This window comes from Python bivittatus, unplaced genomic scaffold (assembly GCF_059951505.1).
Source record: "Python bivittatus isolate LINGU-HERP-01145 unplaced genomic scaffold, Pbiv_v1 ctg000190_np1212, whole genome shotgun sequence".
In the NCBI taxonomy this organism is placed as follows: Eukaryota; Metazoa; Chordata; class Lepidosauria; order Squamata; family Pythonidae; genus Python; species Python bivittatus.
The window spans coordinates 14,328,616-14,448,407 of NW_028277042.1; the positions used below are offsets into that span (position 1 = coordinate 14,328,616).

Genomic DNA, 119,792 nt, shown 5'->3' on the forward strand with positions numbered 1-119,792 from the left:
ATACTGAAGGTAGAAGTGAGCGAAACCTACATCCAGAAAGGGGTGGTGAGTTTTATTATTATTATTTGCTAAGATTATTTCAAAAGCAGACATTAAAATAAAGACCTATTTATCTACTTAGCCCTGATTTAGAGGGCATTATTTTATTTTCCCAGCTCAGCCCTGAAAAACTTCAAAAATCAAGCCGTCATCAACAACGGAGAATGACATTCTCAAAGATGGGGCTCAAATTTTGCACCTATCTATGGTTCAATGTTTGGAGAAGGAACTTGGAAGATGCCTAACATTTGACCACAGCCATCTCCTCTTCTTGAATGTTCAGAATGGTTTGCTACTGGCTGCTTGGCAAACCATCATATGCAGCTGAACAGGCGGAAGACCTGTCTTATAAACCAACTTATCCAGAATGTCAAGCTGGTTTCCTGAGCGAGTAAAAAAATCCTAGAATGAGTTCCAAAGATGTTTAAAGAAATAGTTTCAGAGGCCACCCCCAATAGATCATTTATTTCACTGGTTCCCCATGCAACACTCATACTGCTATTCATGCTCTCCTAGTGTGTCCTCCACCCCTCTAGAGCAAGCAACGGATGAGGAAGTAAACAAATATTGCTTTCCATCCTTATCTATAATTGAAAATTGCCCTTTTCTATGAGCAGACCTTTGCTCACAGATCCCTGGACCCAACCTGTTGTTTCCTGCTTCAGATGTAATAATAACCAATTGCATTTTGTTGAAAATAAAAATGTAGCTCATTGCTGCATGTGCTAGGAGGAGAAAAGGGTGTGATCTCCAAGCCTTTCCAGGCCTTTTCCAGTATGGCATTTTGTCTCTGCAGAGTCAGAAAGCCTGCCAAATAAATGTAAGTAGCAGGCAGATTCTAAGATTGGGCAGAAAATTCAGTCATCCCAACAGCTCAAACCCATAGCAAGAAATGGCTTCTTGGTCCAGCAAATTGAGCAACAGTCACTTTTTACAGTGAACTAAGCAGAGAGGCAATGCTGAGAAGTCTCAACAAGCAAAAACACATATATGACATTTCACATCCCTGCCGATGGCAACTGAGCTTTTGTATTAATCCTGTTCGTTTTGAATCTGTGTTCCATCCCAAGGAATGATCCCCAGAGTTTTTCCCGCACTGCTCATAATTGCTCAGTCATCGAATATTTCTGTCTTTGAGGGGGAAACCTCACAGTCTTATATACTGGATTTCATAAAATCCCACTGTTCATTAATTTTACTCTTTGCTGTTTGGCTGTTGCACTGCTGGCCAATCCTGAATATCCGATGTCAAAATAAAGAACATATAGGAAATAACAAGGATCTTCCTTTCTCTATTCCCATTACTGTTTAGAACTTCTTAATTTCTGGGCACTCAAACCAGGAACATAATATCCATAATGGCCAACTGAAAGTCCCATAAACCCAAAGAAAATCCAGGGTGTTGGTTCCATTAGCACCTACCTTTTCATTTGTCTTCCAACTACGAGCCAAAGTAGAATTGGATACCAGCATGGAGCACAGAAGTGTCACCAGGAAATCTAAAGCAGAATAGCAACACGGGAGCCTGGCTAAATCCTTATCAGTTATAAATCAGGAAAGACCACTAGCAAAGCAGCAATTGGATAGAAATAAAATGGAAACACACACTTTGGTATCCGTGAATTTTCTCCTGCAGAAGCATCCTCAGACAGCCCTCATATCTCTGACGGTACAGCCTCGGCACAAACATATTTCAAAAGGTGCTTCCCTCCGGATGGATTAGAGGAAAAGGTCAGAATCCTACCAGCTTTCCTAAAACTAATTGAGGTTTGTCTCATCCAACTCGGGTAGAGCAAAGAGGGAGCATTTCAAGGCTAAGAAGATCCTGCATTTAAATCTTCCACAATCTGTTTTGAAATCATTCCCTCTGGACATCACCAATTCCAACTTGCTAATGACAACATATTGCTGGTTGTTTCGATTTAAGAAAATGGAGTGGGGGCAGGAGAAGAATCTGGTCAAATTTCTGCCGGAGCGGAGTGGGTTTTTAAAACTCCAGTTCAGTCGTAGACACTGTGCAAGAGACAGCAAGATGGCAGCACCATCATCTTCCAGTGTGGCATAACTAACTGGGTTTTGAAGAAAATGGAAATGATTGATATTTAAAGAAGACCCCCCCACACACACCCTGGCAAGATCTTTATTGCCCACATGTGTTAGGGTTCCTGATGAGGCAGGCTGCCTCACACAAAACTTTACCCATTGGTTTTTTTTTTACATATATGAGGGTGTTTTTGTCTGTTTTGCTCTTTGACTGAAGAAAACGTCTTTAAACTAGCATTTTTTTTTAAAAAAATTATTTTGATGGTTAGGATTTGGGATAAGGGGGAATAGACATGATTTTATTGAATCCATAACCTAAATTCGTGGCTGCTTTCCAGTGTTAGCTAAGTCTTGATCATTTCATTGGTCCAAAAGTTAAGGGGATTCTGCTAACAAAGAAATTTGGTAGTTCATTAATGGGATGGGAATACCTTCCCTGTGACGATTTCACTGAAATTGCAACACTTTTCTGGTAATCCCTGAACACACAACTGTTCCTGAAAGCGTACTACAAAACTAATTTGCACATTGTTTTATGTTTCTACATTACACCATTCCACTGGCTGCATACGCACTTTCTGGCATGCACAAACATTTGTTCAACTTGAGGTTTAGAGACAAAGATGAACCTCCAAATCCAAATAATAGGGAAATAGGATTTTTTTCACTCAAGGTAAATAAACGAAGAAGTGGCAGACATTCCTATCAGCTACAGCTTCCTTAGCAAAAATTTAAAAATGCTGTTTCTTTCCTTCTCTTGTTGATTCCTGGCCTTAGAAGTCATTTCCAGAAGGATCAGCTCATTTTCCCAATATTGTGACTATGGACGCATCAACAGCATTTTTGTTGCAAGATATTTTGATAAAAGAATTTTGAGTCCCATATTCCCTTTCCATAAAAATAAAAGCTGTATTTTAGCAAAAGTTCTTTGCTGATACCAATTTCATCAAATGCAACTTGTAGAAAAACATGGCAATACAAAGTCCCTCTATTCAGATAATCACATCTTTTCCTAAAGCAGATAGCATTCTGGTGAACTGAGTCCCCTCACTCCTCGGGGGAGGAAAAGGGTTTTCTCCCCTAAAAATCTGTTCTTTTGGTAGGTTTCTCCTTACCTCCATCTTCTGTACAAGCAAAGATACGTGATAAATTATTTTGTGTCAAAATATGGGTTGTAAATCTTTTTAGTAAAAAATAATATAGGCTATGTTATATGATATGCCAAACATAGCATGTATTTTCAGAAGGCGCACATTATTAAATTCTGTTTGATGAACCAGACAAGGAGTCCATGTTAATGCTGTTAAGTATATTTTTGTTTTCCCTGGGATAAACCCACCAACCCTCACTGACAATACTAGCCAAATGAATTTTCCCAAACATACGGAGTATATATAATTTCTCTGTCCTTGTTTTAAATGAATCTGGCACACCTTAAAATGTTTGAAGCTCTTCACAGATGTTGGTTCAATGATTATTTAGTGGATTAACACCCTGCCTTGCTATTTATAGCTAACAAAAAATAAAACAGAATAAAAGACAGAACCTTCAGTTAGAACAAAATGGTATGATAATAATGGTAAGAGATACTATTATTGTCAATTATATATATGAAGGTATTAACAGTGAAATATACCTTCTCCTCTTAAGAATATAATTTAAGAAAACTAGTTGAGATAAATACAATATCTGATACACGACACGTCCTCCAGAAAGTCAAAATAATATTAGAATGTGTTGGGTGAGCCTTGTGAATGTGGAGGGGAAAAACCAATGGGAAGGAAGAGAGTGTCTTGGGGAAAAGTTGCCTGGAAAAATTCAGCACACATTTTTTCCAACCACTTTAGCAAGGTAGAGCAAATGTTTATTTTGCTCTTCATAGCAAATGGCCAAGTAACCACAGCATATGTGGATTCTTCTTCCACAGGAAGGCGATGCCCCCTAGCCCCAGAAGATGGAAAGGCAAGAAGAGAATTTCAACCAGCAGAACAATGAATACATTTGGAACAGGGATGACTCCAGGGAGGAAGACGGAGGGAGATTTCCAAGGCTCGGCTTGGTCTTCCACTATTCCACCTGTACAGCAGGCTTTCCTTCTTGTTTCTCAAAATTGGGCTAGCTTTATCTGAGAAAAATAAAACCACTGATTATAGCAAAGCTGTTGGCTGCTCCCCCCCCCCCATTGCTATAAGCTTTCTCGAGGAGTGATAGCATACAGTATCAAGCTTCAACACGCTTCTTTCCTTTTTATTTCAAAGTACCATTATTTTGCCAATTTTGCCAATTTTTTTTTATCCCCTTCTTTTCCATTAGGTCAGGAGAGAGCAGTTTTTCAATGCTCAGGGACGAAGTCAGAAGTTTTTAACGTGAGTGGTAGACCTGCCAGGGGCTTAACAATCATGCAAAAAGTCACCCTTACAAACAAGAAATTGTAGCAAACTATTCTCCCTTGTTCTGGTGGGAAAATGTATAAAGCCTGGAGTTAAAGAGTATAACCTCAGGTTCTTAAGAACTTAAATGTGCTTTTAAAAAATCATCTTAATGCGTAGTTTGGAAGCATTAAAAGCAAAGGCATGAGAGACTAACAGAGGAGGGGTGGGGATCAGGAGCACACGAACAGGTAGGAAAATGAAACTACGAACACAAAGGTTCCACACAACGTTCTGTAATATAAACCATGGTCCCAGCTGTAAAGCATTATTTTAACCACATTTAAGAGCTACAAGCTTGCTTTATCCCTATAAGGATTTTTTTTTCTAATTCATTTCCTTATTTGGGAAAAAGAGGAACAGTTGCCACGAGAGCATACAAAGGGAGCATACATCTACCAAATAAATATGACTTCTCCCTGTGTGCGTGTGTGTGTATGTGTGTTTGTATGTATAGATATATTTAGAGAGAGCAGAGAAAAAAAATGAACAGAGGACTGTACATATATTTTGAAATGTTTTCTTTTTCATTTTCCGTGTGGCTGTTAACCGCTTCTGGTGAGATATCTTGCGCTTTCTCTCCTTAAACAGCACCTCATGGCACCACGGCTCAGTTAACTCAGTCAGAAGGGCCCAATAAAAGGGCTTCAAACCAGGTAAGGGTGTATATCAGGTACATCCAGATGGCCCTGTACCTGACTTCTACTCCAGAAGCAGTTATATGTCTCACCTGCTGCCCTGCCAAATTAAGTTAATTAGGTACCAAATTTTGGCATAAAAACGATCTCCGCCGATGTAGCCTGATTTGCATCTCTGTGCACAAGGTGGGGACCTTCACATCTTGCAACAATGGAAAAAGCCCTGGAAAAGTGACATTTGGTTTGAGCTTCTTTTTTTTTCTGCACTCATTCGTGACCGATTCTGCAGGGACTGCATGGACGAGTCCCCGCAGTTTTCACAGCAAGGTGTTTTCGGAAGTGGTTTGCCATGGCCTCCTTCCTAGAGCAGAGCCCAGCTGGCGGGTGCAGGAGGCGGGGTTTCTGTTGCTTCGTGCCTTTTTCGGGCATGCGCGGCTTCCGCGTTACCGGCGACTGGTCCTGTCTCCCGTACGAGGCACCGCCAGCATTTTTCCTCCCACCAGGGTGAGAGCACCCATTTATCTACTCGCAGTTGCTTTTGAGCTGCTGGGTTGGCAGAAGCTAGGGATGAGACAGGAGCTTACTCTCCCGCACGGAGCTGGGCTTGAACCGCCGAAGTGTCAACCATTTCTGGCCAGCAACTTCCAGTGTCATTAAGCCACTGCGCCACCACATCCCACTCAAAAATAAAAACAAGGCTCCTTAGCTATTCTTGATCCTTTTTCTGAATATTTCTGGATAAGAGTTCAGGACCTCCCATTTAAAAACAAAACAAAACATCAAAATGAAATTGCACTGTTTCTAACAAAAGAATTGCCATTCTTATTCTCCTTTATAACCAACATGAGGATTATCCCATATTTTATACAAACATAATTTAGTGGCATTTGGGAACTGAAATCTGAAGTTCAGTTAGTAGGTTTAAAAACTATGCAAGAAGTAGAAGAATGGAGTCCACATTATTTCACTGCAACTATACATACGATATCTTAATTCAAATTCTTTTAATTGACATAGAAGCATCTGAACACTGCTAATGCAAAACAAATTTAGAAGACAATTTCCATATGAAATCATAGACCAGCTTTCCTTGATCTGGTGCCTGCCAAAATAAGTCTGGATTACAGGATTTTAAAACCCCAGACATGAAAGACTGTATAAAATAAGCTTTTATAAAAGCCTATCAGCAGAATATATGTCTGCTTACTCACATTTCAATGAGTTCAACGCAATTTATTCCCACATGTTTCTATGGTTACAGTCTTACACGTCCATTTGATAAAGTTCAGAACAACGCAGAAAGACTCTTAAACCAATAACATATTATATAATAATAAGTTCAACTTAACCCACCAATTGATTTCACAATCTGTGGATTTCAATAAAATACCAGAATATCAATTTATGTACAGGTTAGCTTGACTATATACATGGAAGTTCAACATAACTGAAAATCTGCAATCTATGTTTGCGAAGGAAATTTTAAATTAAAACACTGCATTTTAAGTGCAGCAATGCTCAAAGGAACAGTGTGCAAAAACTCTTGAGAGTTCTTCTAGCTGTCTCTGCAGAGTGAAAGGATTTTGCTTCTGACATCCCCACCTGCCCCTCAACAAAGCACAGAGCTGGTCATTTTGCTTCTTGACAATTAGCTGGAACACCAAGTCTGCAGGCTTCAAAAGCAATCACAAGAGGCAGAGATTCAGCCAGGAAAAACGTATGGCCTTCACTGACGCAGGTTAACAGCATTCACTGCTTGAGAGGCCACGGAAGGTTTGAAATCCATTACCTGGTTTAAACAGCACAGCATGCAGAGGTCATGACTGGATAATCAAAGAATAAGTCTCTGGTTGATAATTTTTCTGTTTATTTCTGCCAAGGCCACAGAAAATACAAAAGCCTTTTCATCAGATAGGTTTGCATACATGTCAACTTCTTTTTCTTGTTTCTCTGTAGAAGGAGAAAAGATACTGCATGAACCGAGTATTTTAGCTTCTTCTCCTTGAAGTGGAAATGTGAAGGAATTGGGCATGCAAATATAAACTATTATTACATAGAATTCTGAACATCGTAATACAAGAACAAGCTTGTTGGGTTAAGTAAGAGTCCTACTTGCTCTAACAATGTGCACCAGATGCCTCCAGGCTTGCAAGCAAGAAAGTGAAGCTAACAGTTCCCTATCACGTCCAATAAAAGTCACATTGTGTTAATGAATGTACAATAAATGAAATCATAACAGGACCATCCTATTTCCATCAGGTTGTATGTGTAATTTTTCTTTAAAAATAATTTCTTAATAAATTACTTTAAATTTCATCCTCTGTAGCTTTTTCTATTCTGAAATCATGCATAATTTCAGTAGAGGATGAATGTGGTTTTCCAACTATGCTGGATTGGTTGCTGGCTCTAGGAAAAGCCTAAATCTTTCTTGAAAGGTAGCCTGATATTTTCTAAGATTTATAGTTTAACTATAACTTGCATGTTAAACTATACTGTCGCTTGTCAATTCAGCCACAGCGGCATGCAAATGATAGTTTATGGTTCAGCTTGTTGTGCAAAGCAACTGTGTCTTATTCAATATGCCATGATTAAATAAACAATGACTTAGCATAATGTGAGAACCAGGTCTGGAGAAATTCATCTCAAAAACAGTGATACAGCCCTTTACAGCCTACTGCCCTCCAGATATATTGCCTTCACCTCCCATCATCCACCAGCCATCATGTTCAACACTAGACCAACATTAAAGAAACTGCACATCTTGAAGGACAGTCTATTTTAAGCATAGCTTATAAAACAATGGTTACCTTATAAAAAAATTGTGGTCAACCCAACAAATAAACAATAGTCCTAATTTTCATACCTTTTTCTTCTTCATGCTTTTTAGATGAAGCTGCCTTAGGTCGTCCTCTTCCTCTTCTGCTGTGATCTGAATGACTATGTGATCTGGATCTTTTCCTGTTTTCTAAGTCTTTATTTACCACAGGATTTATCTTCTCTCTTTTGACTCTCTCTGTCCGTCTTCTCCTGGCTTCACTTCTGCTTTCTGTTGCAAGACATTTAAAAAAATATACACACACACATTCATGTTATCTGATCTGGAATTGTTTTGAGTCTTTGCTCCATCCTGTATTTTCCCCTCAGCTTTAGCTTTTTTTAATGCACAAAGCAGAACATTATCATAAATCAAGTTACCTCTAAGCTATTCCTTATCTTTGAAGTCAGAAAAGCTTGTTTTTCAGAAAGGATACTTTAAAGCAGTTTCCAACAGACTTGTTAACCTGCAAGAACTTCCATACTGCCAAGCCCCAAAAGAGAAGAGAAAGAACAGAATAAGAGAAAAACAAAAATGCAAAATAGGAAGGTAAAAGGAAGAAACTAAATACATTCTTCTCTACCAATAAAAAGGAGCCAGACCTATGAAACAAAAATGTTTGAGAACATATGAGGAAGAGAGGTGGTAAAGGAAAAACGAAAGTGGGTAGACCAAGCCCAGGAACAAAGAATATTTCTGAGCTTAGGTGCTGATACAAGGTCAGTGATATTCTTCACGTTAATGTCTTCGATCCTCCAAAACCTATAGGCTACTTTTTCTAGGACAAAATAGCATATGCAGCTGATGCTTATACCCATTTCAACCCGCAGTATCTGGGGGAGGGAGCGTCTGTCAAAATTGACAAGATGGTAGATGTCTTGCCCACTGCCCTGCAGTTGTTGACCTCTCCCCTGTCGATGCTGCTGATTCCAACATTTCTTCTGAATGAAAGGCAGGGCCTTAAGACATAGAGGTATATTTGAAGCCAAATCAAACCAGGTGAAGTATGACAATACCTGCAGAGGACGGCAGCCTTTCAGAACGTTTTGCATTCAGGAGTTTCCGACTGATAAATATATACCCACATGGACAGGACTTGCATGCAACAGGAACCTTAGAAAAATACAAAAAAAAAAAAAAAAGGAGGAGGGGGAAGGTGAGAATTTAATCCCTTTGTCATGAGAAATACAAGCCTAACGGATACGTGTAGCATGCAGTTAACAATCCTTGAGCTGTACTGCTAAAGACTGTAAATCTGTGTCCTTTGTCTGAATATTCCTTCCATGAGAAGGGGAAAGAGAAAGCCCCCTTCATAAAAAGGTAGGAAAAGAGAAAAAAAATTGGAAGAAAGTCAGACTCTTTCACTTTGACACCATCTGTTTTATGAAGAGTTTTGTTTTGCATTTTAATCTAAAGAAGTAATGAACTGAATTCTAACAGATTTACTTCTGAATGGACAAACCTGACAGCACACTGTAAATCACCTGCTGACACCATGCTGATTTACAACTTGGTTATCTTCTTGATAGTAAATCAGCTGCACAATAACAAAAATATTTTTGTACGCAATTCAAACAAAAGAGCATTGTTGTAGATGAAGCCACTCTCTGGCAACCACAGTGGACTGGATGCTAATTATATGTTTTAAATAAGGACCGCTTTACAAACCTACTAGGTTATTTGCCATGTTTTTTACTGTTTCAACTTCAATGGTTTGTTATTAATTCATTTTTTTAGAAAAATGAACAGAACATGAAACATTGGAGTTAGACCCAAACGCAAACAAGTTTTGATTGTAAGAAGAAACGCTACTCAACATTCCTTTTAAAACTCTCCCTCCGGGTGCATCACGCAGTATTACAACTATTGCCAGAGGCAGAGCTCTTAAAACAATCCATACATTGATGAGGATCTGCCTTTGAATGGGAGATTATTACTGTTCAAGTACAGCATGCCTTTTTTGCCAGAATTTCTTGTTATTAACAAAGGAGGCCATTCACTATGCAACTAAGGATGATTAACTGGGTTGATACTCCAGAAGAACTAGTCCCAAGAAAGGCATTTGCATTAATTTTTTTAAAAATAATTTCTTCTAAGCAAAAATTAGTGGAAAGGCAATCAATGTCACAATGCTACTTGTGTGCAATTTTAAATCCAAACTGAGTCATAGCATTTATGACTGTGTTTCCCCCTTGAAAAAGCGCGCTGTCAGTATTAAAGAGCAGAACAGAATAAATTTCCCCATCACGAACCACATACAAATGTTCAGACGCAGCTTCCAATGGAGAACAGAGCTATGATTCAGGGTAAGCAGCTCCAGTGTTTCTGGGCAGATGCCCGCTTGCATTCAGAACCTCACTTTTCCAATGGCGTTACTGGTCCTTGGTCAACAATTGCGGCTGCCATTTCCATGAATACATCAACCTTCAGCTGCCTTTTAAGTTGCATTCCAAGGTTTCATTGACTTGCTCTGTTCCAAGATGCTTTGATATCCTTTCTGTTTATTTTATATTTTAATTTGCAGGTTTGATGTTAATGGTTCTGGAATCAATTACAATTTAGCTTACATGAATGGGAAGCAGATTTTTTAAAAAAATTCAAACCCACAATGTTAGGGTATGAATCCAAACACAGAGAAATGTCTGCCTCTCCCACACAATGGCCACTTTATGTCAATGCCATTTGGTATTTGTTTTATCCACATTTTGAATTAACAGCAGAGTGTACTGATACTGAAATTCTTTATGTTATAGGAATTGAGAGGCTAGCTTCACCTTGGAGATAACTATTTTTAAGTACTAAAGAGGGCTAGTATGTTTCAGTTTTACTGAATAGAGAATAAGTCCTCCTAGTCTGCTTTTTACATTTCCAGTCTGCTAAAGAACAATCACATTTAATGTCATTGAATAAAACATCAAAGCCATTAAATACAGAAATAGCATAACAGCAACTTCTGGCTTCTGTGTTTGAAGATGGGGTTCACTGTAACCCCAAGAACTTTATATTAATCCTCCTGTAGTACAAAGAAGGCTCATATACTTATTTTTATCTTAAACTGAATAGTATCTCCCAGGTCTTCCTAAAAATTATGATTTGGGAGGGATATTTTGATTCCAATTCCCCAAGTAACAGAGTAGCTTTATGATCTGATATTTCAGAAGAAAACAATTATAGGACTTTTCACAAATTAAAAAACACCCCAAAGGTTTTCATCACAGGAGCTATAAATAGCTCCTCTGAGGCTTTCAAAACACTGAAGCACAAAAGCATGAGCTGCTCAGAAGAATTAGCTTATAAAACACTAAAATGAGGCCTTTGGGGAATGGTTAAATAAAACAAAACTCCTCCATGACACATTCATACCACAACGAAAGCTCTCTAATTTTGCTTTCTTTGGTCATCATCCAAGACCCCCAAACTAGGTAAATTTGTTTAGCTTGGAAACACTATTTCATGCCCAGTTTAACATGTCAACTTTGGTAAAGGCCTGCACACTAAAAACACAAAAGAGGGCATGTCACAAAAATACATATGCAAAGTGAAAAATGTAAATATCTTATGAGCACAGTACAAATTGTGCTTTCTCAGAAACAAGGCTCTCTGATTTTGGTAGGAATAATAATCATGTACTGTATCACAACCTTGAAGATTAGTACAAGTGCAAGCACAGCCTGTCACTGCAACTTCACATCAGCTCTGAAACCTCACACCTTATGTTGATCAGGAAGGGCATCTTTCTTCTTCCTAAAATTCCAGTGGCACTGGCTGTTATTCCCTGATGAAAGGAAGATAAGCCTTTGTTCAAGAATGTTGCTCAAGATAAGTGGATATTCTGTCTGCATACTTGGGGAGGGTGATTGGTTCTGGGATGAAGATCTGCATTGTGCCCCCCAGAACTATCACTGGTTGGCATACCTTGAGACCCTTACTAAGAATGCAGGACACGTGTGAACAAGAACAAATGGTCCATATGAATTTGAAAATTGATGTGGTGCCACTTGATATATTCTTGGATCCTGATAATTCCTACTTCTGTTTCAGTCTAATTTTGCATTCAGTTTTAGGGGAAAACACTACTTTGGTCATCTGGCCTGACAACTTGCAAAAGGAAGACAAGAGACAGTTTCCTTGAATTCAGAACAGGTTGTCATATTAATCGTAACCTATCTACATGATCTAGCATTTTGAAAAGACACTACGGATGCAGAATCTGAAGCACACAGGTTCTTCTAGCAGTTCTGTTCCTATTTGAGAGATATTATCAAAATGTGGCACTCAAAAGTCACTATCCAGCAATGTTGCTTTTACGCTATAGTGGTCTGCAGAATTTTATCTTTTCCCATTGAGCGAAGTTATATGTTACTGAAGTGCAAATGAGCATCAGGGTCCTCTCCTCTGCAGTGAATTCAGACCAGGCAATGAAAGTGCTATATCACTGTTTAGAATTAGTAATGGGCTGGATGAAGACCATGAAGCTCAGTTCTCACAAAAGAGAGACTATTTGTAGATAGTTTAGCCATCCATGGAGATGTGACACTGAATGTCTAATGCTAATTTCATATTCTGTTGGGAGATCCCCTTTTACATTTTTTAGTTTGCTCAAATCTGGTCTTCTACTCCCCCCCTCCCCCCAGCTGCCTGAAAGACTTCCTATCCTATGTGAGGTACTTTAAGTAAAGCTGCAGTCCATTTATATCTCAAAATCCAATCTGAGACTATCAATAAATTTTACAATTTGTAAAATTAGCCAGCAACTGACGCTCCCCCACCCTACCTTTCTGAAGCTCTGGTAGGTAGGTAGACAAACACACACACACATACACACACACAGAGTTATAGTCATTTTCTGGTTTTAAGTTTCTTCAGCTTGATGATGTCCCATATAGTCCCCCTGATTTCAAGGCACAGAGTCAATTTTGCCATTGCTAGAATTAAATGACAAATTAACCATGACTGTGTGTAAATATGGACCTTGAAAATTCAGGTGCTACAGTATTTTGGTACTCTGAATTGCACTGAGTGCGACAATGTCTAAAGAAATGTGAAAAAAATAAAGCTAACAAGGTAATGTATTTTTATCACTAAGAATCACAGAACTGAGAATATGTAATACTTTAATTAAGTCCAAATAAAATGTGTCATAAAATAATGACTAAGCTTCCAATTTTTCAGAACTCTTTGGCTGGATTCACCCATGTTACTAATAAGCCTTAACATGGTTTGATTTTGGCTTATCAGACTTAATTGGACCAAGTTATCCTTAGGTGTCATTTGAAACTTGGATACCACTTAGGAGAGTACTGCACATCTAGGACAGCAATCTCCTCTTTGCTGACTCCACCTTAAATCTTTGACTGATGCAGACTTTTTTGGGCTTAACATAAAGCCTGGAATTTTTTGTCTATTTCTCTCCTGCCCTCACTTTGCTTAACATCCAACTTCTGGAAATCCCCAAAACATTTTGTGACATCCTGAATGGTTCTAATAAAGTATTACTTAAAAGTGGTTTGGGGATTTTTAAAAAAAACAGACTGATATAACCTATTTTTTGTGTGTTTTGAAAAAGGCCAATAATAATACTAAGTAAATATGTATGTTATACCCAGGGGAAAAAAAGGAGATAAGGGTATTTCTTTAAAGGGAAACAACATAAAGAATTGAATGTGCTACACATCACCCAGTATTAATTGCTAAAAGGTCTCAGTCATAAAAACAGCATGAGTCTTAGCCAATGACGATGCCAAAGTAGAAATGAAACTGCACGTAGAATGAAAATTGCACATTATAGCAATCATCTTCACCTCATGTTAAGGCGTCCTTTAGCTTCCCCAGTCCTGCTTCTAGTCCTTCATTAGGCCATTAACAAAACACAGCATCTACAAACCATTTTAAAACTACAACCATTGAATAATTAAGCAGCAAGCTGGCAAGAATGTAAGAAGCAGAACCAGTTTTAAAATACACACATATATGTATATTTTAAAATATGCATGTGCATGTGTGTGTCTGTGTGTGTGTGTGTCAACTTTTTCCATCCTGATATTGGGAGATCTTACAGGAAAAATGATATTTTCACTGCTATTTATCATCACTGCTGGAGCACGGAGGCAGGTAGACATAAAGTTGAAGGTAGAGGTAATAGTCATTGGGACTAATAAGTTGTAACCATTTAGCCTTATTCTAATTCCCTATTAAAGCTGCAATTGACACCCATCACTGCATCTTGGGAAAGTAAATGCCACAGCTTACCATGCCCTGAGTGAAATGCATCTCTTTATTTAGCCTGAGTCTGCCAACCACTCAGCTTTATTGGATTTCCTGACATGCTAGCATTATCAGAGAGAAAGAAGAGTTTCTCCCTCCCCACTCCCTCCCTGCCAAGGAATAATTTTATATACCCCTATACACCAACTTCTTTTTTTCAGCTAGAAAACTCCAAACATTTTTCCTCATAGGGGAACTACTTCAGTTTGCATGACTGCACCAGATTTCAAGCTCATCTATAACCAGAATGAGAAATAAACATTTTTGATGCAAGAGCCTTGTAAAATAAATTAAATTGCAAAGCCTCTCATAGGAATAAGCAAAAGGAGACTTTAGGGGCCATAAAATACCACATAATCACTCAAAGCTGAAATTTCTGAATAATTTGTTATACAGTAGGAAAGGAAGTGCATAACTCTGAGAAATTACGCCAGATCAGATTATGCCTGAAGCACAAGGAACCTTTACACTTGCCACAGCAAATGACACTGCAATACAGTCACTGTTATTTTGTACAGTATCTTTGTGAAATGTGGAAAACACACGAGTACACACAACTGGACAAGGTTAGGCTTTCCTTACTTAAATATATAAGTATTCAAAGGTAGAAGTAGATTTCTTGCTTTAGAACTGTCTCAACCTGATTTCCTTCAAATATTTCACAACTATAGTTCCCAGACTTGCCAGTCAGTGAGGCCAAGGGACAATAATTCCCAGAATTTCCAACAAAACATCAGGCTTGCTGGAAATTCTGCCACTGTCGATACATGTATACACAAAATAAACTTACTACTTGTTAGATGAAGTCTGGAGCTGAAAGTGCTTAAGATGGCTCACCAAATACCCCACAGACTTCAAAACAAACCCAACCCAACCCGACCAATAAAGGGCACAAACCACTGAAACTAACCAATTTGAATTCAGCCTATTCAAGGCCACTTGTACCAAGCTAAGAGATTGCACTGCAAATTGTTAGCAGCCAACTTTTACAAAAGAAATGCTGCAATCATACTGTACCATTAACATGAATAGACCTAAGATGCTTCCAAAGGAAGCTACTATTATGCTCTTACACAGCCTTGTTCTCTGAATTTTATGGGAGCCCAGATATTGTATCAACTGCCACATACAAGTACCCTGTATTCTTATATAGCTGCACCCATCTTTTTTCTCTTACCACAGAAAGCCCATTAAGGAAGGAAAGAAAGAACAGTTGAAAAATCTCTGACAACAGCTCTGCTGGATCACACCAAAGGGCCTATTTACTGAAGTACTTTGTTCCCACAGCAGCCAACCAGATGCCAACAGGAAACACAAATACAGAATATAGATGCATGCAAGTTTCCTTCCAAATTGCACTATCCAGCTGAAGTTGTATTACATTTTTAAATAAACAAAGATAAATTGTCAAATTCTACTAGCTTTGCCACACACTACCTTCCCAAGTTTTATACATATAATTTTAAATGACCAAAATAAAGAACTACATAATTTTAAATAGCAAAAAGCAGACTTTCAAAGAGAGAAAATATCATTTTTTAAAATGCCTTCGAATCAGTATTCACTCCTGGATTTTCAGAGGTGTTTTGCCACTGCCTCCTTCCTAGGGCTGAGAGGGAGTGACTGGCCCAAGGTCACCCAGCTGGCTTTGTGCCCACAGTCTCCTGGTTCTAGCCTAATGCCTTAACCACTATACCAAACTGGCTCTCAGCAAATATTTACTTATACTAAAACAAAAGTATAAGGAATTATTAGAACTATTTTTCCAGCACTCTTATTTCCTCAAAATAATTATGTTTTCTGTATTGTTTCACAACAAAGAAATCCTATGCTTGTTTTTCATAGATCAGGGATTAAAAATATATAAGCTTTCAGTTATACAGATCTAACTGGAAAACTAGAAGATTGCTTATCTGCATAAAGCAGTACAAACAAAAGGGGTTTTCCTCCAGCTCAACACATTAACTAACAGTAGGCTGATAACTGTAAAACTGACATGTTTTTGTTCAAGGGATGGTAGCAGATCTAAAGCTAATTAATAATACCAGAAAACATTGGGGGGGGGGGAATGTATTATTTGCAGGAAGCATGGTAATAACCGCAACATTTTAAAAACAAAATTACCTGCATTTGAGAGTAGAAACCCTTAGCCGATCTAAAACTGTACTGTCAGCTACTAAGGTGGCAATTTTCTAATTATTGCACTGTATGCAAATCTTGTTGAATTCAATGGGCAATTTCTGAGTCAACATGCAGAGGACTGCACTAGCAGGTCCCCATTCTACCCATCAAGGAAGATTAATGCAGCCAGGCATTTCCAGCCTGTTACCTTTTCCAGATCACACCTCCAGGGAATATAATGGAGACCTTTATTCAGAATATCTCCCAGCTCTGCAAAATACTACAGAGCAGGCCCTGAAGACCAGGACAACTGATTTACAGCTTCTCCAACCCGGCGCCCGCCAGAGGTGGTCCAGCTATAAGCAAGCCCGGGACCTGAAGGGCCAATCTCTGCAGAACATCAGGCTGAGGAAAAAGCTGATTTACAGCCTGTCCCTGATCTTGGTCTGCTTTTGCTCCCAGCCTTGCAACTGCCACCCATTTACCAATTAAAGATGAGCAGCCTTTGGAAAAGAGCAGAACGTGCCCCCTTCAGAACCGGCTTTGGGGAGGGCATTCAGAGCAGGTCCCGAGCCGCAAGCGTCCACGCCGTGGTCAAGGGAGCACGCATCCTCGCCCTCCCCAGAGCGCCTGGACAGACCACGCGGGCAACACACCTGGACGGGCCAGGTGCGCTGCTCGGGCAGGACGATGGACAAAGCCGCGGGGAGGGGGCTCTGTCAGGGCAGCCAGCCCCCTGAGCCGGGACAACGCTGCGGCTCTCACCTGCTGGTCGCACTCAGGGCACGACTTGGTGGCCATCTTCACTTTTTTGGCACGGCCGGTAGACATGCTGCAGCCCAGCTCCGAGGCGCCGCCGACTGCGGGCGGAGAGCGGCCAGGGACCGCGCGCGAGCTCGCCCGCCCCGCCCACTTTCCTGGAACGCGGCCCTCGCGCCCGCGACAACCAATAGGAACGGCCGCTCGCTCGCTCGCGCGCGCGCGCCCTCCCTTACCCCTATCCCACTGTCTTTCTCTTTTTTTTCGCCCCCTCCCAATGCCTCGACAACGAGCGAGCCGCGCATGCGTACAGGACGCCGCCTCGGAAAGCTCGCGCAGGGCGCCAGGGTAGCTTTGAAAAGGCGGAATAGAAACCCGAGACCGTTGGGAAAGCCAAACCTCGCCCCTCTCGTCCGCGAGCGAGCCGGGGCGTGGTTTAAAAGGGCGATTTAAAAAAAAAAAATCCCTTGAGCGCCGGGATTGGCTATAAAGGGATAAGACCGCCGGGGAGGGGCGGGGCAGTTGCCTCAGTAACGATTAAGAGGAGGAGGGAAGAAGAAAGAAAGTCTCCTCAGGAGAGAAAATGGGGATGCTCCTGAGGGACGGAGGCGCCGCCATAAATTCTCTAACAATATCTCAAAAAGAAATACATTCCACCGTATCTCGGGGCAGCTGGTGCCCAGTTAGGGTTAGCATAGACAAAACTCATCACATTTTAAGAAAGACATGGCCCAATCCTATATCCTAAACCACTGTTGCTCAACCTCAGCAACTTGAAGAAGGATGGACTTCAATTCCCAGAATTCCGGCTGGGGAATTCTGGGAGTTGAAGTCCACCCATCTTCAAGTTGCTGGGGCTGAGCAACACTGTCTTAAAAGATGGAGCAGCTCTTTTTTCCAGCAAACCCCATGCTCCAAGGCAGAGGGTTCGCGGTTAAGGAATGAATCCATCTTCTGAGTTCAAGGCAAGGAATCCTCAACCAACCAAACCAAACCGGTTTGCAGGGCACACTACAGCAAGAAAACAAGCCGCGGCCAACGTCCGTCGCAAAACCAAGCTAAAAATGTTGTGCAATGCAGCCCCTAGCTTTGTAAAAACCCGGTTAAAAAGTGACACGGGAAAAGTCAAGGTGTTTTCTCAAAATCCATATGATGCAGGAGGGAGCTGGAAGGGAGGGAGGTCATAGCACAACACTCAATTCTGGCTCCTTTCAATAGGCTTAACCTGCTTTTTACAAGACCTGGAGCAAAGAGGTTGCGCAAATACCGCCTTCTTTTAATGAACAAATTAGAATTTTTTAATTTATGCTTTTAGATCTAGCCGCTTCAAACGTTAGCATCAACATCAAGACCAAATGTCGGCCAAGAAATGCCTATGGGACTGCAGGGTGTCCCCAAGGTGTGATAAAAAAAGCAAAGTCAGGATGATGGCTGCAATGGAAGTTCCACCTGTTTTTTTGTGTCTTGCATGTGGGCGGAGTTTTGATTGCACCATCGTGGCTGCCATCTTGACTTTTTTGACCACATCTTGCAGACATTCCCACGGGACAGGACAAAAGATATCAACAACTAAAACTTGGAGCAGGCATTTTAATTTATGAATGTATCAATAACTTAAAATGGAGGCATTTATAAATATAAGACATATGTTTCAGAAATAAGCACATCCATCATTTTGCCCCATGTTTGTTAATATCATCCTAAGCCAGAATACTTAGCACATTAATTCACCCCATCAAATGATGGGGGTGGATATTCGCAGATTTGAATTGCTTCATTGAAATGAGGCAGAACATTCCAAAGGAAAAATGCCTATTAGATTAAAGCAAGTTTCATCTTGCCTTTTCGTGCACCGCTCCCCACAGCTCTTCATCCATCCAGATGCTCTGTTTGCTGCAAGAGTTTAATTTTTCTCCAAACTCCTTAAGGGAGAGGAGTCTGCTCTTATAATTTCTTCTCTGTGAAAACAAGTACGCTGTTACTCAAGGACAATGACTTTTACACACTGTCTTCCCAGCTACTTTATAAAATGCACGTTATAACCAGCAAGAATTAAAGACATTCACAGGTCGCTGAAAACTTTAGGGCAGAGTTAAAAAATTTGAACAATCATAATAGAATTTGAAAATATTAGCCATGTTTATCAAATAACAACTCCCAAACCATACAGAATTAAGATGCTATCAAACCACAGGGAATAAAAATAGGGGCAGAAGTGTTTATAATGAATATACCAAGAATAAATACATGAAGATTATACATCTTTCTTCTTAGTTCCAGTTATGTTTTTCTCACAACACCGATGCAGTTTTCCCATGATTAATCCCATACTTATTAAACAAAAATCCTATAAATCACATCTTTTAGGATTTTTTTTTTAAATAGAAAAAAATCCATCAATTCATATCTTTTGGGACAACCAATCTATTAGTCTATTGCTATTCCTGTTCCACAATACCAGTGATCTGTGCCTAACAAAATCATATCCTTTAACTTTATTTTTCTCCTTTGCTTTCCATAAATACCTATATATTGATTTCATAATGGATATTGTTTTAGCCAGCCCACATACTTGCTACTAATATTACACAGACTTGCAATGCTGTCTATCCATGTTGGGCACGTGGCGTCCTTGAAAACTAGCTTTGGAAGCTAATAGTCATTTAACACAGATTTCAGCAACATTAAAGGCCAGTGAATCATAATTGCTTAAGATTTTCATTTTGGATTTATGCGAGTAGGAAGTCATTTTCATTTTCTATCTTAAGCACTAGAAAGTCTCCAACAGGTCTTCTCTGTTGCTGAAATATTCTGGATCAACATTGGCATTTGACTCACCCCCCCCCATCCTTTTTAAATTTAGCTTTCTCAATAAAAGGACCAATGTTGCAGGAATGACAAAGAAATGTTTAAACTAAGAAGGCTTAAGCATTTTAACAGCTGTTTCTAATGCAGTCCAAAAATAAAATTACTTGCTACCTCTGCCTTTAATCTAGCAGCTATGCTGGATTATAACTCCCATCCCCATCAGCAACGTGAACAGTGAGGGTGCTCAATAGATGTCAGACATACCAGGTAGACCAGACAGGAAACACGACCAAATAAGTCAAGGAGCATAGTGGGGAAAAAAATGGGACTAAGATTATATATAAAGAAGACTAAAGTAATGAAAACAGGTATAGCAACCAGCCTTAGAACTGCCAATGAAGATCCTGAAGCTTCTGCCTTTTAATATCAACTATCAGTAGTAAAGAAAGCAGCAGTCAAGAAATACACCGCAGACTAGCCCTTGGTAGGGTAGCGATAAAGGCCTTGGAGAAGAACTTCAGATGCTATATCTACGAAAATCAGAATCGTGCAGGCGATGGTTTTCCCTGGACTTGAAGAAGCAAGTTAGAAAAAGTATTGACACTCTCAAATGTTGGTGTTGGAAAAGACTCCTGATAATATCGTGGACAGCCAAGAAAACAAAGAAATGGATCGTTGAACAAATCAACCCAAGAGTTCTCATTCTAGGCACAAATAACTAGGCTCAAATTATCCTATTTTGGACATATTATCTAAAGATCTAGTTCTCTTGAGAAGTCTGTAATCCTGGGATAGGTGGAAGGAAATTGGAGAGGGCAACCCGGAAGCAAGGTGGATGGACTTGATTACAATGGCAATAGGTTCACCATTGGAAGAGCAGATCAGGACAGATCATCATGGAGAAGGTCTTCCTGTGTAGTTGCTAAGCATCAACTCCGCCTTGATGGTATATAATCAGTCAATGATCTAGTAATGGTAATGCCAATTACTGACATAGTTAATTGTTATGTGAGAGAGATAAAGCATATCTCTTTTATCAGCTTCTCTTCCTTTGGGCCTAACTGGATGCAAGTTGTCACATGCTATCTAAGTATCTTCCGTGCGTGCCATGCACAGAAATACTATCTTTCTTCTAACTGGGACTGTTGCCAAAAACATTGAGCTAAATTGGATAAACATGAAAAGTAGGTTCTGGAATGTAAAAAAAAAAACAAAAAAACTTGACTGGGCCCGTTTGTGATATTAGGTATGTGAGCCTGACATTTTAAAAACGAGAATTAAGCTATCCTTGGCTGGACTATTGTTTAAGCGTGCTAAATACTGCGATATATACCACTGTATTTTCCAGGGGAAGAAATGTATACAGCAAAATGAAATAAGCAGCCCAGCTTTATAAAGCCCAAGCTTGTGAAGCACGTTTCTTACTCCGAAAGAAGAATGCCAAGTGTTGCACATGGAAAAATGACAAACTGTTACCAAGTTTTAGCTTAATCAACAGAAGCTGGAACTAACGTGTCTTCGTCGTATATTTTTACACTACTCACTTATGTTGCTATTCATCATATTGCTCCCTCTCTAAACCCTTAATCAAATTCACACATGGTATTAAATTATGGTTTGCCTAAACATGGTTTACTACATAATCCTGAGTTGGCTAGAATTACAAAATATGCTGTTGTAAACTGTGGTTTATAAATCATAGTGCTGGATCCACATATCCTGCTGAGCTAAAACGAGATTTCTTTCTTTATGGTTTAGTGCAATGTGTGAACAAGACTTGGTTCCGACATCATGCTAGCTTTTTCGTTTTCATTTTTTTGCTCAGAGACGATTTCCTGGACAAAGCAAACTTGGTTGGATTCGTCTTTTGCACCAAGCCATAACCCTGGCTGACAAGCGACGACAACCAGATTGACTCAACAGGTTAAGCCAAAGCTTAACAATGCGCATGATGGTTTATTGTGCTGTGGGAACTATGTCAGTATCAATCATAAACCAAATACTGGCTATACGTCGGGAACACACTGTTGCACTTTGGACCTGAGGTTTTTGAGTTTTGCGAGAATTGTCTTTGAACTATGTCCTGAAAGGCATATGACACCACGTGCTAGCTATGGTTAGTTTCTCTGAGTGTTTCACATGACCCACTGGGGCTTTGCCAAACTTAGTATTAACAATGGGCAGGATATTTATGTATCTTGCACCGGGCATCACAGCAAATCTTGACCAGGGATGGTTTTCTGGTCACTTCCCACAATGTTGGCCTAGATAGAATTTCAGAATTGGAAAAGCCCACTTAGGTCATGGCGTTCAGTACGTCAGCCAGGTGTCCAGGTAGACCAGATCAGGAAACCGATTCCACAAGAAGACTAGAGCTATATTAAGATCGGCTATAATAACAGAATCTTGCAAATCTGATTGTGCTTCTCCTCCCCTCCTTCCCATACCCCACTGGATCAGGGAGCAGCAGCCCGAGGCTCTTCCGAATACTACCTCCCTTCCCAGGACTTAAGATTATGCTCTTCTCCTTTTGCTGCATGATGGTTTCCGAATATTGGCTTTAAGACCGCCTCCCTGGGTCTCTACCCCAGCACAGGGATCGAAGAATCATCCTGGACACAGGACTTGAAACGGGGCCTGTTCAAAAGAAGAAGATTCCTTCCTGTGAATTGGAAATTACACTTTCATTGAGGCAGTTTAAAGCATTTGTCTTTTCTGCAGTCATGTCACGCTACCAGCCGACGCGACTGAGTTTTGTATTCACATAACAGGAAAAAAAAAAAATGACACCACAGGTCTTCCTGTTTGAACGCTTGTTTTCTTTTCTTTTCTCTCCCCGCCTCCTTTTTAACAGAGCCATTTTATATTGTACACTCATTTATTGTATTTTATTGTTATAGTTTAATAATTTTATTTTTCATAACCCTCTAAGATGGTTACACGGGAGGCTGTGTAACCGCATATTCAATAAGTCATAAATTCTAAATACATAAATAAAGTCTATTGGAATAGAAAGAATGGAATGAGGGTACTTGGAGCTTGCTGTGGGGCATCCTAAGGGGATGATTAAGGCGCGGGGTTTTTGTTTGATCATTTTACTGTTTTATTGTTTTATGGTTACGTTTTATAGTTACTGGTTTTACTGCTGTTGTGAGCCATGAGTTGTTTAAGATGGGCGGCCATGCAAATATTTTAAATAAATAAGTAAATAAAATTCACCACCCCATGTTTAAATAATACAAAGCAGTATTAAATTTTAAACAATGGTCTGGGTTCAGATATCATGCTATGTTGAAGCCTGTGTAAACAGAATGTGCCATCTGGGTTCCAGTGTGAAACAATACTGTGGTTTACTGCTTATAATTATTATTTATGAAGAACAGGACAACGTCCACCTTTTGTTTCTCAACTTGACCCACTGAGTCACACTATTTCACGCGAGCAGTGAAAAGCCTTGTGGTGTTTTCATGTCTAACGCATTTATTTTTGCCTACATTTTCCTAAAGCACAGCCCCTTTTCCCTCTACCGTGTGTACATATCAATACATTCCTTTGCTGGAATAACGCCTCACCCATCCAGTGAAACAGACTGTTTTCTAATGCGTTAATTTCTCTTTAAAGTGGTGCAAAATTCTTTGCTTTTGCTGCACTAAATCACTAGCTGTGTTCACACATCAACTGAGCCACAAATAGATGGCCACAGTTTAGCCTAGCTTCCTGGGTCAAATCCAAGGGTTATGGTTAGTTTATGGTTCAGTGTCAGGTGAATCCAGAAAACGGAGCCAGTCCAGCAACCAGGGTAAGTTAACCCTGGATCAGCATTTGCGCAAATGGAGCCACTAAGATATGTGTACCTCAGCTGATCGTTCAGACTGTTCGGTTATTTTCCAAGAGAAAGTTGGCAAGTTCAGCGGAAAAACACTGAGCCTGAAAGAGTCTGTTCATTTGCAGACCCTTGAACGCTGTTCTTTTATCCTCAGGGTCAACTCACATGGTGCCTTACTTCTTCGTTATTAATCAACAAATCATGGTTAAAACGAACCATGACTTGATAGCTGTGGTTGCATAATATACCTACCTGTGGTTAACGGAACTAAAGTTTGCCAAATTAACCCAACCGCCTACATTCCGCAGAAACACTGAACCATCCACTAACCATCACGGCTCGCGCGCAACTAAGCCTAAAACGGAGCTGGCGCTTCGGCGGCTCGCTCGTACGAGCCCGCCGCTGTCTCCAGCGCAGCCGACGCCTAAGACAACTTGCGAGGACCGCAACCCCGAATCCTCGGTCGGAGATCCGCGAAGTTCGAGGTTGCGCCCGATTGCATCTCCTTCCACTGCGCTTCTACCAAACTAATCCGCTTTCACTACGGTTGCGCTTGGGGCATCTTTGCCTCTGGAGTCTTGCAACGTTCGGGAAAGACAGCGTCACGTGCAGGGCCGTCTTTTTCTTTTTCATTAAATGATGGGCCCCGTTTGAAGGGGGGCCGCTTTTGGGAGACGAGCTGACCACCACTCTCTGTTCCTCCTACCCCCCGTACACTCCCACGCCCCGGAGCAAAGAGAAGCGTCACTCCCGCTCGCGAGGGGAGCATTCTGGGGCAGGTAGTTTCCTCCCCCCCCACGTCTGGGAGGGCGGCCTTGGGGAACTACAAGCCCCATCAGGCAGCGCGCCCCGGCTGGCGCAATCCCCTCGGCCGGCGGCTGGGAGGTTTCGCCGGCGGGCGGCTCCGCGTCCAGCAGGCGTGGGGGCCAATGGGCTTTCCCGGCGCTCCGCGGCTCCGCTTTCCGAGCCGCTGAATCGTTGCAAAGGCGGCGAGGCCGGTTGCTCATTGGCGAGCTCCGGGGGGCGCAAGCCCGGTCAGCGCCGCCTCTGCCCCCTTTCCGCGGGCGGGGCGGCCGGGGCTGAGAAAGGCATCCGGAGCCGTCGGGCGACCTTCTCGCTTCTCTCTGGCGCTGGTTCGGGTGAGATGCGGGCGCCTGGCGGAGGGCGCCTTTGGCAGCGCTGGCGGGGCGGGCCGGGCCGGGCCGGGCCGGGCCGTCTAGTCTATCCCTTTTCCCTGCTGCAATCCTCTCCCCTTCTTGTTTTCCTCTCTGAAGGGACCATGCACCGCTTGTCGGGACTGACCAGGGAAGCGGCTGCCGCCGCCGCCGCCACCGCCACTCCCCCTCGCCTCCCGGGCTGCCTCCCCGAGCGGAGAGCGGAGGCCGTGCGCTTCGTCGCCTGGCTGGCCGGCGGCAGAGAGCCGCGGCGCCGGCGGCCGCCCGGTGCCCCGCGGAGCGTCGCCCAGCCGCTGGGGACGGAGCGCGCAGCAGGGCTGGGGCTGGCCGGCTGGAGCAGCGCCGCCGAGGCCTCCGCGCTGCAGCTGAAAGAGAAGCCGCCTCGCGAGAAGATCCTCACGTTGGCGTCCATGAACCCGCAGGTCAAGGCGGTGGAGTACGCCGTGCGGGGGCCCATCGTCTTGAAAGCGGGCGAGATCGAGATGGAGCTGCGGAAGGTAGCCGGGGGCGGAGCGGGCTCGAATTAGGGTGGTTTGGGGTTCGCGCGAGGCTCCCGCGAGCTCCGAGCCCCGACCGCCCCGCTCACACGAGACGCGAGTCCGCCCACCGCGGCGGCCGAGCGCCCGCCGCGATGCTAAGAGGACTGAGCGCGGCGGGGCGCTCGGAACAGCCCTCTCCAAACCCCGGCGCCGTCCGGAGGCGGCTGGGCGACGATACCCGGACGGGGCGGCGGCGGCGGGCGGGCGACACCCGCAGGCCCCCGAGTTGGGCGTCCCGCAGCTTGGCGGCGCGTGGGCACCAGCCCGAGGGCCGCCCCGGCCCGCCGCCGCCCCCTGAGCCACTCCTCCGCCGCTGCGGCTCTTGATTGGGGCAGGCGAGGCCGGCCGAAGAGCGAGCCAGCCAGCGTGCGGCGAAGGCGGCGCGCCGGGGACGCCTCTTGCCCCGGTCCCCGTAGCGAGAGCCGCCGGGCGGGGGCCGCTTCGCTTGGGCGGCTCTCCGTCGGCCCTGCCCTCCGCCGGGCCGGGTGGGGACCGAGCCCGGCTCGGCGCCCAAAAATGCTGCCCCAGGACAGGATCGTCGGAACGCGCTGAGCGCGGCTTGCTTGCATGGGTTAAGGGGGGACTTGCTGTTTGCCTCTTAGGGCGTGGTTGCACCCCTGGGTTTACTTAAAGCGGTGTTTCTCAACCTTGGCCATTTGGAGAGGGGTGGACTTCAACTCCCAGAATTCCCCAGCCAGCTTGCTGGCTGGGGAATTCTGGGAGTTGAAGTCCACCCCTCTCCAAATGGCCAAGGTTGAGAAACACTGACTTAAAGCCTTATTCCTGGCTTCCCCAACTGGCGCCCTGCAGCAACACTGGGACCACCACTCCCAGTTAACATGGGTAGAGTCTCAGGTCTTGATCATCTGCTGGTGATCTTTATCTGTAAGAAAGTAAAGTAGGAGCCTTGTTTTTCATTGTGTCTGCACTCGCTACCTCGTTTGGTTAAATAAGCATGGTGCTCTGGCCTCCCCCTTTATTTTTCCATCATAATTTTAGGGAAGATATACAGAAAAAGCCTTCTTTTGTTTTGGAAATGTTGGCTGTCCTTTGAACTGGAACTTTTTTTTCCTGATTTGTAATCCAGCCTTTATCATTTTTATAAATAACTCAAGGCAGTGAACATACCTCATATTCCTTCCTCCTCCTATTTTCCCCACCACAACAACCCTGTGAGGTGAGTTGGGCTGAGACAGAGGGACTGGCCTAAAGTCACCCAGCCGGGTGAAAAGACTTTCATGCCTAAGGCGGGACTTGAACTCGCCGTCTCCTGCTTTACTAGTCTGGTGCCTTCACCGCTAGACCAAACTGGCTCTCAAATCATCCAACGTACATCAGACTTAACTTGATGATGTAGTAGAAAAGAAGAAGAGGTGTGAGTAGACTGAAAGAAGTAATAAAATAGGTTTTCCAACCTTGTAATAGAATGATTTTCGGTTTTCTGCGTTGTAAGACTTTTGCTAGACGATTATGCAGGACTCTCTCTTTTAGAATAAACACCCGGAGAAAAGCAAACAGCCACCGCCCATCATACTTGCATAAGAATGCAGTTGTATATTTCATACGATATTTACTTTTCTTCTGACGCAGTCTCAGGTTGCTCAGCCTTACATAACAGGGTAATAGATAACCACAGTAGTCTATATTTCAGATTTTGTTTCGATAAAACTTTAAATTTGCCTGGGGGGGGATTTTTCCCCCTGCTGTGGCTTTTGCCCTGAAGTGTTTTTTAGTTGGTTGCGTTAATGGTGACAGTTAATTTTTTTTTTTCCTGTAATCCTTAATCTGAATGCATCATTTTTCCCATCCTTGTTGAAGGTGATGGTTGTAACCTTTAAAGTCCCTTTAAAGTCAGATAGTTCCAGCTGGGAACCTTGGAACCTGTCTGTAGTTCTTTGAACCATTAATAGCAGCTCATATTTGGTATAATCTTTGTCTTCTAGCAGTTTTCCCCCGTAGCTTTGTGCCCTGCGGATAAAATTGGATGTCATCTTCCATAATGCAGTTGCAGTCTACACATTTGCAGGGCATCAAGCGGGAACAGCTGTCCTACAGGACTCTAGTAAGCCAGCATTATTCTCCCCAGGGAATTTACTCCTCCATCATGGTATAGCAGGGTTCCCATTAAGCTCCAGCTGGCTGGATTCACAGAACATACTAAGTCAAAACCGGAGGAGTCATATAACAGGATAGTAACGTTTGCGAACCCAGCCGGTTAGATGGATCAGGAATTGGACTTCAGTTCATTTCCCATGCGTGCCCCTCTGCTACTGCCTGCCCCCCAAACGCTCATCACTTGAGGTGGGGGTTGCCTGTTAGTTAGCAGGACCCTGACCCTTTACCTTGACTCATTAGTTTTCTATGTTTGAAGGCCTTGTGCATACAGATAAAGAAGTGTACAACCATGTGAACCTCCATCTGTTCGGTTTTAAGACTCCTGATTATCGGCCCAGCACTCTTTCAGGGAGAGTTTACTTTAGTTCTCTTGAGTTTACTTAGGCTTCAGCCTTGTAATGCCGTCTTGATATTTATACGTCAAGAAGAATTAACTTGGCTGAGCGTTTTGTTCCAAACTGGACCACGTCATCCAGTACGGTTAATATTAATCAGCAACCATTCTGAAGCCTAGATCTTTTCCCATGGCAGTCTTGCAGGGCATGGTTTGGGTTTGAAAGGCAGTCTGTTGGCATTTACTAACCATAGTCATCAAAAGAGATTTGGCCTCTTCCATTGCTGTCAGTTGGATTTGTGCATCACGCCAAGCCATCATGCGGTTGAATGGCTTTGACTTCATCTGCTGCATGAACCCAACCATTATGGTTTGCAAACCATGGTTTATGACTTAACCTGATGTGTAAGTCTAGACCATTGTGGATTATTTGGTAAAGGATGGATTTAAAATCGCTAAATGTGAAGTGTGAATGCAGCCAAGGAGTTTTGTACCTTAAATAAATATATAAATAGTTTCCCCCCCCCAGCTTATCTGGGATTTGAAAAGGCAGTGTTAGTCGGGGAAGTGCAGGATAAATTGCAAAGACTTTCCTCTCTTCTAAAATTCATCTGGCAGAATGTAATTACTAGTGGTTTCTGTTTAGGCTGACCCTATCTAATAGGATCTATACTCCCAGAATTGTGCCTCAGCATAAAGCAGTGTTTCTCAACCTTGGCAACTTGAAGATGTCTGGACTTCAACTCCCAGAATTCCCCAGCCAGCACTTCTATATATGTCCTCAAAGGACCTGAGAAAAGCAACATTTTTTTTTTAGAGAAAGAAAAAGAGAGAAACTAGATTTATTAATTGCCCTACACAATAGATGGAGTAAGCATGAAGTGAGGCTGAAATACAGTATCAAAAACTAGCGATAAATGTATCTGTAAGAACCTGGAGAAATGCAAGCATGAAAAACAAGTTCCAGCAGGAAACTCTTGCTTTATCACTTGCTCTGCTGCTCACTTTCTCCTTTTGTTTTGGAGAACGTAACACTTTGTGCTGAAGAATTGTGTACATTTCAGCATTTGGAATCCACGTTGATGCTGGGCACACAGCCTATGGCTGCCTATGAACTTGGAGCTTAGTCAGTTCTAGCAGGACCGTAGTGTTGTTTTCCAGAGGTTGGTGCTGGTCGTAGCCTTCTCCAACCTAGAGCCCTTCAAATGCCTCATCCCAGCTTTCCAGGCTCTGTTCCAGATGTTGGTTGTAATTTTTAAAGCTGTCGTCAATAGAGAATCTGGCTATTTAATGAAGGCCTTTCTGGGGAGATCTTTTGCAGAGGCTCAATTGGGCACGGGCAACTTGTAAGTCAGAATTCAGAGTTCAAATCTTGAAGCATAATATGGTTTGGTTGGTTCTGATATTATGATTCACTGAAACCCAGCCAACTGAGGCTTCTAACCATAGTTTATGATTTAGTGCACTACGTGGACCCAGCTAATTTGGCCTATAATATGAGATTGGGGTCAAAGGATGCTACTGATAGCGTTCTTGAAATGTTCTGTCTACCGTAACCTTGAGGCTGGATTTATACAGAACCCAAATCCATACTTTGCCTAGTCTTGATTTATTGTATAAACTACTGTTGAGGACTGAGATCACACAACGGGTGAAAACCCAAAGTCGGACAAAGCATGTTGTAGCTTGGGATGGTGTAGGGCAATTAATAAATCTAGTTTCTCTCTTTCTCTCTCTCTAAAAAAAAATGCTGCTTGGATCACGTTTCTTTCCTCAGGTCCTTTGAGGACATATATGGAAGCGTGCCAAAAAAACATGTCTCAGCACAAATTCAAGGCCTTATTCCTGAATACGTATCAGAGAAACAGATACTTGATTGTGGCATATTACACGTGTTCCTTGTTTATGGATTTACTTTAAAAGTGAGAAAAAGAAGGCATTTTAACCCCAAACTACTATATTAGAACATTATTAACTTAGTTTTAGGAGAATAGCCGCACCAGCTAGAGCAAAATTAAGAAATAGTCTGGTGATTGTACTGAAGAATCTGGTTTGCGTAGATCCTGACATGTACATTAAGTTAAATTGTAGCTTGTTTAGCCATGGATGGTTGAAAACGGAGTAATGGTTCACTTCAATATTGATCCATACACTATGAACCACGGTGGCTAGGTTCACACTATGGCTTAGCCACCTGTAGAAATCATCTTGTAGCTCTTTAAAGACTACCAAACATCTTACAATATAAGCTTTCATGGATAACAATCCCCTTACATTTTTGCCCTTCTGGGTACCACAAGGCTCTTCGTGATTAACAAGGCTTTTTTGTGGCTGTTTGTCAGCAGGAAAGCATGTTTGCTTCTATTTTTTGCCAATGTACAGCAGCTTTCAATCTCTAGTAAAGTTTCTACCCTCAGTGACTTCCAGTGACATCAGCTCAGTGCAGTGAGCCAGAGGCTCACCAGAGCACTGAGGGCCATTTGTGGTCTAACTTTCGGTTGTTCAGCCTCCCCTCGCTCTGACTTCAACACTGTTGGTTTGAATTACGCACAGACCATACTAGTGCAAACACCAGTGGCAAGACCAACAGCCGTGTTGCAACTCCAGAGTGATAACAGGAGATTGGGGCGTTAGTGTTTTCCATACGTTTCTGGGAATAAGTCCCACTGAGCTCTTAGAGATTTACTTCTCAGTTGACCTGCATAGGATGGGGGTATGAGTTGCTGATTCAGGCTGTGAATCATAAATGTTTATCTGAGTAATCGTTTCCATTGAATTAAATGGGAATTGCTTCTCAGCAGAAACCTAAACGCTGATGTTGACTGTGGTTAGACATATTTGTTTCATCACAGTTTATGAATCAGCTGGGTTTGCAAAGCCTGCTAACCCATAAATCACAATGGCTGGATTCATAGTGCAAGCTAGAACTAAATAAATCCATTTGAGTGAACCAAGCCTATAGTATGAGATTGGAGTCAAAGGATGCTACTGATAGCGTTCTTGAAATGTTCTGTCTACCTTAACCTTGAGGCTGGATTATACAGAACACAGATCCACACTTTGCCTAGTCCTGATTTATTGTATAAACTACACTGAGGACTGAGATCACACAACGAATGAAAACCCAAAGCCGGACAAAGTGTGTTGTGGCTTGGGATGGTATATGGACCTGACCAATATTTGGGATTAAGGTAAAATGCTGATGCGTTCTGTACAATTTATACTTATTTTGTTTCTGGCTGAACTCATTTACCCTTTTAGCAGCTGGTGCTTGATTAGAAGTGCCAGCATGAAAAAAGTAGAAAATCTGTGGTTTAGGTTTTCTCTGCTGGGGATAGGAAGATGTTCAACTGCTGAATTTCTACTTGCCATTCACCCAGGAACCTCACAAGGAGAGAAACTGGCAACCATACCGGACAGGGTCCATTGTTCTTTGCAAGAAGAGAAGCCATCAATGAAATTAGATCCCCAGATGGTGCTCAACTTCTTTTTTGGGGGGAGGGTCTTTAGACTCTTGTTCCTGCTGTTCTTATGGGGTTGGGGAAGGGGCCAAGTTGCATCATTTGATAGAACTTGCCCAGATTTCAGGGGGCTGCACATCTCGAGGATCTTTAGTCTTGCATCTGGGGCAGCCGTTGCCTTAAACCATAACTCTGCCTATTTGGATGTTTTTCTTTGGAGGAGAAAAACATTCTCCTAATTCCAGCCTTTGTACTTCTTCATGGGAGACCAAGAACTAGTTCAGCCTTTGGATTGTGAATAGCTTTGAACACGCCGATGGAATACTGTTAAAACATCCCCCGCTCTCTTTTAGATATTGCTGTTTTGCCAAACGTGCGTGCCTGTTTTTTTTAAAAAGCATTAACATAAAAGGAATGCCTGATTGCTAGTTGATTATTGTCAGTCAGGTGTTCTCGCGGGCTAGTTTTTCCCTGAAAATAACTCCTTGCATGATTTTGGTGGGTGTGATTTGTGCAGTAGGGCAACCTACGGCTGGTATCAGTTGAAAAAAAATGAGAGAGGTGCCATACCTGCTGCAGAGTATATTTTTTTAATCATCAGGGCCTCTCCTAGCAGCACCATTGCTCCAAGCCAGATATGCAACAGTAGAAGATTATGGGGAACAAAAGGAGTTGCAGCAGAACGTGGAAAGACAGAGATAAGCAGCGTACAGTGCAATGTTAGAACAAAAATATTAGATTTATCCTTGCAAAGTATTCATTTATTCCTTTTCTAAATTAAAAAAAATTAATGTCTGAAATATATCCGTTTATTTGTTCAAGGAAGAAGCATCTTTCAGGTTCAGCCTGGAAGGAAAGAATGAAATACTTTGGTGTAAAAGCTAGGACCTCCTCATGGGTCAGAAAAGACCAGCATTATCGGGACTGAGTTAGAGTCTGAATTAGCATCCTAGTGTCACTCATTCGTTGGCTCTTGAACAATAGCTTCACGCTTGCCTAAATCCATCAGGGAACCTCTTAGTGTTACATCCAAACCAGCATTCTTGATGTATTCTTCTGAACCAGAACTGGAACCCATGTTTTGGTTTACACTTCTGGCTTGTTAGAGAACAAAGCAATGGCATCTAAGTTAAAATAAGTTTGGAGACTGAAAATGAGGTCTGTGTTTCTCCTTTTTCCTGCTTTCATTGCTGCTTTTGATAGAGTGTCAGTTAAGTTATATATTCTTACACAGTCTGGTGTTTATGCATGTTTAGTCTTCACTCCAGATTCTAAGATTGCCTTCCCCATTAGTTGGTTGAAATGTCATGTCATGTTTAAACTGGCAATTGGTTTGAGCAAGCCTCCAAATTCAGGAGTGGGTGTTAGAATGTGATTCACCTTGTTTTGGAGGGTTTCATCCAACCATCGTTTGCTGTATGTGATGAAACGACAGAGTGCTGTAAATAAAGAGTTAATTGGGTGTTTTCTTATAATAAGGGCAAGGTAGAAAGCTAAAATTTAGAAGAGAGAGAGGCGCAAGGAGAGAAGCAGTTGACAGGGGAAAAGGAGATAGTATATAAAAAGGAAGTTAATTAATTAATTAATTTGTGGCCCTTGTGAAAAAGTCAACTAGCCTTCTGTATATAAGCATGGACTTTCACTGATGTACCTCTAAACAGAAATGGCGTGCATCCTGTACTAATCATTCATACCTAATGTTGTTATTGCAATCAACTCGTTCTCAGAGTGAAATGAGAGAGAGCGTGGTACCTTATATTCTTTGTAAGAAACTAGGCAAACAGGAGAAGAACCAAGAAGCAAGTATGTCAACTCTACATTTATCATTTTGGAGTGGCATCAATGAGATTTTAAACCACATTTATTCTCCAAATAAACTTAGGAGTGATGCCATTTCTGACCAGGGAAACCCGGTTCTGCCATATTGTGTAACAACATTGCATCATCAGTTGCATGGACTGTCTGGATGTTAGCAGCTGTTTACTTTTGACTATTATCTCCTGCAGCAGTGGGAGAGGACCAGTGTAATCACATCCTGTTTCTAGTCTTCTGAGCATCAGCTGATTGACTGCAGTCAGAAGCTGGGCGAAATGGACTTCTGGACTGACCCAGCAAAGTGCCTCTTAGCTTTTTATCAAACCAAGATGTTATTTGTTAAGCCAAGCATGCAAGGGGAGTCAGATGTACAAGGTTCATAAATTGATGTCCAAATGTAGCCATGACTTGCCTATGGCCCCTTGCTTTATGTCATGGATGGACCTTTTCCATACCTTTTCTAAGGTGACAAAGCATGAACAAAGAATTTTAGGCTTCACCTGTCCTACACTATGACTGGCTTTGTTTAAGGAAAAACAGCAATACCATTACTTAAAAATGCTGGTTGACATTATTTGCTTTTAAAGACACAGAAGTATTGGCTTGATCCATGCATAGAGGCTGTTGCACACAAGAGAATCCTGCCCACTGTTTCTGTGGTTTGCCACATTCTCTTTGCATTTATGAGTGGCTGTCCTTGGTCTTTTTAGTGACCCACGTAAAGGTTTCCGCTGTTTTTTTTTTAATAAAGTAATAATCATTTAGGGATATTGTAATTGCCCTAGGAGATGGAGGAGAATGTGTGATGCACAAGTACCATGTTACGGATGCCTGTCTTAAAGAGCAGTCCTCAAAAATGTTCAGTGACACTACAGTGGTCTACATAAAAGAGAGGGTTGGGAACTGCTGATCAGTTATATCCTCCTAGGTGGGTTTGGTCTAAAAAGCTTGGATTTACTGTGTCACAAGTTTTCTTTTTCTCCCTTCAGGGTATCAAAAAGCCTTTCACGGAAGTCATCAAGGCCAACATTGGTGATGCTCATGCCATGGGACAGCAGCCCATCACCTTCCTTCGACAGGTAGGACGCTGATGGAGGAAGAGTAGAGGTTCTTTGAAGAAAAGCAGCTAAAGCCAGAGGGAATGGGGTCTGCTCTTATTCCAAAGTGGACACCTACGTACTATTTCTCCAGATGGGATACTGAAGCCAGGAGGAAAAAAATCAAGCGGCTAACCTGGATTTTTTAAGAGACCAGGAGAGACACCCTCCATACAGCAAGCAGTTGTGGGAGGTTTGCGTGTATGAGAAGGATGCTGGAGGGGATAATAGAGCTAACTTGAGCAAATAGGACCAACAGTATGGTTGCCCCAGGTCTTTGGGAAGGACTTGACAGGTAGATAAAAATGCCAAATCCAGTCTAAACATCTGACTGACTGTGCGGCCAACCATAATAATAATAGAGAGCCAGTTTGATCTAGTGGTTAAGGCTCCAGGCTAGAAACCAGGAGACTGTGAGTCCAATCCCACTTTAGGCATGAAAGCCAGCTGGGTGACTTTGGGCTGGTCCCTGTCTCTCAGCCCCTGACGTCAGGCTCGGGCAACAAGCCGGTTGGTCAATTCCCATCACACCCAACGGATCAACATTTGGTTGATGGTTGATTCCAAAAAAGTGGAACCTGCACCTATAGGAAAAATGCTAGGAATAATTATAATTATAATATATTAAACTTGTATGCCACCCAACTCTCAGCGACACTCTAGGTGGATATACAGAAGCCAGCTGATAAAGGACAATATTCTTACCCAAGTTTGATTGTAGCAAAGACATATGCGGCAATGACCCTTTAGTGGGAGATTCCCTGTAGCAGTGTTTCTCAACCTTGACAATTTTAAGATGTGTGGACTTCAACTCCCACAACTGGCTGGGGAATTGTGGGAGTTGAAGTCCACACATCTTAAAGTTGTCAAGGTTGAGAAACACTGCCCTGTAGGTATCTTGCACTATGGTGATTTCCATGGAAGGAAGTTTTGAAGAAATAAAATAAGGGTATTTGCAGTGAATCAAGCTGTTTTTCAAGGGAAGAGAATACGCGTCAAGCCAAGGACTCCCAGATAGCTCTACATTAAAATTGGACCAAGGTTTTTATGTCGGTTCCATTTTAAAAACTGTTTTAGTGTTAACACAAAACAATGGGGTCCTTCCTAATCTCCTGTTACTCATTGTGGAAGATGCATCTTAAGAAGAAATGCTTTTTTGGGCGGGGGGAAGAATCTTAGGACTTTTTGACATGAAAAAATCCCAGCAGTCCTCCAAAATCATTCATCTGGGGTAATAGAGCAAGACTGGAATCGTTTTACAGATTGCTTTGAATTGTTATGTTTAAAGCTGTTAAAGCTGTTTATGTTTAAAGATTTAAACGTTAATCCCTTTCCATGTGTTTTCTGGACTGTGTAGGTGGTAGCGCTTTGCACTTACCCCAACCTATTGGACAGCCCCAGTTTTCCAGAAGATTCCAAGAAGAGGGCAAGACGGATCTTGCAGGGTTGTGGAGGGAACAGCTTAGGTATTTTTGTAACCCTTTCGCATTATATCCTCGCCCTCTCTATGGGCTGTCATTTTAGAGTGTGAATGTGGAAGAATAGAAGACCTTACTTCTGTGTGATAGTAGCTGGCTCTAGATGTAAGCTAGAAAGGAAAAAAAGGTTTTTAAGTGATCACTTTCCAATGGTGATCTTTTGTTTTCCCCTGATTTCCAACACATTTTACCTTCTTTTCTGTTTCTTTTCACCTTCTTTTCACCTTCTTTTCAGTTGTTTCATTTGTTGTTGCTTATTACACATGATAAACTAATTTGGATGTGATCACTTAGCTAAATAATTTGTCCAGGGTTACTCGCAAGTTTTCTCTTTTTTGGCACTTTTGGTTTTCATTGGTGTGCGAAACTCAATCCCAAATGTTGTTTGGAGATTCAGAGAGATTCGTTAGACTCCAGTTTGGATTCGTTCTTTCTGACGACTATCCAGATTTTGTTGACTACTGAGTCAGTTTTTGGTTGCAAACAATTTTGGATCTATTTGCAACCTAGGAGGTTGACTAACGTGAAAGTGGCTTATAATTAGATAATGGCTGTATCAGCTTTCATGTTTCATTGATTTGTTTGCTAGATTTGTACCTGCGTTTATGTGTTTCTAATTATTTTGCATCACAGTTTTTTGCTTGATGCCTTTATGTATTGCAGTGTGACTATCAATCTTCATCAGGCTGATCAATGAACATCTCCTTTTAGATTGTTTCATAATTCATTTGCTTGTAAATGCCAACCTTCTTTTTCAGATGTAAAAATAGAAATCCTAAAGACCCACTTGTATATATGCTTTTGTTTTGTATGACTTCCACATCAGTGCAAAATGCATAGAATAGGATCCGTACATGATAAGTCATGGTTTGTTGAATAAGGCACAGTTGGCTGGGTTCACACAATGCATGTAGCATAAATGAGCAAACCACATTTTGGCTTACCACAATGTACAAAGCTAGGTGCTGCTTATATATTTTCTTTATTTTTAGTATTCTGTTGAGTCATTGTGGAGAAAATCAATCCAGGTGGTCGCTAAGAGTCAACACCAACTTGATAGGATATAATCAGTCCTGTAGAGTGATGTGTTATAATCAGCGTTGTCATCACCAGTTCAAGAAGTTCCCAGTGCATTGTATCTAGACATGAGTTGAACTGGAATAATTTACTGAGATACAGCCAGAAATATTAGAAACTGCACAGTAGAAGTGTCTCACAGCTTAACATTGAATCCAAATGAGACACACCTTTCCCATCTCAAACTAGAAGATGAAATGCTAGCTGGGATGAAAGTCAGTAGCAACCAGGCCAGTCTATCTGAATCTCTTTTTGCTCGTCGTCCTTCATCCTGTTCCTTATGTTCACACACATTTTTTGAGGCTTCCTTAATAACAGTTAAACTTCAAAACTAGTTTAACTAGATATATAAGGAAGTATAATTGGGCAAGAGATGACACAAGGCGATCCCTGTATGTACATGGCGTCTTCCTGTCTGAGACACAAGTGGTCCTTTTTTTAATTCTTTGCAAGGAAGTTTCAACCTCTGTGGTTGTTGGAGGTGCTTTGACCGCACATTTTCATTTGTCACCTTGCTATCAACAAAAAAGCTTGTAACTGTTTTGATATGAGGAGAAGATGTTGTTTCTCTTTGAGTCTTGGCCATGTTTGGTGAATCTCTCTGCAGTCTCAAGTTAAAAGCTCAGTTTTAAATCAATTCCAAGATCTCAGGATCCAGACAGCACTAGCAGGGCACAAAGAAAAGATGAGACACTCACAAAAGGCATTTCTCTGTGGATCTGCTGGAGCGGAGACCTTGAAAAGCACATTGCAAGATATCGCTGAAGCATAAATCTGCTTCCTGCTGAATGTCAGCTTTCTTCAAATTGTTACTCAAAGCTCTCCTGGTACCTATGTGTACCGGGTATGTTTTCATTCTGTTTCTTGTAAAGGGCCAATGTTTCGTGGTCTCAGAAAGAGGGGTGGGGAAGATCTGGGGCTGTTTTGAGATTAATTTAAGGCATTGGGCCTCGAGCAGATGGAGACCGAAGTGACAAATGTACTGCTTGATCAGGACATTTTTTCTGAAAGACAGCCGCAAGGCTGTCTTGGTTTCAAGGAGATGACAGAAAGGGGAAAAAAATCTCTCCCAGATTTAATCTTTATTCCATATGAGTATGTTGTTAATTGATCAGTTCATTTGACGGACAGAAGTAACGGATAGAGAACCCGCACGTTTTCCTAGGTAGTTGTATAAATGTGTTGCACTTATGAATGATTTTGATTTTCTTTTGAGCTTCATTTCTAATTGCATCTTCCTCGAGCTGTTCTTCTTTTCTCTGTGCGTGTGTTCTTTAACGGTGGCATTAGCCACTTCGATGGGATCCCACCTGAAGGGAAAAGGAGAAGATGGATGGAATTATACCATTAGTAACTCCATGCATTTGTTGGCAGAAGGCTACTTCAGACCGCACCTGACTGCCAGAGATTTTAGACAAAATTGGCTTCTCGGTGGCTGGATTCATTGTTCTAAGTGGTAATATGGTTTGTTGTCTTTGGCTTTTCACATTGTGTGAGTGCAGTTGGCGCATGGTTTTACTGCAGGCTGCCACCGCAGCTATGAAAGTGATGGGAGAAAGGATGCCACTTGAGAGACCTGAGGGCTACAGTTTCTCTTTCTCCGCTTTCGGTTTTCTGATGGCCTTTTCCTTCCTTTCACAGGTTCATACAGTGCCAGCCAAGGGATCAATTGCATCCGTGAAGATGTAGCGGCTTACATTGAGCGGAGAGATGGCGGCGTTCCCGCAGATCCAGAGAACATCTACTTGACAACGGGAGCAAGCGACGGCATTGCTGTAGGTGGCATCTGGGGCGTCTTCTGATGTGAGGTTCTTCACGTTTGGGACAGAGGACCAAGTTTTTTCCCGACTGAATGAAAGAACCAAATGGAAAGTTGAAAAAGGAAAAAAATGCTCAGCCTAATTTGCTGTGGGTAGAGATCTTTTTCTCATGTGATCTCACTCTTTCATCTCCTCCTCCGTTACAACTGTAAATCCAGGGGCTACAATCCTGGATGATTGTCAGGAGAAAATCCAGCTTCATTTTGCACTCGGTGGGGTTATTTCAAACAAAAATCCATCAAGATTTGCCTGCCTCCTTTCTGTCCTGTTCCCTTTGTCTCTCCTGCTGTTTTTGCTACCTTAAACAAAACAAATAGCACTATTAAAATGCCATCGCCTGGTATAGTTTGGTATTACAGGATTCCTGGATCAGCAGTTCTATTGATCCAGCCTTTTCAAAGACTTCCAGAAAAAAAGCTGCTTAACGTTCTTTTCTCATTGATTTTTTTTAAAAAACATGAAGGATACTCTTATATATGTTTAATACAGTTTGGGGATCGGGCAGAGCAAAGAAAATTATAATAAAAATTATCTTTCCTCAATCTTCCAGACCATTCTCAAGATCCTTGTCTCTGGAGGAGGGAGATCCCGAACCGGAGTGATGATCCCAATTCCTCAGTATCCTTTATATTCAGCTGCCATTTCTGAATTGGACGCCATTCAGGTGAACTATTACCTGGACGAAGAGAACTGCTGGGCCCTAAATGTGAATGAATTACGCCGTTCCTTATATGAAGCCAAAGCATACTGTAATCCTAAGGTTCTTTGCATCATTAATCCTGGAAATCCCACAGGTGTGCAAAAGTTCTACAGGTCTGCTCTTCACACTTTTCTGCATCATTTCTCTATGGCCTGGTTCATAGGTTGCAGTAAATCATGATATGTGTGTACAGGTAGTCCTTGACTTAGATCATTTGTTCAGTGACCATTCAAAGTTATGATGGTGCTGAATGAATGGCAGTTGCAACCAGTCCTCAGAGTTCTGGCCGTCCCAGCACCCCCGCGGTCACATGATCACATGCAACTAGCTCGCACTTAACGACTGGTTGCAGCGCCCCATGACCATGTGATCACCATTTTCGACCTTCCCTGTCGGCTTCCCCAGAAAGTCAGTGGCATACATTTTTCAACTCCAAAATTGTAGTTCCAAATTCCTCTTCCCAAATTGGGCTAAATTAATGTTGAGATAAATTAATCCAGGCAATATGACTCTTGGTTTGTTTTACCTTATTAATTTTCCTGACTTAATTGGTTTCTTGCAAATCTAGTGAGGCTTTTTTAGGGCAGGGAACAGTTTCAGAATATCTTTTATATTGCTTGACTTTTCCTCTGTTAATGTATTTTTTGGCAGAACAGTGGTCCATATTTCCCCTCCATTAATAACTTAATTGCGAAAAGCTAAGACGGTTGCTCTTTTGGTCTGGAATTAAGAAACGATTGACATATCCTCTGCTTCCTTTGAAGGGAGGACTGCTTTGAATCTTCTTTCCCATTTCTTCATGAATTTTAGGTCAAGTTCAAAACAGAAAATGTATTGAAGAGGTGATACACTTTGCCTGGGAAGAGAAGCTGTTTCTTCTGGCTGATGAGGTAAAGAAAATATTACACCTTGGAGACAACAGCGTACTTGGAATTTGGAGAGCATGTATTGTTGTGATGTTCTCACAAAATGGCCACCATGATCAGTGGGGCCAATCACAAAACACTCAGATCCTAAAAGACAAATTGATACATTATTTGTCCTAGACACACAGACACACACATATCCCTGATGTAATGGTATGTGGGAATGACCTTGAGAGATAGGATGAAGATACTCTGCCTAGGGAACAGTCAGATAAGAGACAGCATAGCCCACAGTTGCACAGTGGGCAGAGCAAGAGGCTCAGAAAGGACCATCCCTAAGTTCTCAGGCTGTAAAGGTAACGGTGGGAGAAATGTACTTTCAGGCTTGCAAGATTCTGTTAATGTAGCTTTAGAATTTGCTCATCTGGTCATGTTTCCCTGTCTGGTCTACCTAGTAAGGCTGACATCAACCTTGCAAATCTGAAAGTACAATTCTCCCCCACCATCTCCTTTACAGCCCAAGAAACTAGGGAGGGTCTTTTCTGAACCTCTTGCCCCACCCACTATCCAGCTGCGGGCTATGCTGTCTTATCTGACCGTTCCCGAGCCAGTGTCTCTTGGCCCAGTCTCCCGAGGTCTTTCCCACATACCATTACACCTGGACCCTCCATAGGTCTCATGATCATTCTTAGAAAATGAAAATGGTGGGTTTCCATGCGTGCTTACCTTTTGACAGAGGACCCAGAGACCCTCCTGCAACTCAGGATGATATTAGAGGCTGGCACTTCCTTTGGAGCACGACAGTGTTTTTACTTACGATAAAAGAATGTAAAAAAACAAAGAGAATGACATCTGCTGGGTGCAAATGGAGGTGTGCATGAGCACACAAGCTAAGGGTCATCAAGAGCTCTAGACTGTCGGCCATCTCTCTTTCCCTGCCATATATCTGAGTCCTAAAATGTGGGGGGGTTTTTTGAAAAGTGAGGGGCCTACCTTATCTTTTCTGGGGTGCAGGTTTATCAAGACAACGTCTACTCAGAGAACTGCCAGTTCCACTCCTTCAAGAAGATCCTTTACGAGATGGGACCGGATTATTGGAATAATGTTGAACTTGCTTCTTTTCATTCCACTTCCAAGGGCTACATGGGCGAGTAAGTTTCACAGCTGTTGAAACAGCTGTGGTGTTGTTTTTTTGGGTTTTTTTGCCTTGCAGTACTTTATTTATTTAATTACTTGCTGGGGCTTCAAGATGGTCAAGAGAAGAGGGTGGCCATAACCGTGTGATCAACACCTCAGTCCTTTTGCATAAAAAGGGGCATGGCTTGAATTGCACGGGCGTGGCATATGTTGACTTTTAAAAAAAAAATTATTTTATTATATTGCCTGGTATATATTGTATTATGATAAAACACAATTAGTACATTATATTATTTGGGTATACTGGTATTTATACAGTGTTGACTGGAGATTATTAATACTCTGATGATTTAGATAACTTAAACCTTTAGAGATTAAAAAAAAGAAAGTTTCTGTCAATATTAACTATGATTTTTTAACCCTCCCTCCACAATGGATGGCCCTGGTTTATATGCCAGCCCAATCCACTGAGCAGTTGATGTTCCTTTCTCACAAGAAGAAGATTAAAATAGGATCCTGCATTAATTGTTGGTTTGATAGGTGGCATTTCTGGCATTTCAAGAGTTTCATGCTTGTTTTCCCTATGACCACTTTTCTCCCTCTCTCTCTCTTTTTTCTTTTCTGTTTCTGCTGCTTCTGCCTTGTTTTCAGGTGTGGCTATCGAGGAGGCTACATGGAGGTGATTAACCTGCATCCAGAAATTAAAGGGCAGCTGGTTAAGATCCTCTCTGTTCGTCTGTGTCCGCCTGTCTCAGGTCAAGCAGCCATGGATATTGTCGTGAACCCCCCTGTTCCCGGAGAGGAATCATATGCACAGTTCATTAAGGTGTGTGTGTGTGTATGAGATGCTTTCATTTTTCCACCTTTCTGAAAGCCACCAGAAGCTCTTGAATGTCTGGCAGCCAGAGAAGATGGGAACGAAAATAGGTGTTAAAAGAAACCCTTAAGAAAATATCACATTTTCAGTCTATCCATTAGGGTTCATTTGGGATCCATTTTCCAAAGCAAAATTTGCTTTTAATTTTCAAACATCTATTTGGGGGATTTAAAAAAACCCTAGCCATCTGGTGCCTTTTCAAATGTACTTGACCTTAACTCCAGGCATTCCCAACCAGCATCTGAGGACCCCCGACTGAGAACGCCTACAGTCGTCTAAAGTGGCAGGCAGGGTTTAAAGCCACTGAAAACAACGTGTCTGTGATAGTGTTTGGGTTCACACTTGGGTTGGATTGGATTTATACCCCTGGCTGGGTTCACCCAACATTTCAAGCCAACCAAAAAACCACACAGGAACCCAGATAACTTTCAACAGAAACAGTGCATAGCAAAACTTAGAAACCAGAGATAACTGAAGAATCAAGTCAAGTGCATATTTTACTAATTGAACTGCCTACTGTCCCAAAGGACTATCCCAGCTGACTATGTCCTCCTCGCTGGAATAATTTTTTACTCATTCACTCATCCACTCTTTCCATGATTTCTTTTGTTAGTGGGATGCAAGACTCTGGACCTCATTCTCCAGCCAAGAAAATGCAGATTGTAGGATGATGGAAGTTTAGATGGAGGGTGGGTGGTGCTGAGAAACTTTAAGAACAGGTGCCCTAAGGAATTAAGTAAGAGCTGTAAAATAATGCCAGCTGGTTTGGGCTGCACAGTCTAGGTGTCCCCTGTGTGACATTCTTTCACTTTTCCTGGCACAGGAAAAGGAATCTGTCTTGAACAACCTTGCAATGAAAGCCAAACTAACAGAAGACTTGTTCAATCAAATGCCAGGGATCCACTGTAATCCGCTTCAAGGAGCCATGTACGCTTTCCCACGAATTTTTATCCCTGCCAAGGCCATTGAAATGGCAAAGGTGAGAATTCCCTCCTCTACAGAAATGTTATTGCTGCTGAATCAAACTGGAGAAGTTCTCCTGCTTTAGGTAGAACATGGGGTGAGAGTACGTGCCTTTAACAACTGGTTGTCGGATAGAAAAAGAATAGACGTGGCATGTTGTATTGTGGAATCAAAACGCAGGACACAAATGCAAAATAATCAAGGCTTCACTGCAGTGCTTATTAGACAGTACACACTGGAGGGGGACCCCACCAAAGGTTAGTGGGAGACACTCCCCTGTAGGCAAAATGGATGCCCTGATATTTATACTGTTCTATAAGAAGGGGAAGGGAAAAGAACACATACGTGTACATATTCATACAATGATGCAGGCGTACCTAAATGAGTAAACTTCTCAAGTTACCTTCTGCCCCTGTTCTTGGCTGTTATCTACAAGGACAGAACAACTGCTAGCTATAAGGAAAGCAATAGTGTCAGAGGGGAAGCAACAAATCGGCTCAAGATGCCACCTGCCAGGAAGAAGGCATCCTCCCTTACGTTGCTATGGGGATATTTGTGATAAGGAGTTTACACTCAGCCTAGTTCACACCAGCTTCAAGGGTGTTGCACATTCCTTTATGTTTCAATTTTATTAAGGCGATCCCATTCATCTAAGGCCTCTAAAAGCTTGCTTCTTTCACCCAAAGATATATTTTCCTCACAGTATTAGGAATCAGGCTTGGTGGCAGACCAACGTGCTGCTGTTAATGGAGGGACAGGCAACCCATGGTGCCCAGTCATTTAGTGCAGCCCTCAGGCCCCCATTCCAGTCCATAGTTAACTAGAAATCATCAGCGTGCTTTCCTAGACGTTTGAGGTCCACCACCAAGACATTTGAGATGAGAAGCACAGGTAAATCTGAGGGTACGATCTAAAGTAGACATTGTGTAGTTGGTCATCCTTCCCTCTTCCAACTGGCTTCTTTTAAACCTACACCCAAAGTTAAATGCTAAACTACAAGGATGCAAGAAAATACATGATCAGATCTGAACGTGAGAGCATTCACAGCTTTTTAACCATTCAGAATAGCACAATATTCAGAAGCCAGCACAGCATTTTGAAAGGACTGTGTTATTAGTAATTAAGCCATTTGACTTCAAATTACTCCAGGCCCATCAAATGGCTCCTGACATGTTCTACTGTATGAAACTTTTGGAAGAAACCGGAATCTGTGTTGTTCCTGGAAGTGGGTTTGGCCAAAGAGAAGGAACTTACCACTTCAGGTACGTCTGGTATTACAGATACTGTTGTCCAGATCGCAATAGAATTATTTCCTTGTACCTTCCACAAAATATTCATTAAAGTACCTTTTCTTTTCCCTCTAGGATGACTATTCTCCCACCAGTAGAGAAACTAAAGATCTTATTGGAGAAAGTGAAAAATTTCCATATAAAGTTTCTGGAGGAGTACTCTTAAACAAAATAAAGACTCTCTTTTTTTCCAGGGTCCTGAAAGTGAATCCAAGCTGTGACAAAAGAAAAAAATATATGCATATTGGAGGGAGCAGTCTTCTTTAATCAAATTCACAATAGAATTACAATTACCCAAGCCCAGCTGTACTCGCTTCAGTTTGATAGAAGGGCCTGGTATAACAGGCCTACTAAATAAGATAAGGGAGATTTGTTATAAGAATTATTAATGCAATTGTTTGCGAACTGGGATGTTGCAAAAATTGCCTTTATCCCACAGTATGAAAGCAAAATTTGATTGGGTTGGAAGTTCAGGTGTTAATAAACATTCTTCTATGCTTTTTTTTTTTTTTTTTTAAGATACCACAATATCCCTTCCTACCAAACCAATTCAGAAAACTGCATTTGTACCAGTAAGCTAAAGGAGCAGATGATTTATTTGGAGTATTTCTGGTAAGCCTGTCTGAGTGGGTTGCACCCAGAAATCTTCTGCAGTAGGAGAAATATTAAGATCTCCTGTTTCAGGATCAAAGAAGAGGCCCAAGATTTTGTTCTGACAATCAGAGAATGAATTGAGTGCCTTTTAAATTCCTGGTGAGGTTGCCTCAACGTGTGAAATACAGCATTTATCTTCTTTGATAAAGAAGAATGCTCACTTAATCTGTTTACAAGCATGGCCAAAAAAAAAAAATAAGTAAAAGGAGGGGAATTAGAGACTTGGGGAATTATAACAGTACTTAAAATCCTGTTTTTGGCCAGCTGTTTCCAAGCTAGAAATACTGGGTTTCAGCCCCATTTGGCCATGAGGAACGTTGAAGTCTTACAGATTTTTTTGGTGGGTTGCAGAAATCTGAGTAGGAACTACTTTGGAAAATATCAGGTTACTTTATCCAAACAAAGAAAAGAAGGCCTTTTTGGGGTATTGGATTCCATCTTTGCATATAAACACAAGTTTCTGGTAACAGAGGAATGTTTGCTCCTAAGAGCTCATTTTCTTGATCATTGTCCTTTATGGAAAGACTTCTGATCGCTCCTGAATAATCATAATGGGGCCAGCATAGACAAGATTCAGCAATAAGAAAGGGCCCAATTTGATGTGCAGCTGCCTTCCTGAATATTCAGATTCCTTCAGAACTGTGATTTGAATTTAAATGGATATTAAACTGAGACTTGGTTGGAACTTTAGTCTGCTTCAAACTGTGTTCCTGGTTGTCGAATTCCAACTGTTCAGAAGCCATTCACTTCAGTCTCTTAATTCAGTAAATGTTTGATGCACCAGAAGGCTGATCCATGGATAACTAGTTCTTCTAGTAGTACATAAAAACATAAATAACAGGACAGGATATCAAGGAGAATGTCTTTCATGTGACTAAATGGGATTTGGCTTGTTAGTTTGACCCATGTTTTTCACCTTTGGCGTCAAGCCCCTAACAACATTCAACCATATAGTAGAAGGAAAATTTCAAAAGGAGTTTCATTAATCAGGTTTAATGCCAGGAGGAAAAAAGACTGAAAACTTGAATAAGCCTTCATTTTAGTGAATTCATTAAGGTGGCATCTCTAAGGATAGTTTGAGTTGCTTTTTCCCAGATTGCTTCACTGAAGGGCTAATGGCTCTTTGCCAGATAAGACTGAAACATCCATTTGTTCTCCATCAGTCGTGTTTTGAAATACTCCTCATCCTCCAAGACTTCTTTTACACTTGGGTATCATAAAATAGGATTTAGAATTGCTTCCTACCCAATGCTCTTCAGATATGATGGGAGTTATGGATTCAACACATCTGAAGGCCTCTCATGTTGAGGTTTCTCATGTTAGTTCAGTTGTTACGAATGATATTTGTAGCATCAGTACTCATAGGATCTCAGTCTTAACTACCAAGACGGTATATTATTTTGAGTAGCTAGGCATTTTCCAGAACTTTCAAACATCTCCTTAATTGGAGATTACTGGCCACTCTATTTTATTAATGATGACTATGCTTGGTTGGGTGTAAGTTTTGTTAAATTCTGAACTGACCTCCTTAGATTGTACTATAAATTACAGTTGGCTGTCTCTTGAATCGTATTTGGTATTTTATTGATGACATCAATTCTTAACAGGGTGATAGTAGTTTTCAGAGTAATGGCATTTTTTTCTCAAATCTGTAAGTTACCATACAGACTACCCAACGCAAGAGAATATTGTGCTTCATCACGGGCAGTTGCAATTTTTAAAAAAAATATTTTTGTAAGTAAACTTTTTTTTGCCAGATGGGACGGATGGGAAGTGAGCATTTGTAGTCTTACCGATCCACTTTGTTTTATATTCTCTTGTGTTAACTTCTTAATGCTACTGAAAATGTCAAGTTTACATGTTTCTAAGTGATGCTTTTACAGGGATATTTTGAAATTTTACTTCTTTTCCTTGTACTTTTTAAAAATGGGAAGTACTTGTCATTTACTAAGACATCAAGTTCTAGTTTTCTTTGTGTCTCAGAAACTGTATCTTATGGTGCCTTTTGATTTCTGGTATTTTTGGGTTTATTGCATCTCTGAGTATGGTGCGTGATATAACCATCATCATTAGGGTTGATTTGCCACATTTGTCATTACCGCAAAGAAATTCATGTGCCACTTAAATGTCCTTGGCTAGCGATGGCCATTTTCTGAGACCTCCTCTCAAGCCTGAATGGACATGATCCTCAAATGGTTTAAAAATTATTCAACTACGGGAGTTGTTTCATTTTTTATGTCAAGGAATCGATTCCCAAGGCAAACTGACATTGTGATGTTTGGTCATAGGTTTGCATTTTCTGCCTACTGGTGTTCCTCATTCTGTTCTTGGATGACTTTTTAAAGATCTTTAAAAAAATAAAAGCGCTATTATGAACTGTGGAAATCATTTAATAATTTGCATGGCAATGCATGGTAGGAATGGCTAGAAGATAGATGTAAACAGAGTGTTCAACTGGGTGGTTTGAAGCAGGCTACCACTCACTGAACAAATCCCCACCCCTGAATTGTATGGAAGAACATTTGGGATAAGCAAATTTTTGCGTGAAAGGGATATGTGTTGAAATTAGTTTCCAAAACTATTTTTTACGCTTTGGATTGTTCAGAGAGTTTTAATTCTGAATATCCATTTTTTGCTCTAATGTTTGCTTGATAGATCTCTGGATTCCAGTTAAAAGAAAAAACAAGATTGATTCCTCAAATGAGAAATCTGTCTACTTATGAAATACTGAGTTTATATTTCTCAACCTTACCTATTTTTGGAATGCTTTTTCAGTTTCCAGGGTTCACATTTTGAAGCCTCCATCACATTTTGGATACCAAGATTATGTCACACAGGGCCAGAAGTAAGGGGAAAAGGGGTTTTCTTTTTTCTCACTGAAGAGTGAAAGATACTTTCTTCATATCTGCATAGACCATGTCTAGTCCAATCTCAGTTCTTCTGAATTACCTTGGAATTCTTTGGTGATGGGAGAAGGAATGCAGAAGCAAGGGGACTGTGACATTGTCCAGGTTCACACAATGCGTGAAGTCAGGGATTCCCAGAATTTTGGAGGGAGGAGGCTAACTCATCATTTATGGAGCTCATTTATGGAGTTATTCTTGGAGATAATATTGATGCTAGAGGCTGCTTTAATTGAAACAGATCTCAACAGTTGTGCGGTGAGCAGCCACAGAAATGCCTGCAGGGACATTAAAGATCCTGACCCCAGCGCTACATCACTCTTAGCCATGAACCATAACTTACAAATCACTCTTAGCCATGAACTATACCTTACAAATCACACTATAAAACTGATTTACAAATTACAAGCAAGCAATGCACACAGTGATTCTGTTCACATGCCATGCTAAGATTGTTTATAAATATTATATTCAATAAACCACAGTTGACCCAACCAGGAGTATCACTCCTAGAAAAAGACAACCATGGGTTCTAGTTCTAAGTAGGTTCTATTGCTTCCTGAACTTAAGAATCTACTAACTACCCTCTTGGCTGCTCTTTGCCCAGATTGGAGTCTACGGCTGGAATGAAGAGAGAACCCATTATTGCTTACAACATCCAATATAGGAATTCAGAGGGGATCTATTTAAACAACAAAGATAATTATCTTGTTATAAAGAACATGCATCCAAGTGTTTCTGCACAAGACCTACCTTTGTAGTGACATCTTTTTCCCTGGAAGATTTTTTCCCCCTTTCCCCACCTTCCTTCTCAGGCCCTTAAGAACTGGATGGCAGATAGAAATTCTGTAGGTAAATGTTTTCATTGCTGAAGAAAATTGGTCCAAGGATTGTTTTCCAAAGAGGTAGGCGGTTGCTAGGTTTGTGAAATCAACTTTGTTTTATGTAGGCTTATATGTATGCCACATCCTTGGATTCAGTTCAAAAGGAGTGCTTTGGAACACATGGGAATAGCAACACAGCACTTGTCCCTAACTCCCTGAAGCCCCCAAAGCGTTGCACGGCTCTAAAGAGAGTTTATAGAGAGCACATGGGCTCATCTTTAAAAGTTAAGCAGGGTTGGGCTTAGTTGGAACTTGGATAGGAAACTAGTGAGGGGCTAGGATGGAAAGTTGAAAGCAAGAAGGAAGGATTTCCTAGATCTGCAAACCCACCAACCTGGTTCACACATCACAGCCAGTGCAGTGCTTAACCACGGTTGGGCTCATACGGGTCCATTTATCAACCCACAATCGCTGGGTTTGCATTAAGGCAAAAGCAAGCGAACCTCACTTGGTGGCTGAGTTCACTCAGCACCCTAATATAAATATGGTTGGTTATTTGGGGGTTCAGACTGCCAGTCAAACCCAACCAACTTGATTAGTTTATCATTCAGGTGGGTTGCATGAACTAAGACCACTGAATTCAGAAAATCCTGGTTAACTGGCTGTTTGCATCTCCCATTCAGATGTAAAAGCTATATGAATATGTTAATATGGGTGAGTTTTAACTTGGATTGGGTTCTTTAGAAGTAGATTTACATTGTTTGCAAAGCCAGCCAGTTGCATCAGTTTCTATAGGAGGCAAATCACACAGGACACAGACCATGCTGGTAACCAGGTTTAAAGCATCATCCCCACACCCCTTGGAGCTTAGACCAGGGCGCCAATTCAGACTTTCAGGGCTTACGGAGCTTTTGGGGGGGGGGGCGGATGTGGGCGGAATGCGGCTCCCATCCCCCCCCCCCGCGGTCTCCTTTGCCTGCTGACCCAGCAAGGTGGGTTAGCAGGTGCAAATCTACCCCCCCCCCACCCATCTTTGTGAAAAAACCCAAAACTTTTCAACAAACTTCCAGTCGACTTGACTCTCCATGGGCTGCTTCCCCCCCGCAAGCGATCCCTGGAGCCCAGCCGGGAATCGCCCCTACCGCCGCACCCCACCCGCCACGGCTCCTGGGGCGTGTCCCCCAGAGGGGGCGGGACTCTATTAAATATCCCCCCCTCCCGGTCCCTCCGCGGTCCTTCTGGGGAGGCGCTTTTCCGCGGGCTCGAAGGTGCCGGAGGAGATCGCCCAGCCGGCTGGCCCGCTCTCCATGGCGCACAGGAAGCCGCTGGAAGACGCCAAGAAGCGCAGCGGCGACTCTGGAGTCGAACCGGATCGGAGCGTCTTGAGCAAAGAGCAAAGGCACCAGCGCATCAGCCTCTTCCTGCAGGATTTCGACCACCAGGGTGAGGCGGCGGGAAGGGGGGCGCGAGCAGCGGTTGTGCTCGTTAATTCCCTCCGCTGTCTCCGAGAAGGAGGCGTCCTTCCATCTTTCCTCAACAAGGACCTTCAGATCACTGGCTGGACTACAAGAACCATGATGCTAATACCTAGGATTCACGTGGGTTAGAGTCTGGCATATCATAAGGTGGCAGGACAAGTTAGGGGATGCCAGGGGCTAGTTTGGGTTTGGCTTCACACCTTGTGGGAACTCCGTCCCTGTGATTAGTACTCATATTTACGGACAGTTGTGGGGATTCTTGCCAATTGTGGTTTACTCAGTAACCCTTGATTGTTGGTGTAACTTGTTCAGGAAGCCAATTTGCTGGGCCTTTGGTTGGCACATTGCGTGAACCTAGTTTGTAAACCAGGGTTAAGCAAGCTGTGCTTCACAGTGCCCCCCCCCCCAATCACTGCTTCCTTTTGCTTTACTACTTTGGGGAAAAGACTGGCACCCTTTCTGTCCCCTGCTTCTCTGTTCAAGCAAAGGAGAATCTCCAAGAGATGAAGAAGGAACTGGCTTCGCTTCTGCAGACGGCTGAGAAAGCCTTCAGAGTAGAGCTACTGACCCTGCCCCTGGCTATGAGGAAAATGAAGAGGAAAGACTTGTTGGGTGAGCCCTGGGCCCTGCTGCCCACCCTGCATCCTCCCTTCTCCTATCCCAGTGTTTCCGTTTCTGCTGCGGGGCTGGCCCACCTGTAAGCTTGCAGAACCTACTTTGGTCCTCCTAGAATCCTTCCAGATCTACGAGTCCAGAGGAACTGGCATAAGAGGAAGGGACTGCCTTTCCCCCAAACCTCAAGGCAGCGCTTTCTTTTCACCCTGAGCCACTGAGGGAGAGTGACTGGCCCAAAATCACCCAGAGAGCTTCCGTGGCTGAAGGTCTACCTGAACCTGGGTCTCCCTGGTCATAATTCAACATACGATTGGCACCAACTGGCTCTCCTTCACAGTCTGGAGGTTTCTGGGGTCCACTCTAATGTTGGACCTTGTGACTTTGGCGTGGGTGTGTGGTGGGGGGGGATTTGATGAGGAGAGTGGCATGACTGGGACAGGGCCAACAAGGTGCTGCAGAGAGCCATTTTGGAGGCCTCCTCAGGCAACTCTGCCCAGCCCAATTACTCTTTTCAATCTCCACAGGATCTGTACTTCTGTCCTTAAAACCTGTTTCTACCAAACTTTTTCATCTTCCATAGACTGATGTTACAACCTTGTACGTTTATTGGAGAGCAGACTCTTCTGAAACAGCTTCCTTCTGAGTACACATATCCTTCAGTCTTCTCCTGGGTGCCCTCCAGCTGGGTGGGCACTACAGTTCCCAGAATTCCAAGCCAGGCTGGCTAGTAGAATTCTAGAAATTGTAGCTACTCCATCTCTGGAAATGCCTGAGTTGGGGAAAATTGAAGCATAGGATTGTACGGTTGGAAGCTGGTGGTTGAAAGGCCCTTTTAGTTTCAGTACTTGCCATAAAACAAGTTCAAGGTCTTGGAAGCCTTCTAAAGATTACCAGTAAACATTGATCCACTCTCTGCCCCACCCGCATAAATGTCCTGAGATACAAGTCTAACAAATAATAAAGGTGGGAAGCTTGTGTTTCTTCAGATGTTAAAGTAAGGTAAGCCTTCTCTGTGTAAAACTCACCTCCATGGACAATTCTTGTAACTTTTTTGACCGTGGGGTGGACATTGTTTGCCACTGTTTTCTTCTGGAATGTTTTTTGACATCCTTGACTCTAGTCCTGCAATTTCCTGACCTGGCTTAGCTGTTTGAGATCAAGCTAAAGTCAGCTCGGTGTGGCCACATCTCCAGATGTGGCTGAATTCCACCTCCTAGCAATCCTTGCTGCTATTAACCTGGTTGAATGCAGATCCTGGGAATTGCAATTCAACTCCAGATACTTCTGAACTGTATGAAGCACTTTTGTGAGTGGGCGGCCAGCTGCTTTAGTATAATGGTTTAATTTCTGTCTTTCAGATCTGAAAGAAGAAGATGCAGCTGCAGCAGCAGCTGTAGCCACTCTGGAGGCAGTAAGTGTCTGCAGAGTGTCTGCTCCATCAAAGTATGTTAAAATAATGAATGGGAATGGAATCTACTGCCTTGTGATACCTGTACAAATAGGGAGATCTGTGATAGAAGAACTAATTCCACACCCCCCCCCCAAATAATATCTACCTGTTGGCATTTCTTCCAGATAGAGAACTGTCACCAGGATCCTGAAACCTTATTTCTGATCATTTATTTATATACCTAGAGATTGATGATTTGTGCCTAAGCAAATCTGAATAAAGGGACCACTATAATGCTAGTCTTAATTTTTCCCTTTTCTCCCCCAACATCTCTGAAGAATGACTGTGGTATTGGAGACCTTCTCAGTCCTAGACTAAAGAGGACAAATAGCAAGCGAGGTAAATCTGAAGTGCTCATCCTGGAACAAAATAAGCTTTTCTGTACTCTTCCCAAGTTCTTCTGTACTGATCCTCTGTGGAGCTGAAGGGAGTAATGGTGTCTAAGACATCTGGAAGGCACCAAAGTTTGCTTGATTCCAGTTTCTACAGCTTGGACACCAGCCAGATAAATGGACCTCAGTTCCTTGAACTTCTCAATAATAGCTCTCCCGGCTGAGAAATTCTAGAAATCTTGGGAACTCCAGGAGCTGTCTTGGAAAGGGGATCAGGATAGTTCACCGAGCATGGAAAGTCCATCTGAACCGATCCTACCACATTTTTGGTGGAAAAATAGCTGGTTATTAGGGCCATGCATGCTGTAAAAAAAAGATTAGGTGCTACTGAACACTTAAGGTCTAAGCTTTTCTGCTGAATTGTTTCTGAAACAGGCACAATTAGTCTCTTGACCCAAATATCTTTTCCAGTTAAAGTCACCACAATTGTGGAATATAAGGAAGCAAAAGAGGAACAGGGGGCACACACCAAGAAAACATCTCAGAAGGTAGGTGGGGAAAGGATAATATCCATTCTGCTTTTTTGAACCAGTCTTCCTTCCAGTTTTGAAGGTGCCTGTGTTGGCACCAGGCCTGAATTTCATTGCCCCAAAGTTGCTTTGGATCCAGTGCCAGTTCTGCAAGCAAAGTGTTATATATACTGCTTAATTTTTCTTCAGGCATTTAAAACCAAGTCACTGACTTCTGCCATCAAGGATAAAAAAGGCATTCTTTGCAGGTAAGAATAGGTCAATGCTTTTAATTTATCCCATACTTTAAAATGAAGGTATTTCATCCACTGAGATGGACTGATGAAAAGAAGACACCTCTACCTGGCTGAGGTGCTAGGCAATATTCTAGGGGAGAGGACAGGTGCTTATGTTGACAGGGCTGAGTCTTCTTGATTTTAGTGGAGAAGACCTTTAAGCATCAAGCTGATGGAAATTAACTTAGCTGGAATGTGGTCTTAAATAGTTGAAGGCTGGGGTCTCCTTTTGCAAAACAAGTGGCTCAGTGAAATAGTTATGGATTGTTTGCAAGAATCCTTTCTGGTTTCAAGAAAAGAATAAAGCCAGCTGCTGTTTCTCAGGACTGTGCAGAAGAGTTTTCCTTCCATCATTTAGGTCTTAACCAAGTGCATTATAGTTGTATTTTCAGGAAGGTAATAGAAGCAGTCATGGGAGGAAATATTGTGTGCGGGGCAGGGGAGGAATAACTCAATGACTGGTGTCTTCCATCAGGTCTGCATCTGTGCGCTCCACTCCAAACATGAGATGCATCGAGCGATCTGCCTCTCTGCGTGAGCAGCCAAGATCTGCTCCCAGGTTCATCAGCGCAGACTCTAAAAGGTCCAGACTCTTGACACTTTTAAAGCACTGATTGGACTTCTGCAGAGAGGGTGTATGTCTGCCTACATCTTTCCCCCCAAGCTGAAGTGCTCTCCACCTATCCTTGAGTCGGCACAAAACTGCCCCAGCGTGAAACTGATTGTTCCCACTGTTGATCCCTACCCTGCTTCTCTTGCTTCTGTTTCAAGTCACCCGCACCACCCCAACTTCTCTCCAAGATGATGAGAGCATATAATGAACTATCCATATCTAAAAGCTATCCTTAGATGCTGTTGAAATAAGTGGGGGGTGTGGCACTAGTTTAGCTAAGGGTGACTTAAGCCCATTCAGTCATGGATGGTGGAGAAGATGAAGGCAGTGTCAAGAGGAACACAGCAAAAATTAAGCAATTGTCAGGGCATGTTTGTGTTGTTAGGTGCAAGAAGGGAAAAACCCTGTATCTTCTGAATGGTCTGGTGCTGGACCATCTCTCCATTTGCAGCTCTCTAGGGGTCTTTGCAGGAAGTTGCCTTGTGGGTGTTCAGATGACCCTCTTCTTGCCTGCTCAGGAGACCTTGGGGAGCAAATGATCTCATGGCAGTGCCCTGGCAGCTTGGAAATATGGACAAAGACATGGCTGCTTTAATGTACTGACTCTTTAAAGCGGCTGCATATTTTTCAGTCTGTGAAGCTGTCTACCTACTTGTGTTTATGTGTGTTTGTCTGTATGGAGCTAGGCAGCCAATATACATTTAAATAAATTGTGTATATGTGTATATATGTGTGTGTGTGTATGTATATATATAAAATACACAAACATACACATATCTGTACACAGACATATGGATGGATGTATATGTGCATACATTTGATTTACTTACTCACAGCCTGATCTTTTTGAAGATGAATCAAGGCAATCCCTTTCCTGTTGTCTACCCCACCACTTTCTCTTGCTAGATTTTCACGGAGGGGGCTCTCCACAGGAACTTCTGAGAGAACTCAGGCTACAACTCTTCGCAGTTCTTCTATGCCCCCTGAACGATCGCTTCCTTTTGTCAACATACCTCTGAGTGATGGGCAGGTATGGTTCTTAGGGACTTTGGCTATAGCAGAGCAGTCTTTGGTTGATGGGTGTACGTATACGGATATGTACACACACATATCCAGGTTCTAATTATTGCATATTAAGAAACTGTATGAATCTGGTCCTTGTAGAAATAGGATTGTGAAAAAGACAGGCTTTGCTCTCAAATCAGTAGCAATTATTTGAAGGCACCTAGGAATAAAATCAGCATTGCAATAGGAAGGGGATGAGGCTTCGAACTCAGTGGAGTGGGAATAGGCTGCAGAACATCCAGCACAACATGAATTGGGAGGAGCATGCGTGAAATTACATGACTGTTTGTTCTATGTACATTCCGAACAGCATCTTTCTGCTTTGTTTCAGACTCTTTGCTCATCTGGCGATGACATCCAGAACATCGATGTGCAGCTATTAAATAATGACACTGTCCAACATATCCACACTCTGGTGGTAAGTGTTTGAAGCATTTTGGGAAATGGCTGGCTGTCCCCCACATCCATATCTTTGGGAGAATTGGAATTTCCACCTTCAGGAAGCCTCTCCTTAGCTGTTGATTCTCGTCAGTTTGAGCTGGTCTGAAACCTTTCTCAGTCAAAGCTAGGAGTTGGCAACCTTTTTCAGCCAGAGGGTACAAATGAAATATTGAGAGCTTGCCATGGATACTCTCACAAAAGGGTTGCCATAGGTAGATGCTAACAACTTTGCAAAATGGCAGCTGGAGTGAATTTGGCCAGTTGGAAAACCCTTGTTCCCTTGGAGACAAATATGAAGTGGCTTCATCCCATGGTGTTCCTTATTCTTGTTTAGAATGGGTCTGCTGGAGGACAAAAGAAAATGAAACCATTGGAATTAGAGCAGTCCGCCCTGTGGATGTAAGAACACCTACTGTATGAGACAGACTTAAGTTACTGACTGATTATATCCAGCATGTCAGCACTGATTCTTAGCAACCATGTAGATAGACCTCCTCCAGGATGAGTAGACTTATAGCCATGACATGAAGAACAAACCAGCTTCCCATTTTGTTTGGACATAAAATGATGTGGAATGAATTCTGCCTTAATATGAAATTCAATAGTTCATTATTTTTTTAAAAAATCTACAAAAAGCACAGACAAGAATAACCCCCAAACTGATGTTTAGTGGTTCCAAGGGGATAGTATGAGAACTTATATGAGTTGCCTTTTCCTTCCTCAGAACCAGCTGACGGTCCTCTATGGAAAAGCAACAGTTAAGTCAAGTTGAAGGAATTGATGGCAGCTTTTCCTGTATTTCATTCATGTTGCAAAACTCCCTGATGTGTTTAAAGCAAGAGGGAATTGGTTTTAAGAATGTATTGCATATTAAACTTCGTGTATTTCTCATCTAGAAACATTTCGTGACTTGGCATTTGAAGCAAATGTTCTTATTGGGAGACTGGAACTAAAATTACATTTGCATTCATTTCCCAGTTTTCAATGTATGCCTCTGTGTATACATAAAATATATTTAGTGGATTTAGCTAAAAGTTTATTGAAGCACTTACTTGAAACTGACTCTCCATTAGAATTAGAAACTGAAGAGTACAGTTCAAAATTCTGATTAAGTTTAGTATTTGTCACCTTGGTAATCAAGTTGTACTTTTTAAAATTGCATGATTCTTGGCATAAGGTTATAGCAAACATACATGTGACTAAGATTGGTGATGGTGTGTCCACCTGGCCAAAAGTAGATGGTAGGGCATCTAGGGAGCCCCAAAGATTTTTAGCAGTTTGAGAATGGCTCTTAACAAGTAAAGATAATCCCAATATGATCTTATCTAAGTAAAATATCTAATCTCCAGAGTTTTAGGTGTGCCTATATGCTCCAACTGTATCAAGGTGCTACACCCTTAGCTTGTTTTTAATTGTTGACTATAGACATGTTATACATCTCCCCCTTAAATATAGTAGGAGGGGAGACACAATTCACAACATTAACCTGGGATATTTCTGGACCCCTTGGCTGAATGAGTCTGGAGAGATTGCCAGAATGTATATTAAGTTGCAGTAGGGATGATGTAGAGAGTAAGAAAGATGACCTTGACAGAGATAGGCCAGGTCTGTTACTGAAGTGACAAGAAGCAAAACACAGCTTAAATCCAAAACAAACAGAATGTGTGCAGAAGCGGTTCAGACAGGCATCTCCCTAATTCACGTAGGAGGATGTTCAGCACACTCAAACTTGCAAGATTCTGTTATTATAGCCACTCTCAATAGAAATGGTCTTAGCCTTCCTGTGGAGTTAATTCCTGGTCTGGACTACCTGGTGGAGCTGATAGATGGTTACTTTTCAGTAGCTTTGACTGAGAAGTGTTATTTTGGCTAAGCAGGTTGGACCTGGTTGGTATCTGGATGGGAGACTGTCAGAAACAGGCTGGAGGTTAGGCTGCGAAGTTGGTGAAACCTTCTAGAAGAAAACAGTAGCAAACTACTTCTCTGTTGTTGCCAAGAAAGCTGCGTGGACATCTTCTCATACAGACTCACCAACATACAAGCCTGACTTGAAGAAGACTTCACTTTTTTATATTTCTTGCATTCAGTCAGCAATGTGATATTATAATTTCAGGGTAAGGCCTCAAGCCAGAAAGAAAGATGTGGTTACATTTAGAATTACATTTAACTCCATTGGACATGTTGATTAAGTATCATCAAGTCAGCGTTGACTGTTCACAACCGTCAACTGTCCCCAGTCTGGTCCTTCAGATCTTCCAATGGTGCATCCTTCACCATTTTAATTAAGTCCATCCATCTTGCTGCTGATCATCATCTTTTTCTTCTCTTTCTTTCCACCTTTCTCAGCATTATAGATTTCTTCCGAGAGAAGTCTTTGCGGAATGTGTCTGAACTAGGATAATTTGAGCCTGGTAATTTGTGCCTCAAATGATAACTCTGGGTTGATTTGTTTGAAGATTCATTTGTTTTCTTGGCTATCCATGATATTCTCAGGATTCTTTTCCAATGACAACGTACAAAAATGTAAATATTCTGTTTCTTCAAAGTTCAGCTTCAGTTTCCTTCGAGTGTCATGGGGAAAACTATTGCCTGCACGATTCTGATCTATGTGTAGATGCATCTGGCATCTGAATTATCTTCTGCAAAGCCTTCATTGCTTCAAACGCTAGTCTGCAATGTATATCTTGGCTGCTGCTTCCTTTACTGTTGATAGTTGATCCTAAAAGGCAGATGTTACCACCTCATTGTCAGTGGTTGCTGTATCATTGGTTTGCTCTTCTCTATATTTAACAGTAGTCCCATTTCTTCACTGTGCTCCTAGACTTTCATGATTAGAGCTTGCAAATTATTTGTATTTTCAGCTGTCATTATAGTATAATAACCAGCATAGCTCCTAAAGTTAATGTAATGTATACAGACATCTAAAGGGTGAAGATCTGTGAATTCAATTCCTGGTAGAGCGTCTGAACCTCATGGAATAATATCTGCTACCCACATCTGATGATACCTAGTAAGGATGAAACTAGTAATGTAATGCCTCCTAGTGATCAATGTAACTGAAAGATGCCACATAAGATGTACGCTTTGTAAAAATAGAGAAATCCCCCCGCCCCGAGGAGGAGGGTAGAAATAACGTAAAAACCCATACGTGGGGTTATACATCCGTATCTCTCTGCTCTGAGAGCTTAAGAAAAGGTGGGTTGTAGATACCGTTCTGAAAAATTATTGAAAGTTAAAGCTCTCTGGGTTTTGATGTTGACTTTATTTTCACTTGGTTTTTAGAAGAATCAAAGGAAAGAGCTTCTTGCGCAACTTCAGCTCAGGACCTAAGGGGAAGGTGGGGAGTGGAAGGGAATAGCTCTCAGCAATACGTTTACTCTGAATTACCTCTCAAACCTCTCTTTATTCTGGTTACAAGGCAATAATTTGCAAGCAGTTGAGAGCTTATGGTTGACCCACATGTATTGTCAAGAACTTTCTTTGCATTTTAGAAAGGAAAGATTTATAAACATTTTATGCTTTAAGTTGACCTCACCCGGGCCCAGTTGAGTCTTTGTTATGCAAGTCACACAGTTTTGCAAGGGCTGTATGAACATTTGGAACTGGGTATTACCTTCTGTGATAGCTTTGTGAAAAGCTGTTCAATAACTGAGTTTCCTATCTTAAGTATACGAATACCATCCTCTCTTGCCCTGCAAGTTACATGGAACGTTAGGATACTGACCCACAATCTTTTCTCATTTCTCTGCAAAACCCGTTCACTTTAAAGAGAAATTTGGTCTGAGCTTATTTGTATAAAGGCTACATCGTTTTACCCTCTGAGGAAGATGTAATCTCATTTTTAAGAACAGGATGTAAATGGATTGGACTTTCCCCCCCCCCCACATTTGGAAACTTTACCTGAAAGTCATGTTCCTTTAAAGTAAGATATTTAAAATGAACACGTTACAGCCTTTTTTTGCAAATTTGCATTACTATCTTCTATCCAACAAGATAGGTTGAAGGCTGACTACCCTTCTCATTTGTCAATCTGACTGTAATTACATACAAGTTTTTACAGGAATTTATTTGAATATGTGGCTTAACTCCTGCATAGTGCAGTGATTTGGATTACCCATGGAGAAGAGAGATGGTGTTACTGGAGGCAGCACAGCTGAAATGATATGCCTTTTCGTGGTGGGTTTTCTTAAGGTATGTGAAGTCTAGCTGAGTCCTACTACACCTCCTGTCTTCCCATCAAAAATAATATCCCTGCTTCTTAAAACTGGTGATATTTAGTTCAATCTGAGGGGGTTTTGGAGCTACATGTTGCTTGGCTGCCCTGGAATTCTGACACACAAAACACTTTTGCTTCCTTAAGGCCAACCTCCTCTAGTTCTCTTCCGTTCAAGCTAGTCATATTGGAAATGAATTGCCTCAAAACTCCAAGGCCTAATTTTAGGTGTGAACTGATTGAAAGAAAGCAGTTACAAAAAGTATCATCATACACCAATGGTTTTTATTAAGTTTCAGAAACCTTTTCACAAGATGGTAAAAAAACTCTTACAACCACTTTTTTTTTTTTTTTAATCTTCCATGGTTTTCCCCATCAGTTCTGTTCCCCTGTGTGCCAAAACCAAATTTACTTACCATGCATCTAAAGTGGTAGATACAGGCTATGAATGTCTTTATTCTATTTGTAGCAGCTTATGCAGGTGCAGCCAAATACCAAGCCTTGGGACAAATTTTTACACAAAACTTTACAATGTAGAATTTGAATTTAAAATATAGAACTTAAAATCTACACAAAACTGGTAAAAACCAAGCACAAGTACAAGGACTGAAACTTAACCCAGATGAAAAGGAGAGAGTCTCACCTTCCTTTCAAGTGCCTTTATTCTGCTACAGAACAGTCAGTCAAAAAAAAAAAAAAGATGTAAGCTTTTTGTGGTTAGTTTAAATTATACACTCTGTAGATACTATGGACCGATTTAAAAGTTACACATACAGCAACATATGTCCACTGGGCTCATGTGCATTGTTTAGACAATCCAACCGAGTTGCTGAAAACAAGTCAGGCAAAATTTTGAAGAGAAAAATCCATGTGTAACTTCCCTTACCCCACCCTGGACAGAATTTTTACTGATGGGCACACTGCACCCCCGGTCCATGATGGCCACTTTCCTCATCGGAACTATCGTTGTAGGCCTCACGCCTCTGGCCGCCGCTTGACCCACGAGTGGTGTCAAATTCTTGAAGATCTACTTCTTCTGCATCGCTAATTATGTTGGGGACTTCTGGTCTGGCTGGCAGAAGATCTTCAAGTTCCTAAAAATGAAACACAGCAAGAAAAGTAGTGCATGATGTTGTCATTCTGTGCCCCCAAATGTTATTTATTCGCCTTTTCAACATGATAACTTGTCCTTCACTCATACATCAGGGTGTAGCTGCCCCCCCACCATATTTCTGGAGAAGGTGGAGTTATGATGTAAAGCGGACAAGGTCATGTTACCTTTCCTGAGTTTGGGAGGGGAGGGTCTTGTTAAAAAATATTACACTTATTTTAAGGTTTAATTGCAGGTAGAGAGGAGGTGTGAAAATCCTGTCCCCTTAGAGAGCAAAATATTTAGCAGACTGCTTTGCATACTTACTGTAAGCTTTTCTGGGCTAATCCAGTTGTTTTCAGGAAACTGCACATCAAACTTTATATAAAGGTCACCCTTTTCAAAAGGGTTACGATATTGTGGCATTCCCTCCCCTCGAACCACCCGGACACAGCCTAGAGTTCAAAAAGGAACAGAGTCAATGAAGGATAGCTTATAGTTTCTCCCTAGGCAAAAACAGATGCAAAAAGAATTTAAAAATGTTTTAAGATGGAAGAACTCCCAGAAAACAGTAAACGTTTTTACCTGGCTCAATTACTTTTCCTGGAGGATATTTCACCACAATCTGACGTGCATCAAGGTGCTTAAATGTGAACTGAAAGCCACACAGTGCTTCCACAAGTCCTATCTTGTGCGTCATGTGCAAATCATTTCCATCTCTCTGGAACACCTTGGATAAGAGCGAGAAAGGCAGGGTTGGGTTTCTGTTTCCACCACTTGGCACTAGAATGCTTCATGCAGGAGCTGGGAGTCTTAAGAAACCATACTGGATTCCCCAAACTCTTGTCCAAGTGAACCACACCAGCAGTTATCTCCATACCAAACATAATGAACAAAGCACTTAATGAAGTTTCATTACCCCAAACGTTAGCATTCAAAGTGTTCCAGTGTCATTTAGCGAAGGTTGGTTTGGCAACTCAAGCCATCATTACCTCATGCTCCTTTTCTTGAAGCAGGAGAACAATATCACCTGGCTCCACACCTGGGGCTTGATCAGCTTCGCCGGTAAAGGTGATTCTCTGCCCATGCTTCATGCCTTTATCTACATGAACTTCAAGGATCTTTACTTCTTTTATGACCTTCTTCCCTTCACATTTTTTACAACGATCTTTTTCATTGATTACTTCTCCTAAAAAGAGACAGCAGGTTCATACCTACATAGTTTATTTTAAGAGGTAGGAAATTCAAGCTACAAGTGTCCCAATTCCTGGATCAGCAATGGTTGTTCCATATGTGCTTCCTTTTCCCAAGTTTTGGTGCAGCCTCCCAAGTTCCCTCCTCCTGGACTGCCAAAAATTAGCAGTGTGCAGCAATGCACAGGGAATAGAATTCTTGGTCCCTCTCTCATATTTAGGAGAGAGACTGTGTATGTTTATATGAGAAGATACTGTCCTATCTGCTCAGACTTTGTGCCCTTCTGCTTGGAGAAAATTTGAAAGGATGTCTCTGGTGGCAAAAACATGTTTTTATTCACATTTATTAAATTTTGACAGAAGGATTTTTCCCGCTCTGCCCCCTCCCACTTTTCTCCTTGAATACATCCACTTTCTGAATGTAGCCTTGATCCTTCAGAGGTTGTCATCCCTTTCCTATATCATGCCAAACATAGTTTTAAGTATCATAATGCAGCAGCAGCAGCCTGTGACTTCTGATCCAATAGCTTTCATTGGAAAACCCCTTTCTGCTGTATCTCAATTGTACCTCAGTGCCACTACTCCTGTGATATATAAACTAGGCCAAGGGCAATGCCATACCCAGTTCTTATTGAATCTCCAAATGGCCAGTTTGGTGAGAGCCATCCAGCTTCAGAAGGTTGTGTCCATCATTTATACCATTAGGGCAGACAACACAAACAACTTATCACCCCAACGAAACTACAAAACGTTTATGAACTTTTTATCTCACTAATCTTCACCTTAGCTCTGAAGCTGGCACGGTAACATCCTGAACATTAACTGACATTTATTTGGTAACAATGGGATCAAGCTCGCCTAAACACTTTGGCCGCCTCCTTTCTCCAGGGCTCACTGAAGAACCAGTTGGATTACCTTCTCCATTGCAATCAGAGCAGACTGACTGCATTTGCTGAACCATCCCAGGAGCCAGCTGCCTGATCATAATACGCATGCCTCGGCCTCGGCAAGCTGCACACTTCTGAACTGCTCCGGATTTACCCCCTTGGCTGGATCCGTACCAAAAGAGAGAAAAAAGAAAAAGGCAAACACTATGATCTTTTGAGACCAACTAATGGCATGGAAGCAGCAAGAAGGCAGCGCCCATCAAAGCTAAGCAGGAGTGCCAGATGGGAGACCAGTTGGAGCCCACTTTAGAATTTAAAAGGGCTGTAGAAAGAATTGAGACGCAAATGTTATACAGCTACACTGGCTGAAAAAGCAGAGTATTTCCATTATACAAACAACTGCATTTTATGTGGGCATGCATTATTTTTAGAATGATTAATGAACTGATCTTTGAAATAAGTAATCTCTGAAGACAGATGAATTAAAAAAAGAAACTCACCCATTACATGAACTACAAAGGACATTCTTGCTAAGTTGTAGTTTGGTAGTTTTCCCATTATATAGATCTTCTAAAGACACTCTAAGGAGAAAAGAAGTTTATTTTAATACCTTACAAGTGCAAATCTAAATAGTTGCATTACTGAACATTTTCTCTGACGGAGCGAAAATGCACCATCGCAAATTATTGCTACTTGTTAAAACTGGCCCACATAGCCTAAGAACAATTGTGGCTGAATGAGCTGCAAAACTGAAGATTGTATAATCATATACCATGACTACATTTAAATTCCACTTCCTTCGAGCACAGGAAAACACTGATGATTCTTCTCTACTTCATCCGGCCATGGACCCAAGGCTGAGACAGCAATAGGCCTAACGTCACCTGAATTTAATTGCTGAGCAGGTTTAATTGTTGAGTTTAATTGTTTGACTCAGAATATCCCAAAACTACAGTGCTTTAACCATTGTTAAGTTCTTCAGTGGAGGCAAATGTAGGTGAAAATAAAGCAGATGGCTGTCTACACCACCTTTCCCCTGTACTAGCAACTCATCCAAAAACCTGAAGCTACTATCCTTAGTTTGTATCAGTATTTAAGAAATAGTTTAGAACAATCACTTCTGTTCAAGCACCTAGTAGTAGTTTATAATTTGAAATACTCTGAACTATTCCTTACCGAATTTTTCTTATATTAGTATTGGTAATAAGCTACTTGGCAGCTTTTAAATGAGCATTCTTTATATTTTTAAAGATATCTCCTGCCATTCTACCTATGTATATGCATTTCAGCGTGTCGCATTACAGGAGCTTTTTTTGCAAAGGGGCATTCTGGCACGCTGTGCTTCTGGGGCTGCTTTCGGCTTTGTTTTTTTGCAGCCGAAGCCCAGCCTGGCCCAGTAGCCAGGCCAGGCATGCTTCAGCAGCAGCAAGAAGACAGCAAAGGTCAGCTGGGGCAGCAGAGCGCAGGGTGCCAGGGGTCTTGGGGTACAGGGTGGCGAGGGTGACTATGGCTGGAGCAGCTGCAGTTTCTTGAGACGTGGCAGGCAGCCCCAGAACTGCATGATTCTGGGCTGCTTGCCACATCACAAGGCAGGGTGCAGGGCAGCCAAAAGGGCAGAGAAGAGGGGGGAGGTAGGTGGGTGGGGGGAGTTGGAGGCAGTCACTTGCTTACTGAGGCTCAGGGCTGGGAGGGACCAAGCCCGGAATGGCTTGGATTGGGATGTGTACTCTCTTAACGACCACGATTCTCAGTTAATGAAGGCAACAGGGACTGCTGGGACTGTGGTCGCTAAGCAATGCGGTCATGTGACATCTCGCTTTATGACATCGCTTAGTGACAGAAATTCTGGTCCCAACTGCGGTTGTAAATCGAGGACTACCTGTACTAGCCATTTAATTTCACTCTTCTCCCTCTCCAATTCTCTGCTGCTTCCTTCCCCAAGCAGCACAACCAGAATGTTTGTGTTGCATTGATTTTACATTTACTTCTGTGGCAGTTTGTTTTTCTTTCGTACCACTACTTTCAACACAAAAAATAATATCAACCTTTCGAGGCAGTCCAGACCAGGAAACCAACATCAGGAATACTAATACTACTTTTATTGTAAGGTTACAGTAACAGAATATTGCAAGTCTGAAAGCGCTTCACTTGTCTTTACGTTCCAGAGAACTAGGGAGGGCCAATTCTGAGATGGTTTCTCAAGTTACATTTCTAGTTTGGGCTCAGATTTCATTTATCACACTGTTGTCTAGGCTGTGGCTCTTCCTCCTGTCTCTCAAGGTTATTCTCACAGCCCATTACAAATAGCATGGTTATTAGCAGGTTAACTAAAGCCATCAGGTGATGTTTACACAGGAAGAATTGTGACAGTGCAATTAAAAGTTGAAGTGAACTCTTCCAAAGCCTACTGGGGAAAATGTTTAAAACTTTAAAGCACCTATACTTCTCTTCAGGAGAGTTCAGAGAATACTTAAAAGCAGCAGATTTTAAGTCATTCCTTCAAGGAGGGAAGGAATAATCTCAGTCTCAGAACACTGAAGATTCCACTCACAATTGAACTTACTTTGTTTTAAAAGATTTATGTACTAACTTTCAGTAGAGCTTCCAGGGTTGTTAAAAACAGCACAAGATACTAAATAAGTAAATGAATTTATTTAATTTATATGGCTCCTCATCTCACAATAGCAATCATGGCCAACTTACAGCATCTTAAAACAATACAGAATATATAAAACACACCTGAGGCTGCTGGCCCAGGGTAACGTGGGAATATGCTTTTTTCTTCTTCCTCTCATTCCCATTGCAACCAGTAGAATAAATGAACTACACCAATTCTCAGCGTAATATTGTTCCCAGCTCTGCTGAAGGATGTATTGATGCAACAAGGGAGCCAGACATTTGACAGATCTCCTCATGCTCCAGCAAGTAAGGTATGTGTATGTACATTTCAACCTTGAAACAGGACATTCTAAGCAGGACATCGAAATGTTCTAGTCACAGAAATCAACTTCAAAATGGGCTTAAGATTTCTGTGCATCTTTTAAGAGTTTTGGGCTTGGAACAACACTCAATCTCTTTTGAATTTTGTTCTGGCAGAACATGACCAGCCTGGAATGTTTGAGCAGAAAGCATAATTTTTATTGTTTCATGGACATTAGGAATGCACAGCTATTCAAATCCAAGAGAATTAGCTGATGTACAAGCTCACTTTCTTTAAGAACAGGTCAATGTTTGCATTGAGCAAGCCCACATGCCCTCCAAAGCGCCTTTTCTGCCTTAGAGATGTGTATATCACTAATGCACATCATTTCAATAAAATGTCTTTTCTACTCCACCTTGCAGTGCTTTGAGGACAGAGAGTGGATTCCCCGCATTCAATGGCCCTTTGGCAAACATCACAAAACACTTCGAATAGTTTCTTGGCTTATATTAAAGCCTAGGCAAATAAAAATTTTGGTGCTGAAAAGCTTACAGAGATCATTGGCTTCCCTGAAGAATTTAACTACAAGCTAGATACCACCAGGGAGAAGGTTGAGGCTGTCTGCCATCACTGTTTCCTCAGGCAGAATTAAGGATCTGATCCCCACTTTCATATGAACAATTGTTTGCCATTGTTATCCTGCTACTTCCATGCTGTCAGAAAGTAGAACTCTTTCTCCTTTCACAAAGGAGACCCTACTCAGCCTTGCTGATCTTCTGTGGTTTAGATGAATATTCCATGCTTACATATCCAGGACTGGAAATGTGAGACTCGTGGACCCAATCCACACCCAACATTTTTCAGCAGGATTACCTGCTCCACTTGACTTAAAAGACTGTTTATTAAAAATTAAACAGGAAGCTGATATACCAAAGAATATACCATTCTCTAACATATTTAGTAGAAGTATCTCTGAGTCTCACAAAAGTCCCTCTGGGATGCTAAACATCCCAGGTGCAATAGTTCACCTTCTAATAGATAAAGGGTTTCATGATTGGCCACACTCACCCCGGAGCTCATTTGCAAATAGGTAGCTTTCTATGGCAGCCACTTTGAGCATACCCATTACATATTCCTAATATTTCAAATGTGCCCCCACCTTGACGACTGTCTACTTGGTCCTATACAGTGAACACTTCTCTTTGCCTTGATCAATTTCAAACATTTTGCTGTTTTTTATTATAAAGGGATGCTGAACAACAGTATTTTTAATGCATTAGCTGGTAGAACAATAGCCTCCAGTCAATTATGATCTGCTCATTAGGTTGTTAATAGATGCAGTTTCCCTCCCTCAGTACATGTATCTAATTACCTTAAGTATGGGCGAGGCTTTAATATTCAATTCTCTGATGATTCAGTGGTATGGTCTTATTTTGGAATTGCTTGCCTCGAAGTACTGGGCGAATGAATAACCAAATAAAAGTTCCCACAAAATATTTTAAAGTTTTATATTCTAGAGTCCAAAATAAAGCCTCTTCATACTTCAAGGATCCAGCGCTAATAATGCTGAAATGTCCTTCAATATAACTTAATTACTTCCTCCAAGTGCTTTGCAGTTCTGGTATTGTTTAAATTAGTCAGAAATCAATGCTCAGCCATTATCACCGAAAGTATAATAATTTCAGATAGGAAGATTCAGCCAAATTTATGGCATGGTTCAACAGCTGTCATCAGAAACATTATTATTATTATTATTATTATTATTAGTAGTAGTAGTAGTAGTAGTAGTAGTAGTAGTATAGAAGGAAACATCTGCCCTTATTGGCTCCCACCCAGTTTCCACATTATGTTCAAGATATTAAAGTGTAAACCACTTGGGCCAGGATATTTTTAGGATTACTTTCTTCTATATTAACTTTCCGTGGAGTCCTTGGGGTTCTCTTGAGCTTGGTTGTTTTCTTGCAAACATTTCATTACCTGGCTAGGTAACATCTTCAGTGCTAGAATGAAGTGGAGTTTGCTTTCTATTTATATACAGTGGCATGCCCTGCCAGTGTTGGTGGGGGTGTGGGTTTTATTTTTTCCCTCTGGCAGTTCCTTGATTAGGGTATTGTTTACTGCTGATTGTATGTCTGGTGATAATCTTGGTGTTAATCTCTGCTTATCTGGGTGATGACTGCTGGTGAGGAGACGTTCTGGTCTTTTGTTTTCCTTTCTATTGTCTCTTTTGAATAGTGTGTAGATGTTGTTTTTCTCTATGTGCCTGTTGATGGCTGCCTTGTCTGAATACCAAGCTTCCAGGAATTCCCTCGCATTTTTGGATTTAGCTTGGTCTAAGATGCTGACAGTTTCCCAATTGAAACTATGGTCAAGTCTGTCCATGTGTTGTGAGATTAAGGAGTTTTCATCGGGTCTTCTGACTGTTAGTCTTCTGACTGCTAGATGTTCCAAAACATCTTAAGCAAGCCAAAAGACCCAGTAGCCCAAGAAGAAAAAACAGGAGTCATCTATAACATACAGTGTAAGGACTGCAACAACCACAGACAGAAGGCTAGCAGAGCGCAACCATGAACACCAACTAGCAGTCAGAAGACACTTAAACTTGACTTACAATTACAAAATGAAGCAAAATATTTTAACATTAGGCATATTGAAGGATATTTTTGAACAATGGACCAAGAAGTTAATTTTAATAGTGTCAACAGAGACATCTGCTTCTATGGAGAGATTGAGTCTAAAAGGTGTTATGGAAGAAAAACAAATTTCACCTGACAAGATTGAGACTGAATAGAAAGTGGATTTAAAAATGACAGGCTATAAGAACGACATGGAAAAAGATGTTACACTGGCCATACAAAAGAAACTGGCTGATGTCTTAATAATTAAAAGGGATATACAAACAATAAACCAAAAGTGACCTGGATAATTTTCCTATATTAGATTTACAAAAGAGGCTTGTTAAAGTTTTGAAGAATCTTATAAGACAAAAAAATTGAAAAGAAATCACGTTCTATGACATTATTACATTATTTGAATGGATGAAAGATTAAGCTTGTTAGAAGTAAAAGGAATATAAAGTTGGTTTATGTGATCAAGGTAAAAATAGATGCGGTATCTCTGGTAATGCTTAATGGACTTTGCTGACACCAGGACTGAAATGACAACGTTTTATGGATTTGTTTATAGATAAGAGATGGGATATGAGAAGAAGAGATCATTTGTCATTTTAAGAGAAGGTAATAAGTCACTAAATTAATTCATACTTATGAAGGCTGGAAGTCACTTCTTTGTATATTTCTTTTCTTTTTCTTTACTATACAGTGGAACCTCGGGTTACGAATTTAATTCGTTCCGTGACTCTGGTCGCACCCCAAATTGGTCGCACCCCGAAGGAAATTTCCCCATAAGGTTCAATGTAATTACCATTAATCCGTTCTGGCGTGGAGGACAGGGAGGTGGCTATTGCTTGGAGGGAGAGTCCCCCTCCCTACGATCACGTGTCAGGGGTGGAAAATGGCCACGGACCACGTGTCAGGGGTGGAAAAATGGCCACGGACCACGTGTCAAGGGCGGAAAAATGGCCGCGGACCACATGTCAGGGGCGGAAAAGTGGCCGCGGACCATGTGTCGGGCAGAAAATGGCCGTGGACCACGTGTCAGGGGCGGAAAAATGGCCGCGGACCATGTATCGGGGCGGAAAATGGCCGCGGACCATGTGTCAGGGGCGGAAAAATGGCCGCGGACTGTGTCACAGGAGGGAAAATGGCCGCGTATCCTGTTCGTACCCCGAGGCAGAATTCACAAACCGAGGTAAATTTTTGCGGCCGGAGCTGGTCGTAACCCGAAAAGTTCGTTAACAGAGGTGTTCGTAACCCAAGATACCACTGTACTGTATTCTTATTTTTCCTTCTTTTCTATTCCTCTTTCAATTTTTTTCTTTTTCTTTCTTTTCTGCACCTTCTAGTTTTTATTCTTTTTTTCAGTTTGTATTAGTTTTTACTGTTGTAATTATAACTCTTTAATAAAATTACTATTAAAAAAGAAAGAGTAATCCCATCTTGATTCTGCATGGTATAAGAGGGAAACTCTGCCAGGCTTTCAAGATTCTGTTATTATACCTTATGACAATAAAGTAGCATTTCTGGAACCTTTGTGATTTCTGTTTCTGATTTGGCCTACAATGAAGGACTGACAGAGACCTCCTTGCAATCCCCCACCCCTCAGAGACAAAAGAGGCAGAAACCCATAATAAGGGCTTAGCAGGTGGCAACCTAACCCTGGGACACTTTGCCTGGTATAGGGGCAAAAGTCTTCTGGCACAATGTGAAACCTTTATTTGCATGGGCTTACATTTTAAAACTTGTTAGGGTGTTCTAGTCTAATTTACATAACTTCAATATTCATTTTAACTTCTATGTTACTGTTTTAAGCTTAGTCCCTCTATAAAGTTATTTTAAATAAATACTGTAAAAACTGTGCAATATCTATTTTCCAGCAGCTATTTTTCCACCTAAGGTTGAATTCTTTAAGTAGGATTAAAATCCTAGCTGGATTAAAAAAATCCAGTGAGCCAGAGATGGCTTGATAAGATATTGAGGAGCTGACTGGGCTCATTTCCCAAGTACTGGCATAATCCACACCATAAAATGCTACCTTCGGTCCTATAGTGATTCCCTTGCACCAACACCTATATTCACACTCGAAGGCATCAAATAATTACATTTATTTGTGCTAAATCAGGAACTGAGCAGATCTTCTATAGATTCTGAAGCACAGATTTCAACCACTGCCACCAAAATTGAAATCAACATGGATATTTTAGTAATGAACAGATTCAACTAGAACTCAAGTGTTCCTGCCTTTTAAAAGAATACTTAAGCAAATAGGGCTATTGTGAATTAAAGAACTTTTCAAGAAAAGGACATTGGCTTGGTACTCACTTAAGTGGGTGCATCATATCTTCACCTCGCCTTCTTCCATTGCGACTTCTACTCTGATTACCCATGAAACCAAAAAGACCCCCACCAAATATGTGGGAGAATATATCGTCCATTCCTCCGCTTCCACCACTACCTTCCCGGAGGCCTTGTTCTCCATAGCGATCATATAATTCACGTTTCTCGGGATTCGAGAGAACTTCGTAGGCAAAGCTTATTTCTTTGAACTAAATAAAGAGAAAAGCAATTAAAAAAATGATTTCATTTTTTAAAAGTTTTTTTTATCTTGCCTTTCTTATTTTTATAAATAACTCAAGGCAGCGAACATACCTAATACTCCTTCCTCCTATTTTCCCAACAACAACCTTGTGAGGTGAGTTGGGCTGAGAGAGAGGGACTTGCACAAAAGTCACCTGGCTGGCTTTCACGCCTAAGGCGGGACTAGAACTCACCTTTCTAGCCTGGAGCCTTAACCAGTAGACCAAACCGGCTCTTAATATTTTCCAGTATTACAAGCACAGAAGGAAAGAGAGGTTACCAACCATGGGTAATATTGGAACGGTTACTGCTTTATAGGTGAATACATGCCAGTTCCAGAAACAAGTCATTTCATTTGGGCATCTAACATTCTACATTATCTACATTAGTAGGCCTCTCCTCTGCTTACCCTATTTAAGCTGATGGTCCACTCTTAATATATTTAGCTTTCAAGCATCTGAGTATTTGCCATCTGCAAGCTCCTCCCTTGACTCACAATTGTGAGGGGCAAGATCTGAAGGTTGCAAGCTACTCAGTCTCCCAACCTTCTGACACAAGGTGGAGATGAAAACAGCTTCTGTGATTATAACTGCATGCCATCGTTCTCCAAGAAGCTCACAGGTGCACAAGAATTATCTTATTTTATGCTTATAAAAGCCCAGAGGAAGCAGTCCCTAGTATTTGGCCTGGTGAGCTTCAGGACTGCATGTAGATTTGAACCAGGCCATCTCCCCAAATCAAACTGAACCCTTTTTATTTCACCATGCAGACAATCATTTGGCATCTTGAACAAATTTATAAGAAACATTATTACAAATAAAGCATATGAAAATGTATATTGTAAATGTTCATTTACTTTCACAGATGATTTTCTTGTCAATTTTCTTGACAGTTTTCTTGTCAACCCATGGGCTATTCATATGCTATTTTATTTTCAATTGTGTCTACCTCAATTTAAGGTGCAAATGGGAGGAGGAAAAAGTATTAGGTATGTTTACCGCCTTGAGTTACTTTTAAAAAAATAATAAAGGTGGGATAAAAAATCTAAATGTATGTATGTATGTATGTATGTGTACGTGTGTGTGTTTTAGAAGCAAGTTGCAAGGAAAAAAGTCATACCTTGTCACCCGCATTTGGATTCTTATCTGGGTGGTATTCTTTGGCAAGCTTACGGTATGCCTAAACACCAAAAAGAAGCCAGTACAAGAAGTTAGCAGGCAGCCATGCAACTTTTGTAGTTCAGGTTATATTAATAAGTAAAACATCTAACTCTCACGCAAAAAAAATAAATAAAAATGAATAGGTATATTGTGGTCCTCCAGACACTGTTGCTATTATAATCCCTCATCATCAATCACACTGACTAGGTCTGATTCAGCCGTATCTGCAGGGCCAATCCTTTTCCTTCCCTGGCCAAGGCTTGCGCATATCAGCAGAAGTCCCATTGAAGGGAATACAGAAGAACAATCAGAGAAAGGAATCAAGGTTTGTGGCCACCTAACAGACAGGTTGTTAGGTGGCTATTTCAGACACCTGAGACACTTGGTTTTGATAGTGCCACAGGAGAAAGAGGACTGGCCTCAAAATCAATCTGAGATGTATAAAAGCATTAAAGATGTTAAGTGAGCAAGACATTTCAGAGACACCTTCCTCAGGCAGAAAAGTGTAACTATTTCAAACAGGTATCATACCTGATACCACATTAGACTATTTAAGTTAAATACCATTATTCACAAAACTGTACAAAGTAAAATTGTACATTGTTTAAGCCTTCTTTTGAAAAACCGCACAACTATTTTTAAAAGCGTTTGAATTTTTCAGTCCTTTCCAAAGACGCAATCCTTCTCACAAACCTAGAATACCTGTACTTTTTTCCATTTACCACAAAATTTACCCTTATTAACATTCCCAAATTAGTAAATATCAAAAACCACACAAACAGCAGTGCATTGTTATGTATTATTCATAAAAAAAATTGTACTGAATAGAAGTATGGAAACTAGTCCTAAATTACTATTAATTCCATATGAGGGAACCAGTGGCCGTTCAGATGTTGCTGGATTCCAAAGACAAGGATGGGTCTAGCGAGAGTCCAACCACACTAACAATACCTGAGGTTACAAGTTCTTCCCCACCAATGCCACACAGGCACACCTACTCTTCAGCATTCTTGCTACTACTGTTCTTATTACTAGTGTATCATTTACACAGCACTTATATTTTGTACTTTGGCTTCTGCCAGGGATGCTGAACTTTTTGGTGCCAAGGTTCAGACCCAGCTTAAGTGGGAACAGCTTTACAAAAACCAGGGACAGCCAAAACAAGAAGTACTTTTCATTTAATTAAGAAAATGAATTTAATTTAATGTCAATCAATTTTAATTAAAACATTTATTTAATAATGTTATAATTCTCTCACCTTAACAATTACAATTTGGCAGCAGCTTTGGGAAGGCTTCTGGGGCTTTCTCAAAGGCTGCATAGAGAGTTGGGGATTTCTAGGTGTGCAACTCTAATTTATGGCTTAGTGTTAAGGGTAAGTATGACAAGTATGACATTAAATAAGTATGTTTGAACATGGTCAATTAGTTTCACTCCTAAATAATCATTCATGGGCTTAGTTTAGCTATTTTCTACCTCAAAGATTAGCTAAATCAGTTCACTGTAATAACAAGGTTTCCTAAGATCAGCAGTTCAAACCATTATATAGGCCCAGGTGAAGCCTCACTAAAAAAGAATGTGCCAATAATCAGTCTTCAGAAGATCAGCTGACATAACATGACACAGACCTTGGAGTATTTGAAATGGCACCCCAATTATTGTTTTATGTGAGATAATTGTTCTTAAGTACTACAAAAGCATTATCAGAAATGAAGCCAAATCCATCCAGCATGTTACAGACCCTGAACAGACCACTCCTCTTTTCAAAGTATATGGAAGATTGTCATGCCAATGTTCCCTTTTCTGTTAAAAATGAAGCAGCTTTGTGTTCTACTTCACCTTTGCCAAACTTTTCTTCTAAAAAGAAAAGCAGCCAAAGGGTGGGAATATCATTAGTGCAATGTACATTAGATTGAGATACAACCCAAGAGTTGTTAGTTAGCAACCATTTTAGAAGTTAGGAATGGAACCCTCCATAACTGATAATTGCCAGTTATAATCTAGAGAGTTCCATTTTGGCAAACATCAAAGAGGGAATATCCATACCAGATTTAACCACTTTCAAGAACTTGGGAAAGGATTAAATGGTGAGGTATTCAACTTGACCCCTTAACAACATCAACTATATTAAAATAAATTTGTTCACGTGTGTAGGGTTTTTTTAAGAGTGTATTTTCAATTCCACATTTATGAAATCTTTAATTTATGTATTCTCTCAATAGGCACGTTAGGATCAAACAGATGTATTCAAAACCAGTACCAAAGAACAATTAATTTTACTCTCCACTTTGGTTTTAAAGGGGGCAAGACATCATAGAATATCAAACTCTATTTGCTTGCTCCCAGGCAGGAGCAAAACACTACAGAAAATAGGTTTTTTTCCACCCCAGTCCACAATAGGGATCTTATTTTCCTGCCGACCTCAGGACCTATCACCCATGTGATTCCTCCCATGCACCTGCTTCCTCAATAACAAACATCCAGCCCAAACCAATTAAGGTATAATGCTCCCCAATGTCTAGGATCTCTTTCCCAGCAGCAGCACCCTCCCATCATAAAGAGGCAGGACATGGTGATTAACCAGTTGAAAACTCTATGGTGGGATGGCATTCCCCTGATGTGGGTGACAGGGGTGCAGGGTTGACTTGTTACAAAAACAAGGATACAGAGAAAACAAGGGTCAGCTACTGAGGACAAGGTTAAAGTCTGAGGCAATCCCTAAAGCGGGCAGGGCTAGGGCAAAACTTAAACTGGATTTGATTTAATGAAAAATAATTATGGATTAAACAATACTGCATCAAGCTGACATCAGATTTCAGCATCAAATTTACTTCCAAGAAAAGAAAAAAGGAAAAAAATAGAGTAGCATTAACCCATTCTTCTCCTCCTTGCTGTAAGAAGTCAGAATGTGATCAGGTGAAAACAATTTCTAGAAGATTCCTAAAAGACACTGGGGGTGAGAGAAGGAGAAGTAATTTCTGGATCATCAAAGCAATCATAAGATTACCCTATAAAATTAGAATTAGAGGGAAGATATGTAGTTCCCTGCCACTCTAAAACAGCTCTCAAAAGAACAAAAAAGTGGGCAGAATAAAAGAGGAAAGCCATATTCTGTTTGTTTTTACCAGCATAATTGTGTAAGGCAATTGTACAGAATGTCCATTCTTGGGAAGGAATGAGGAAGGACCAAGCAGAAAGCAAAATCCCAAGGTTTCCCTATTCTTCTCACTCCAGAGTAGGGCACCAGGTATTTAAACTGGTGTTTACACACACACGGGTGTGAGTTGCTCAGCCTTCCCCAAAGTGACAAATAGATGCTTGGATTACAGCTCTGGTTGGGAATGTTGGGAGTTGCAGTTCAAGAATACTTGGAATGAGTGCTTAACAGGGGAAGATTAACACTTGGTACAAAAAACATAAAAGGCAAACGAAAGCCATGGAGTTAGCTTAGCTATGGATTAATCCAGACATTACAGCCTGGAAACCATGGCTCAGCTTGATATTATAACCCAGCACTAACCAAGATGGGTAGTACAAAAATTGTTCAAATAAATAAATATTCATCAAAGCTGAGAAAAAATTTGACTTAAGGTGATAAGTGACCCCCCCCTCCAAACTAGGGTGGGAGAGGAAGAGGCAAAAATGGGTGCTGCTTATCAGGCCACTGCTCCCTTCCTTTTCCCATGAACCTGCACAGCAAACTCCCTTTTCTATCACCCTACACTAAAACTCCCATCTTCGCCAGCACCCAAACATCATCCCTATAATACCTTCCACTATCCTTCCCTGCCTAACAGCTTACCCTACACCTTCCACTCTCCCCAGTCCCTCATACACCCTACTACAATGGCCCCTACTATTCTTCCTCCCTGATAGCTTATGCAACAACTCCCATCCTCCCCAGCACTCCATCCCTCATCCATACACCCCCATCCTTCTCTACCTGACAGCTTACACTACAATTCCCATGCTCCCCAGCACCCCATCCCTCATCCATACATCCCCCACTATCCTCCTCTACCTGACAACTTACACTACGACTCCCATCCTCAAAATACAATACCCTTCCCTACCTGGCCCCCTACGCCCCCCAATGCAGCTCTTCTCCCCCTTTCACCCTCCCCTCCCCCTCCAATGATCTCCCATCCTTCCCTACCAGTTGCCCTATATCATACCTCCCATCCTCCCCAGCCAGACCGGCCTGGAGTCGTCGGACTTCTCCCGCGGGCCTGCCCCCCCCCCGGGGAAGGCGAATGGCCTCCGCTCACCCCCATACCGGCGAGGCCCAGCGCCCGGCCTCTTCCTCTCGGGCGAGGCCTCCAGTGATCCGCTTGGGAAGGCAGCGGGGCTCGGGGATCCTCCTGCCTCTCCCTCCCTCCCCCCTCGCCCGCTCGGGCCGGGCCTGCTTCCCCTCCCCGCCCGGCTGGCTTGCCTGCCCGCCCGCCTCGGACCTTCTTCAGCTCGTTGTCGGAGACCCCCGGCGGCACCCCGAGGATGTCGTAGAGCTTGGTGTCGGCCACGTTCGCCATGTCCGCGCCGGGGAAGGCCGCGCCGCCGCCGCCGCCTGCGGGAAAGGGAAAGGCCGCGAAACGCCGGGAGCGCGACGGCGCCGCGAGAGCGTCTGAGGGGGAAGCAGGAAGGAGGGGGAGGGCGGAGAGCGGAGCGAAGGCCGCACGCACGTGACGTCACCGCGACGCGCGCGCGCCGGGACGTACGCGTCGGCTCGCCCGGCTTCCCAGGGCAAGGAGGAGCCCCGCGCAGGCCCCGCCTCCCCGCAGGCCCCGCCCTTCACTTTCCGGGATGGGGAGAGCGAAGAAGAAGCGTTTCAACCTTCTGGAGAGGAAGAAAACCTGGAGGCTGGATTACAGTGGAGCGGGCCGAGATTCAAGAGGCTGGCGTGACGCCAGGGCTCCCTGGGAGGTAGAGGTGCGCTTGGGCAGAGCCGAACAAAGGAATTTCAGTCCCTGTTGATAAACTGCAATTCCCAGCATTCTTTGGGAGGAGGCCACGTGCTTGGCTTCTCGCCAGTTACTTTGTTGAGGCAGAAGCTGGGCCGGAGGCCGGGTGGAGTTATAGCTTGCTCTGTAATAATCTAGTGTGGAGATTAGTTTTGGAATAGACACGGATTTAACAGAACATGGCTCTGCTTTATTCCGTGGGAATTGCATGGTGCCTGATTCCATTAGACCACTGTTCCTCTACCTCAGCAACTTGAAGGTGGGTGGACTTCAACTCCCAGAGTTCCCTAGCCAGCATGCTAGCTGGGGAATTTTGGGAGTTGAAGTCCACACATGTTGGCTGGGGAATTCTGGGAGTTGAAGTCCACACATTGGCTAAGGAATTCTGGGAGTTGAAGTCCACACGTTGGCTGGGGAATTCTGGGAGTTGAAGTCCACCCATCTTCACGTTGCTGAGGTAGAAAAACACCGCTTTAGGTAATGGTGTCCAAGGAGGGGTAACGCCTCTGATGGAGGGGCTGCCATGCCTTTTTTAGGCCTATTTGTTCTCCTTTGGTCCCCACCTGGCGGTCAGCTCTCACCTGTGGCCCCAAGTAGCTGTAATACGTGCAGCGGCCACACCCTGGTAAACCATCTTGGCAGACGGACTGATGGATCTTCAACTCTTGGTGAGATAGGGGATTTGTCTGTCCCAGCGTGTGAAGTCTGACCCTGGCAGATGGAGTGGAGGAGACCGATCAACAGTCCAGCAGTCAAGAAGGCAGGCCCAGCAGGTGCTGTGGAGTGCTAAGAGTGCGACAAGACCCTTAGACGTCCTGGTCATCCCCTGCAGCAGGAGAGGCCTCCAGCCGTAACCGTTCTTTGTGCCACTGGATGAAGGTCCCGAGAGAGTGGGACTGCCCCTCTGCGACGGCTGCTCCACTTAAAACTCCACCACACACAGGTTTCTGTTGTGCGATTCATCTTCATCTGCAACCCATTTGCAAAGCATTTCAGTCCAAACTAATCAGTTGAGCCCTGTGGCGATGGGGGAGACGACCACCGGCAGTTGTGGTCACAAACCCGCACCTGGGCGGCCCTTGGATCAGTAGTTATTCATCGCAGTACCTGGAGCTGCAGAGATATCCGACAACATCCAGGGTGACCGGGCAACCCTTCCAGGATAGCACTGCCCACCGTTGCATGAGGGAGGGAGTTAGAAAAGGTACCCTAAACATTGCCTGCCCCACAACATCTGGCTGGCAGATCATCTCCTTAGTGGTCAAGCATCAAGAAAAACAAACCAAAGAAAACCTGTTGAGCCCGAGGTGATGCCCGATGACTTCCGCGATGCCCTCATCGTGGCTCTCTACAAAAATAAGGGAAGCAAATCAGACTGCAGAAACTACAGGGGCATCTCACTGCTGTCCACTGCAGGCAGAAAACCGTGAGTGGCGTCACAGAATAACACCCACAGATACTACAGTCATGGACTTCCAGTGCCCCCCTTGTCTAGACTCTGCGCTTCCAGACCGGGACTGCAGAGCCACTCCATGTCCACAGATGAACCGCACAACAGCGCGTCTTCTTCAGACCTGAAGGACTCCCATATAGCTGTCGCTTCCAGGTTTGGGAGGAGTTCCATGCAACAAGACATGCTCTCCATTTTTAAAAAAGAAAAAATAACATTGGGTTTAGTTTTACCACTTTGTGTCCTGGGAAGTCAGCTGAGTTTTGAAAGGTCCAAGAACACGTATGCGTCATCTGAGATGTGCCCACCTCCAATCCCAAACGATGGGGAGCCCTTGTACAACAAACGGGGTATTTACTTCTAAGGTGGCTTCTGTTGTAGTGTTGTAGATATTGATCCTGGGGGCGGGGAGCAGTTCAAGCCCATTAAACACGAAGCAGTAAACCCCTTAGATGTTCAAAGTGGCAGGATTTTGCACCGATACCTTGGGACTGCCATGCATGGAATTATGTTGGATTTTTCATCCAAAGCCCACCATAACATCAAATGCTGAGTTGTTTTGCTTCACGTACATCAAGATGCAAAACAGCAATGCTGTATTTTGTAGGTTGTCCTCCAACAGGGCTGTTCTGCCCCAAAGCCCCACCTTATTTATTTATTTATTTAATTTGTATGCCTCCCATCTCCCCCGGATTGGGGTGATGGATGGATTATGTGCCATCAAATTGTTTTCAACTCCGAGCGACCACATAGATAGATTTTCTCCGTGACGATCTATCCCTAACCAGGTCTTTTAAAACTGAATTCTTCTGCAGAGTAAAGAGGTGCAACAGTGCTATTACATTTCAGAGTAGAAACAGACCGTCAGGTTACAGTATGGTATTATCCACCTCTGTCAACAATGGCTGGCTAACATATCTATTTTATTTACAATAAATGGACTTGGCTCTTCCTCCAGAAACACTCTGGCAGCAGCTTACAAATATCCAGCAGCAGGACATTTTAATCCCGCAGTTGGAAAAATACAGGAAAAAAATATTCATAAATGCTTTAATTAGAAAGGTCGGTTTTCATCTGTTCTCTGACCTATGACTAAGGTAAAATGCCTCGCCTGTGTTTTTTAATGATTCCGGTTCTAGGAAAGGGGGAGCCTTTTTTGCTGCAGAGACAGGTTCATTTTTTAACTGGGCTGGCGAGGAAATACAATAAAACTTTTTCTAAAAGGTCACATTGGCTATTTGTCTCCTCGGATATTAACACCCCTGGGTTCTCAGCCCCCCCCCCGCCCTTTATTCTTGAGCGGCAGACAGGTAGAAAGGTAGAGACCCATGAATGGGGTTGATGCTTTGAGAAGGTTCCAGATAAAGGGTGACATTTAAGAACAGGCATTGGCAGGAAACCGGTCGAAGGAGCTGTCTTCCTTATGAAATGAGAACGAGGCATCTTGCAGTAGCAAGTAACTTTTTTTTAAAAAAAATTCAAAACGTGCTAACCTGTGGATTTGGATCTCCTTATTGGATGGGAACAGCAGGAGTAGCGTACAGGAGAGAAGAGGGGAAGGATCCCACCCGATGTTGCTTTTTCTACGGCTGGAAGGTATACTTAATATTTGGGATGGGGGAACCAAGGAAGAGGCTACATCACAAATGCTGTATCTGAGTTCTTTGATGGCCTGAAAACTTTCTGCCTGACTGTAGCTCAGAGCTTAGAGGATTTTTCTCTTTTCAGGATTTATATTCTAGTTTTCATCTGTTTTCCAACTCTGAAGAATAGGATGTTGAGCCATTCGTTTCCAGCAATTACGGCCAGAGGGGAAACAGCCCAAGACGGAGTTTCAAGTTGCCACCCTTGTGCTAAAGTTGTGCCCTCTTGTTCAAGAATGCCGCTGACTCGCTGTTTCCAGATTGGGTGGGATGCGATGCCCGAGATCCAGATGGCCCCCTCCCCACTGGTGTTTCAAAGGGGCTCGAAGAACTGGCTCTTCTCCCACTCCTTGAGCGAGGGGCAGTGAAGCCCCCTTGGATTCCTTTTTTTTTTTTTTTCCATTTCAGTCCGGTCTGGTTCTGTTTTCTGGGTATCTTTAATTTTTGTCTTTTGTCGCATTTTGTTTTGACTTGTGAACCGCCCAGAGCCGTTGGGAGCGGGGCGGCCTACAAATTCAATAATAAATAAATAGATGGATAAAGCAAGCTTCTCGTGAGCCATTTCAGCTGGGAATTCCCCAAACGGAAAAGCTGCTTTAAAGACCTAACCCCACTTTCCGAGGCGGTGGGCTAATCAGTTGGGAGGAAGTCTGTCCCCAGGGATTGGCCATACCTAGGACAATCGTGCTCCAAGGCTTTATATCCCAATAATTGTTGGCGGGTGGCTTGCGAACTTGCGGAGAACCCCTCCGCTGGCTTGGATGCTGGATCTCTCCCTTGCTGTAGCCACCAGAGGGCACGTTTGCTTGTCAAATGTTTGAAACGCTGTCTGCCGTTTGAAACCGAGAAAGCGCAGGAGCATCAAGCAGGAAAGTGGCGAGATGTGCCGAACGAGAGGCAAATGATGGCACGGCCATCGGTGAGATGTGCCGAACGAGAGGCAAATGATGGCACGGCCATCGGTGCACCGAGGTGGCCCAGTCAGTGTTACCCCACGCCAGTTTTATCACAGTGGGCAAGGAAAAGACCCGTTCTGCAGGCATAAAGACCCGTTCTGATGTAATTCCTGACATTTTCAGATAAGCCCTGGGAAAACCTCGGGCTGAAAATCCTGCGAAGAGAAGGTACTCTCCACATGGCCCATGATTCACAGCCTGGGTGGCGGATTACAGCTGTTAATAATCCAACACATCTGGAGGATACCAGCTTGGCGAACGTGGTGCACCTCAAACCCGGGCAAAGCCATCTTGACTTTTTTGACCACACTGTGGACACCTCCAAATGTAGACGCTATTGAACAAAATGGAGCAGTGGTCTGATGATTGATTGATTGATTTATATTTCAAATGTAGTCGCCGCCCATCTCACTCAGCTTATATAAAGCTCTTAATTTAAGGCAAAGCAGTATTGAAATTCTTCATCTTCACGGAAAGAAAATCACCTAACGTGGAGTGTTGCATAACAACTTACGGAAGCCGAGGGCTGTTCGTTCCTTGGAAGTGGTGGAAAATAATATTATTTCAACTAACATTAAATGTTCTGAGGGTTAGATGTCTTTCATTCCCTGGGTTCACACAGCTGCTAACCATAGTTTGCTTAACTATGATTCATTAAATAGGGTTAGTTGCCTTGAGTTTTACATAAAGGTTTACAAACTAGAGTCGTTAGGTTCACACAGCACACTAGGCCACCAACACGCAAGTCATATTATTGTTGGTTTACATATACCAAGCCCTGATTTTGTTAAGCTTGGTTTGTTAAATCGGTTACAGTTGGCTGGGTTCGCACATTTGCATTAAGCCACAAACAGAAATCTAGTTTATGGCTTAGAGTAATATGCCAACTCAGTCGATCAGTGTAATCTGAATAAAGGTAGGATGTATATTTTTAATTACTTGTGACTGACACATGGCTTCTGTGCTTTAAATTATTTCATACCTTTATTTTGCATCACCTGCCTTTCCCAGGTATGAATCCTGAGACGTGATAGTGTAGATTAACATGTTAGGTGAATCTGGCCAGTGTTGGGTAATTCCATAAACCGACGTTAAACGAAGCACGGCCGTTTAATATGTGTTCTGGTTTGCCCATTGCACTAGGCATGGGTTTTAACTTGAACTTTTCATAAGCCACAAAGGCCTAGGTTTATGCAATGGGCAGACCAAACCAAGCCAACTGCATCCTGGCTTGGTGCCCTGTGATCCCATTTTCACCAACGGTGAGCGGGGAGGCTTGTTTTCGCCAAGATGAAAGACCAAGCTGCAGCAGGAGGAATTAAAGCCCCAGGATCTTCAAGCCATTCAGCTTTGAAGTTCAAGGTGGTGGAATATTATTCTGGAAAAGGTCAGCAAATATCTAAAAACCTGCGCTTTAGCAGAAAGAGGAAAGGCTCTCGTCTTTTACCTTTTGTTGTGACATCCCCATCTAGCCTGTTCTGCCTTTTTATGTAAAAGCAACTCCAACATTTGCCTGTTTGTTTTTTGCTGAAAAGGCGGATGGAAACAAGGGTTGTGGGTCTCATCCTGTCCTCTCCAAGAAGCACTGAAGGAGGTAAAGGCAAGCCAACCGCACTGTCCTCAACACACTATTTAAACCCACATTTAACCCAAACCAAACCCACATTTAACCCAAACCAAACCCACATTTAACCCAAACCAAAGCAAGTTAGTGGTTTGGTTCCTATACAGCAATGTTTCTCAACCTTGGCAGCTTGAAGATGTGTGGACTTCAACTCCCAGAATTCCCCAGCCAGCCATGGGGAATGCTGGCTGGGGAATTCTGGGAGTTGAAGTCTGCACATCTTCAAGCTGCCAAGGTTGAGAAACACAGACATAAAATGTGTGTGGCGGTGGGAGGATGCTCTGGACATCAGTGACCCAGTTGCACAAGGGGTAAAACTCACCATTCTGGCTTATTCAAGAACTCAAGGTTAAGTGAAAGCCCCTAAAGTCATTTTTATGGCTATAGAATTTGGTCCTACCTTGTCCGTGGCAATGAGTTGATCAAACTTGCCAACCATTGAAACAGGAAAGCAAGCAAAAAAGAAACCCTCATTTTCTCTGTAAAGTTAGATACTTTGGACACTCTCTAATGCCCACCATTCCTCAAAGTCCCAGAACTGTTTCTCTCACCTGGCCACCCTGGGAACGGTAATTTAAGGAATGGGTGCGGAGACTACTTTTTCCTCCTCCTTCCACATACCTTTTTCCTTGTGTGTTATGTCTTTGGGGCTATCCCTGTGCCAGCAGGGATCAGAATGCTACTTTGCGAGCTGCTAATGGGAGACTTTGGGACCCATTTGAAGAGTGAAGGCAAAGTCTTGGGTCTTTGCGTTCGCTTGTGAGGTCCACTGACCATTTTGAGGTTAGAACTGCAGCTTAGTGAATAGATAGCTTCAGTTAGGTCCTTAAGGTGTAGACATTAGCGGTACATCTAGGAGGCTTCTGGTGTCCCCAGTAGGAGAGCTGGCTTGGTGCATTACAGGTTTACAGAAGCAGCTTGGAGTTCCTGTCTGGTTTAGGAAAAAAATCTGGGTTGGGAAAACACATTTTTAGCAGGGATATCCTGTGTATATTCTCAGAGCTTCTGACTTTAAAAAATGAGGGCTTGATTTGAAAGCGTATTCCCAATTACCACGGCAAACATCTTGCAGGGGTTTCACTGATGCAGAGGTCTTCCCCTGGGGACCAACCGAACAGAGAAAGGAAGGCAGACACAGTTCCCTTCATTTCATTTCTACGGGGCTCTCGTTAGTTAATTACAGAGAGGTCTGCAATGCTGCAGCTTAAGCTGTTCTGGCCAGGACTTTAAAAAAACGGTTAGAAAAATGGTAGAACCCAAAAGCTTGCGAAGGAATTTCCAATCTAGTGACCTACTTGGGCAATCATCGGCCCAGTTCCTATTCCTTTGTGGTTTGAGTTAGTCTGCGTCATGTGAACTCAGACACTGTGATTTATAAACCGTGATTTATGGCTGTGCGGCGTAAATCTAGCTAATTGTGATTTCTCCAATAGGCTGTAGCTAAGCAGACAGTGATTTAGCACCTAAGAAGCCAGCCAAAGAGTCAGAGGGCTTTGGTGTACGACATCAAGTCCAACTTGGGGCTGAATTCCAGAAATGCAGGGTTCGAGCATTTCCCCAAGGGAGAAGGCGGGGTCCCACCAACTATTTCCTTCCCTGATCGAGCTGCTGTTAGCATCACTTTGCTGGGAGTCGGGCGGCCTGTGCATTTAATAAATGACAGTGTTGTTATTATTTGCTTCAGGCACACGTGAAATCTTCTGCTTCCTAAGGCTGTTAGGTCTAATCCTCTCCTTTGGGGCAGGAGAGAGCCACCTGTTGCTTTTTCCAAACAGGGGGGTCTGCAGGGGGTCACAAAAGTCAAAATGGCAGCCGCCACAATGCAATCAAAGCCCCGCCCCTTTTCTATGACACTTTTTAACCCCTCTCTGCAGACACTCTGGTTTCCAAGGCTACTCTTCAAGAGGATAGTTCCCCTAAGGCAGTGTTTCTCAAGCTTCGCAACTTTAAGACGTCTGGACTTCAACTCCCAGAATTCCCCAGCCAGAATGGCTGGCTGGGGAATTCTGGGAGTTGAAGTCCAGACGTCTTAAAGTTGCAACGCTTGAGAAACACTGCCGTAAGGTCTAGGATGCCCATGTCCAGCTATCAGAGTCAGGTGGAGAGTTAATAAATCATCATCATCCTCTGCATTGGGGGCTTGAATTTTGTTTCACTTCCCTCCCCATTCCTCCTTCCTTTTTTATGCAGCTTAGGCCATTGGTTTCAAACCGCAAGCCTTAAATATTAAAATCAGCTAATAGTAGCAAGAGGAATGTCTACTAAAGGAACATTAAATGAGAACCCACCCCTCCCCGTTTCTCACTTTCTATCCATCCTCTTCATTTATAGCCATTTTTAAAAAAGACTTGCATTCTGGCTTATTGTGACTCCAAACCATTGTCCACACTTTGAAATGCTGGGGTTGATTTCTTTGGCAGATCAGCCTTGACCCAAAAGGTTTAATCGAAACAGTTTATGGTGAATCTCTTTCGGGTCCTAATCCCTCATAAAAGGATTAGCTTTGTCTCCAAGGTGGCGAGATCAGAGCCGAAGAATAAAACAGCGTTTCGGTGGGGTTTCTAATAAATCACTTTTCATCCTCGTTATCGCATCAGTTTGACCTACCCACCTTAATTTACTTGCAGCCTCTTTTTCTAGCATGATCCCATTTGCGGCAATATGTCCCTGACGTCACAAGGCATTGGGTCTGATTTAAAGGACACTTTAACCTTATTGGATTCTGAAGCGTATCTTGCAAGTAATTGTAAATGGAAGGTGAAATGCCATTTCTTTATCCTACGCCAACCTTCCTACAATATTCCATTATATTTGGAGTTCAGCAGTTCCGCATGTGAAAAGCGTACACACAATTTAGAACAGTGTTTCTCAACCTCAGCGACTGTAAGAAGGTGGAATTGAAGCCCACACATCTTCAGGTTGCAGAGGCTGAGAAATACTGATTTAGACCAAGGTTTGTGAAATTGGATTGGGATCCGTTGTGTGTGTGTGTGTGTGTCACAATTTTTGTGCTGGCCAAGTGGGAACACGGTCACAACTCATGGTCCTCATTTTCCCTGCACAAGCCCTGTGGCCAGCTGGGGTACCCCTGTGATCCGTAGGTTAAAATTTCCTTCTTAAAAATACGTGATAATATTTACTTCTTGCCTGACATTAATACCACTCTGATCATTAGTTTTATCCATGGGGGAGTCATGCAAAGACATTTAGCCTTTTAGGGGACTGTGGCACCCTAAAGTTTGAGATGCACTGAATCAGATACAAACTGGATCCCCAATTTGCGATAATGCAGTGTTTTTCAAACTAGGCAACTTGAAGATGTATGGACTTCAACTCCCAGAATTCCCCAGGAAGCATACTGGCTGGGGAATTCTGGGAGTTGAAGTCCACACATCTTCAAGTTGCCAAATTTGAAAAACATTGCAATAATGCATAATAAGGTTTGTCTGATTTTGGCTTAATGTGTCTGAATCCAATAATGTAATTGATAAACCATGCTTTAGGTTTTCACGTCTCGAATCAACCATACTTGACTGGACTCCCACCATATGTATTGTATGCCATAATACTGGTCTACAAGCCACAGTGATGGGGTTTGCATAAAGGAACTATGTCACACCAAAATGCCTATCTACATTACAGCTTAGCATGTTGTTTGAACTGGATCTAGTTGTATGTTGGCCCCAGTTCTGCTCCTGTTTATTAAGGCTTGTGGGACTGAATGCTGCTGAACTGGGCTTGGGTTGGTACCCCAAATGGAGTCACCCCGGTTCTGCTGCGTCCATCTTTTGTGTTAAAACTCAAGCCGATCCCAGATTCTGCTTTAATCTTGCTTCCTGCTCAGCTTCCCTGTGATTTCTCTATAACAACCCCCACTAAGTTGGTTGCAATTACTCAAGAACTGGTTTGTTTTTCAGCACAAGTTTAATTTCCTTAATGTCTCACAATCATATTATGGCTCGCAAAGGTAGACGATTAGGTAGACTGTTTTTGCGGGTAAGTGCAATGATATAATTAAGACTATATATTCTTAATTGAATTGAGTGGGAAAGCAGCCGTATCAAATGTTTCCAACGGCCCAGAAAAATAACACTTCGGTTTTTTGTCATTTGTCCACAGAAGGATGATGCTTCCCCAGATGAGAATATGGCAGGAGAGGAAAAGGGTGGGTTAGCTGATATGGAATAGTCTGTTCTTTGCTTTTCCAAATAGCTCAGTAATATTCATAAAGATCATCTCTAAAATATGCAGACTTTAAGCAAAGAAAAGCAGACCATCCCTACGGACTGGGGCCTCGCACAACGTTCCTTCAGCCAGGATTTATTGAATAATCCACCATAGCTGGGTTCACATAACGCAGTGCCCACACAAACAACATTAGGGTATATTGTAATGTATGAAGTCCTAAGATTTTAGTTCTACAGCTCTATTGGAGGGGGGGAAAAAGACTTTGCCCAAATGACTTACGACACCATACACTAGCCAGCCACAAATGTTGCTTTGGTGGGGTGGTTGATTCATGGTGTAAGATGTTGCACACAACTACGCAACTGAGTGAACTGAATTAATCACAGCTAAGTTAGCCATGGATAAGAATGTGTGGGGTGAACACAGCCCCTGATATAGAGCCCCATCTGTCCCAAAAACAATTCTCTATTTCCCCCATCTTTTCATTCTGTCAAACTATATAGAGTCTATCAATGTTCCTTTCAACATCTTTTTTTCCTTTCTGTTTTCTCTCTTTCCATCCTGTGCTTCTCTAGCTAAATCAGATGGCATGGGGGGGGGGGGGTTGTGGGGGGGGGACAAGAGGTTTCCGTTGTTCTGATGTTTGGCTTTATGTCCATCAAAGTACATATCTCCTTTTGAAGTTTCAAAGAAAGCGTTTTGTCAGCTCTTCTCAAGATGAAAATCCATCTAAGATTTTCAGGGATGCATTAGGGAGGGTGAAATTTTTGTCTCGTTTTCTTTTTTGAGAAACATGTTTGCCTTGCTTAATGTTGTGTTTGCCTGCAAAGGTCCTTTTTCTGATAATGCTTCCTTTTTATACTGTTTTTTCGCTTTCAGGACATCTGTACAGTTTCAGTGATGGCAAGGGAATGCAATGAGGGGGCACCTGACTTGGCATTTGAGTGGCATTCCAGGGGTAGCAAACTCTAAAGCAGGCAGGATCGGAGCAAAAATGAAGGTTGATTTAATTCACTTTACATTTCAGTTTCATTAGAATCGCATTAAGTATTGCATCAGATTAATTACATGTGATTAGTACGGCTCTTGGAGGGGAGATCTTCAAGAAAGCCCATTTGTAAACTAGACTGAGAAGGCAATGGTATACCATTTCCATCTTCTTAAGAAAACAACATGGATGTGACCATTAGGACACCAGAAACAAGCTTAAGTCAAAGGAGGCTTACCTTTTAAACGTATTGATTATTCTTTGTTGGTCTTATTTATTTATCAGATTAATGTCTCATCTCTCTTTCAGAAGTTCAATGCAGCCTGTTTTCTGTATACAACAACCACTCTGTGAAGTAGGCAATTAGAACTGACTGGTTTTGGGAGATTTCTAGGGACCCTCCAAGGTTTTGGAGACCATATTTGGCCCTGGGATCTCAGGCCATATATCTTGGTTTGCTGAAGGCATGCAGTTCATCCATAGTTTGCACTGAATCAGTGGTGGACCTACACCCCACTTATGAATCCCCTTTCAAGACATTGTCATCTTTGTTTTTGTAAATGTCTTCTTTGACTTTCAGCTCCATCCTAGTGAACAGGTAGCAGAGTGGCCATAGGATTGACTTAAGTTTTGGAATGGAGAAGAGGGTGCCCTTTCTCATTCCAGGTACCTAAACTGAGCAGCTGAGTCTTCACTTACACCAAGAATGGCCACCACACCTGGGTGTGCTTGTCTGGCTTAACGTGGAAGACAGGTCCACGGCATACAATGTTCTTCTTCACAAAACTCCTCCAGCATTTTGTGCTACAGTTCCTGACCCTTCACACCTGCGACCTAAGGCAGTTGGTTGACTCTCCCTAAAGCAAGGGTTCCTGAACTTTTTGCCATCACACCTCCCTTTAGTGTCATCTTAACGTACACACCTCCCCTAACAATCCAAACACCAACATGAGCACAAATGAACAATGAAAACAACGCAATGACACTTTATTTTTAATAAAGACATAAAAAAGCAAGACTTCATCTGCACCACCCCAAGGGAGGTACATTTCACAGTTGGAGACACCCTGCCCGAAAGTTAGGGCTGGCACGAGGCGATGAAAAAAAATCTATCTGCAACAAAATGAAATGCAGCTTTTTGAAGATTATGCCTCTTCTTCCCAGCTGGACATTTCAAAGCTGGTGCTCTTCAATCCTCTGTTTCTCCCTAATGTATGTTCTGTGACTCCTCTCGGCTGATGAAATTCCCAGCTGGCAGTGTTGGTGATATGCGCTAATACTGGCGCTCTTAGAAATGTTCTGCTTTCTTGCATTGTCTTGCTGGGGTCGCTATTTCATCAAAGCCTCACTGTTTTGGTCCAACCCCTTTGTTGATGGTTAATGATTTTAGTTCCCTGCTCCACTGCTTTTTTTTCTTTTGAAAATAATACATACATGCTTCCTTTGTTACTGATACACTAGCGTCCTACTCTATTCTGGTCTTATTAAATGGATGCATCGCCCCCCCCTTTCTCCTGCCCCAAGAACACACTCTCTTCTCTGATCTTCTCTACAACATATTTTCCTTTAAGGGCCAAGAACAGCCTTGGCAGAAGAGACCCACAAGCAGCGTCCAAATGTTCTGGACACTGCTTTGCTTTAATGCCGCTACGGTGACTCCCGTCCTCATCGGATCAAAGCCTTTGAGGAACTGGGAATCCAACATTGCTCCCCTCGTACTGACCTAAATCCCTTCATGCAATTATTATAGCAGCAACAGAGGAGATGGCAATGAGAAACTGATTAACAGGCAACCAAGCAGTATTGGTGCAAGGTTGGGGAGACTTTGGGAATATATTCTTAATTCTCCCCTTACTCAATGAGCCTCTTTCCCCACTGGCCCACCCGAGGGTCCTATTACCCAAGTATGTAGTAGAGTCTTTTTCTTCTGCTTCTACGTCTCCCTCTATCTGCCCATGGGTGTTGTTTATTTGAGGTTTCTGGTCCAGAGGGCCCCTGGTGAGGAGTGACTCCTTGGGAGAGACCCAACCGTATGGGCACTACACTAATATGATGTTCTTGAGCCAGGTTTATGCTAAGCTCAATGAAATAATCAAGGCAATAGACCAGTAAAAGTAATGATTGGATGAAACCAAGGAGAGAGAGAAGACGACAGAAGTCTTAGCTGGGGAATTCTGAGAGTTGAAGTCCACTTGTCTTAAAAGTGGCCAGGTTTGAGAAACACTGATCTAACGAAAAGCACATCATAATAATTGAATATGGAGGCTTCATGATTCTCTGTTTTATCAGAGAAATTTTAGCAGGTACCAGGTGGCTATCTCGCATCCATACTAGATCCAGAAGGACTCTCAGACTGCAAATGCTTTAGTTGCTAGTGTCATTTAAAAGTTTGTGTTAGCTAAATGATGCAATAGGAAGAAATGTTTATCAAAGAAACTTCTTTAAATCAACCTAGAGATGTTGATATATCTAAGCTGCTTAATTAAGAATGGTACATCAAATGGCCATATCTGAAAAGGGGTTTCTGTTTGTGGGGTTCTGTTGTTTCATCATCACATGTTCTTCATTTAAATGGCACAAACTCCAAATCAGTTTTTTTTCAGTTTCAGTTTCAATACCTGCAGTTTGCTCATCCAAAGGTATAGTGTGACAGGATTCACGAATAAAGCAGTTATCCTGTTACTATAATTTACTTCTGAACAAAAGTATTTTCTTCTGGAAAATCACAACCATTTCATTCCCGGGACTAAATGGTCATATTACCTTAAAGGAGCTATTTTTCGCTTCACTTCTAAAACCCAAGAACTTTAAAGAACATTCTTCGGCAAAGTTCAGCATAATCCACAGAGTTCCACGCATGGTGTAAGTTTTGTTTATATTCAGTTCTCAATACAAGGTATTGCCCATCCGCTCAGAGAGGTAAGATCACATTGAGTGAAAAAGACATACAGTAGGAAGCGAGTTTAAAGAAACAGGAATTTTAGAAAGACTAAATGGTAAAGAAACTAAACGTGCTTTACAAGTGACAACACTGTGATTTACAGCTGCTCGTATGAACACTAATAATCCATTTGCTGCACAGGTACTTGAATGGGAATAGCACATAGGTCATACAGACTTAAGGTGCGTCGAAGTAGCATTCTATTTATAAATTGTTCGTTTAAAAAGTGGGGGCCTTACCAGTACCATTGAGAAAATATTTTAAATACGAAATGAGATTTCTCTCTTGCGGTCTTTTTAGCCAGACACATGTTGGCCTCAGCAAAATAACAGAAACTCTGGTTGGAGAGCAAAAGTAGTAAGGGTTTTTAAGTTCAGCCTTTCTGCAAGTCCTTATTTCTTCCTCACTGTAAAGAATAAAGAAGTATAAGCAGGATTAGGACTGAGAGGCAGTAAATAAGTAAAGGATGCAAACGAGGGTGCAGAAAAATTATGCAGGGCCGCCACAGCCATGGGCTTAAAGCCTTCCTCCTTTTGCACGTGCATGTAAGGGGGGGGGGGAGCTTTAATGGAATGGTTATGGCCATGACTTTTTGGACCCCCCCATCCCCACACCTACACACTTTCCTATATTATAATTTCTGCAGAAGCATAGGCTTGGACGTTGTGGATGAGCAAGCAGCCAATTTGACTTGAGGGAAAAAATGATTCAAGGTGTGGAAAGCAGGATAAAAATGTTTGCCCTAAGATGGGAGTTTGTCCTATGGCTGCAATGGAGAATCTCCAATGCATTTTTTTTTTTTTTGCTGCTGGAGGCATGATTCTAGAATCGGGGAGGTATGAATGTCTCGTGCCCCCAAGAAAAACCCTTCCAAGTGGAAAAAAAAAGTATTAGGAAAGCCTCAGAGATTTTTAATATAAAGTACTAGTAAGCAGGTATTACACAGTCTCTAATGGATTGCAGGGTTCAGGTAATGTTTATTGCTTTAAAAAGTCCACATACTTGGCCTCAACTCAAACCTGCCAACTACAACTGAACCTTTGAACACATGGGGGAACGTCCTTAGCCATGGAAGCTCTCGGAGTGATTTTGGGCCAGTTTCTAGTTCTCTGCCCATCCTACCCAACAAGATTGTTGTGGGAAAAACATGGAAGAGGATACTACATACACTGCCTTGAGTTCCTGGAGGAAAGCAAGGATATCAATTTTCTTAGACATCTGCCAGTTTTTTGGAGAAAACCTGAAGACTGCTGAAGGACAGTCATAAATCACGTTGTAAGCCTTTTGAAAAAGGGCTGATATTGTTGCAGGTATTAACTGTCAAAAAATGTTTTGCAACAAGTGAAATATAACTGAAATTGCCTGCCAGTGGTTTTTTTTTATCCCTAATGGACTGTTTCAAGAAAAGAATGATCTGAACAGTGAAACATCCGGATAAACTAGAAAGCAAGAGTGATATTTATTCTTAACACAATGTACTGTCAGTGCATGGGGAGAGCAGGGTTTTTTAAACTGGGCTCCACAAAAATATGTTGGGGCTCTGAGAAACTAAGGGCAATAACAATAATTTGAAGGCAGCCAGTTTTCTATCACTGGAGGTTTGCCTCTTGATTGGGGTTTCTGGGATCTTTTAAAATTATTTTAACTAATGAGTTCCTTGGCCCGAAAAAGTTTGAAAACCCTTGTGAGGAGTACAGCAGCTGGAAGAATGACGCATATTCAGAGTGTTAATGCTGAAATGTGTAAGCATAAAGTGGTTCACATTGGGACAAAACTCCCTAATTTCACACCTACACTGATGGGGTCTTGCTTGTTTGAAACTAAGCAAGACAAAGATCTCAGGATGATATGGAAGAGCAAAATGAAGATGTCCACTCAGGGTATGGAAGCTGTGGAAAGGGCAAATTCCGTGCCAAGAATCATTAAGAAAATAAAACTGCCCAAATTGTAATGCTTTTATATAAATCTATGGTACATCTTCATCTGAAATACCGTGTACAGTTCCGGTCACTTCATTTCAAAAAGGATGTAACAGAGCTAGGAGAAATGCAGATGAATGCAACTAAAATGATCTGATGGCTGACGCCATGTGAGAAAAGTGTAAAATGTCTCTCTCTCTTTACTTTGGAAAAAATGGTGACTGAGTAAAACATGATCAAAATGTGTAAGAACATAAGCAGTGGCCTGCTGGATCAGATCCCTGCCCCATCTAGTCCAGCGGTCTGTTCCCACAGTGGCCAACCAACTGCCCAAGGAAGCCCACGAGTCTCCCAGCTTTAGAGGCAGTCCTACTGCCATCAAGGCTAAGAGCTGTTGATCCATAAGACTTCTATGAACTGGTCCAACCCTTATAAAATGATGCACAGCATCGAGAAAGTAAATAGGGAAAAGATTTCTCCACCTCTCAAAACACCCAAGGTCATCTAAGGAAGCTGACTGTACAATTTACAACTGCCATCACGGTACATAATTGATCTGTGGAATGTATTCCTGGAAGGAGTGATGATGGTCACTAACTTGGATGTCTTTAAAAGAAGGTTGGAGGAATTCATGCAAGGCAGGCCTATCAAGAGCTATTAGTCTTGAAGACTCAATGTTACAAATGCATCGGGGGCCACATGAAAGGGAATGATGGCAGAAGAGGTTCAGGTCTCCACCTCCTGCTTGCAAGTAGCCCAGAGGTATCCGGTTGGTGGCCCGAGCGAAGGTGGCTCTGGCCTGATCCAAGCAGGGATATTCTAATGTTCTTAAATGATTCAGAAGCCTTTTTCTGGAAACCCTTGATTCACCCAAATGTCATAAAAACTTACAGCAAGCCAGAAAAAACAGCTGACTTGTTTCCCCGAACCAGGGTCATCACGGAACTAGAGTAATCTTGAATATCTGCACTGGTATGATGTCCTTAAAACATTGGTCCAGCATTACCCACAAAGGCAACTGAAACACCAGTCATTTGCTGGCATAGAAAACCATAAGACTGAGCTATAGAGAAACAATAAAAAGGCAGCGATATGAAAAACACCATGTTTTACATGGCCACCTTTGATAACATTTAAAAGGCAGCCAAATCAAAGGGTAATTCAATTGAGTCTGAACTGGCACTGACTACAATAACTCTATCAAATTTGCCAAACTGTAGCTCAATGTTTAAATATTAAGCTCTTTGGTATGGTACCCACTTTTTAAAAAAAATGAATTAGGCTTCTGGCTGAAGGAAGGAAAAGGAAAGGAAGCAATATAGACAGTCGGCGATCACTGAGGTCTTTGATACTGAGTTTTTTTTTTTGTTTTAATGTCAACTAATTGGAGCCCCATGCAAAAGCTATGGTTTTTTTCTTCCACCAGATGGGCAATTCCAAAGGGGAGGAGATGAGATTTATGCAGTTTTCCTTCAGGGGAGAAAATGAACCAGCTTTAAAAAAGTATGAATTTTCAAGTCTCCATCAAATTCCATATGGTACATTTTTGTACACAGACATGTTTTTTTATATATGTACATATATTTACACACACTGGTTTCACCCTTAAAAGGAGATTAAAAATCAATTGATAATGAACCCTGAGCAGCGTCTTCGCGACCCCTCACGTAGATTTCACAAGGAATTTCCTCCATCACTCGGTCTTCTATCACCTGCTCTGGGCATTCATGAGCCTGTTTGAAAGTGTAACTACTTTTCTTGAAGGTGCTATTAAAGGTCTTCATTGGCTGTGGTGGTGCAAAATCATTGTGGAAAGGAAGTTCCATGGAACTAAGGTTGGTCCTGCTTTGCTTCACAGTTGCAGTTTGAGAGCCACAGTGATGATCATGAATGCACCGTGAAGCTGTTGACGAGCGCCTCATTTTCTGGTAGTTTTCAAGTTCCTCGGAGAGGTCAGCCAGGTCAGCAGAAATCTCTTTGTCTCTCAGGGAGAAGAGTTCGTAATGAGGAGGATCAAAAACCTCCTGGAAGCCAGTTTTGTTGAAAGTGGTTTTGCAAGTCATCACCTTTTTGCGTGGTTGCTTCACCTGCACCAGAATTGAAATGATGAGAAGAACTAAGACTATCCCTGAAGTAATTCCAATGACTGTTCCATGAGTTTTGGTGATTTGCTCAAATAATCCTGTTTTCTTCTTTTCTAAAACAAACAAACCGACAAATGAAAAGGGAAGAACTAGCAGCAATCCGTTCCAAATCTAAACTAGTACATTGTTAACCTAAGCTCCTCTCAGCATCAATCTTTAATCAGAAAGTCCACCTCATAGTACATTTTATCAACATTCGTTCCTTCAAATGTGGAAATATGAGCTATTGTATCTTTGGTAGAAAAGATAGGTAGGCCTAAGTCTATGTAGTGAGGGGACATTCTCAACCAGAGGAGCTCTGCTAATAAAATTGCGAGCTGAAAAAAAAGCACTATTCTCACAGAGACATACTTCTAAATAAGCTACGTTCCCATTTCTATCAGAATGAGGAATCCCACAGTGTATTATTAGATAGTAATCCCTGTTGGTACATAGAGACTAAACTCAACTGCATCTGCATAGCTGTGATTCAAACATTCCTTTTTGTTGTACTGTATAGCTGTTGACACGAATGCTTTCTTTTTAGCTTCCATTCTTAATTTTATTCTTATTTTCTTTCTTTGGGCTCATATTTCTATCTTCTGCTAATAACATCTTGATTGAGAATGAAGAATCCATATCCCGTGAAACTCTACTGAAGAACAAGTCTATCATCATTGTCCTTGTTCTTTGGGGCCAATGCACGTGGTACTTCCAGCAAAATCAGGGCCCCAAACTCCCCATGCCTAGTCTGTTCAACCACAGTTTGCTCTTTTTCGAGCTTGTACAAATGCAAGAAAATTTGATCCAAGAGCAACTGGACCAGAAGAACTACAGTAGTTGCACAATCAAGAGGACCATAAAGACCACTTAGTTCAACGAACACATTCCTTTGAAAGGATTCTCAAGAGCCGACTGGCTTATGGTACTTCTTAATATACACAAACTCAGTGCAACAGCTCTTTAGCTAGATATTTGAGGTACAGGCTAATTAGTGCACTAGATAAATTGAAAAGCTTGGCTTAGAATTTTCATGAAAGGCATTCTCTAATTAGATGGCACTAATGGCAACATTTCAGCTGAAGCTCAAAATGGATGAGAGACAGATCAACATATCCAAATGGCATACGGTTTGCTAGAGAAAGTTTTCTTGAAAAGTTCAGTTTCTCAGAATTTGGAATATGTTTTATTTTTATTCTACCTTTTCTTTTTAAGCAATCATTAAATTATTTTATTTATTTATTTATTTAATAATAAATTATTAAATTAAAATCATTAAAAAATACTGGTTATTAAGCAATCATTAAGCAAATCACCCTTAATTTCATGTACATTAATCAAATTGGGGCTACTAAATATAAATAAATGCACTGATCGTTGGTTGCAGTAATTTTCCAAGAGAGGTTAGTGATAAATGGCAGTTACACACTTAATAGAGAAATAATAATGTCACACATTGCAGTTTATCTAATCATGCTAACCCAGTTGAAATGCTTTTGTTAAGTAACACAAATAACGTATGCCCCTCACAGACATGCATTAGACTTGTAAAACTGGCTATTCCTTGTAATCAATTGCTATTTTAAATTTGAATATGGGATGAGCTTGAATAATAAATAGATGACTTTGTCTGACCTTTGAAGTGATGATATAAACATAGATTGGAAGTAACAACCAGAAGACTTATTTTATCTTGTAAAAATCTTACAATATATGAATACACGGGCTTTCGTTATACTCATCAAAAGCCCACGTATCATGGGAAATAATTCTCAGACTTACTGTCCTCTTTCAAAATAGGAGTGATTAATAGTCTTTATCCAGTGGTAGGACTAAATGGGTGAACCTTTCCATTTTCAAAAGTAACTGTGAGCAGTTGTCTTCTTCCATTAAGAAAAAGGATGTCTCAACTAAGAGTAATTAATATATACAGACGCATCAGAATAGTCATGCTAACAGTAAGCTTTTGTAACAGGCTATTTTGACTAGGAATGATCAATGCTGGTGATAACAGTGATAGCTCATTTTAAATAATCTACAGTAGGTCTGCAATGTTTTTATTAAGCTATAAAACAAAACAAAACAGAAAAAAAACCAAGATAAGGCAACAAAAACAATACAGTGGAGCACTGAAAGTACATTTATGTGGTTTCTAACCCAAAACAGAGCTCCAAAGTATCAGTTGGTATAAAGCGGGCAAAACAGAAAAAGGAATGGCTGAATTTTGCTACTCATTTAACTTGTGTTTTGCTTTGTAAAATTTAGACAGGCCAATCTCTCAGGTTCAAAGAAAGCAGCTTGGTTAGTTCACCATCTTTTGGGTTTGGAAACTTGATGGGCATTGTCTTTAGGCTGCTCGGAAGAAAAACAGGAGGCTTATTCACTACTCACCTTTGCAATGGTTTTCATCCCAAGGGTATGCGCAGTTCTGAATGCCATTGCAAACTAAAGAATTATTGATGCACATATTACTATGGCAAAAATAAGTACCACCTAAGCAGGGAGCTAAGAGAAACAGAGGGGGAAAAAAAGGATTATACATATTTCAGCTGCTCTTTATACTTTCTGTATATAAATCAGTTCAAAGTTTCATCTAGATTTTAGGTATAGGTTTTCTGCATGTAACGTAATAGCATGCTTAGAATATTTCTACAGATTTGGTTACTACTATATTTTTATCATATACATGCACCTTCTTAAAAGTAATATATCGACAGATTTTTTTCTCAGCAAAACAGGGGACCCATATTTTTTCAGGATTATTATACAGTAAATCAACTTTGTGAGAAATTGCTCTTCTGTAACACTCCTCTTCCCAAGTTACTTGCTTGACATGATCTGTTTTTAATTATGAGGCGTCGTCTTTATAGATTGTGAATACAGCATTAAGATGATTATGTCACCAAGTTATCAGAAAACATGAATATCATTTCAGATTTCATTATAGTTCTTGTTTCCTGCTACTGATCTCAGTCTAATGTATAGAGCTTTAATTAAGGATAATGACGACTCCAAAGCCTTAGTATATTAGAGAAGGCTCACATAAGCAGGTTTAGATCAAAATAGTCAATCACTTGAGAAAACATTCATTTTTAAAATGCCTGGTAAATAAAACAAACAAACCAATTCCCTTCTGTCCCCTGAAAATTACTCAGCCTGCAGTTCTGCCCTAAAAGAGTGCTATGGAGCTCTCCGAATGCAGAAAGTAAAACCCTTATTCTAAGAAACCACGTAGCGTGGCAGATGTGCTGCTATTTTACTTTTCCGTTTTATTTATAGAAAAATCCAGAGCATCAGGTCTGCCTTGCATTTTTTTCTTGGAGAGGAAGAGAAGCCTGGGATCCTGGCTTGCCTGTTGTGTCTTAAATCTTAAATGGAGGTGGAAGCAGAACCAGCACCCGCGACATCGTCCGCTTGCTCTGCTCTCATCTGAACTGAGCCCCGAGGAATGATGCTGCTGCCCAAGATGACTGAATGCTTACGAAGACCCATATTGCAGAGATGGGCCCTTGGGAGGAGAGAGTCTCCTTGGGAGTTAGATCCACGATGAGTGCCATCTCAACCAGAGAGGGGCTAGTGGCTGGAAATGTTATAAGGCACTTTCAGAGGCTGAAACTGTTACTGGAGACAGTGTAGATTTCAGCCTTTCTTGAACCCCAACCTTTGAAACACTGGACTGTGAACTGTATTTTGGATGGATCAGCTTTTGTCTAGACCACACCTGTTCTTCCGTCCTGATCCCTTTAGAATCTAGCACAGTATTTCTTGCCCTTGGACCCGGGGGCTGGTTTGAGTTAATCTTTAGCTTTAGCATCTTTATAGGACTGATTTACTGGCTCCTAACTTCGGCAGATTATTTTCTCTCTCTTGATTCCCGCAGCTCTGCGGAACAGCAGAAATGAACATTACAAGCTATGTCTCAGCCCTGTGTAATTTTCGGGGGGGAAAACTTACGACTGAAATCTCCAACCTCAGTGCAGTTTACAGAAAAATGTATGCCAGGAAAGAAAGAAAAAAAATTCTGGCAAGTCTTACACGATGGTGTCATCTTTGTCAACAGCATGCTTCGGGGTCTACTTACGATCCACAAATGAGGTGAAGAGCATTCGAAACCGGCTTAATCTACTCCCTTCATCTGCCCACATCCGTATCACCCCTGTTCCTGTTTGTAGCATCACGTCGTTAGCTACGGTGCTGCAAAACTTTGCTTTCAAGTTTTCAATGGAACTGCTCCCGTCATACACGGCCACAAAGTTTCTCTTGCATTCGTTTGAATGTTCCATTTGATAGTCTAGAAATCTCAAATAAATCTATTTGACGTTAAAAGAAAATAGTTTAAAAGAAGTGAAGTAATAATTAAACTGCACAAAGCCCAATAGGAAAACATTGTTTTTCATTAGGAAAAAAAAAATAAACATAGAAGCATTACGAATTTCATTCAGATACGAGGAGTAGATGCACGGCTTGTGTGTGTGGGTATAAAACTTGCCATTTCTAATCACTGCATTCTCTCATGCACAAAGATACAATAATCACCCTTAAATACATTTTTTAAAAACTTTTCTAGGGCAAAGAGAAAAAATCCATTTCATTACAAGAGAAAATAGAACTTCCCTTGAAGACCAGAAACAAATCCTTGTATTTTTCTCTTTTCCCCAACAAGCTTGATTAAACTGCAAAGCAATTTATTTCCTTCCCTCTGGAAATTAAGTCTGCATTGCCAAGGTGCTATAATTGAAATAGCAAAGAGACGTTATGTAACTCTCTATTTGTTAAGTAGAATTCCTTAATGTCCTAAATGTTCTGTCTTCCCTGACTTCCAGAATTAAAGGGAACACTCATAAAAATAAAAAGAAGAACTTTGTGGATAGAAAGAATACAAGATAAAACCAACATGTTGTAAGTTTCTAAAAGGAGGCAAACTTTGATTCATGCCTATAGAAAAATTTCCTCCACCTGCAAGTTGTCATTATGTCCAATTAATACAATTCTGTCTTGACAGAAGTATACATTATTTAATCCGTTTTATCGATCAGCAATTTCTACACAAACAGATGTTTATACCTTGGATTAAAAATAAAGAACATCGCCCTACTTTAAAGCACCGAAATGCTGAAGAATTGTCACAAAAAAAAGTCACACTGCTAATTTGGCCTGGAAGCAGCCGAGGAAAGCAACTCCGAATTGTTGTCGTTCTTTTGTAGCCACCAGGGCAATAATTAATTTCAGTGAATGAGACACAACTTGCCATTATTACGAACTACCAGCTGTTCTCAGATACTAATGAGTAGAAGCCCATTACACTCCAACTCTTAAGTGGACCCACCTTGGCATTTGGAGTGGCCCTGATTGTCCATATGCAATCAACTGCTTGCCCAAGTTTTGCTTTCTCCCCTTGTTCTACCTGGCTGGAACGCACGATGCCATCAGCTCCTGAGAGCTCAAATTGGCAGTCTGGAGCAGGAAAGACACGATACGTTGTCAAGCCAAAGATAAAAGTGATTTAAAGTGCAATGAGCAAAAGAGATTAGTGCTGTAATACTATACCTGGGATTGGATTTAAAATACCTCCTCGGTGTGTGAAATCAGGATCTGTAACGGAGAAGGAGGAGGGGGAAAAAAAAGAGAAAGTTATTCTATCTAAAGCTTAATTAGAAAGGGAGATCATCTAGGTGCCAGAAAAATGCAGTACGCTAGGATGCTGAACTGAGAAATGGCACGTGTCTTATCTGTCAGGCCCAGCCCAAGAGCAACGATGAGGCAGTCCAGTCCAGTATAGTTCCTTTATTAGCTTACACCCTAAAGACAGAATCTCGCCAGACTAAATCTATGTTAAAGCCACTAGTGGATATAGCCCGTGAGACTCTAGGGAGGGGTTAGCCTAAGCCTCTTCTTCTCACGGTCTTGCTGGGGCTGGGAAAGCACTTGCCTTGTACCCTCTCCTGGTAGCCTTGATCTGCCATTCCAGTATCCTCCTCGCACATGCCTTCCGTGACCTATCCCAGTCACACATATCCTTGTAAGGACTCAACAATGAGGCAGCTGACATGTGCTTCATAACCCTCTAATCTCATTTGAACAGGGTGAGGGGATTATGCACATTTTTCCCCACTTAAATTTAACATTTTTCCTGGATAAACCTGGTTCAGTTCAGAATCGTGGTTTGAGATTCCTGCATATAATACGAGAAGCTGAATTATCATGTTTGCCTCCCTGAAGTCAAGTATTAACAGATAAAATGTTGCTCCACAATCTATTTGCAGCTCTCAGCAAAACTGGTGTAAAACAACTATGAGCAGAATAAATAGGATAAATTATGTTTTGGCAAGTATAACAAGAAACCCAATACTATATTCTAGTAGAATCACTACAACGCCAAGTAAGAAAAATGGAACAATAAAACCATTTTTACCTGGTATAAATGAATACTTTGCTTTGAATCCTCGTCCTTCCAGTTCTTCATCTGAAGTAAACTTTATCCACATAAATCTCCCTGTTGACCTAATCAGGGTTGGGCTTTTTAGACCGCAATAGCGATCAATGAGTGGGGAGAACCCAAAAGGTCCATCTCGAACCTCCAGGTGATCAAAGCGACATTCAAACGAAGGCTCAATGTAGAACGGTTCATCAAATGTCAACTCTATTCTCTGCCGTGGGGCCGCTATAGCAAAGCAGAAACAATCCAGATCAATGTAACTCACAACATCAATGACTGAAAGCAATTTCCAGAAAGAAAACTATTAACAGGTCTGTCATTAAGCCACCACTGCAGTAAACATCTGAATGTAAACCTAAGTCTCCAGCAGTGCAATTCTATACAACATATCTGCTAAAATACAAGTTGCCTTGAATTTAGTTGGACTTATTTCTACCCAGATCAGCAACTGCAGCTTAAATATTCTATAGAGCATGAACTAATGTAACAGGGGCACTAGAGATGTATACCATAAATTAGGTACCATGACGCTGGATGCAATCACAAAGTCAAAGAATTTGTCCCAATATGCTTAAATACTTATTAACACTGTTACATTTTTCATAAGCACATGTATCACCACCTTTACAAATTAAATCATATGAATAAATTATAAAGAAGCTTAATTAAAGACAATAAATACAACAATCTCATCGACTTATAAAAATACTTTATATAATAAAGAAACCAAGCAAGTTGATTAATCCCTATGATGTTACTCTGGCTAAAGGACTTCATTCATTGTTTAAGTTCAAATATTTCTTCAATGACATCAATGGAAACTTCCCTTAAAATGCAAGTTCTGCTTTCTTAGAGGGGAATTCAGACAAGAGAATGAAATTTGCGTTCCCAACCATTAGAATAAGTGAGATTGCCCAAGTTTCTTTTAGATTCTATATACATACCCACAAGACACATGGAAGCTGCATTTTTTAAATTAATGTTAATATATTTGGATTCAGGAATAAATCATGACTTTATTCCAAGATGAATCCACAGTCTGGGCACAAGCAGTGCACAATATCCATTCCTTCCTCTCTTCTGTCCTGTCTCTTTTTGTATATTGTTAACAAAAAAGGTGACTGCTTATTCCCACAACTGCATCACTAATACAAAAGTGAGCTTAAGGGTAAGATGAAAGGCAAGCCTTTTGAACAGCACATAGATTTGCCTCCCCTCTAATAGAATTTGGGGTGCCCAAAGAAGGAAACATCTATTTAGCACTGCTCAAGGTGATCCAAAAGCCAAGTGCTTTTGGAACAAATGAATATTTAAAACTAACATAATATTTAGTTCTGGTTTTTTTGCTTGTGACATGACAATGCATAGACATAATGTTTGTTGTCCTTGTTGAGGGTAAGTGAATTTCATAACTAGCTGTTGCAGTGAACTTAAAGTCAGCATTCCTGAGTCAGTGTATGTTACTTAGTTATTCCACATGTGTTTGTATGGGAGTTATTCTTACTTGCAGTAATGGGACATTAAAAAAAAATGTAGATATGTCCATACCTTCTAAAATATAGACGCATTCCTGGTTGGGTGGGTAGAAGTTAGGAAAGTTGGATGAAGCAAAATGACCTCCATTGCTTGTTCGTACCCAGTCACTACACTGAGTAGAAGCCATGCGGTTACTTCCAATATTCTGCCCAACTTTTTGAAGGAAACACAAAAACACAATTCATTGTCATTCTAGCAGATCTCAACAAACATCAATCTGCTTCCGAATAATGAGCTGCATGGACTGACAGCATCAAACTGAGGATACAGCCTGTTGATGTACATCCATTCCCATAAAATCATTTCTTTCCAGTTGTGAATAAACAATCTCTTCATAGTCCACAAGCAGGTGGTAGCATCTAGCTGACTTTGATGTCAGAAAATTAAATAGGGACAGATCTGATTAGTGCATGAAAAGGAGACCACTAGGAAATACCAAGATTGTAGACTAGACTAGAGGAAGGGGGGAACATCCTGAAAGACTGAAAAGGCATCAAGAATTTGATTAAAGTGACTCTGTACCTTTAATCTCTTTATAATGGAAAAACCTGCCGTAGAATTTAAGACAGGGTTACACTGTCACAGAGCCCAGCTTCTTTATCTCTGGAGGTGCCCACTTATGTTCAATATCTAGGCTCCATGTCACCCCTATTTCTAGTTTACATCATTTCTGAATATTTTATTTCATTTTAACCCCCCTCCCCCGTGTTTACATTTTCAACATCCTCTTAAATTATACCTGGCCAAATTAAAAATGAGAATTTAAACTCTGCAGTAAGGAAGAGAAAGGACTGGACAATTGTTTTGTGTTCTGTCTAAACTACGCAAGCCTAGAGCGTCATACAGCCCTCAGCTGAATTTCATGTCATCTTTGTCCTAATTGCAGTAGTGGTCTATTAGCAGTTAATTCAGATATCTGGCAAAATCAGTTTATTGCAGCCTGTTGACCTGGGAGGGAAACAGAGAAGATGGTAAGAAAGCTAAAGACAGGGAAATTTGGGTGGGCGCACCTACCTTTGACCCAACATTCAAATTTTTAAAATTTTTAAAATTCATTCATTCATTCATTCATTCATTCATTCATTCATTCATTCATTCATTCATTCCAGCCACCCAACATTCATATTTGCTCTCCCACCCTTGAAATTACACTCAAGAGAATGTAGCACTCCTTTGGAGGGGAAATGTTTTGCCTACACCTGCTTTAAGGGACAGAAGCCTAAAACACAAGGATATCTATACCCTTGCATACAAACATCATATGATATATTACAACGTCAACTTTATTTACACGAAAGTCTTCTAAGAATTAATTACTCCACACGTTTCCCCCCCCAAGGCTGCTTCTTTTTCAGAAAGCCATTAATGTACAACGCTTATTTTGTGAAAAGTTAATTAGCCTTTAATGTCTACATGATATAAAAATCTGTTGAATTAAGAAATCTTACTCTTCAGTCTATACAGCTGTGATTCACAGAATTAGCCACTGTACAGATGAAGAAGCTGAGGATGAATACTGGGGCCCCACCATTCTCTCTCATTTCTGCCTATTTTCCATTATGCGCTGGTTGAGGCAAGGGGCAAATCGCAGCAAATGTGCTTATCTCATCCTTCACGGACCATGATTTGGACAAACATTTGAAATACTCTTATGTTTCAATCCAGGAGACTTTACAGATTTATCATCTGACGGTTCTATACCTTTCTGAGTGATCAAAGAAAACGTCTTTCAATAACGGCGTATTTTGATTTTTTAACTTTCAGTGCAGAAATGCGATTACAAACTTTTCCTCATATAATTTCTCGTACCATACCTTGTGTTTTTTGAGCCACAGCAATGCCTTCCACTACCAGTATAGTTATCAAGAACACTGGAGAGAAAACAACAACAGAAGAAATGTATAAATAAAAGAAAAGGGACATGTTATATACAGGCTACTTTGCTACTTGACTCCAGAGGAATCACAAAATCAATTCTGAACATTTTATGCCCACTGTCACCAATAATATTAGCAGCCTTTATCTAGAACAAGAAAAAAAATCAACTCTACACATTTCCAAAATATCCAGGGCCTGACACCTTGCAAATAAGAGGGCATTTACAGGATAAATGCTATCACTGAAAGGACTACCTCTTATTGCCACTTCATTTTTATTTATCTTTTTTAAAAACTCTTCTTACAGTTCTTCTGAACCCTGGTGCAAAGGGTGCCAGTAACTTTCTGAGGTGACACAACAGGATACAGCAAATAGAATGGGGAATATCACATTTTTACTGCTCAGCTACATATTTTCTATTAAGGGAATACCTATTATAGCACAGAGCACACTGTATCTGAATGTCTCATGTGCTGGCTTTTTAAATACACGTGTGATTTTTTTTTTAAATATTCTCTCCAGCTTGAAGTGACCTGTCGAGTATACCACCTCTGGATTCTAGCATCTCATTTTGCTGCATGAGTAGTTCAAGACATAAACTCAATACATTACACAGAGATAACACAGCCAGGGCATCTTAAGAGCTAATTCTTTTAATAAAAAGGTGGGACCTATGTTTATATTCTGGATTCATATGACGTGTTGTGCCTTTTCAAGCCGATAATTTATACGAGAATTGCCTTATCTTATAGTCAACTGTCTTCTTCTGCAAGTTCTTCTAGCAAACTTACATTATCTTTCAAACATGGTTAATATTCCATTAAAGATCTCTCTCTCTCTCTCTCTCTCACACACACACACACACACACCCTTAGGTCACTGTTTTCATTAATACCGATCTACAGCAGAATGTAACTTCCCAACAGACGGTCCTGCAGCTGCCGCAGATGGCTAACTGCTTTTCATCACTACTGACCTACTCTAGACATAGAACAGACATCATAAAGGAGAAAATCCTATTTTCTATTATGTGTCTCTAGGGTATGGCTGCACTATTAATTAGTTGCCACCAAGAAAAAAGAACTATGTTTTAAATCAGTCCCTTGGTTTTTACATCTTGCTGTTACAAGGCTAGCTTTTTTCTTCCAGAGTCTACGTAAGGCTAACCACTGACAAAGTGATGTAGCAAGACAGCATTTAACAAAATAAAGAGGTAAGCTGTTGCCTGACCAAACTGTCTTGTCATGGAAGAATTCTAATATTGGGCCACGGAGGGTCTGTTGGATATTGACAATTCAGGTATAAGCATGGGAGGAGAAGGTGGAGGATTCTTCTTCTCCTTCTTCTTCGACTGAATTATGTCAATTACTCCACAGAGCTTTGTATAAGGATCTGATGTAGCTCAAGAACATATTATTGCAATGAACAAAAAATATTCCTTCAATATACTTCTTACCTGAATGACTGTGTGAGATAGCTGAAGGTATTGAAATACATAATCAATATGATGGGGATAAACGCCTCCGATTCCTAGTTTAACTGTGTGCTTTCATCACAGTAAAGCCAAAGGTTGGTTTCAAACTACATGATCAGTTTAGAAGCTCCAAGCACTTTATGAAGCTGAACCCTAAATGGCCCCACTGAAGAACAAGAAAAGCCCTGTGGCAATTCCACAGATGTTGCAAATGGGTTTGGAACCGGTTTCAGTAGGATGGTCCAACATTCACCTTGCAAACTTCCGTGAAAAATGAAGCATTATGTAAACGAGAGTAGACTGAGTCATGGGAAAACAAGCTTTTCTACTGGTCTGAGAAGGAAAAACCCCAGACCAGATCATTCCTATGCAAATATGGGATGGAGCAGTCTACCCAAACTAGACCAAATCATACCTTGGTATCATTTCTTTCATAACATACAGCACACGTAGGCGTCAGGTCAAACTCAATGGGTTGATATGCAGATCTAATTTAACCCAGAGGTTTAAGAAAAAAATGAAAGCGAAGCAGCACCCCAGAATCTCAAATAGCAAAGGCAGTAACCCCTAATTAACATCCGCCTCTTGGAAGTATCATATAGGAAGTGTGTTCTTAGCCTATTTTAATCCATTAATTAATATTCATCTATTTTAATTAATGTTTATTCTGTTTTGACTGTAAACCGCCCAGAGTCACTCTGTGGTGAGATGGGCGGTGACAAATTTGAAAGATAAGTAAATACATACATAAATAAATATATAAAATCCCACGCCACCAGTCACTCCCAACTGACAGTGATCCGTCTATCGAACATGGCTCCCTCTTTACTGTATGCTTATTTCAAGAGGGGGAGACAAACGAATTGGATGCCAACGTTTGCTTTTGCAGAACCGGCTTTTGGGAGTTCTGAATCGAGGCGAGAAATCCACAAAAGGCACCACGGGAAGGCTGCATTTCTCAGTGCCACTATCTTGCAATTTTACTTATCTTGCTGCTGCTCCAGAAACAACCTTCCTAAGAATTTAGAAAACCTGATTGGTTTTCACGAAAGCTCACGCTGATTCTATAAATAGTTCAGCACTGTGTGTATGTATGTGTAGAAGAGAGGCGGACAAGAACAGCGTGGCTAAGGAGCAGATAAGCAGGCAATTACCGCAGGTGAAGATACTAGACATTTTTTCCCCTAAACCAACCCTCATCCCATTCCCTTTTTGTTACGGCTCTGAATGTCTGTTTTTCTACCTCATTCTCCCCTTTCATTACCCAAACTCTCCCACATCTTGCTTTATCGGAACGCCTTCCCTTTCATCCTTTCTTTGCAATTCCAGTAGGTCATAACTGGAAAAAAAACTACGCCTGCTTCTAGAAACACCCCAGATCCTCCTATCTTGAGCGATTGCAGAAAGACAAGTTTCAGACGCAAACTTAAATGGGGCTTTTCTACGGCAGGTCAGGAAAAAAAAGAACAAGGGCCTCTTTGACGGGTAGTACAAAACTCCAAAAATGTCATCTATCTCCGTCCCAGGTCGGTCACATCTTGCCAGACAGGTACAGACGATTTAATGTGGAGTATGAAGCAAAGACCAACTGGTAAGATTATCTCAGGTTGGGAACACCTGTAATTCCCACTTCACTACTATTGCCAACAGAACGGGGTTGTAAGGAGGAAGAAACTGAACTAGGATTCCTGAAAAACTGACATACTACAAGGGAGTAACAAATACTAAACTCTATTTCAAAAAACGCCAGTTTATCACCCAGAACGTTATTAGCCGCATTATTATTGTTTACCACACTACGAGCATTTTTTTAAAAAATAGGATATAATGAAAAACAAAAACGAAACATGGAGGTTGGGATCCGAAGCTTCTCAGTTGCACGTTAGGGCTCTTCTCATGATAATGGAAGTTAAAGTTTGGGTATGCATAATACAGAGAATATATGATATTTTTATTTGCTACATGAATTCTAGAAATAATTTAATACCACAGGAACAACTAGTGTTTAGCAGACATGATAACCACTTCTGTGAGTTACTTAATGAGCCACAGTTAAAACAAACCATGGATTAATGCAGCAAATACACCCCACCAGATTGTCAAATTTTTGAAATATTGTTGCTATAAATCAGTGTTTCTCAACCTTGGTGACTTGAAGATGTATGGACTTCAACTCCCAGAATTCCCCAGCCAGCTATGGTTCAATTCTGGGAGTTGAAGTCCACACATCTTCAAGTCACCAAGGTTGAGAAACCCTGCTATAAATTATCCAAATTCCACTCTACTACTTCAAAGTTGGTTCAAGCCTGAATATCTGGCCTTCTCATTCTTCTTCATAAGTACGTTATCCTGCTTGACAATGGGGCTGTACAGCGATCTGGATTCAGAGGGGAAAAGCTGATTCAGAGAGTGCACAAGCACACCTGTTGTATCCGTCAACAACTCTAGAAAATCTTTGTTTCCTTTTTCTTTGTGATGCATAATTCCAGGGAAAGGTCCATCTGATTTCAAGGGGTACGGTCAGGTCCGCATGTGTGACCTTTGCTTCTTCAAAACTGGATCACCGCACGGTCCTATCTGAGAGCACTGAAGTTACAACAGCTGTAAGGATGTCCCTATATTATCTTCGGCAGCTTCTATTCGTAGTCCAATAAATGTAACATGGCAATTACTACAGCACCTAAGTCATCCTGTCACCTGTGAGAGTTTTTCTTGAGAGAGGCAGGAAGAGAAATCTGAGTTATGTATTGGCACAACTAATTTAATTGGATTCCATAAAATTGGCAATAAGGGGAAGTGCTTGAAAAATATGTCCTATTTATCTATCCAGCATATTGCAAGATCTATTTAATCTCAAAGTGGTTAGGAAAACAATCCAACCTAATCCCCACTGTAAGGGCTAAATACTTAATTTTCACTTTCAGTTCGTGGTAGTGGCCACCCAGATGTTGACAAATTACAGCTCCTTACAATATAAGCCAGCACAGACAGTGGTAAAAGATCCTGTGAGTTGTAGTTCAGCAATATCTGAAAGACCATCTGTTGCCCAGCTCTGTTGTAAACATGCCTCTTTAAAATCTGATTCTACACTAGATTATGGAGAATTACATGAAGCTTGTATTTTTGATGAGGCGAATCTTTGAACTTCTGATGACTAGGGCTCATGTTAAATGCTGTAAGTCCAGAATAAAACTTCTCTCATCTACAGCATAATTGAACTGAGGGCCAAATTAGGGGTTGTACCAATGTATTACCTTTCTGTTGCTGATCAGCATCCCTACCTGAGTTGACTCAGGTAGCCTTTCATTTGGTGCTAAGGACAATCATGGCAATGCAGCTCAGAATTTTATAGCTGGCGTGACAAGCAGGAGGCTATCTCAATGTGACATTTGCCCAATGAATATGACACATCAAACTTTGGAGATGGATTTCCTGAGTGGCCACAAAGATAGTGAACTGCAAATGTGGGATTTAAGCACTCCCTTGTCACAGTCAAGGGAAGTTTAGACTTTCAGTGGCCTTCCCCCTCTGCAAGGGTGGAAACACCTATTAAAACAGCACCTGGAGGCTAATGGATCCTGATCTGGTCTCCACCTGTATTCAAGTGCTCAAGCAAGTGGCTGCTGATCAGCTCCAATGGAAGTAACTTTCCAGAACTATTTCAGTCTACTTCTAGGCCTAATTCTGCAACAGGAACTGCCTTAATCACTCTGTGGGATGACCCTTGCTATAAAAGACAGGGGACTGGAACTCTCTTGGCTGTTTTGGAGGCTTCCCATATACCAGCTATGACTCCTTCTGGGGAAAGACTACTTCGTAATCAGTTGTGAATGCCCTAAAACCATCCCAGTTGAATTATGGCAATAGGCCCTATGGTCCATTGACCAGCCTTCGAAATGGTTTGGAAACCTCAAATAGAGCTGCTAAATTACTGACTGGATCTGGTCAATGGGAGCACGTTTATGGCAGCTCTTTGTCACCTGTATTGACTATAAGTACATTTCTAGTACAATAGTACACAAAGCCCTAAGTGGCTTGAAATGAGGATACTTGAAGGAGCATCTTCTCCCATTTTTTCCCACCCAGACACTAAAATCTTCATCAGAGGCCTTTCTTCAGATTTCCCCATACAACGGGGTAAAGTGATGGATAGGAAAGGGTGGTCTCCGTAGCAGTGCCCTATTTGTTCAACACCTTTCCTAGAAAAGGTGTTTGCATTATGGCCCTTTCAACGATAGGCCAAGATCTTGATATTCTCATAAGCGTTTTAGGAACGGTGGCTTGAGTGAGCTGTTATTTTTATTCTGTACTGCATTAATGTTAAATTTAATTGAACTTTTAACGTGCATGTATATAGCCCGGGGGACCATTGGTGACGCAGTAGATATTTTTGAAATGTAAAAAATCTGTATAATACTTAGAAAATTTGTAGGGGCTCTATTGGTGTTAAACAACAATACTTATATTACCAAGTTATTTGTATTTCCAATTTTCCCATGGTTGCAGACAATCAGAGAAAACGCCGTCACGTGTCAGTAAAATGCTATCTTTGTATATACGTTGGAAACTGGATGGCTAATTCGTACTCGACACAAATTAAGCAGAAAATATTGCAATAAGGGAAATGGAGGGATACAACAGATCTTAAAAGTGCTGTTACCTGGTTCATTTTGTATATCTTTGACCAAGTACAATTTTTTTATACATTTGACCCACAGCATTTCTTACCCTTTGACTAGATTTTATATTTTTACATTAATTTTAGATGTTCAACTGTTCAGAAGAGCATTTTTTCATCTTATCATCAGGAATACTATTGGCTCTATAAAACCTGAGTCCCTAATTCCTTTAGCTCTACAACAGAAGAAAAGGTGCTTGAAAGTTAGACACAAAACTGAACTACATGAGTTTACTTGGAGTAACACATCTTTTCTCTTTGTCCTTCTTTCCATCTTTTTCTTTTTCACTCCATTTTGTCTGCATCTCTATGAAGCTGTACCTCACCAAGGACTAGTGATACTGTGTTGTCAGGGCTTGAGTTGAGCTGATAGTGGTGAAAATGGGAATACTGTTCAGAAGCATGACATTCACTGCAAGGGCTTCCGAGAACTGTTTAATAAATTGTTTAATGAACTTTAATAAAATAGAACATTCAATATATAAATCAAAGTTTGTTAGCTAAAGATCTCATTTATTTTGGAAATTCTGGTTGTGTTGTCTAAAGCAAGTAATGGAACATTATCCCATGCCTCTCATGCGCTACACTGAGGCAAGTATTACAATGGTTATAAAAGACCTTTTATATTTCACCGTATCCCCTGCTTGCAGTCTCTACTTAGAATACTGCAAGACTTTAGTGAGTAGAAAATCTGGGAAATTAATTCCATTTGAAGCAGCATTAGCTTCCATTCCATGATCTCTCTATGTGCCTCAAAGAAAACTGTCAAAAGACTCAAAGGGAGCTACATTTTCTAGAAAAGAAAAAGACTGAAAAATGCAAAGCTGCTTTTATTAGCGTATATATATATATGTGTGTGTGTGTGTGTGTGTGTGTGTGTATTAATATTTATGGAGTTAGGACTACTATTTAATATCTGAATGCTGTTCTCAATTGGAAAGCATTTAGCACATAATTCCCCCTCTTCCAAATTCCACAAAACAGCTATACTGTAATTCAACAATACCCTGAAAAGCTAAGGTTAAAGGGAACTCAGCCATCTGTTGGCACAGGCAATATTATTTAGAAGGACACATTCAGGAGCCTCCTGATCCACATATATTTTTATCCTGATGTTTTCTCTATTTAGCTGAAACAATCCAATAAACTTTGCTGTCAATAAAATCCAATTGTTTATTATAATTGTTGTTATTAAAGGGAGTTCGGCATCATTTTGAAGTTTAAAAAATGAATGTTTTTTGCTGAAGAGTTGCTGTACCAGAAGATACTGAGTGTCGTTTGATATATCAGTAGAGCAACATCTTGCATATAGCTATTTCTTGCTTAGTATCACTGTAGTAAAGTATGGGAGTACAGTAAAAATTAATATACTGGGGGAAAAAGTTAAGCTGCTCATTAAGTGAAAATTGGCTACGTAGGTAATAACATTTTTATGGGAATGAGAAACTGTGATGTTACTCAAAGCCCTCAATGAGTAATCATAGTTTACTGAGGTTTTGAAGTTGGATCTCTTTTATTCATCCACCTACCATATAAATACAGGTATTCCCCAGTTTAAGAACGAGTTACATTCCCAAGGTCTGTCCTTAAGGCCAATTTGTATGTAAACCAGAACAGTTTTATTGTATAATACTGTGTAAGTAGTACTGTGTAATTAACTCGATCCATTGTGCATGTAACTCGAATCATGGTGTATTTAACTCATTTTGCTACAATAGGCTCTGTTCTTAAATATGGGTCATCCGTAAACTGGGCGTTCTTAACCCGGGGACTACCTGTAGTATCCTTTAAGACATTTACTTTAATACTAATGAAGGTAAGTTTCTGTGATCAAATTATATTAAATTCTAAACTACAGGCATATATTGTATGCTATCAAGTCTTTAAAATCATAACCCAATTTACATAATACATAATAAAATGCTATCCTGGTAAATTTAAAATGAAGTTAAAAAATGATGGCATGGCACCCTTGACTTCTCTAGTAAGTGTATAAAAAAGGATTCCAAAGATTCACAACTTCCAGAAAGATTGAGATCTATTCCAGGTTGTTTTTAGGACTGCACAGGCATCTTCCTTTTAGCTTACAGAATCTCACAGTGGCAACTTTGGATAAGATGTTATTAAGAAAGGACAATTGAAGCGTATGGTCATAAGTCATTTGTGGAAGCAAAGTAAAATCATGTTAAGCTTAATACACCTCTTCAGTTTGGCGAATGAAAATATACTTCGCATTTATGTTTTTAGAAAAGGTGACCAAAGATCCCTTTTAAAATAATCATGCCTGTCCTCCTCCCAGTCAAATCTGGGGAAAGATGCTATGCAAGGCTGTGAGGGAGTGAAGTTGGGGTTGCTGTTTATGGAGAAGCAGCTGCAGCCAGGCAGAAACGCTTCTCAGCCCATTTCCTTCATGTGTTCATTCATTCACTCCAACTTTACCCATAAGCATCCAAGACAGCGTTCCAGCAGCCTGTGAGAATTGAGGCACACCCTGGTGTTTTCAAGGGCCTGCTGACATCCAGAGGCAGCCACACCCCACCCAGGCCCTTTGCTTACCAGAACAAACGTTAAGACAGAGTGGGGAGGGGTGTAGGAGAAAAGGAGATAAGGAAACAAGGAAACAGCATGCAGACAGGGAAGCGGAGGCGACGTCTGGAGATTGGCAGCTATTACAAGCAGGCAAGAGGACTCTTAGTCAACTGCCAGGTAAGCTACAGTGAGCAGCATATCCTGGTGGGAATCCTGCTTGGAGCTTTCCCAGGAGCTCGGTATCAACTAGAAGAGAAACAACCACACTGAGACAGCATCTCATCCCAACCAGTGTAAGAATTTCTGGAAGGAGACAAAGGTTGTCTGCCACTTTACAGACTTGCAGACTTTTGCTTGAACGAAGTGTTAAAGGACTGCGTATTCAAGACCTATTTACATGGCATCACCTTGCAAGTCCTAGATGGGTGGAGAGCAACAGTCTGTTTTTGGGAAGGTGTGTGCTGCAATAAAGCATTGTGTACAGATTTGCTATGCTGCAGTGCGTCCAGTCCTTGGAAAGTAAAGAACCCTCACAAAACCTTTTGTGCAAAACCTTTTGAGGGTGAAACTTTCCAAGCTTGGAATTTTCCATTTGCTTTGACCTCAAAAGAGACCATTTGAAGCATATCAGAATGGTCAGAACAGATTATTTCAACCTCATTCTAAGACTACGTCATTTCTGGGACACTTGGAGCAGCCTTTCTCTAAGTTCGAATATTTTCACAGAGCCAAATGCCAAGTGTATTTGTCTAAGCTTTAAGCCTCTTGTTTGTAAGACTAATTAAAGGTGATACAAATATGAAACTTCTCTGAGTTATAGTGGCTTGCTCAGCTGTCATTACTGGTTAAATGTTTAAGAAGCATTGCTATCTTCTGAAGCAAATTCTTTTCATCAGAATTTAAATTAGCTTAAGCATTAGAAGTAACTAATTTACCTAAAATGGAGAAATGACCTTTTTGCCTATAGCTCACTTATTTTCCACAGCAGTCAATCCATAACATGTCATAATAATAATGGCCTACAGATCTGCTACAGTCTTCTTAAATTTCTGTTGGCTATTTGTGTTTATAGTGCTATTGTGTTTTTGTTTAACATCTTTTGTTATTATTGTTCTGCAATTTAAAATTTCATGTAAGTTTCGAAAACATAAAATTAAGTCAATATGCATGTCAACACATTTTCTGCATTTCTGAAAAGGAAACCATCAGCATGAAGTTATCAAAATGCTGCAACTTCCTTAAGTATTTGATATTCATACTTAAATACTTGACAAAGTGATATTACTAAATCTAAATAATAATTATGCTCATCATATCTCCACTATATGATATCATTAACTTGATTCGCAAATTTATAAGACAACTTTACTTGAATACCATAAGAGGTCAGCCTAGCTCAAAATATAAGCTAAATTCTGTCAGCATCCATTTGTCTGCATCTTAAATTAAGAAACCAATATTTCAAACCCCCTCTGTTTCTTAAATCAACATTTGACAAAAAAATGCCAGAACTTCCAACTTCTATATTACGTCCAAAGTTACAGCAGATTAAAATATATAGGGACCGCAAATCTTCTGGAATGCCTGATTTCCCATGCATATTTTTTTTCTCTCTGCACTTCTGCTGGAGAAGTATATAAGACAAATATTATTACACACAGTGAAAAAGTTTCAGATAAAGAAGCTTTTAAAATAATAATGAGATCTAGAAGGAAGTAAAAGATAAACAGGAAGAATGAGATAAGGAACGTTTGGGAATCCTGCGCAATTTACTGCTTTGCAGTTTTTGTTTTTAACCAAAGAAGGCTGCTTTTATTGACAAAAGGTGATAAATGACTGGGAAACTCTGCACTCTGAAGGCTCAACTCTTAGAAGCAAGTGTGAACACTAGTGCTTTCTTCTGCAAATACAAGAAAAGAAACAGGGAACCTTGGATTCTCACGAGCTTTTTAAAATTATTTCCAGGCACTCTTCTTTCCTGACTGCCTAATCTTTTTTTCTGTGATGCTATACTACCCCTAAAACCCACTGAGCTGCCAACCTGAAAAGAAACAACACAATTCTTTCAGCAATAGGTGCCCAGAAAGAAACTGCAAGCTATTTGAATTACATTTGACGGTAGCAAAATTTTGCACTGAAAACACAGTTTCAGTATTTTCCTAGGGGCTAGCTTTAAATTACGCTCCTGACACTGTGGAGAAGGGATGGTGGACTTCGGCTTTGTAGCCAGATCGAAAAAAGACACTCAGATGGGTATGAAAGGAATCAGTTACAGATGTTCTGAAATAGCCAGCCCTAGATATTAAATGCAAAACAAGTAATGACTGTATATCAAGATCAAGTCTGGAAAAAGCAGGGGACGTGCCAACATCAGCTGGCTACAATAGGACTTTTGAGAGAGTTGCATGATATAGTTACAGATCTGATGAGACTAAAAGGAAATCTGGGGTCTCTGCTACATTATATCTGGAATATCATGACTGCATCTCATATATTCTGATAGATAACATTAGGTTATACTGGTGTGCCTCCTTCCTGTGGAATAAATGCCCAGCCCAACTTACTTCTGAGTAGACATGGACACGCCTGACTCATAACCTGGCTCTGAGTACTAGGGACATTTCGTCTGACAGGCTAGAACAGGAAGCCGTGACCCCCACTCTCATTAGTAGATCCAGGCCATTAAACTTTCGCAAGGAGCAGGTAACACAAATCTCAGCCAATTTGCATCTCTGGCAGAAGGCAAAGGAGGAGCGTGTCTTCTTCTTCTTCGATGTGTCACCAAAACACACTAGCAATTCCAAGTTTAGAGGACCGTGTGGTGCAGCTCTTTCTCGCCTTCACAAAGTCCCAAGGAGGCACCGAGGTGGAAACTGAAGTCGGTTGGGAATACAATGTGATCTGCTTCTCACATGTGCGGGAGGGAGGGGGAAAGAAGTGTGCATGCCTCTGCCTGCGTGTCTGTGTGCACGTGTGTGTGTGGGGGGGGAGGAAATCACACACCAGTCAGGAAATCCCACATTCGTTCTTTCACCACAAAGCCAGCCTGCTTCCTCTTGAACCAAGAGCTTCAAGAATCGCAAGGAAATCAGGAATCCCCCCACTGTAGGAACAAGGAGGCCAAAATCGCTGGATGGAGAATGCCCAGTGCAAGTCTTTTCTCTCCACTGGCCAAGTAGCCCAGAGCTAACAAGCCTGGGACAGGTTTGGGGTCAGAGTTTTGATCTAGAGGGAGGTGGAAACTTCAGCCTCCCTTGTGCATCATCGCAGTATTCGCAGAAAAAGGGCTGGTTCGGTGTAGTGGCGAAGGTGCTGGGCTAGAAAGCAGGAGATGGTGAGTTCTAGTCCTCCTTTAGGCATGAAAGCCGGCTGGGTGACTTTGGGCCAGTCCCTCTCTCTCAGCCCAGCCCACCTCACAAGGCTGTTGCTGTGGGGAAAGGAGGAGGCAGGAACCTTAGGGGTGTGCACTGCCTCCGGGTGATAAAAAATAAAAGCAAATAAATAAATGTGGGGTGGGAGAGAGGAAAGAGAAAACTCTGGATTTTCAAACCCTGTTTGCCAAAACTAAGAAGACACTAACCTGGAAGATGAGTCCACTGGAGTGGGCGGCTGTATTTAATTGAATTAATTAATTTATAATAGAAACAACCGTGCTACCTATTCCATTCTCCTCTCTGCAGAGCAGTTTGGGGATGCCCCAGCCCTCCGCCCCCCCCACCCTGAAGGGGCAGCAGCAGTGGCTGAATGCTCACCGACCTCTGGCTTTTTGCCCCCCCCAGCTGTCAGACTCGCCCCACTCATCCCCAGGGCAGAAAACATCTGGATGACCCCTTGCGGAAGTGGGGCTGGAGGGACCCGGTCCCAATCCAGGGAGGGAGCTCCCCTTCGGGCTTCCAAGAGCAGCCTTCCTGCCCCCACGCGGTCTGCGGGAGCTCCCCTGAAGTCCTGGACCCTCGACCTGGGAGGGCAGCGAAGCCCGAGCACGGGCAATCCGGAGCCGACCTTCCCGGGCATTTTCGGGGAGCGCGAGCCGCCCTACGCCCGATCGCGCTGCCCGAACTGGCAAACCAGGCAGCGGGAGGAACCCTCCCGTTCAACGCGGGCAAAAGGAAAACCCACCGCCTCGGGCACCTCAGTGGTGCCCGGCGAGCGGAGGGGACTCTAATCCGAATTCAGCCCGGGATTGGCGCGGAGGGAGGGAAAGCGAAGGGCAGCCCCCTTCCCCAGCGCGCGCAGACACCCGCCCCGTCCTCGGGGAAGGGTCGGACTGCACGCCCCCTCTCCTTCCCCCGCCAGCCGCGTTCCCTGCCCCTCCGCCCGCTGGGGACGATGGAGGCTGTAGTCCGCGGCGGCAGCGGCGGCGGCGGCGGGGAAGGACGCCTCTCCCCTACCTTCCAGCACCAAGTAGACCTTGTCCAGAGCCATCTTCCCCGTCGCCCTCCTCCGCGCGCGCTGGGGCCGCCGGGGCTGCGAGAGGAGACCGTCTGGCAAAGGGAAGCCGCCGCCGCGGTTCAGCCGGAGGGGCTCATCCTCCTCCTCCTCCTCCTCCTCCTGCTTCTCGCCGCCTCGCCCCTCCGGCGACGGCTCCTCGCTCCCGCTGCCTCCGCCCGGCGCTCGAGCCCGGCGGCGGCCGCCCCTTCATGCCCGCGGGGCGGGAAACTCACCCCAGCGCCCGAGGCCGGCGGCCAGCCGCGGGAGAAAGGAGGGAAGGGGAGCCGCGCCGCGCGCCCGCCCCATCCCCGCGCGCCCGGACCGCACCGCACCGCAGCGCCCGGCCCCGGCGCGCCTTGCCACGAAGCGCCCGCCCGCAGCTGGCGGAGGCACGACTGGGCGGGCGGGCGGCGGGCGAGGGGCGGCGGCGGCGGCGGGGAGGAGGGAGAGAAGAAGCGCCTTGTACGCATGTGCCCCCGCCCGCCCACCCGCCCCACACGCGCGCGCCGGCCGGGCAGCCCCCCCCCTCCGTCGCGGAGCCTGCCCCGCCTGCCCCAGGGATCCCTCCTGGCCCTCGCGGGGCTTCCTTCTGCGCTGGGTGCCCCGCGTGGCTGGGCTCCGGGGGGGGGGAGGCTCCGCTGCCCGCCGGGGCTTCCACGTCCCGCGGCAGGCTTCCCCCGCACCAAGCCGGCCGGCGTGGCGGCTCAGTGGCTGTGAGGCGCCGAAGCGCAAACCCGCGGCTTCAGGGCAGCCTGTTGTGCAGCGTGGTCGGCGTAGGAGTCCGCGTGTTGGGGGGATCCGGGATATTGGTTTGAGTAAACCAGGATTAAGTTAGCTATGGACAAGCCTGTGTGTAAACACACCATCTCTAGGGCTTCACTCGCTCCTACCCACTCAAGACAAGTTAAGTCCATTAAACGGGTTTCAATAATCAATTGGCTATTACCCCCCCCGCAAAAAACCCCCCAAAATAGGATTCCCTGAGTCAAAATCCGCCTCATGCCGGCGTATGAGCACCTCCAGAAGTGCTTTTCCATCCTATTCATTCACCTACTTTTTAACCACCTGAGAAATAAAAGGATTAAAAAAAAAAATTCAGTGCAACTGAGCCCACCTACTCAGGAGGACTGTGGATCAGACAACCTTTCCTTTCGCTTTAAAAAAAAAAAACATTTATTTTTAGCTTGCTTTATTCAAAACTCCTGGAGTGCGATTGGCAAAGGCAGTCTGTGAGTAAAAAGCTTGATCTGCGTACAAAGGAACTCAGATGAGAGGAAAAAGAAGACGCCTGGGTGGGTCTGGGAGGAGACGGGTGTAGCTAGATGGCCCTAAAGTGGTGAAAGGATGCAAGAGGGTTGAGGGCGATGGTGGGGGGAAAATGAAAGGAGAAAGGAGAAATAAAAGAGAATGAAGGGTGAATGGAAAGGAAGAGATAAAGAGTATAAAACATGGGGATAATGTAGGGAAAGACAGTGACATAAAGGAGAGTATAACAATTTTTGGAACAGGACAGGAGGCATAGTCTGATCTTGGCTTCGGCTTCCAGACCTACTGCCACGTTTGAAGGCAGAGTGAATCTGGGCATATGCAGAGTGCCTTTCCTTCCACTGGAGTTGGGGACGGGTGGCTTGACTTCAGGGCGTGCCGGAGTCTTGGCAAAGCCGTTGACGATGGCCTCACAACTGAACCCTGTGCTCCACCTTCTCCTTTTACCCGC

The 119,792-nt window shown here is 42.0% G+C and overlaps 5 protein-coding genes across 6 annotated transcripts; 2 read left to right on the forward strand and 3 right to left on the reverse strand.

The window, feature by feature from the left end:
- Positions 1-5,959: 5,959 nt before the first annotated feature.
- On the reverse strand, positions 5,960-17,271 carry HDIP1 (HDAC and MIER1 interacting protein 1). The gene is made up of 4 exons (XM_007439747.4): positions 17,115-17,271; positions 8,981-9,077; positions 8,013-8,195; positions 5,960-7,099 (listed from the first exon to the last, which is right to left on the reverse strand). Exons 1-4 carry the CDS (start codon positions 17,178-17,180, stop codon positions 6,981-6,983), a joined length of 465 nt encoding a protein of 154 aa, XP_007439809.1. The 5' UTR covers positions 17,181-17,271; the 3' UTR covers positions 5,960-6,980.
- A 7,347-nt stretch (positions 17,272-24,618) lies between these two features.
- GPT2 (glutamic--pyruvic transaminase 2) lies at positions 24,619-47,524 on the forward strand. The gene is made up of 12 exons (XM_088136100.1): positions 24,619-24,881; positions 25,017-25,414; positions 34,171-34,260; positions 35,636-35,744; positions 38,475-38,608; positions 39,204-39,447; positions 40,164-40,243; positions 41,234-41,370; positions 42,008-42,182; positions 43,057-43,212; positions 44,346-44,458; positions 44,561-47,524. Exons 2-12 carry the CDS (start codon positions 25,022-25,024, stop codon positions 44,649-44,651), a joined length of 1,722 nt encoding a protein of 573 aa, XP_087992226.1. The 5' UTR covers positions 24,619-24,881; positions 25,017-25,021; the 3' UTR covers positions 44,652-47,524.
- A 2,628-nt stretch (positions 47,525-50,152) lies between these two features.
- LOC103065840 (borealin-2) lies at positions 50,153-56,437 on the forward strand. The gene is made up of 10 exons (XM_007439745.3): positions 50,153-50,309; positions 50,828-50,956; positions 52,318-52,370; positions 52,688-52,748; positions 53,213-53,289; positions 53,461-53,519; positions 54,022-54,129; positions 55,066-55,189; positions 55,556-55,642; positions 56,390-56,437. Exons 1-10 carry the CDS (start codon positions 50,174-50,176, stop codon positions 56,435-56,437), a joined length of 882 nt encoding a protein of 293 aa, XP_007439807.1. The 5' UTR covers positions 50,153-50,173.
- A 3,706-nt stretch (positions 56,438-60,143) lies between these two features.
- DNAJA2 (DnaJ heat shock protein family (Hsp40) member A2) lies at positions 60,144-77,010 on the reverse strand. Its single transcript, XM_007439743.3, has 9 exons — positions 76,775-77,010; positions 72,283-72,342; positions 70,909-71,132; positions 63,549-63,629; positions 63,077-63,210; positions 61,961-62,157; positions 61,554-61,698; positions 61,296-61,423; positions 60,144-60,972 (listed from the first exon to the last, which is right to left on the reverse strand). The coding sequence occupies exons 1-9, from the start codon at positions 76,850-76,852 to the stop codon at positions 60,784-60,786; spliced, it is 1,236 nt and encodes a 411-aa protein (XP_007439805.1). The 5' UTR covers positions 76,853-77,010; the 3' UTR covers positions 60,144-60,783.
- Positions 77,011-89,148: 12,138 nt separating this feature from the next.
- NETO2 (neuropilin and tolloid like 2) lies at positions 89,149-118,495 on the reverse strand. 2 transcript variants are annotated; one of them, XM_007433391.4, is made up of 9 exons: positions 118,036-118,495; positions 104,900-104,956; positions 103,098-103,238; positions 101,526-101,774; positions 100,661-100,705; positions 100,440-100,567; positions 99,195-99,423; positions 97,505-97,618; positions 89,149-95,187 (listed from the first exon to the last, which is right to left on the reverse strand). In XM_007433391.4, exons 1-9 carry the CDS (start codon positions 118,067-118,069, stop codon positions 94,607-94,609), a joined length of 1,578 nt encoding a protein of 525 aa, XP_007433453.3. In that variant the 5' UTR covers positions 118,070-118,495; the 3' UTR covers positions 89,149-94,606. The 2 variants fall into 2 exon arrangements, with proteins under 2 accessions (XP_007433453.3, XP_087992227.1); XM_088136101.1 differs by lacking the exon at positions 118,036-118,495 and having other exon boundaries at positions 104,900-106,882.
- Positions 118,496-119,792: the final 1,297 nt, after the last annotated feature.

Bases quoted from the DNA above. Each gene is read 5' to 3' on its own strand.
- HDIP1 (XM_007439747.4), bottom strand. From the start codon at position 17,180: ATGTCTACCGGCCGTGCCAAAAAAGTGAAGATGGCCACCAAGTCGTGC. The intron at 8,196-8,980 runs GTATTGTCATAC...GTCTTGCAACAG, and splicing joins AAGGCTGCCGTCCTCTGCAG to AAAGCAGAAGTGAAGCCAGG. The intron at 7,100-8,012 runs GTATGAAAATTA...CTCCTTCTACAG, and splicing joins AAAGCATGAAGAAGAAAAAG to AGAAACAAGAAAAAGAAGTT.
- GPT2 (XM_088136100.1), top strand. From the start codon at position 25,022: ATGCACCGCTTGTCGGGACTGACCAGGGAAGCGGCTGCCGCCGCCGCC. The intron at 34,261-35,635 runs GTAGGACGCTGA...TGGACTGTGTAG, and splicing joins CCATCACCTTCCTTCGACAG to GTGGTAGCGCTTTGCACTTA. The intron at 44,459-44,560 runs GTACGTCTGGTA...TTTTCCCTCTAG, and splicing joins GAAGGAACTTACCACTTCAG to GATGACTATTCTCCCACCAG.
- LOC103065840 (XM_007439745.3), top strand. From the start codon at position 50,174: ATGGCGCACAGGAAGCCGCTGGAAGACGCCAAGAAGCGCAGCGGCGAC. The intron at 50,310-50,827 runs GTGAGGCGGCGG...TCTCTGTTCAAG, and splicing joins GCAGGATTTCGACCACCAGG to CAAAGGAGAATCTCCAAGAG. The intron at 55,643-56,389 runs GTAAGTGTTTGA...TTCCTTCCTCAG, and splicing joins AACATATCCACACTCTGGTG to AACCAGCTGACGGTCCTCTA.
- DNAJA2 (XM_007439743.3), bottom strand. From the start codon at position 76,852: ATGGCGAACGTGGCCGACACCAAGCTCTACGACATCCTCGGGGTGCCG. The intron at 63,630-70,908 runs GTGAGTACCAAG...TTTTCTCCTTAG, and splicing joins GATATGATGCACCCACTTAA to AGTGTCTTTAGAAGATCTAT. The intron at 61,424-61,553 runs GTAAAAACGTTT...TTTGAACTCTAG, and splicing joins AGGAAAAGTAATTGAGCCAG to GCTGTGTCCGGGTGGTTCGA.
- NETO2 (XM_088136101.1), bottom strand. From the start codon at position 105,008: ATGTCCCTTTTCTTTTATTTATACATTTCTTCTGTTGTTGTTTTCTCT. The intron at 103,239-104,899 runs GTATGGTACGAG...TCCTTCAAAAAG, and splicing joins TGTGGCTCAAAAAACACAAG to TTGGGCAGAATATTGGAAGT. The intron at 97,619-99,194 runs GTAAGTAGACCC...TGTTTCTCTTAG, and splicing joins CTTCACCTCATTTGTGGATC to CTCCCTGCTTAGGTGGTACT.